Below are 140,893 nucleotides of genomic sequence, written 5' to 3' on the forward strand. Positions count from 1 at the left end.
TTAGGATGAAGTGAAGTTTATTATTAAGTGAAAGGACTTAAAGGAAAATACTAGGATGACAGTAGAGGAGGTAAGTGGAAATGGAAAAAGTCACTCCAGTGGGTAAGAGTGACTGATCTGTCATAAGAAATACTGACCTAGTCCAACCCTCATGTTTCGGATGGGAACCCCAAGGTCAGAGAGGAAAAAAGACCTGCCCAGTGTCCTCCAGCAAGGCAGTGAAGGAAGCAGATGTGACTCTCCTGGGGGTACACAGCCAAGAGGCAAGAAACCAAGGCTGGGTTTGTCTTGCTCTGCTCTGGTCAGTTTTGAAACCCTGAAGTGCTTTTATCCTCTCAATTGCTGGGTGTCTTCCTCTATATGATGAATAGGGTTCTGTGGATAATAGGAATAATGTTTATGGTATTTGTAAATAACCCTTATGGAGTCCTTACTATGTACCAGAAAAAAACAGCAATGATTGCAACAACAAACACACATATAAGATGTACTATATACAGAAAACCCTTCTGAGCACTTAACTTATATTAACATGTTTCATCCTCGCTAATCCTATGAGATATGTGGCAGCTAGTCTCCAAGATGGCCCAGTGATTTTTGCCTCCTGACTGTCATTCTTCTACATAGTCCCTTCCCACAAGGAATAGGGCTGACATGTGAAATCAAAAGGATATTGCCAGAATGATGGAGTGACCTCCCTACTTGGGCCATAAAAGACATTGTGACTTCCTTCTTGTTTTCTCTTTCTCCTTCTTGGATGGGGGGAGCTGGCTGCCATGTTGTAAGGACACTCAAGCAGTCCTATGGAGAAATCTGTCTGGTGAAACGCTGAGTCATCTTGCCAACAGCAAACATGAAATTGCCAGGCACACGAGCAAGTCAACCAAGACCCTCCAGCCCCAGTTAAACCTTCAGAAGACTATAGCCTGGCCAACATCATGACCCAACTAAGTTGTTTCCACATTCCTGACCCATAGACACCATAAGGGATAGTAAATATTTGTTGTTTTGAGTTGCTAAGTTTTAGGTTATTTTGCTATGCAGGTAATTAATACTATTAGGTAACATTGTCATCCTCATGTTATAGATGAAGATGTAGCACAGAGAGTTCAAGTAACTTGTCTCAGGTTACACAGCTAACATATGATTTAAACCATGGCAGTTTGGACCTGTATAAAGTTCATGTAATAAATGAGAATTCTTCTATTATGGGAAATGAAGATATTCTGCTAGAAAAGAGAGAGAGAGAGGAGGAGAGAGAGGTAAATATGTAAGGACATGGCAATTCATTGCTAGTACACATGACAGACCAGGCTAGACTTCTGTAAAGTGAAGGCAGCGGACAGTGGGAGAGTTCTGCTGCCCTTGCAGCTCAGCTGTGATTAGCTCGGGGCCACTAGTCTCTGACCCTGGCTGGATGGGTGATGCAGCCTTGGGTATCTGAGGGTGGGGATGTGATGCCATGGGCACCCCCTCTTGGGCTCTTATCAGCCTGCACTGTCACTGTCTGCCCCTAGACCCGAGATCCTCAAGGGCAGGGACAAAGTCTGGCCCATCTGTGCTCCTTGCCTAGCACAAAGCCAGCTGGAGCAGCTGGGTGAGGTGTATATGCAGAAGGCTCTCTGGCCCTGGCCCTGGAGAGAATTCATATCACACTACCCTTTAACAAATCATCACTGGGGACACAGCAAGGACCACGACGACCCAGTTTCTGACTTGAGCAACTCATTGGATGGGGAATCCAACAATGATATCCCAGTGTGATCAGAGAGACTGGGACACACAGTCTTGTGGGAGTCTAGAGAAGAAGGGGCGGTACCTCTCTAAAGGAGGCTGGAGGGCTTCCCAGGGGAGGAGGATTATGAGCTGAGGCCCAAAGTATGCACAGAAGTGAGCCAGGGCAAGTATTCTCAGCAGAGACTACAGCCTGGCAGAGGACTGAGGCTGTCTTGGGGGACAGAGTGCGGGAGTAGAATGTGCAATGGGTGGGCCATTGGGCCTCTGATAGCTCTGAAGGCAGGACACAGAGACCTGGGAGGGACATGTGGACAGCAGGTGGAATGTCACCTGTTTCTGTTTCACAGAAAACTCACTGTACTTGGGGTTGGGTTTGAGGGTTTTCTTTGGAAACCCAGGACTGGGTGAGGCCAGTATGCATGAGTCAGCCCAGGATGGAGACAGAGGACAGGTAAGGACAAGAAGTCACTTGAGCACAAATTGTACCAGAAGCTCAGCATCCATTTCCTGTCCGGTGTGTGCCAAGGGCTGGCTTTCTCTGTTTGTCCCTCATGAGAATTAACCAACTTAGGTGCCCTGAAAAACTCCCAGATCTGTCCTCTGAGTTCAACTGCTAGCCCTGCCATTTATTATCTGTATGATCTCCCCACCCTTTCTTTACCTTGCTCATCTGTAAAATGGGATCAACATAAAACCTGCTTCATAGAGATGCTGTAAGGATCAAATGAGTTAAAGCATTTAAAACACCCAGACAGTGCCTGACCGCCTCCCTCCCAGCAAATGTACAATAAGCATTAGCTATCATTATTATTTGACATGGTTTTCTTTCTAATCTTTTCAAGGATTTAAACATCATTTATCTAATGCTTGTTATTTACCAAGGCTTGTATTTATCCTCTGAAAATAGGGGTGAATACGACATAGTCCTCCTAAAGATACAGAAATCATAAATAAAGGCAACAACAAACAAACACTGATCAAATGTGCCCTGTGCCAGAAACCCAGACATGCATGAGAGCTAGCTCCTGTCCTTGGGAAGGTCACAGGCTGACTAGGGAGAGAGAGAAGTGGCCCAGATTTGGTGGGAGCTGAAAGGAGCCTGGAGAACCTCTGGTAGGGGCTTTTTCGAGAGATGAGTTGCCCACTTTGGCAGCTGGATGTGCGTCAGACAGTAGGAGTAAAGACCCTCTTGGAAAGGAGGTCAAGGAAGGCTCAGTCTTTATTCTTTGAGTGCTAGGATGTTATCAAAGGTTTTTGACGAGGAATTATGTTTCAATAATCATGTTGGAGACGACTCTTGAGAGTCCCTTGGAGTGCAAAGAGATCAAACAAGTCAATCCTAAAGGAAACCAGTCCTGAATATTCATTGGAAGGACTGATGCTGAAACTGAAACTCCAAAACTTTGGCCACCTGATACGAAGAACTGACTCATTGGAAAAGACCCTGATGCTGGGGAAGATTGAAGGTGGGAGGAGAAGGGGATGACAGAGGATGACATGGTTGGATGGCATCACTGACTCAATGGACATGAGTTTGAGTGGGCTCCAGGAGTTGGTGATGGACAGGGAAGTCTGGTGTGCTGCAGTCCATGGGGTCACAAAGAGTTGGACACAACTCAGTGACTGAACTGATTGACTGAACTAAACTAGTTGGGCTTCCCTGGTGGCTCAACTGGTAAAGAATCCACGTGCAATGCGGAGACCTGGGTTTGATCCCTGGGTTTTGGAAGATCCCCTGGAGAAGGGAATGGCTACCCACTCCAGCATTCTGGCCTGGAGAATTCCATGGACCACAGTCCATGGGGATGCATAGAATCAGACACGACTGAGCAACTTTCACTTCACAACTAAACGAGTAGCTATTATGTGCCTACTGTACACTGCATCGTAGTGATGCTTCCTAAGGCCCACTTGACTCCACATTCCAGGATGTCTGGCTCTAGGTCAGTGACCACACCATCGTGATTATCTGGGTCGTGAAGATCTTTTTTGTACAGTTCTTCTGTGTATTCTTGCCACCTCTTCTTAATATCTTCTGCTTCTGTTAGGTCCATACCATTTCTGTCCTTTATCGAGCCCATCTTTGCATGAAATGTCCCCTTGGTATCTCTAATTTTCTTGAAGAGATCTCTAGTCTTTCCCATTCTGTTGTTTTCCTCTATTTCTTTGCATTGATTGCTGAAGAAGGCTTTCTTATCTCTTCTTGCTATTCTTTGGAACTCTGCATTCAGATGTTTATATCTTTTCCTTTCTCCTTTGCTTTTTGCTTCTCTTCTTTTCACAGCTATTTGTAAGGCCTCCCCAGACAGCCATTTTGCTTTTTGGCATTTCTTTTCCACGGGGATGGTCTTGATCCCTGTCTCCTGTACAATGTCACGAACCTCATTCCATAGTTCATCAGGTACTCTATCTATCAGATCTAGGCCCTTAAATCTATTTCTCACTTCCACTGTATAATCATAAGGGATTTGATTTAGGTCATACCTGAATGGTCTAGTGGTTTTCCCTACTTTCTTCAATTTAAGTCTGAATTTGGCAACAAGGAGTTCATGATCTGAGCCACAGTCAGCTCCTGGTCTTGTTTTTGTTGATGTATAGAGCTTCTCCATCTTTGGCTGCAAAGAATATAATCAATCTGATTTCGGTGTTGACCATCTGGTGATGTCCATGTGTAGAGTCTTCTCTTGTGTTGTTGGAAGAGGGTGTTTGCTATGACCAGTGCATTTTCTTGGCAAAACTCTATTAGCCTTTGCCCTGCTTCATTCTGTATTCCAAGGCCAAATTTGCCTGTTACTCCAGGTGTTTCTTGACTTCCTACTTTTGCATTCCAGTCCCCTATAATGAAAAGGACATCTTTTTTGGGTGTTAGTTCTAAAAGGTCTTCTAGGTCTTCATAGAACCGTTCAACTTCAGCTTCTTCAGCGTAACTGGTTGGGGCATAGACTTGGATTACTGTGATATTGAATGGTTTGCCTTGGAAATGAACAGAGATCATTCTGTTGTTTTTGAGACTGCATCCAAGTACTGCATTTCGGACTCTTTTGTTGACCATGATGGCTACTCCATTTCTTCTGAGGGATTCCTGCCCGCAGTAGTAGATATAATGGTCATCTGAGTTAAATTCACCCATTCCAGTCCATTTTAGTTCGCTGATTCCTAGAATGTCTACATTCACTCTTGCCATCTCTTGTTTGACCACTTCCAATTTGCCTTGATTCATAGACCTGACATTCCAGGTTCCTATGCAATATTGCTCTTTACAGCATCGGACCTTGCTTCTATCACTAGTCACATCCACAGCATAATCACGATGGTGTGATCACTGACCTAGAGCCAGACATCCTGGAATGTGAAGTCAAGAGGGCCTTAGAAAACATCACTACGAACAAAGCTAGTGGAGGTGATAGAATTCCAGTTGAGCTCTTTCAAATCCTGAAAGATGATGCTGTGAAAGTACTGCACTCAAGATATCAGCAAATTTGGAAAACTCAGCAGTGGCCACAGGACTGGAAAAGGTCAGTTTTCATTCCAACCCCAAAGAAAGGCAATGCCAAAGAATGCTCAAACTACCGCACAATTGCACTCATCTCACATGCTAATAAAGTAATGCTCAAAATTCTCCAGCCAGGCTTCAGTAATACGTGAACCGTGAACTTTCTGTTGTTCAAGCTGGTTTTAGGAAAGGCAGAGGAACCAGAGATCAAATTGCCAACATCTGCTGGATCATGGAAAAAGCAAGAGAGTTCCAGAAAAACATCTATTTCTGCTTTATTGACTATGCCAAAGCCTTTGACTGTGTAGATCACAATAAACTGTGGAAAATTCTGAAAGAGATGAGAATACCAGACTATCTGACCTTCCTCTTGAGAAATCTGTATGCAGGTCAGGAAGCAACAGTTAGAACTGGACATGGAACAACAGACTGGTTCCACATAGGAAAAGGAGTAAGTCAAGGCTGTATATTATCACCCTGCTTATTTAACTTATATGCAAAGTACATCATGAGAAACGCTGGGCTGGAAGAAGCACAAGCTGGAATCAAGATTGGTAGGAGAAATATCAATAACCTCAGATATGCAGATGACCCCACCCTTAAGGCAGAAAGTGAAGAGAAACTAAAAAGCCTCTTGATGAAAGTGAAAGTGGAGAGTGAAAAAGTTGGCTTAAAGCTCAACATTCAGAAAACGAAGATCATGGCATCCGGTCCCATCACTTCATGGGAAATAGATGGGGAAACAGTGGAAACAGTGTCAGACTTTATTTTGGGCTCCGAAATCACTGCAGATGGTGACTGCAGCCATGAAATTAAAAGATGCTTACTCCTTGGAAGGAAAGTTATGACCAACCTAGCTAGCATATTCAAAAGCAGAGACATTACTTTGCCAACAAAGGTCCGTCTAGTCAAGGCTGTGTTTTTTCCAGTGGTCATGTATGGATGTGAGAGTTGGACTGTGAAGAATGCTGAGCGCTGAAGGATTGATGCTTTTGAACTGTGGTGTTGGAGAAGACTCTTGAGAGTCCCTTGGACTGCAAGGAGATCCAACCAGTCCATTCTGAAGGAGATCAGCCCTGGGATTTCTTTGGAGGGAATGATGCTGAAACTGAAACTCCAGTACTTTGGCCACCTCATGTGAAGAGTTGACTCATTGGAAAAGACTCTGATGCTGGGAGCGATTAGGGGCAGGAGGAGAAGGGGACGACAGAGGATGAGATGGCTAGATGGCATCACTGACTCGATGGATGTGAGTCTGAGTGAACTCCGGGAGTTGGTGATGGACAGGGAGGCCTGGCGTGCTGCGATTGATGGGGTCGCAAAGAGTCGGACACGACTGAGCGACTGAACTGAACTGAACTGTACACTGCATGCTCTGCATAAATAATCTCCTCTAATGCAATCCTCACAACCCTGTGAGATATTCATCATTCCCATTTTACAGGTAAAGAAACTGTGCCATAGAGGTCAAGTGAGTTGCCCAATATCACGTAGCTAGAAAGAGAAGGAACAGACTTAAACCCAGGCAGTCTAACCCAGAGCCTATGCTCTTAATTTCTTTACCTTGCTGCCTGTGAACTTCAATTCACACAATCTGAAAACTAAAACGAACCTATGAAATTCCCCATTTTTGCTTCACAGATGAGCAGCTGAAGCTCACAGATGGGGAATGACTTTTCTGAGACCACAAAGTGAAGGAGGTGCTAAGCTGAAGTGGTCAGTTTTGGCTATAAGAGGGGCTCCAGTCCTATGCATCCCGCTGTCACATTGGGAATCATTGTGCTTGGAACAAAATCCAGACCTCTTGCTGTGGCCTACAAAGCCCTCATGTGATCAGAACCTTGCTGCTCTCTCTGACATTACTTGCTCACCCAGCTTCTCCTTATTACCAGATTCCAGCCCAATTGGAGGAGTCTGTCTGCTGCTCTCCTGTCCAGGAATGCCTCTGCAGCTGATCTTCCTAGGGTTGGATTTTGTCTCAGTCCACTGGGGATGCCATAACTAAATATCATGGATTGAGTCGCCTGAAAACAACAGAAATTTGTTGGGAGCCTGAGACGTTCAAGGTCAAGGCAATGAAAGGTCAAGATGCCAGCAGATTTGATGTCTGGTGAGAGCCCACTTCCTGTGTCACAGATGACTATCTTCTTGCTATGTCCTCCTATGGTAGAGGGGGCCAGAGATGTCTCTGGAGCCTCTTTCCTAAGGGCACTAATTTCATGTATGTCCTAATTGACTCCCAGAGACACAATTTCAAATACCTTCACAATGAAGATTAGGTTTTAATGTAATTCTGGGAGGATACATTCAATCTATGGTAGTTTCATCCTTGGCCATTCAGTGAAATATCACCTCCTCAGAGAGGCCTTCTCTGATCACCTCTCTAAAGTTACCTCATATTACTCTCACATCATCCTACTTTATTTTTTCTATAGCAGTTATGATGATTGGAAATTATGATCATTTTTTTGTTTCTGTTTTCTTGCTTTTGTGTCTCTCTCTCCCAACTAAGATTTAAGGTGCAGGAGGGCAAGGAGGAACACCATCTATTTCTATACTGTATCCCTGGGCAATGTCAGGCACATAGCAGGTGCTCCATAATTTTGTGCTGAAAGTATGCCTGCATTTCATCGACTGTTGGTTGATGGTCTGTCTCCCCAGCAATGAAGCTGGTAGACTGTCTGATTCACCTTGGCACTCCTAGGCCCAGGGTTGACACAGAGCAGGGCTGGAATGTGTTCGTTGGATGACTGAATGAACAAAAGATAGAAGAGGTGATGGCAGCAGCACCTCCTGGGCTCTCTGGGGTCTGCAACCCTCCTCATGGGGTGGTCACAAACACTGCCAATGGGCTGCCCTTTGTGGGAAGACATACAGCTCAGTAATAGGACTGCTGATGAGACAGTGACTTCTAGGCCTGAGGCTAACAACTCCTGAGGCCCTTTCTTCTATATCCCTGCCATGGAGGTGAGACAGCCAGAAAGGAGGGGAAGGTGAACCCGCACTGGGCCTAACCACCTTCAAGTCTGGCTCTTTTAGTGGCCAGCGCACTCAAAACTCTTTGTCCAAAAAGGCTGTGCTGTTTGGGGCTTGCTTATCAGCAGGTAACTAAAATCTAGTCACCTGCACTCTGGAATGCGTGAAGTGGGGCTTAGACTTTCCAGAGGAGGGGTCTTATTCATGCCAGCAGGGGCGGACAGCAGCCCTGCGTGTGAGTCCTCCATTAGCAGGGATAAGGCATCCCTTCTCGGGGGCCTCCAGTCTCTGCCTTTCACCATCACAGCGAAGACAACCCCGTTGTCCCTGCTGGTCCCCCTGATTGTCTGCCCCTCTGCCTGGCCCAACAGGATGACCCAATGAGAATGAATGAATCAAGTCTGTCCACCAGGCCCAAGCCACCTGCCTCTCATCCTTGGCCTCACAAACTGCATTCATATGAGAATGCAGCATGGGCACGTTAACCAGCTACAAGGATGTGTGATATCTGGGTTGGAGCCTTGGAGGGGTGCAGAGGTCCATTCCTGCTCCCCCAGTTTCTCCCAGATCACATGAATCCTGGTACCCCAACCCCTATCCACTATCATCCCTACTCCATGTGCACATTCACAGGCCTGTGCAACCAGGAACATCGTCTCCATCCCGCCCAGGTTCACTCCTTGGCATTCCTCAGCCTCCTATCAGCCTGTCACCTCTTCCAGGCAGCCTGTGCTGCTTCCCTTAGGCCATCTGCTACCTCTAGGGGTAGAGGTCTTGCCTGGCTCATCCCAGCGTCTGCAACGCCCAGCACGAGGGGGACCCTGAGCAGGGTCACTGAGAACGTACCAACCGAGAAGCGGACCAAGAGCTTGAGGGAGGAGGGAGAGGAGGCGTCAGAGGGAGGAGCGTGGGGCGGAGGCGGCAGCGCGAGGGGGCGCGCGCGCCGGCGGCAGCAGCCCAGGCCCGGGGCCGCGCGCCCAGCCTGAGCCCGCCCCGCCGCCGAGCGTCACGAAACCTGCTTGAAATGCAGCCGAGGAGCCGGGGCGGGCGGCAGCGGCGGCGGCGGCGGCGGGGGCAGCGGCAGCCCCGGCGCCGCGGCAAGGACTCGGTGGGCTGAGGCGAGGCGGCTGCACAGGGTGCGCGGGGCGCGGCGGCCGGAGCCCGGGGCCCGCCATGGGCCGCCCCGAGCGGGGCGCGCTCCGGCCGCTGGCGCTGCTGCTGCTGCTGCTGCAGCTCCAGCATCTCGCGGCGGCGGCAGCGGATCCACTGCACGGCGGCCAAGGTGCGTGCGGCCGATGCCCGGCCCGGCTTTGAGCCGCTGGAGCGGCCAACAAAGCAATGCCCGGCGGCCGACGGGCGGGTTGCGCCGGGGTCCCTGAGCCCGGGCCAGGCAGCGGGGCGCCTGTGCAGGATATACTCCTGGGGACCCAGGTCTCCGTTAATTTGCCCTCGACCCCCACCCTCGCGGCTCTCTTGTGTAGTGGGCTCTGACCCCCGGCACCCGTTCTTGGGGGATGGGCGCCGTGGGGGCCAGGAACTTTGCTGGGTTGGTCACTGATGGTTTCGCGAGGGCTTGTGTGATTCTCGCCGTTGGGGTTAATTTGACACGCGCGCTCCGCGGCGGCGATGAGCAGAGCCAAGAGACTACCCCGGCTGACAATGCGTTTCCGGCGACCCCTGCGTGTTGCAGAGAAAGAGGGGCTGCGTGCGAGGGGGATGTGCCCGCAGCGCCTAGTGCGCGTGTCGCGGCGTGTTCGGGGGGCTCCCTGTGGGCTGTGTCTGTGTGGATCTCTCATTATGGGCCGTGTGGGCGGGTGAGTGTTCTGAATGGGGAGTGTATCAAAATGGTGTGACACCGACTGTGTGTGCCTGGCCTCGTCGTGCCACAGAGCAGCCCGTCATCCCTGGAACCCTTATCATCCTGCCCTCCTTCCTGGTCGAGGGTGCCAGAGGCCTCCAAGTCTTTGGCTTCAGCGTCGCCCCCTTTCCTTCACTCAGTAGACCCCTCCCCGCGGCCGGGACCGCTATGCTCTGGGGATCCGGCTCACGCCTCCTCTCCCCCCGCGCAGGGTCGGTCAAGGAGTGCGACGAGAACCAGTTCCGGTGCCGGAACGAGCGCTGCATCCCCTCCGTGTGGAGGTGCGACGAGGACGACGACTGCTCGGATAACAGTGACGAGGACGACTGCCGTGAGTGGTTGGCCGGGGAAGGAGGGAACGGTGGGGGGACGCTTTGCTTAGCGCCCACGTGGCTGCAGCCTCCGCCGGGCCACCTGTGTGGGCTTTTACTGCCGGAGGCTGCCGCCAGGAATCCGCCCGGGAGCCGCTTCCTTCTGGGCACTTAGGAACCCGGCCGGTTCCCGGCGGCCCGCGGGTCCCGCTGGGGCCGGAGCGGAACCCGGCACTGCGGGGCCGGGGAGGATGGTACGCCACGCCCAGACTGCTGGGAAGGATCTGTAGGCGGCGAAGCGACAGCCCCTACACGCGTCTAGCTTTCTGCGATCGGGCCCTCCGGAACTCCAGCCTCGACACCACAGAACGCGCGCGCGTTTCAAAGTTCCACGCAACTCTGGGCCTAGCCTCGCTTCTTTTCCTGCCGCGTTGTGTGAATGAATGGGCTCTCTGGGGCCCCTGATTGGCTGTGGGAGGACCACCCCATAGGTCTCTGTGGTCTGAGCAGGCCAATCGTGGAGCGGACGGGTGTGCAGTTTTCTGGCGCCCCGGGCGGTGGGGCCCTGCCCTGGCCCCGCCTTGGTCACACCCCCGCTCATCCCCTGGGTAGTAGGTGCAGGCCGGGCGCTGGCGCCCGCTGCTTTTCTGCCTAGTCACGGTGAAAACCTTTCTTGTGCCACCCTGGTTGGCCGACTGCGGTCTCCTGCCAGCCAGGCCCAGGAGTGAGTCATGGCAGAGCAGGAAGGAGGGCCCCAGAAGGAAGAGTTTGTTTCCTGGAAGGGGCGTGAGGATCCCAGGGCCGTGCGTGAACCGCGGGCTACATGAGGTGGCCGACCGCCTTTGCTGAGTGTGGTGTTCGCCGGCACCCGGGTGCAGCAGCTTTGGAAGTTCTTTCTTGAAGTGCACGCGGTTTCTGATGTCTGCGGAACCTGAAGCGAGTTAGCAAGCAGTTGTCACAGTGGAAGGAATGTAGTTCCAGGAACAGAAAAACAAGACTATAAACACTTACACAGGTAGTCATTCATCCATTGTTACTGAGCACCTGCTGTCTGCCAGGCACTGGGGCACTTTGGAGAACAGACCCACCCCACCCCCACCCCCCACCCCCTACAACCCCCCCGCCCCCACCCCGCCCAGGCCAGGGAGCACAGCTTCTGCGGGATGAGGGCAACTGGCCCACAGCTCCACACAGTGGCAAGGAGTAGAGGGACCACCTGGACTGGCATTGTCTGTTGAGTTCTAGTTTTTGTTTTTGTTTTGTTTTTCCTTGGTTTGCCAGCCAGTCAGCCTCCAGGTTCATTCTCAGACCATCACTGACTCAACTCGATGAACATGAGTTTGAGCAAGCTCCTGGAGTTGGTAATGAAGCCTGGCGTGCTGCAGCCCTTGGGATTGCAAAGAGTTGAACACAACTGAGCGACCAAACTGAACTGAACTGATCCCAGATTTGCTTGTGTGACATGGGTACATCTTTCCCTCCTGTCTTTCCTCTCCTGACTACTTGGGCTAATGATTCCTGACCTGTTTTTGAGGACCAGTTCTAGAAATGTCATTTAAAGGGATGTAACTAATATGGGCTGACTGTTAGCTGTGTGTCCACCACTGTGGGAAGTCTACCACTGTGTCAAGTCCACCACTGTGTCTTATATAAATTCCTTTAATCTTCAGAACAGTCCTATTTTACAGACCAAAAAAAAAAAAAAAAAACCCCACAAAAAAAGAGGCACTGGAGACAGAGATTAAGTTACTTACCCCACAGCTATTGAGCTGTTAAGTAGGAGCTTAAATTTAAGCATCTGACTCCAGAGTTCTTAGCCTAATTATGATCCTGACCATTTCCCAATTCTGTTGAAATTCTGCAAATGCCTAGGTCAGGGTAAAATATGACAGTGAGTCTCCTCGCTGGGAGTTGTTCTTCTGTGGTCCCTTTTAGTAGGAGTGCTAAGCATGAGGTAGGGAAATAGGAACTACTTTTCTGGGCTGGTTTTACTTTATCTCCCTGAGTCTGCATAGCAACAGTTTTGTGAGGATGGCTGTGAAGAGCAACAGTGTTTCTTGTCATTCTCATTTGTTGATAAGAATTCTGGCTCTGAGAAGTTGAGTGATTTGCCCAAGGTCATGCAGCTGAGAGTGACGGAACTTGGTCAGGGTGTCCGCCTGCCTCCTAGCTCAGGGGCATTATCTGTGGTGGTGGTGGTGGTGGTGGGAGTGTGGTGAAGAAGGACCCAGGAGGGTGATCCCAGTGCTTCTCATCTCCGTTCAAGGCTCTGGGCAAGAAGAAAGAGTGAAGTAGCTGGTGGCGGGGCGAGGGCCAATCTGATGACCACTTTGGGCTCCTGCTTTCATTCTGAGATGGCTGGGGTGGGGTCAGAGGTTAGTGAACAAAAGGGTCCACTAAGGGTTTTTGTTGTTGTTGTTTTTCACTAAGGGTTAGTGAACAAAAACAACTGACATTGAGGGCTTGGCTGTTAGTATTGAGTATTGATCCTACACACTGGACTTTCCTGGACTTGTTTCATCATCCGCCAAATGAGGGTAGCCATTCCTTTACCACAGATTATACACATAGAAAGTCTTCACATGGGGCTGGTGAAGAGAAGGGAATGGATGTGAGTTCACACCACCAAGGTCTTTAGAAAGGGACTCCTAGGGGTCACAGAGAGAAATGGTGAGGAAAGGGTTGCAAGATCCAGTGGCTGTATGGGGCCAGGTGTTGGAAAATGGTATTCTGTCACCTCTTCCTTCCCCATCTGGGAAGTTCCCTCCATTCTGGGCCACCTGCCCAAACTGCTTTGCTTGGAACTGTCCTCCCTGCCTTATATTTAATCATTCCACCCCTTCCACCCTGTGAGAGGGCCTCAGCCACTCCACCTCTGTACCTCTTAGCTTGTAAACTGGGGATTGCAATTTGTAAGTGAAGTCTGTGTGCCGCAAAATGAGTTCAAGCTCCCAAAGGGGCTAGAATGCCGACCATGAATTCCGTGAGAAGATGGAGGTTGGGGGGAGGGAGCTTGTCTTTGGAGGAAGCCAAGGAAGGCTTTCTGGAGGAAGAGAAGCTGAGCCAGGCCTTGAAAGATAGTAATTAATGCCATTCCCTCAGGACTTGATGCCTTCCTGGTGGCTCAGATGGTAAAGAATCTGCCTGCAATGCAGAAGACCTGGATTCAATCCCTGGGTTGGGAAGATCCCCTGGAAAAGAGAATGCTAACCCACTCCTGTATTCTTGCATGGAGAATCCCATGGACAGAGGAGCCTGGCAGGCTACAGTCCATATCGTTGCAGAGTCAGACACAACTGAGCGACTAACACTTTCACTTTCATTAGGACTTAGCATTTAGAAATAGATGATACAGGCCCCACATTATAGAGGAAGAACTGGAGTTCAGAAAGGTGACCTGATGCCCCCAAAGTCACACAGCTCCTCATGGTTGGAGCTGGAACTTGACCTTCTAAGTGCTGAAACTTAACCCACAACGGATGGGACTTGCCTTTTCGAATAGAGCTGGCAGGATGGGAAAGGGAAAGGCTCATGGGGCGTCAGTTCCCAGCTCAAAGGGCCTTCAAAGTGGAGGAAGGGGCTGGAAGCTCAGGGGCAGCCCAGCCAAGGAAAGGGGTGGGGTTCCTGGCCGCACCTGGGCCACACAGACCAGCCGGCGTCTTGGCCTCAGTTTCCTGTTGCTCCTTAGTGTCTGGGGCAGAGACCGGGGTTCTGGTCTCCAGCCAGCCCTTTGCTCCCAGAGCAGCAACAGCAAGAACAGTGAACATTTACCGAGCTCTTGCTGTGGTGGGATTCTACATGCGTCACCTTGTGCTCCTCGAGTCTACAAAACGGGGTGACTCTATGAAGTCACCTGCGCACATCCTCGTTTTACGAAGGCACAGAGGGGTTAAGGAACAGGCTCAAGGGTGTATGATTTTTCAGTAAACTGAAACTGCTGGGTTTGAATGCAGGCACCCAACTATGGAATGTGTGTCGCATCAAGCACTAGCTGGTAGCCTCAGGTAAGTCCTCCCAGGCCTCTGTTTCCTCATTTTGAGGGGACATCAGCCTCTCCCTCTCATCCCCCTCCAGCTTCTCTGTGTGGGTGTGCTGTGTAGACAGGTGGCCCGGTTGTATGTTCAGTTTTCCCTACCTATTCAGGCTTTTTTAGGCTGCCCTGTTCTCCTAGCTTTCGTCACTCCTCCACTTCAAGTTTAATAAGCAGTGGCTGCAGTGAGGTCTCCCCGGCAGAGAGTTCATTAGCTAGGCGAAGCCTGGCTGCAGGAGTGCTGAGGCCTGCTGGGCAGTGGCCTTGTAAATAATTAAAGCTTGGCCACCACTTCCGGCTGGGGCTGCACATTGCATTTGGTATTCGGCGTGCCACCTGACCTAAGCCATTCTAACACCCCTGACACCAGGCCCAGCTTCGTGTCCTTTTTTGAATGGAGACATCTGACAGACCGTGCTGCTCTCTCTGAACCTCTGTTTCCTCATCTGAACTGCTGGTTCCACCATTCAGAGTCCTCCTGAAGCTCCCATGTCCCCATAGCATAAGGTCAGCTGAGACTCCTCTGCATATGGGCCTCTGTGACCAGCTCCTGATGGCCACTGCCCTCCAACCCCTTCCTGCTCTTCCTGTGAATGAACCTGTGACACCAGACTTCTGTCACGTTCTAGCTTTCCTGCTGCTTCTCACGGCCTTTGCACATGGTATTCCATCTGTGTGGAACACTTTCTGCTCCCTCATCTGGCAGCCTTCTTCTTGTCACCTTCGAATTGTCAGTGCAGGTTTCACCTCCTTCAGAAAGCGTTCTCCAGGGCTGAGACACAGGAGTCAAGAGAGGGGAGTTAGAGACTTGGTGTTGGAATAACTCAATGTGGCCCTCAATTAGACACTCTTGGTTTTCTATCCCAACTGTGACCTCTGGCTGAATGGCCTTGGAGGTGGTATTAGTCTCTCCCTCCCAGAAGTGTTGTGAGGATTAAGTGAGATAATGTGCCTGATAAGCAGTAGGTGTTCAGTGAATGGCAATGGGTCTGTCTGCTCTGGAGGAGTTCACTGAAGACTAGATATCTGTCTGCCAAGATGTCCCTGCTTCTCCTGCTCCTATTTGCTTAGCCAGAGGTCTCAAGGCTCCAATTTCTGAGACTTGCCCCAGCCACAGAGTTGCTGAGCCCTAGTGGAGGTAGCCCCAAGGCCATTCAGCCCTGAGTTGAACCTGGGAATGGAGAAAGTCACCCAGGGAGGGCCTGAGGGAAGAAATGAACCAAACCAGTCTGGTTGGTCTCAATGAACGAGTGTCTGGGGCCCTGGGATGGGCAGAGGAAGCCTTCCCTGAGGCTAAATGATAGTCCCGAGGCGGTTTATGACCTGTCTGTGCCTGGAAAGGGGAGAAAGCCCTGTGGCCCCCAGCAGACCCCAAGCTTCTCCCTTCCCCGGGGCCAGGATGGTGCCTCCATGGCTTGGTCCCAGCAGGCCTTGGGAGTGTTTGCTGAAGACTCTCCCATGGGCCTTCCTGCGGGCTCTCCTGGGACCAAGTTCCCCTCCGGAAACCCCCTGGGCTCACTCAGGCCTGCCGAGGGTTCTGAGTGCAGCGGGCCTCTTAGTCCTCTGAGTTGTCTGCACGAAACTGACTTGACAGTTTTCTCTCCTTGGGGAAATAGCAGCAGCAGGTGAAGCCAGAGAGATGCCCCCAGGGAGAGGGTGAAGAGAGGGAGGAAGCAGAGGGCTGAGGGAGCAGGAGAGTACACATTTGTTTGCGCCCCTTCAGGGCTATAAGCAAATGGAAGTAAGTGTTCTGGTCCAGGTCAGACCCCTAGGCCAGTGCCACCCCCAGGAAGCCAGCCCTGGGCTGAGGGGAGGGTGTGGGGCCCTGCTGTGGGGGCCGTGCAGCCAAGCCTCAGGGCCCTGGATCTAAACAGCACTGATAACACCTGCCCACATGCCCTGTCGCCCAGTCTGAAGTTCTGGTGGAGGTGCCACCTCCCCCGGGTGGCCTTCCCTGACCTCTTGTCCTCTTCCTCCCTGGTCCCTGAGCTCCCGTAGCCTGTCCCTGTTCTTCCTTTGGTCCCAGATCCTTCTTCTCCAAGTTGTCCTGCCAACCTTGTGCTGAGCAAGGAATATGCCGAAATAGCTCCCTCGAGGGAATTACTAACACTCGATACAGGCTATTTACCCCGCACCTAGTATCATGTTGGACAATCTGCATTCAGTGGCTTTGCTACTCACAACCCTTTGAGGGCTGTTTTCTTATTATTTCCATTTTAAAGATGATGAAACCTAGGCTCAAAGAGAAGTCACTTGGCCAGTGTCATGATGTTTGAGTGCTAGAGCTGGGACTTGACCCAGGCCTGTCCACTCTGGAGCCTGGACTTTTCCTCGGGCTCTTCCTTTCCAAGTTCTGATTACCCTGTAGAGGTCAGAGGGCCTGGGGCTCAGAGGGTGTGGAAGAAGTGGTGAGGGATTGCAGTGTCCAGTGATGCCTCCTTGGACTATAGGTTTCTGTCTGGGAGGGACCCTCTTCTCTGGAGACAGCACGGAGCCCCAACATAAGGTCCTCTCCTCACATAGCCCCCCATGAATGTAACCCTCCATAGTTTCCAAGGGTCTTCCTTGGCCATTACCTGGGGATGGTGGTTACTGTTCCCATTATACAGATAGGGAAACTGAGGCCCCAGCGATATGTCACTGATGCAGGTAACCTCAAAGAGTGTCATTTCCTATTCACCATCTTGCCTCCAGAAAAGGCCAAGAACCCAAGTCATCCAAAATGTTGACTTTGGTTCTCTGTGCTGTGCTCTGCTTAGTCGCTCAGTCATGTCTGACTCTGCGACCCCATGGACTGTAGCCCGCCAGGCTCCTCTGTCCATGGGGATTCTCCAGACAAGAATACTAGAGTGGGTGGCCATTCCCTCCTCCAGGGGATCTTCCCAACCCAGGGATTGAACCTAAATCTCCTGCATTGCAGGCAGATTCTTTACCATCTGAGCCACCAGGGAAGCCCAAGAATACTGGGGTGAGTAGCCTATCCCTTCTCCAGGGGATCTTACTGACCCAGGAATTGAACCGGGGTTTCCTGTATTGTAGGCAGATTCTTTATCAGCTGAGCTACCAGGAAAGCTCTTGGTTCTCTGGCTCCCAGGCAATTGGCCGACGGGTCTTCATACATACTTTCCTTCTGCTTGGATTGTCCTACTCTGTTTCCTACTAATCCTTCAAAACCCAGCTCATTACCTCTGCCACGAAGCCTTCCCTGTCTTCCTTGTGTGATCTAACCTCTCCTATGTTTGGATGCCATGGCTTTGTGGACCCTTGTTATAGCCCATTGTAGGAGCTTGTGGTTTCTGGGGAGTATCTGAGGTGGAGGACCACAGGGCCTGGCCCAGAGCCAAGGCATTTGAGTGGTGTGTGAATGAATGAATGGACTGAGGAAATGTCCCCCACTTTTGAGAGTGGGAATCTAGTATTAGTCAGATATGGGGGACCCAGGGGCCTCTGAGAAGCCCCTGAGGGGTCCTTGAGGCTGGAAAAGGGATCTGGGTGTCCTTTAGGGACCATAGTAAGGTCCTCTCTTGTGAGCTGGGTCACCTGAGGCCAAGGCTCTGAGAAGCGAAGTCACTTGCCCTGGATGCGTTGGTCGGTCAGCGACAGGACTGGGCCATGCCTGTCCAGCTACAATGTGACACAGGTAAAGGAGGAGATACATGTTCACACATCCCAGTCACAGCTACAGCGGGAGTGACGTGGGGGTGTGCTGTGGCCCCTCTTCCTTTCTAGGTACCCCAGGCATCTGTCTTTGCCAACCCCTGCCAGTGGGTGTACGGACTCCCTCCTGAGCAGCACTGGCCCCTCGGTGCCCCTGAGCATGAGCTGAGTCTGAAGCAGCAGTTTCCATCACCAGTCGTGTGGCCCTGGCTCCTCTTATAGGCCACGTATGTCATAGGCCCCAGGAATAGCCCCTTGGCTGGAGTGGCTCAGGAGAGGCCCCAACTGTGAGCTCCCCCATCCCCCTGCACCAGGTCTGACCTCTCTGTCCCTGGCAGAGCCCAGGCCAGGTGCCCACAAGCCAAGTGCTTTGCAGGTGCAGAGCCCAGCTTATTATCAAGACCCTCTAGTGACTGGAAGAGTCACCCAGAGAAGCAGGGCCATGGGGCTCCTAGGTCCACACAATTCCCATGATTCCTCTCGGCCTCCACACACCCACCCCTTGGATATGGCAGCCCAAAGCCTCCCTGAGGTCCGCCAGTCTGGGAGTCCACGGGAATGGTCAAGTGGCCACCGCCCTCCTCTGGTCACTGGCTCTGAGTTCCACAAGGGACTTTACACCAGCCACTCTGCAGACTATTCAGTTTCTGGCCCTCTCAGCCTGTTAGAACCACAATATGGCTTTTTCCAGTTTGTGCCTCACAGCTGCTCTGTGGGGAAGGTGGTGCAGAAGTTCATTATCATCCCCATTTTCTTGAGGAAACTGAGGCTCAGGGAGGGTGCGGGACTTACCTGGGGCCACACAGCCTTTCACTGGTGGTGCTCAAGCCAAAACTCACTTCAGTTGATTTCATTTATTTTTCCAATGGAAGAAAGTTTTTCTGATTATATTAAGATAGTATCATACTTGTTTAAAAAAAGTGAAAACACCCAGACAATTCAGAAAAGTGAAAAGAGGAAGGCAGGAGTTTCTCATGTGGTTATACCACTGTGGGAGCTGCCTGTCCTCCCAGAGATGTTCTTGTATTCTCTGCATGCGAGTTCATGTGCTATTTTTTTTTTTTTTTTTTTTACAAAATGAGCATGTGTTATGCCAGTTGTTTTCTCCTTACAACATGTACATCTTTCTGTGTCAGAACAGTAGATGCCGATCATCGTTTTAAAGGGCTAGATAGCATTCCACTGCATGAATCTTCCCTGATTTAATGACATAGTCTCCTATGGATAGACTTGTATTTAGTTGGTTCTATTTTTTTTCCTGTCTACACAGTGCTGGGGTAAATATCAGGATTACACTTTGTGCCTTGTTCTGGTTCTTCTCTTAAGAAGAAGAAAGCCCTGGGAAAGACAGGGTTGAGCATGTGTTTTCCTCCTCACCTTGTCGCTCCCCCTCAAGGAGACGGTTTCCTATCTCATGACACCCCGACTCCCTGCGGCCCCTCCCAGCCAGGTGGGCAGTCCACAGGACCTCCCTTTTCCGTGAGCACAGGGCCACTTCACCCCAGTCCCAGGGGGCAGACAAAGCAGCCAGATCCAGGCCGCACAAAGCAAAGTGAGGAGAAAGGACAACTGTATTCTGGCCCCAAGGAGAACACCCCCACCAGAGAACACAAGAGGGAACACAACCAGTCTTCATTTTTCTCATGATGTTTGTAGAATCTATCTCCTCCACAGCATTATAAAAGTGATTCTGCCCCTGCCCCTAACTTGCTGTGTGACCCTGGGTGAGGGACTCTCCCTCTCTGAACGTCATCTCCCCTTCACCCATTGGTCCATACTCCGCCTGCACTGTAACCAGCACTCTGAGCAGTTTTCTTCTCCCTGGAGCTGGGCTCAGGGTGAGTCCTGGCCTGGGGGAAGGGGTCTTGTGGCCCTCAAGCTCCTTGATGCCTGGTGAAGGTTGGTGTGAGTGTAGCTGGCTTTGTGGGTGGATTCCAGGCAGGCTGATGGAGGGTAGCTGGACTATTTAGGGTCCATTTCCAGAACTTAGCCCTAAGGCTCAGGTTTCTTGGGCTGCTTTCCCTTCTGTCTTCTTCCTGTGCCTGTGATTGGATTGGATGCTGTGGAGTGATGGAGAAAAATGGAGTCAGACCACTAGTTCTGTGACCCACTAGCCAGGGTTCCTGGTATGGGTCTTATGCTCTGAGCTTTAGATCGCTGGTCTCTGAAATGGGGATAATGAGCCTACCTCTCAGAGGTACCCAGGCTGATATAAAGTGTTCTGTCCAGACCTGGCCCTGAAATGAGCACCCCACTTCCCTTCCCAAGCCCATGATCTCCGCACGGGGAACAGCTAAGTAGAAGGGACCATCAGCAGCTTTCCTCCTCCTCCTCCACCAAGGACATGACAAGAGGGCAACTGCTGAAATAGCAGCAGGAGAGATGTAGGTCATCTGGCCAGTTGGGAGGACTCGGCTGCTTTGGAGAACAGCAGCTTCTTGGGCTGGGAGGGACTGTAGGAATCACCTCATCCACCGCCATCTGCACTGGAGGCCTCATAGTGGCTGCCTCCTGGGTGGCCTGGGGGAGTTGGTTAAGCAGAGAGAAACAAGAAGACCTGGTTAACCAGCTGCGCCTGGCATAGTTATCTAGGAGGGGGCCTTGGTTCCCCAGTGGGTCCGTTTAACATCAGAGAGTTGGAAGCTGATGAGAGGCAAGAAGGGCCCATCGGCCCAGGTTAAGCTACAGGACTGAATAGCTGGAGGCCCAGGGTGGGCTTTCCTGGTGGTGCGAATCCAGGGATATTCAGGCCAGTGCTCCTCCCACCCCCCTGCCCTCTCTGCTTCCTAGACTGAGCTGCCATCTGCTGCCCCCGTCACCCTCGGCCGCCTCTCCACCATGTGTCCCGGTACATGTGCGTGTGCACAGGGTGTGCACCTCAGAGAGGGGGTGTGCACCAGGAGGGAGGTGACCGTTCCAGACACACGGAGGCGGCAGGGACACAGTGACGCCCTTCCTCCCATGCCGGCCAAGGCCGCCCAGCCAAGCTGAATCCAAAGCCCCCCACTGGGCTGTTTGTGGCGGGGAATTATTTGTAGCTGGCGAGGTGCCAGCAGTCTCTGTTCCCAGCCTGCCCCCTGCCATGGCAGCTTCTCTCCACCTCCAAGTCTCAGCCTGCAGCCGACTGTCTGCACCCACCCACCCCCCACCCAGAGGGCTGAGCTTGATAGAAACGTCATGGCCCGGAGTCCAGGCCCACCTCAGCTCCACCCCCGCTCCTACCTCACCAACTGGCCGGATGCAGGTTCCTGACCCTCTTGGGTCTCTACTCATTAGGAGTGGGGCATCTCCCAGCCCCTCTCAGCTCTAATTCTCTGGGATTCTCTTTTCCCCCTGAGAACCAGGGAGTTCACTGGAGCTCTGCTATGGCCAGGCCCCAGGTGTGGGGGTCCAAGGAGCTGCCCCTGTTCTCTGTGGCCCAGGAGGCCCAGAGTAAGCGGTGTGAAATCCAACCCTTCACAACCCCAACCCAGGGATGTGGCCTAAACCAAACATGCAAAGCTGGAACCAACAGTTTATTAGTAGAACATGCCTCCACTTGGGAGTTTCTGCCTGTTTATTTTTTTGCTGAGTCTGACCAGGCCGATTCTTTAATACCTGCAGCCCCAGGCTTTATACTGCTGCACACGTGATGCTGTCATGTCTCCGCGCTCTCCTTCCTCTACCTGAACAACTGCCTGCTTCTCAGAGGTGATTGACGGGCTCGTATGGCCTCCCAGTGTCAGCTGGACTTCAGTTTCCACCGCAGTCTTTCACGTCCTAGCTGCAGGTCTGGGACAAGTCCCTCAAACCTGAACCTCAGACTCCTGCACTGTGTGAAAAAGTGCAAGTGTTAGTCGCTCAGTCACGTCTGACTCTTTGCAGGCTCCTCTGTCCATGGAATTCTCCAGGCAAGAATACTGGAGAGGGTGGACATTCCCTTCGCAGGGGATCTTCCCAAGCCAGGGATCGAACCCAGGTCTCTTGCATTGAAGGCAGATTCTTTACCATGTAAGCCACCGGGGAGGCCCATGCGCATGGACAATGAGCAATTCCTGATTTTGGTATAGTAGCTGAAGCCTCACTGGGTCCTGCAGAACCAGTCAATTCTTCCTGCGCTGGGCACAGGTCCACACCAGGGCCCAGAGGTTGATGGCTGTGTGGTTCTGCACTGAGTTCTTCCCCTGGGAGCAGAGGCCCTAGCCCTTGTCACTGTTGTCCTATTGAGAGCCAGTCCCCCTAGGCTCTCAGTGCCACCACATCGGGAGCCAGGGAGCCTCCCCTTGTCACTGACTTACTGAGGGACCTGAGTGAGTCTCTGACCTGTCCTGAGCCTGAGTTTTCCCACCTGTGAGGATTGCATCAGGAGCTTGAGTCACTTTGGGCAGCTTTTGAAATTCGGATTCCCTGACCCTTGTCCAGATCTGACTCCAAAACTTTGCTTGCTCTGTGGCCAGGTGGGAGCCACAGACACAAAGACCCCCCAGGTCCCCTTCCTCCTGACTGCTCCTGCATCACCTCATCCTTAAGTAACCCCACTGTGACACAGAATAGCAGGGCCTCTAACCAGGCTGCCTGGGGACAAGTCCATACTTCCCCACTTCCTAGCGGTGGGGCCCTAGGCAAGTTACTTCACTTGTCTCTAAAATGGAGCCAACACCTAACCCTCTAAGTGGCTGGATGAATATGAGTTTATTTAAGAGAAACCCTGAGAGCAGTGCCTGCACATGATTTGCTCAGCTTCTTTTGACCTCTTCGTCTGAACTTCTGTCTCCCAACTGACCTTTAGGTGTCCCCTCCCATGCAGAGATGCTCACTGCTGGGTGGAATAGGAAGAGCTTCCTTTGTCCCTGCTTCTTCCTGTGGCCCCAGGCCATAACTTACTGTCCTAATTTAATTAGGAAGAGTCCTTCCAGGGACCTCATTAGGAAATGAGCCCAGAGCCTTGGGGACCTCCAGGAGGGGTGGGGTGTAGGAGGAGTTTGTATTGTGTCTGACCCTGTCCAGCCCTTGGCCCTGTGCCCCACATGTGCCCAGTCCCTTAGACCTGTGACATGGAGCCTGGGCAGCCAGGGCCTCCACCCTGTGCCCCCTGCCCAGCTTTGGCCTCATCTCCCTGGATGAGGATGAGGAAGACTGACTGAGAAGGTTTCTCTTGTTCTGTTCCACCTGCCCTGGATGTCCCCAGCCTGGCGCAAGGCAAGCCTTGGTGACTCTGTGTTGAGTGAGCTGTGGCTCTTGGGAGAAGCATCTTTATTTGGCTAAAGCCGGCTTCCATACTCATCCCAATGTGGGAATTCCCTCCAGCAACTCCAGGGGCTGGGTGTGGGCGTGGGGGAGGTATCTGCTTGAATACCTTTAGGGACAGGGAGCTAACTCAGCAACTGAGAGCTTTTTCTGCCCCTAGACAGTCCTTCCTGTTAGAGAATCTGTCTTCCTTTCAACCTCAAATCTGCCTCCTGTGACACTCCTGCCCTGTCCTGGTCCCGCCTCTGTTTTTGGGGCCTCTGCTCACAGACTCTGCCCCCTACCTTCACCTCAAGCCTGCTTAGTATCCCTTCTTGGCCTGTGACAGCTGACATGCTATATAACCTCGAGTAAGGCCTATTCCCTCTCGGGCCACTGTTTCTTGGGGCCTGGTGGGCTGCACACTCTCAGGTTCTATAAATACTGGCTGCCTTCTGTAACTGTGACCTACCTCCCTATGAAGTGGGGGCTGAAGACAGATGTGCTGTGTCCAGAGGTAATGGTGACACCTCTACAGACAGCTTGTCTCCTGGTCAGCAAGGCGACAGATCCTGCAAGAACCTGCTGCTGGGTGCTGGAGGGTGGTGCTTGGACCTCCTCTGCCCCCGAGACCAGTGCACAGCACAGACACCTCCGCCATGTCTTGGTTAGGAATCTGGGAGTCGTTGTAGCCCCTTTCTCCCTTACCACTAATAGCCTCCGTGGCCTGGTCCTTCCCCCGCTCACGGCCCAGGCCCCTACTCCATCCCACTGCGGCCTCCCTGGACCAGGGCAGCAGCCCCAGCCTTGCCTCTGCTCCCTCCCTCCTGTCTGTTCTCTGCTCTGCAGCCAAGAGCGCTCAAACACTCAGAGCACTGTCCTGCCCTTGCTCGGCACCCTGCAGGGAGGTCCACCACTCACAGGACAGTCTGCTGGCTGGCCTTCAGGGTCCTTCAAGACCCAGCACGCACCTGGCATCTCCAGCCCCGGACCTCACCATCTTCTTGCCCCCCAAAACCCTCGGCTCTGTGCTCCAGCCCCCCGCCCCCCCCCCCCCATGTGAGTGATGTCGAAGAGGCATCTTCACACTCTCACGTGCCTGGAAGACCCTTCCTCTGCTTGTTCAGTCCCACTTTGCCTCAGTAGTCACCACTTCCAGGGAGCCTTCCCATCCTGGCTAGGTCAGGGCCTGCTCTGGGCTCCCCTGTCCCTGTGTTTCCCTCCATCCTTGCCGCATACCGAGATGGTCCGATTAAGAGCCTGTGGTTCACAGACTCAGGCTTCAGGAGGATGGGGCAGGGGACCTGGCCAGGGCCTGCCAAGGAGGGGGAGGGGAGGAGAAGGGGTGGGGATCTCTGGCATAGGCCCAGGTCCCCTCCTGCCAGGCCGTGTTTCTGCTCCTTGTGCTGCATGCTCCTGAGCCACGTGTGAGCCCCAGAGAAGCACCTGGCATGGACTGGAGTCTTCAAGTCTGAGCTCCAGCATTCACTGCAGGCCTGCTCTGTGCCAGGACCTAGGAAGGATCTGCAGATGGAAAAGCAGGCCTTGGTCACCTAACTCAGTATGTGACCTTGGGCAGTTGGTTTCTCTGAACCTTGAGCTTCCTTGGAGGTAAAAGGGGTAGAGGACCCAAGTCTCCTTCCCCTGTTCCCCGGGCACATCTGAGCTGCGGTCGGGGTCACACATGGCCCCCCAGGGTCCCAAGATGGCAGCTAGACCAGAACTTCCTTCCCTGCCCCCCATCCTGGGGCCTCTGGGGCCTCGGGCCAAGCTTTGCTGGGATCAAGGGGGACAGGGGTTTTGCTCTCTGTTGGTTGAAAAGGCCCGCCCCCGCATTGGCCAGCGCTTTGGCATTACCAAGAGCCTGCTCCCACGCAGGGTGACCAGCTTGTCCTCATTTGCTTGGAACTGCCCCAGTTTTAAAACAAAAGCTCATGTCCAATGGGACACTTGGCCCGCCAGCCTGCACTCTGTCAACTCCCGCAACCACTCCCCCCGGCTCTGCAACAGGGCTTCCCCGTTACCTGTGGATTCTGCTGCTAGTTGGGCAGGGCTCACTCTAAATAAAGAAAAAAAGCTGATTTCTTCCCCTCCTTTTGGCAGAATTCAAGGAGACATAGAGCTCCTTGGAAGGTCTAAAGGAGCCAGGGCTGAGCATCCTGGTTGGGGTGCTGGTGTGGACACAGCCAGGACGCCTGGCCTTTGATCTGACCCTGCCTCTGACGCAGCTGAGTGACAGCTCTCTCTGAGACTTGGTTTCCCCCAGCCCTGCCCTGCTCACCTCACGTCAATAACATCAATAACATCACATCAGTAAGGTGAGGATTGTTACCTCGACGGCCCTGCCTTTGCGTTCCTGCTGCCCTTTATGTTCTTCACGGCATTTTCCTTCTATCCCTTGAGAGGCGGGCTCAGCAGGATTGCTATACCAGGTGTTCAGATGGGGACACTGAGCCCACAGGCTCACAGGATTTCAACTCCTTAATGACTGAGGAGAAGGTCAAGTGTGGTGGCCGAGGTGTTTGGTGGTTACCAGTAAGTGGGGGTCCCTGGCTGGCTGTTCTTCTCCTCCCCACCCCCACTTTGTCAGTGTCTTCATCAGTCGGAAAAGATGGAGACAGATGCAAGGGAAAGGTAGACACAGGCGTGGGGAGAGAAAGGACCTGGGGTGGGGGGTAGTGCTGGGGCGGCAGGGGTGGGGAGGGCCCAAGCAGTGCTGCTACTTCCTCTGATGGTTCTCACAGTCTGTCTGCACCGACTCCTGACAGATGGAGGGAAGGGGAAAGCTGGTGCCAAGAGGCTGTCACCGCGGGCGGGCAGAGCTGGGGGGAGGTGCTTTGTGGCCAGGGTTTGTATGGGGAGGGGGCAGCAGCTGGTGGTCTGGCTGCTGGGCCTCCTTGGAGCCCGCTCCCCAGGGAACCATGGCTGGGGCGGGAGGGTGGGGGTGTGGGGGAGTCATGGATGCTGTGGGGCGGGAAAGTGGGCAAGGGGTGAGCCCACCCTCTGCCTGGGGCCAGCCATGCCCTTGTCCCTGTGTCAGCAGAGACAGCCACCCCTCTCTCCTCCATTCCCTGTTGCCAGCAGAACCTTCCCTCCAAAGATACTTCCTGTCCACTCCTTACTGGGTATCGGGCTGGGTGGGGCTCTGGGGACCAGCACTGAGCTGTGGTCAAGGTGGACAAGGGCAGGGAGAGAGTGAGCACCAGGAGGCCCTTGTGATGATGGCCTTGAGGGGCTCAGAGCAGGTGGGGCCTGGCCTTACATCTGCAGGGCCAAAGCACGTGCACTGAGCCACCCCAAGTGGTCCCCAAGCCCCCTTCATGCCAAAGGGCCTCTTGCTTTTTCTCTAGCCTCTGACACCTCTACAGGACTGGGCAGACCTGGCCTGGGATCGGTTTGGCACCTTCAGTATCTCTTGTTTTCTTAGATGGTAGATTTCCCTGGTGGCGTTGGGTCTCTGTCTGTCTCTCCCAATTCCCGGTGCCCAACACAGGGCCCAGAACTGAGAAGGAAGGGCCCAGTGAATGCTAGTTGAATAAATGAATGGATCTCTTACTTGCACAAACCTGCTGGGATGGAGGTCTCACTTCCTTATAAGGCAGTTCTTTCTATCTGCAAAAGCAGAGCTTTTTCTGGTTTTGTCCTGAGAGGCACCCTGGGTCCCTGGCCTGTCATGGGGGCTGTACAGAGACCCCTGGAGGCACTCTAGGTCCCTGGCCTGTCACAGGGGCTGTACAGAGCCCCCCAGCTGATCCTGCTGCCTGAGAGTGGCCCTGTGGAGACTGGAAAACCCCTGAACCCACGCCACTGCTTGGTGGTACCTGACTGGGCTGGCATCCACTACCCTCCGAGGGTCAGTAATCATAGCCATTGCTTACTGAGCCGCTGCCACTCGGCCCTCCCATCAGCCCCATAAGGTGGCACTGTTTTTATCCCTCATCATGCAGGGGACAGAGATGAGGCAGAGGTAAGGAGAGGCTTCCCCAAGGTCATGTGGCTAGTGTCTGAGTCAGGAGGTAGGGGGAGGGCTGCGGGGAGGGGAAGGCTTCCTGCGGCAGGACTTGCGGGTGTATGGGGCTTGGCAGGGCTGAGGAGCCGTACTCCCTGGAGGTAGATCTGACCCCGCACCACATGCTGTCCCCTCCCTCCTTCCTACACGGTTCCCAGACACACCCATAGCACTAAGACACCAACTTGGTCGTCTCTCAGGTGAGCCCTAGGGACCTGGGGCCCAGAGTCCCTCCTGTCCCCCTTGAGGAGCCCCAGGCCCTTGACATGGCCTGTCCTGTTCGGTGATCTAAGAAGTGTGCAGGATGATGGCTGAGAGCCCGAGGTGTCGGATGGGTAAGTGGGAGCTGGGCCTCCTTCCTGCTGCTCCTTAGAGTTGGTCCTGGTTGGAGCTGTCCTCCACATTAATATTAATAATGGCAATCATTAATGATAAATGATGGTGTGCCTACCCCCTACCAGAGCTGGTGGGTGCCCTGGGGGAAAGCCGAGAGAAGTAGAAGAGGGGACCAATCCCGAGAGCAGGGTGTGCACCTTCTATTGCATTTGAGTCCTCCCCAAAGCCTGTCATGCCTGGACCCTTGCGGGGGCAGTTTAATGAAGTCCCCACTCCAGTACTCTTGCCTGGAAAATCCCATGGACGGAGGAGCCTGGTAGGTTGCAGTCCATGGGGTCGCTAGGAGTCGGACATGACTGAGTGACTTCACTTTCACGTTTCACTTTCATGCACTGGAGAAGGAAATGGCAACCCACTCCAGTGTTCTTGTCTGGAGAATCCCAGGGATGGGGGAGCCTGGTGGGCTGCCGTCTATGGGGTCGCACAGAGTCGGACACGACTGAAGTGACTTAGCATAGTGGTTGAAAACCAGGTACCTGTGTGGTGGGACACCTGCTGGCACGGGACACACTTCTCCCTTTCTGCCATCCACAGAGTGATTCCACCACTGGCCCAGGCCCTGTGCCCACCCCTCATGGCCCCCACTGCCTGACTTCACCCCTTGCCTTGGCTCTTTAGATCCTTCCAGAGGCGCTCAATGGGCATAGTGAGTGACTGTGGTCCCCTCACTGCCCCCGGCCATGACTATTCATGTGACCTTGGGCAAATCAGCTCCCCTCAGTGCCTTGGTTTCCTCATCCGTACAATGGGACTATAGTAGTTTCTTCCTCAAAGAACTATTAGGAGAATTAAATGAGATGATGCGCCTAGTGCCTGTTAGTCACTCAATCATGTTTCTTCTTCCGCTCATGATGTAGGAGGAGGAGATGCAGATGTCAGAGCCCCTCTGTTCTCCACGCATGACCTCGGGAATCCTCTGACAGCCCTGAGAGCGGGGATTTGTCTTGTTGCTTTGCTGACGGCGATGGTGAGGCACAGAGAGGTGGGGTGACTCACCCAAGGCCCCTCAGCTTGGGAGTGGCAGATCCAAACCCTGGGCTCTCAGGCTTGAAGGCCCATGCAGGTGTCACTGAGCCAGGCAAAGGGGAAGAAGGGCTTAGCCTGAAAGGCTCCTTTGGAACTGGTGATGCAGAGGCTCCTGGCTTCCTGTGCTGATCTGCAAACCTCCAGCCCCCAGATCCCCAATCCCTCTAATCCTGGGAAAGAGGCGGCCCTTGGTCACGTCCATCAGCAGCTCTAAGCACCCTCCCCGGGCCTCTCACCTCCCACACGAGCCCAGAAGCGGCAGGCGAGGGCCTGGGCTGTGAGGATGGGGGATTTCCCCACTTGGTTGAAATCTGTCACAACATTAATGTTAATTAAGCCTCGTTAATTCAGCCCTCTGCTTACGCAGAGCTCCTGACAGCAAATTACTCATAAGTGAGGCGGTAAATTTATTGCTGCGTTTTCCCAAACACTCAGCAGCAAAGAACGTGCCCCGGGAAAGGCGGAGGAAAGGCCTGGAGGGTGAGTGCTGTGTGGTTCCTGCCAGCCTGAACCACCGGGGACCATGGCCCAGAGAACAGCCAGGGTTCACCAGAGAACCTGGTAAGGATATGCTCTGGTCTAGTCAGAGCTGCCTGGAGATGGAGTGAGCTCCCCCTCACTGGAGGCGTGCAAGCGGGAAGGCAGGGAGCATCGCAAGTCCCTCTGGGCTGGCCCATATCTTCCTGCCTCATCCCTCTTGCCCGGCAGACTGCACTGGCTCTGTGCCTTGTTTCCACTGACAGTGCCCCAGAGTCACACAGTAGGGCTTGTAAAGGGCGAGTTTGGATCTAGATGTGAGCCCCAGAGCCCACCCTGTAAACACCTTCCCCTGCAGTGCAGTCTGAACAGGAGCCCAGTGGCCTGTGCAGGGACCAAAGTACAGGTAGGGCCAGACAACCTGCCAGGGATGCTGCGAGGGCTGTCTCCTGGTCCTGGGTTATAGGGTGCTCTTGGAACCAGGGAAGAGGACTTTGAGCCCAGACCCCCTTACTAGGCTAGGTGTCTAGGCTAGGTATCATAGCCTTCCAGTGAGGATGCAGGCTTTCCTGGGGGCAGTGGAAGCCCCATAATCCTTCTCCCTAAGATCTCCTTCCTTGGTTTCAGACTGGGACCATGCCTGAGACATTTGGAACAAACCCAGGCTCTGGGTACACAGAATTTTAAAAAATTAATTAGAGCATTAAATGGTAGCCCTCTGGGAGAATCCCACCATCTGGCTGTCACAGGAGAGGCAGGAAAATCTATGCATATTTGTCTGGAGTGTGTGAGCGTAATATGAAGCCACCTGTGCATGTGTGAGTGTGTGGCCTATGTGCTGCTGTGTGTGCACAGGGAGGCATGTGTGTCTGTGTTCAGTGTGTGGTGCACGTCCGAGTGTGCAAGCAGGCAGTGTGCGTTTGTGTGCATATGTGCCCATCTGCATGTGCGTGTGCTGTGTGCCTGCACCCATGGGTCTGCATGTCTGCCTGAGCACGCGCCTGTGACCAGGCCTGGCTGTGGGGGTGGAGAATCAAGCTGGGCTGTGTGCAGAGACTGCTCAGCCTCCCCACCCCTCTTGACAGAGTGATGTTCACAGAAAGGTGGGGGTGGGGGCGTGCACAGGTGGGACAGTAGTGGGTTTGGCAAGTGTACAGCTGGCCTGCAGGACTCTGGCTCTCTGGGGCTCAGGAGAGACCAGTGTGGGGCCATGGCTGGAGAATGGCAGGGTGTGCTGGTGGCTGGACTGACCCAACCCTTTAACAATTCTAACAAAAACTTCCTGAGGGCCTACTAGGTACAGAGCCAGGGGGTGGGAGTGTGGAAAAAAAAATCGAGAGGACCTTGCCTCACTATGTCAGGCACTGATACATTATCTTACAACCAACCACCCTGCAAGTCAGGATTCAGCCTCATACTTTTAGATGAGGAAAACCGAAGCTCCGAGAGGGCAAGTAACCTGCCTGAGGTCACACGGCCAGTAAGGGCCCCGCCAGGAAGTGAACACTGGTTCCTTAACTTGCTCCTTGTGGGAGGAGGGCCACAGAGGGCTGCAGACTAGCATCTTCCAAATCTCTGTACTGGGAGACAACGTCCACGTGAAGAAAAGGCTGAGGAGGGTGGAATTGTCGTGGGCGGTAGGCGTGCCCACAGAGCAGGCTCTTTAAGAGGCAGCTTCCCTTTTATCCAAGCTGTGGTGGGACCTATCTGGTGGGGGACCATGCTGGCTCAGAACCCCTGAGTGACGGCCCCCTGTCTGAGGGCTCTGTGCAGTGGCAGGGGTCTCAGCCAGGATAGCAGCAGAACTGAGGTTCTGCTGGGCACCTGCCCACCCCCACCCTCAGCTCACCTCCCACAGCCACGACTGTCTCCCTCTGCCCAGGTCTGGTTGAGGGCCATCACAGAAGTTCTCCTGGGCCCCTGGCTGGAGACACTGAGCTGTGGCCTGTGGCTGTTAACTCTGCCCATGCTGTCTGCCCCTTGGCCAGCTGCAGAGAGGTAGCCTTGGCCAGAGCCCAGGGTCCCAGTCCACCAGGACCGGTACCTGAGATGTGGCACCTTTGAAGGTCTGGCCTCACAGCAGGGCTTGCCAGCACCTAGCTAGGTACTCAGCACCCGAGGGCCCCTGCTTGATTCCTTCAGCTTCCCACAGCAGAGACTTGCGATTTTCCAGTTGGAACAAGGGTCATCAGATGCTTGACCCTCCCAGAGTCCCTCCCAGAACACAGGATTAAGGGTGTACGCTGGGGCCTGACTGCACCCAACTCTCCCTCAAGTGGGCCGAGGACCCCCTCTGCCCAGAAAACTTGCCAAGTGGTCCCGTGGCAACACGTGGGCCTGCCTTTTCTCCCTGACTCTGGTGTAGTCATCTCCCAGGAAACGGGGAATTTCCCCTCATTCCCATCATTAGGGTGCCAGGGCAAACAAACAGCCTAATCCAGATGAGCCCTGGGCCACAATCACATTCTCTTTGGGGGTTTTCTTTCTTATTTCCAGCAATTTTGAGGAGACTGAGTAATTGGTATTCCACACAGGTTAATAGAACTGCTGCCTTTCCGTATTATGCCTTAATTTCCTTTATCGCATAGCAAGTTGGAATTAATCGCCCCTCTCCTTCCTTTTTCCCACCGAAACCCATTACCAGCCTGTCTGCTGGTTAAAGTCATTTTGTGGCAGCTCTTGGCTCCTTGCCACTTCCCTGGGAATCTTTCCGACCAGAGCCAAAGAACAAGGAGGGGTGAAAAATCCATTTGTACAAAGTGGAGATCTCCTGTTGAGAACTTATTTCCCTCCCTGTTCAAGAGGAAGGAACGTGTCCAGCCTCCAGCCGGCACAGCTGACTGAGTCCCCTGTCGCCGAGAGCATTCAAGAGGGCGGAATGGCCATATGTCAGTGGTGGGAACAGAGGATTCCTGCACTGCTCAGGGGAGGGGTTGGGGGAAGGGATAGGCCTTTGCCACTCCTGGTGCCTAAATTAGATGCTGTGATTGGAAGCTTCTAGAGTTCTGTTGTTTCTAAGTTTAAGATTTTCTCTGATTTCAAAGTTGGAAAGAATCTGGGAATCCGTGGTCCTGACTGAGCTGCCTGGGCCTAAGTACTTTTAAATTGTGTGTTTTAAGATTCTAATAAGATACTCTCCTGGAACTGGAGATTGTGTTCTGTGATTCTAAGGCTATTTTACGATTCCATGAGCCTCTTAAGCTGCAGTTCTGCTCTGTGACTGGGTCTCAGGAGGGAGTGTAAGCTTTGCTGAGGCTGCTTTGGAAGTGTGAAAGGCCCAGGCCTTCTCTGGGCTGAGTTTCCGCATTTATGAAATATTAGGGTTGGATCAGATGGCTTCCAGGTCCCGCCCTGCAGGTGTGTTCTGCCCCTTGCCCCCTTCCATGCCTTCTCCACATAGGTCATCAGCACTGGCCGCCCCACAGCACCTCGGGGACCCAGGAGCCTTTCCATCTGAGCCGCATCCTTTGTCCACTTGCCTGTAGCCCTCTCCCATTCCAGCAGGAAGGCAACTCAGCTCTCCTCCAAAGTTCCAGCAGGAAAGCCGCTGGGAGTAATAATAAGAAATAAACCATATCGTTGACAAGAGCTCCATCGCCCTTGTGGGCTATTGTTGATATTGCTGTTCAGTCACTAAGCCTTGTCTGACTCCTTGCGACCCCATGGACTGCAGCACGCCAGTCTTCCCTGTCCTTTACCATCTCCTGGAGCTTGCTCAAACTCATGTCCATTGTGTCAGTGATGCCACCCAACCATCTCATCCTCTGTCATCCCCTTCTCCTCTTCCCTTCAGCGTCTTTTCCAGTGAGTTGGCCCTTCACATCAGGTGGCCAAAGTATATACAATTCACTATATAATTTCAACATCTATCATCTCCTGTACATCTTGCCCCAAAGGGTGTGACTATTGATTGATATCCCCATTTTGTAGGTGAGCAAACTGAGGCTCTGAGAAGTTAACTCACCTGTAGTTCCAGGACCCTGAGTTGCTTGCTGCCTGCACAGCTGCCAGCCACATGCAGGCTGGATTGAACAAGTCATGAGCAGCCCCAGGTGATCAGTGTGATGAGGGAGCCCGGGGGCATCTCTCACCGGAATCTGCTGCTGGGTGGGGTTGCCACCCATGCGCTCACACTTCCCCGCTGAGATGTTGAAAGGCTTCAGAGAATGGACCTCGTTTCCTTCCCAATGCACCAAGAAGCCAGAAAAGAAACTGCCTCCTTCATCTGCTTTTAGAATCTACCTTTTCCTTCTGGATCAAATAAGATTTCTCAGGATGGGCTTCCTCAGCCCCTACTGCTTCCCCATTGGTGCAAAATCAGCCCTTCTTTGAGGTCCTACTCAAAAGGCTCCTATCTCATTGCCCTCGCCCCCCAAGCATGTCTCACCTACAGAGAGGAGAGGCGCTGGTGAGAGCTTCCTCAGGGGTGAGTTCAGCATCCTTGTTTTCAGCTGAGGCCCAGAGAGGGAGATGACTGCCTGAGGCCACACAGCATCATTACCACCCTTGATTCTGATCAGGACCGTCTAATCTTGTTCTGGGTCCGAACGGTTACATCTGAATTCTTGTCTCCTCACCCTGGCTGTAATTTCTGTGAGGGAAGGTCCACCTCTCACCTTTTTCTTTCCTGTTGAGCGTTAGGGATAAAAGGACCTGGATTCTGGTCCCGCCTTGAGCTCTGTGACCTTAGGACAGTCCGTTGCCTTTCAAGGGCTTTTGCTTCCTCATCTCTCAAAGGAAGTGATGCCTCCCTCCCCCGCCTCACAAAGCTGCTATGAAGACCCCTGCTGAAGAGTGGGGGGTGGGGGGCTCACCGAATCTATTACTTGGCACCGCATTCATTCAGAATCCCACTTCTGCCAGATTTCCTTCAGCCTTTGCTGAATTTTCAGCCAGAGACTCCTTGTCCTCAGAACAGCCCCATAGTTCCCCACGGCTGAGCTGCTGCTCCTTGGTGGCCCCTGCTGTAGGGCCCTTGCCCTCTCTTCATGGAGCATCCACCCTGAGCAACGGAAGTGCTCTGCCATCCTCACCACCCAGCTGCACACCTGCCTCCCCTCTAGTGGCGGGTGCTGACTGCACAGGCTGGCAGCACGCAGCCCTGCCTGCATGCCTGGCGTGCCCTCCTTCTGTCCCTTCCGCTCTCCACCTGGAGGGTGGAGGTCCGTGAATCGTGCACATGAAAGCCTGACTCTCGTCCCCTCTGATGAGATTGAGGCATGGGGAAGGCAAGGGGCTTGGGGCAACCTGGAGTAGTGCTAAGGCTCTAAGGCTCAGAGTCAGAGGCTCTCCCACCCCCAACCCCCTCCCCCAACCAGGGCCTGGGTTTGCAGAATTCCCTCCCAATAATCCTGTGAAGGGCTTTCCTGCAGCCAAGGGCCCAAGGGCCCAGCTGCAATGGGAGAGGAAGGTTGCCCCTCCCTGAGGCCGGCTCCACAGTCTGGCTGGGCCTTGGGATGACTCACTGAGCCCGCTCTGGTTCGGGTGGAGCCTCCTGGGGCCTCCAGGCTGTCAACAGGATGAGTGCTGTCTGGCCGGGCTGCAGAGCTTCACCTTGGCACTGACGGCCAGGGTGGGCACAGTGTGGAAGGCTGGCTGAGAGCACTGTCCCGGTAGGTCTGGCCTGCCAAAAATATGGCAGCAAAGTAAGCAGCCTGTGGAGACTTGAGCTGGCGAATGTTCTACCCTCGGTGCTCTGGGCCCCGGGCTGGAGTTCCACTCCTTTGGGCCTTGTTGGAGGTAGAGGGTGTCATCAGACACCGTCTAGGACTGATGCTTGAACTGGACTTGAGGAGTGGGGGGTTTTGCCAGGTGGAGATGAGAAGTGTCTCCTGCAGGTGGAGCTACACAAGTACAGACACCAGGTAGGCAAGCCCACGGTTCGTCCGTGACCGTTGGGTGGGTGTGGGGCAGTGGTAGCCAGGGGTGGGCGAGAGCAGTTAGCAGAGCAGCTTGAAGTGTCCCTGAGCACCTGCTAAACCCTTGGTCAGGTTCTAGGGGAGATGGGAACCCAAAAGGACCAGGAAAGGTGGCTTTCTGATGATGGAGGGGCCTGCAACAGGTCAGTGACTACTGGCTGTGGATCTCCAGCCCCCACCTGGAGCCATGGAGGCAGATTGGGAGGGCCTGGGGACCGAGCCACGGATCCCCTCCTTTGCCAGCCTCACTCTGGACCTGGTGATAGTAGTACCATACCTTAAAAAAAAAAAAAAAAAAAAAGGGAAGTTAGAGATCATCTCGTCTAATCCAGTCCTGTCATGGAGGAAAAGAGCCAGGCCCAGAGAAGAGCTTACCAAGGTCACACAGTGGAGCCAGGCCCCCAGGCCAGGGGTTGGAGAGAGCCTACTGCTAACACCAGGCACAGTAAAATGGTCTTAACTTCTTTCTAGATAAAAGCCAGCAGCCATCCAGGCACAGGCCTCAACTACTTCGCAGAGCAGTGTCCTAATCCTCAGGCCTCCTACTGGCACCTCCTAGTGGGCAGAGGCTTCCTGGATTGCCAGCAAGGGGCTGAGGGTGACAGAGAGCTCGTATCAGCCTCCTGGGTGAGAAACTCTGGGCCAACACAGAAGGGACGCCCCCAGAGAGGCTCCAGCCCACCCAATCCCAGGAGATGGATTTCCCAATGACAGGGCGTCCTTGCCCATTTATCACCAGGATAGCCCAGTGGCGCTGTGTGCTCAGTCTTGTCTAACTCTAGGCAATCCTATGGACCACAGGCTGCCAGGCTCCTCTGTCCACGAGATTTTCCAGGCAAGAATACCGGTGTGTGTCGCCGTGTCCTCCTCCAGGGGATCTTCTGGACCCAGGGATTGAACCTGCGTCTCCTGTACTATAGGCAGATTCTTTACCGCTGAGCCATCTGGGAAGCCCATAACCCAGTGAGGCTCCTCTCAAAATGCTTCTCCTACCACCTAATTGGTGAAAGCGGTTCATTTTCCACTCAGGTAGGGCTGTTTCCCAGCCGCTGCCTCGTGGGCAGAGGGTGCCTGAGTGAATGGGGTGGGGCAGCACTGAGGAGACAGGTGGTGGTCATCACTCCATCATTCACGTCCTTGTGCCACCTGGTGGCCTCTGAATAGGAACAGCTGGGCACCTTGTTCCTGCGTGCATGCTAAATAACTTCAGTCATGTCCAACTCTTTGCGACTTTATGGACTAGGGCCCGCCAGGCTCCTCTATCCATAGGATTCTCCTGGTAAGAATACTGGAGTGGATTGCCATGCCCTCCTCCAGGGGATCTTCCTGTCCCATGGATTGAACCCACATTTCTTACATCTCCTGCACTAGCAGGGGTTTCTTTACCACTAATGCCACCTGGGAAGTCTCACCTGATTCCCACTCCCTTAGCAAACCCGACGCAGGCTGCTGACTGAGGTGGCATCTGCCCTTGGGGACTTCTCAGGCCCCTCTGGCCTGGCCTTCTTGCCCTCCGCTGCAGAGCTCTGTCCACGGAGCCCTGGGCTTCCCAGTCCAAGTCAGTGGGGTGGAAGCCACAGAGCCCAGAGAGGTCCTCCGGCATTACCCAGCTTGTTGGTGGCAGAGCCCCCTGCAATGAGACCCGGAGCCTTTCCCTCAGCTGCGGAAGAGGAGGCAGAAGAGCTCCCTCTCCTGTCGGGGCTGGTGATGGAGAGCAGGGCCTGGAAGGTGGGATCCTTGGCAGGCTCTGAGGTCTGCCGGTGGGAGGCAGAGCCGTGACTGATGGGGTTAGACGGGACGGTCCCCAGGTCAGAGGAGGCTGAGTCCCCGCTGGGGCTAGCCACGTGCTCTCACCTGAGTGGAGGGACAGTGTGTGGGTGGAAACCAGGCAGGGCCCTGGCTGGAGGTCATGGAGGGTTTCCTGACCACGCCTCTGCTTTCTGATGGCTTCCACTCTGAGGATAGAGCAAGTTTCCCTCTAGCTGTTTCCTTGGGACCTCAAATCCAAGTGCCAAGGGGGTGTCCCAGACCCAGGGCGGGCAGTCCTGAGCCTGGAAATTGGGCAGGGAGTGGCTGTCCCCTCCATGCTACCAGCTGCTCTGAGCGGCACCCCTTGAGTGGTGCTCGGTCCTGTGCAGACACCTGCCAGGGACCCCTGCTGATCCCATCCACTCTCCCCACACCCACTCCCCCCGCCCCCTCACAGCTGTCACTGGCTCAATACCCTGCGTCCACAAATCACTACGACAGGAAGACCCCTTTGTCGTCTGTCCCTCGGAGACACGCATCTTCCCTGTGGCGACAGGGAGTCCCACATACCCCAGTGATGGCTTGGACCTCCCTTGGTGACAGCAGGGCCGGGGTGGGGCAGCGTCGGAGAGCAGCTGGGATGTGCCAGGGGCCTGGAAGAGGGACTTGGCTGCCGGAAGCCCCAGGGGATCCCCTGGAGCAGCACCGAGGAGCACAGCCCACCTGTGTCAGACCCAGACTGTCAGCGGGAGGGGTCCTCACAGATCTGCTCACCTGAGGAAGCTGAGGCCTAGTGGGAAGGGATCGCACAGTCTGTCAGGGGTGTGGGGCCACGGGTACTCTTTGGGCACCTGCTTGGCGTCAGATCCTGTGTGAAGGGGACACTGAGATGAAGGAAGTGCTGGCAGGTGCTGGCGTGTGGGGCCAGGGGGACACCCCGCTGAGGGACATTGTCCGATTTAAGAACAAAGAGCCCTCCCCAAAGAGTGGTCCTCCCACAGTCTCCGCTTCTTTCTTTCATCTTCTCTCTCAGGCCCTTCACATGCCCACCCCTCCCTGCCCCCCGCCCCCCAGCATCTGCTGCTGCGTTTCCTCTGTCTCCCCAGGTGGGATGAGAGGGTGGACGAGAAAGCGGACTCAGATGTCACCTGCTGATGGATAGTGGTGGCCTGAGCCCCGGAGCCCGCTGGGCAGCACAAAGCCTCGAGCCGAGCCCCTCCCCCTGCGCTCCGTGGGTGTCGGGACACTGTGGGAACGGCCTGCCTCTCTGGCAGCACCGGAGCCTTGGGTCTGACTGTCAGCGCGGACTCAGAGTCAGTCCCTCACAGGACGGGGTCGGGGGCATTCACAGCTTGTCGACATTACGTGATTCGTGCAGGGACCATCTTGGAGTCCCGTCATCCGGCTGAGGTGTGTGGATCAGGGTGGCAGTCTTAGAACCTTGGGTTCTTGGAGAGTGAGCACCTTGAACCCTCAGAAGCTGTTCTAAATGTTATATTAGACTCATGGGATCTCCCCCCAACCCCCAACTCACGGGATCTTTAAACTGAGGGTTCTTAGGAACATCATGTGTCCGGGATGGGATCAGTGTCGGGTTTGAACCCAGTGCTGGGGGGTGCTGTGAGCCCAGGGTGTTATGGCCCCACCAGGGCTGCTGAGGGAGGGATGGGGCAAAGGCTGATGTGGACCCCTCTCACCCTGCTTTCAGTAGCACAGCTCCATTTTACTCTATTTTATACCCTGGGGTTTCACTTAGACAAAGCATTCCTCTGCTTGAAAACAAAGTTTTCCAGGCCTGTGCTGTGTGGCAGCTCTGTGCCACAACCCGCCACAGCCTTAGAGGGTGGCTCTGGCTGGCGGGTGAGCGGGCAGGCAGACTGGGCCTCCAGGGAGGGGGTGCAGGTTGCTCTGGGCCACCGTCTCCTCCCCCTCTCACTCCCGCTGTGTTGTTGCTGCAGCCAGAGAACACTCCGGGTCCGTCGTCCTGTTGACTGGGGTGACAGTTTAATAGTAGCTTCCTGGGCTGTCATTTAAATCTGCCTGCCAGGTTAGTAGGCCAGGGGCGGGCTGGCACGCCCCCTGCCCCCACCCCGGATCTTCCTTCAGCTGGCAGCGGTCGTCTTGGCAACGCCGGGGCCTGGCGAGCTCTGCAGAAGGGTAACCATGGGGGGAGTGGCTCTTTCATCTGCCCGACCTGGGTACCAGTGGCCCAGCTGCCTTCGGGCTGGGCTGCAGGGCCAGAGCCAGGACACTTGGGGCTGGTCCAGGCCTGGGAGAGGAAATGGGAACAGATGAGTCCCCTCTGTGCACAAGTCTCCAAGGTGGGGGTTTACATCTTTGCTCCTCCAGACTCTCAACTGCCCTGGGAGGGAAGGGATCTGCCCCAGGTGGCTCAGAAACAGTGCTCAGTTGGAATCATCTCATTTGTGGGTCTCTGCTCTGCCATCAAAAAATGTTCCCTGAGGCCCGCGACCTGTCTGCAGGAACCTGAGGGCTAACACAGCCCTCATCTCTCTCATCTCCCCGTCCTGTGTGGCCTGGTATCAGTGCCCCCCACCGCCCAGCCATCCTGGGCTCACCTCTAGACATGTCCCTGCTCTTAGGACTGAAACTCTCAGCTTCGCTCAGGGCCAAATGCTCTGGGAACAGTGTTTTGTGTTTTTCATGGCTTGGTGGAGGTGGCCCAGAGACAGAAGATTGGGTACCCGCCTCTGCTGTGTGACGATAGGCCAGTCCTTCCCCTCTCTGGACTTCATCTTCTGATCTGTAGGATGCAGGGCTCGTACTACAGCAGTGTTTCATCAAGTGCAATTCATTGCACTGGTTTTTCTTGGGAAATTAGTAGACATGGCATCCAACAAAGATGGTCTTTGGCTTAACAAATTTGGAAAGTATTGCAGGAAACAAAATCAATCTGATATCTTTCCTGTAGGCCTCTCAGGGTCCTTGGTGAGCCAATGGGCATCAAGAATCTCCCAAAGGGAAAAGAATAAAGCTTATGCCAAACATCTGAATGGATGGTCCCCAGCTGTCTGTTGGGGTCCCTCGTCTCTCCTCCCCTGCTAGGGCCTGGTGGTCCACGTACCCACCCCCACCCCCAAATACTGAAGGAGACCTGGGTAGCTTGGAGCTGTGGGTTTTGTTGGCTGTCCTGTGATTAGCAGGGATAGGGGCTTAGTCCCTGGATATGCTCAGGGAAAGCCAGGCCGCTGCACTGGGCCTCTGAGGGGCAGCCTGGTGCCAGGCAGGGTGAGTTGGCCCATGGCCTAGTAGAGCTGCCAGGCCCCTTGCCACTTAAGTGTCGAATGAGCCCCGAATGGCCACTCCACTGGCTCCTCCACACCCCATGCCGTTATCCCTCTCCTTGAATGCCCTTCTCCGCTCTCCTTACTCCTGCAGCTTGGCTGACCTTTCTTTCTTCCTTGAACACAGTCCCTTCCTCCAGGAAGCCTTCCCTGACCCCTGGGATGGTTGGGTAGCCCTCCCTGGCTTCCTGGCTACACAGTGTTACCAGGAGACAGAATACCTGGGCTCAGGTGCACGTGTGTGCTGTGCCTTTGATCTGCCGCCTCTCCCTGGGCTTGGCTTTTGCTTCTAGAATGGGAGAGCTGCAGAGGGGACTTCAAGGCCCTGGGCTCTGACAGGAGGGAGCACTGTGATTGCCAAGACGAAGCCACACTGAGCAGTTCTGCCCTGCAGCCCTGACTAATCTTTGTTTTGAAGCCCCCTGTCTGCACTGGGGCTGCGGGATGAGTGTGGGTGGGGAATAACAGCATGAAGGATGCACATTGTCTCGGGGAAGGGGCGGAGGAGCTGGGAGGTGCTGAGTGATCATAACAATTTCACAAGATCATAGGCTCTGGGCACAGAGAGGGGCTGAAGATGCAGTCAGCACCACACCTCCATACCAGATGAGGAGGTGGATGAGCCAGTGTCACACACACAGCAGCTGAGGCTGCTGACTTCACACATCGCAAACTCACACCTTTCTGCTTTTCGTGAAGTCCAGACACCATCTAATATAGCCCGACTGCTTCTCACAGCAACCCTGTGTGGTAAAGCAAGGATATGATCCCTGAATGTGGATGAAAAAAGTGAGACTCAGAGAAGTTGTGTAACTTGCAAAAGGGCACACAGCCCACAAGTGGCAGAACAGAGTTCCATCAACCGTGAGCAGCCTGACACTTTCCTTGGTCTGCGTTCTTGTTATGAAGAGCAGCTCTCGCTTCCTTTGTCTTGGATTTCCCATTCTCTCCCACTCGGCCATGGGGTTGGCCCCTCCCCACTGCCCTTTGGAATCCCGAGTCCTTTGTGGCAGCCCATCTGTTGCCATGGCACCAGATTATGATGTCGCAGACCCTGGATGACTGTATACCATTCCTGGGCCGTGGAGGACAGGGATTCACAGAGGTGGGCATTGTCCAAGGGGCGACTGGCACAGAGGGACATAAATCCCTGGAAATAGAGAACCACGGCCCTGAGCCCAGCTTGGGAATCACCCTGGGAGCTGGAGCCAAGGCTGCCAAGGCCAGGAGAGTGGGGGCTGGCCTGGTTTGCTCTGACAGCCTCACAAGACTGCTGATCCCTCATCTCTTGGCAGGGCTGATGTAGCCTCTCTATACCGATCCACCCCTCACTAGGATGCTCGCTCAGATCCCTTTTTGCCTTCTGCCCTTGTGCCAGTGCTTCCTGGGGGAGCCACCCTCGCCACTTGCCCAGAGAGGGAAGGAGCTTGCCCAGCATCACCCAGAGAGGAGGTGGCCATGCCAGGATTTAGACAGCTCTGCTTCCAAATCCTTCCACGTGGTCACACTTCAGACAGGGCCCGCCCAGGTAGTTTAGCCCAGTTCCCAGCATGAAACTGACCATGCTGCCTCAGTTTCCCCAGGGTGGTGCATTAGCCAAGCACAGGTCGTCGAGGCCCAGGTTTACTGCACATTTCTGGGTACATTCCAGGGGAGCACTTCAATGTAGGTGCCTCTGGTCTATGATTGACCTTCCACATTGCCTTGCCCTGCAGCCCCTGGGATCTAGTCCCACTGCATTTGCCTCTCTGCGGTCCTCATTCTTAGCCTGATAATACTGTGGTGGCTAAGGGACTTAGCACAGAGAGCCCAAGCTTTGGCAGCTGCACATGGGATTGAAATCCCACTTCTGCCACCTACCACATCTACCTCTTTGAGCCTCAATTTCCTCTTCTGTAAAATGGAATTAACAACAGCTGTCAGGATAGCTGTAAGTCGTCACTGGGATATTGAATGAAAGGTGCTAGGGTGGAAAATGTTCAAACTGGTCATGACAGTGAATGAATCTGTTCCCTAAAACACTGCCAGAGGACATGCACCCTGAGGCTGCCATTTCCTCCCCTCAGGACTGTGATGGTGCCTGTGGCTGCTCTGGCTTCCTCGCTTGGGGCCCACCAGGACCTGGCACACTGTGGGAGGCCAAGCTCACTCCCAGAATGCCAGGGAGGAGAGGGTGCTTGGTGAGCATCTGGCTGGCCCAGGCCCAGCGATGGAGCCCCTCCATCACCTTCTCGGTCAGCCTGGCCCTTCTCTCCTGGGGTTTGCTGGTTGTGCACTTGCACTAACAGGCCGGGCTGATTCCCAATCCGTGTGCTCAGGGCACAGATACATGCTCACCAAGCACCGAGTTGGAGCTTCCGTGGACTTTCCCATCTACTCCAGGGCTTTTGTTCCATATCTGATGCCACTGGGCATTTTGTTTGGAGAGCCCTGGTGGGGAAGAAGGTTGGCTGACAGTGAGGTCAAATTGTGACCTCTGCTGCCCCTGAGCTGTGACCTTGAGTGTGTAACTTAACACCCTGGGACTGAATTTCCCCACGTAAAGTGAGGGCCACAGCAGGCCTTTCGTCGTGGGGTTTCCTGGTAAAGTGTTAAGCACAGAGCCTGGCTCATGGGATGCACTTGGAGAATGTTAGAACAGGAAAAATAAAGCACAGGAATAGATGTTTCTTTTTCGGATGCAGAGCTTCCTGTGAAGGGAGCACTCTGGAAATGTCCAGGTGCCAGAGCTCATAACTGTACTTACTCTCTGATGTGTCATAGGCTGTGATTTGCCAAAAGGCGGTGACTCAATGGTTATGTCTGAGCAAATTCTGGGAGAAAGGGAAGGACAGGGAAACTCACCATGCTGCAGTTCAGGGGTCACAAAGAGCCAGACACGACTTAGCGACTGAACAACAGCAACATTGGTATCTATTACCCACGTCAACCCCTGAGTGCAGGGCTCAGGGAGGGCTTTCAGGGTCCTGGACTGGGAGGCAATGAGCTGGTTCTGATCACTGTGGTGTTATGTTTCCCTGGGCCAGCCCTTTTCTGTCTCTAGGCCTCAGGCCCCCATCTGTAGGTAGACTCTGATTCCTCTGGTTTCTTCCCACCCTGCAAAGGCAGAGATGTTCTTCTAAGGAAGGTGTGAAAGCTCAGCCTAGAATGCAGATGCACTGCAAAGATTTCATTGAAAAGGAAGGCAGAAATGGAATGGATTCAGGAGCCCTAGTGTCTGTCCTCAAATCCTTGTTGGGCTGCTCAGGGGGAGGGAGCAGTCCTGTGGCTCCAGAGGAGGCCAGAGGGCCTGTGGGAGGATTTACATAACCCAAGGCTGGTCGCTGGGAAGGCGCTTCCTGGAAAGAGCTGGAGCCTGGCCTGCAGGTGTAGGAGCAGCGGCTATGTTTCCCTTGGGTTCAGTGGGCTCCACTGAAATTACCCTGAGTTGGGTCCGGTGTCGAATCTGATGTAATAGCCACACTGGAGGAGCATCGGGCCAGTGGAGGGACAGGGAGAAAAGCAAACCATGTTGGTCCCTGAGTTGGTCCCAGTTCTGCTCCCAGCTGTGAGAGCCCAGCCTGTTACGTATATCCCCCCTGAGGGTGTAGAACACCCCACTTCCTTTGCTTCTAATTCAGACTTGAACCATAAAAACAGCAATAGCTGCTGCTTACTGAGCATCTGCTGTGTACCAGGGTCTCTGTTGCCTGATCTTCATACATTACAACTTCTTGCTACTTCTCCTTAGAGCCCTTTGTTTCTTTCTCCCCATTACATAGATAAGAAAACAGAGGCTCAGAGGTCCAGTAACATCCCCAAGGTCACACAGATAGAAAGAGGCAGAGCTGGGATTCCAGCCTGCAGCGTGGCGGCCTCCCCTCCGGGCTGTAAAGGCCTTCAGGACAGAGACTGATTTGGATGTCTAGAGTCTCTTTCCCTCGCTGTGAACAAAACGTACCTCATTAATCTTGCCACGAGGTGATCACTTACTTTTGTGATTTATTATCATAAATAATAAGCTCCCTGGTGCTTGCAGAAGAGGCCTTGACTTCAGTCTGGCCGGAGGGAGGAGGAAAGGCAGGTAAAGGAACGGAGAACTGGCTGAAGGGGCCAAGGCAACCACTGTATGTGATCTGGGGAGGCTTCCTAGAGGCTGTGACAGTGAGACTGGACATGCGGGGAAGAGAGAGGTGTGATGGGGAGAGGCAGTCCCTTGGTGGTTGGTTGCTGTCACCCTTGTTGAACCTGGAGAACAGGGCCAGGGACTGCCTGTCTCCTCCTGGTGTGGAATGAATAAGTCTTTCTCTCCTGGAGCTGTGGGAGGTCATGTGGTCCAGTTTGCAGACGGAGGACGTTCTGGTCACCCTGTAGCCACCTGACTGTATGTCCTGGAAAAGCCTCCTGTGCCCACCAGGCCCCTCATACTCTTCTCCTTGCCCCACAGCCAAGAAGACCTGTGCAGACAGCGACTTCACCTGTAACAACGGCCACTGCATCCGAGAGCGGTGGAAGTGTGATGGCGAGGAGGACTGTCCAGACGGCTCTGACGAGTCGGAGGCCACGTGCAGTGAGTCCTGCCCCTGGGCTGTGGTGGGGCCTGGCTCTGGGGCTCAGCTTCCTTGCCAGGTCTTCCTGGTGGGGAAGCTGCAGGCTCAGGTGAGGTGATCTGTCTCCTACAGCCCCATAGGCACTTTGTGCTGAGCACTCACGAGCTCCAGTGCTTCTAGTCGCTGGTGTCCGGTGACCTGTGTCTGGGCTTTCTTCCCAGCCCTCTGGCAGCTTGGGCCCTGCTCTTAGAGTTCCAGGAGCTAAAAGCAGCCCCTCTGAACCCTGATGGTGAGAAGCAGCCAGCACACATGCTCCAGGCCTCCCCTCAGTTTCCCCCACTAGTATTTTTTTTGAGGACTCCAATCATAATTCTAATACTACTAATGGCAGTCGGTACTTGTCTAGCATCACTATCTGCAAAGCGCTGTCTGCTTTCATTCATCTTATTCCCAGGGTGGCCTCATGAGACAGGTACTGTCACGTTCCGATTTCTGCAGAGGTGGAAGCTGAGGCTCAGAGAGGTCGAGTGACTTGCCCAAGGCCACCTAGCTGGGGTCTTCAAGGCCCTAACTCTGTCCTCTGCTCTGGGCGGACTGAGCCTAGGAGCTTGGCCCAGATGGCAACAGGCAACAGGGGCAAGATGAAGGCCAAAGCCAAGCCCCAGGCCCGCCTCCTGCACTTAGCCTTTGTCTCTCTGTGATTTCTTTTGCAGGCCCTAATCCTCAAAGCAAACGAACACTGGGCAGGTCATTCCGTGACATTTGTTAAATTAAAAAGGAGATGAGAAGGGGGCGGGGAAGGACCCGGTGGTCCCAGAGGCAGAGCTCCAGCAGAATGAGCCTGAGACAAAAGGCCAGGAGAGGGACAGCACGTGGAGGGCCGTGGGGCTGAGGGGGACCTGCTAGTCGCAGTCCCCGGATCTTCCTTAGGGGTCACAGTCACCCCAGAGGCAGAGGTGGGAACAGCGGAGCCCAGCGTCCTATCTAAGCCTGTGGCTGGTGATAACTGGGTTTCCTTGTCTCCTAGCAACAGAGCTACCAGTCTCCGCATGCGAAACAGGGAACGGGAGAGAAAAAGGGAGAGCAGGAGCCACCCCTGCCCACGACAAGGGACTCCCTCGTTTCCTTGCACAGCTGCCTCGCCTCCCCAGCCACACCGCAGGCCCTACCCTTTGCTCACTCCACCCAGCAGCCCCTGCACCCCGATGCAGTCCTGGAGGTGCTGGACGGTGGGGGAGGGCAGCCCAGTGCTTTGTCCTGCGCTTCCGGAGGAACAAAGCCCAGCCACGCCCACTTGTGGCTCCTCCTCAGGGCCAGCTTGGGCGAGGGGTGGGTCTGTTCAGAGAGAAAGAAACTGAGGCTGGGACAGGTTCGGCTGCTTGCCCAAGGCGGCCCAGCTAACATAGGGCAGAGCCATGTGCAGCCCGGAGTGCATGTTTGGGGAGGGGAGCTGTGACCGCCTTGGCAGTCAGCCAGCTCAGCCATCCAGACCCCGTGCCTGCAGTTACCCTGGACACTGGGGATGGAGGGGAAGGGAGCGTCATCACAGTCATTACTGGGGTCTGTCCTGTTGCCGAAGAACTATGCTCCTGCTCCTCCCCACATCTCTGTCTGTTTGCAGTGGTGCTCCTTTCCATCTCCCTCCTGCCCAGCCCTGCACTTGGGCTGCCTCCCTTCTCTGCGTGCCCCCTCCTCCCCTTCTCCCTTGCCCTCTTTCTTCATCCTGCCTGTGTTTCTCTCTGTCTTCCCTCTTCTTGCCCCTCCCAGCACTTGCTGCCTTCCCATCTTCTGGGCTGTGCTGGGCTAGAGTGGTGGGGGGTGGCGGGTCTCTGGCCTCACACCTCCTGCCTCCCCAGGCCTGTTTCGGGCTCAGCTGTAAAGCAGTTATCAGGTAGTTGAGTAACTAGAAGCCTAGAGATGCTGAGGGCCCTGCTTCTAAGACACACAGGTTGTTCGTGGCTGGTCTGCCTTCCATGACAAAAGGCAGGCTCTCAAGTCTCACTGGGGCTTGACAGAGTACTGTGTGGGAGCTGCCACCAGGGGAGTTGGGACACCCAGCTCTCTTCTCTGCATCCTGGGAGTCAGGGGGCTCTCCCAGTGATGCAGGGTGAGTCCTGCATGCTCTCCTGCCCCATCTGAGCTGTAGTCTCTAACATTCCAGAGTTCCAGAGACCATGATTCTAAGACTCCTGGACTCATAAGAGTCTGAGGTCCTTTTCTCCCTCGCCTGTACCCAGCTGGGCACAAGGCCAGGATCCCACTTTCTGTGCAGTTACACTGGTCACAGGTGGGAAGGCCTGTGTGTGGGGAGGGCTACCTGGAGGAGGTCAGCCAGTGTGGGACCTTGAGGGCCAGGCAGAATTGGGGGCAGCAGGACCTGGTAACAGGCTTGCTCATAGCCTCCTGACCAAGTGAGAACCCAGCAGCCAATTCACTGCCCATTTAGTTGGTGTTGTCATAGCAACCTCCACAGCCTACCAGGTTCCTGGGGACTGTGCCAGCTTTTAGGATAGATCCCCTTCCCCACCTGCAAAGAAAGATTATAGTCAGTAGTCAAATATAGTGGGTTTGATGTCTGATATACTCGGGTTCAGGTCCTTTAACCTGTGCGACCGCAGGCAAGTTGCCCAATCTCCCTGAGCCTTAGTTCATTCATCTGCAAAATGGGGCAATGGTACCTATCTTACATGGGTGGTGAGGACCAAATGAAAAAAAATGCACTCACAGTGTCGATGATGGAGGAAATGGCAGTGTGATTTTTATCATCGAGTTTTGACGTTAGGCCCTCTCCCCGATTTAAAATCTTCGCAGTTTAAGTGAAGATGCTTTGCGTGAAGTAGGGAGGGATTTGGGAGCAGGTTCCCATGCCTGTGTTCCCCTCTATATAATCTACATCTCACTGGCTGGGGTTCCTCCCAGATCTCTTTCCTTCTGGTTCTGGATTCTGTGGCTGTCACATTGAGCCAGGAGTCACAGCAGGAAAGCCCGGACATTTGCCTAATGAAAGTAGCATTTCAGCTCTAATTATAGCTCCCTTGATTGGGGATGTTTGTGACCCACCTTCAGGCATCTGTTGGGAGGTGTGCGGCATGTGGGTAGGGAAGCTGGTTCAAGGTGAATGAGTTACAATTCTGGGTGCTGCTTATTGAAAATGAGGTTTTAATCATGCATGTTAGAGCCTTTCCATCTGGAAGAGGGACCTCACTGATTAACCAAGCACACCTTCCTATCAGAGATTTTCTGAGCTTATCCAGCAAGTCAGGGGCCCACCCAGCTGACCCTGTGAGAAGGAGCTTGGTGTGACTGCCCCCTTCTGCACAGTGGGACGTCCATGCCATGCTTCCTGGGGCAGCAGCTGGACCCCATAGTCACCACTGCCTGAGCCCCTGGCCTCTGGGAGCTAGCAGTCCCTAAGTGGAGGCTGTTGGCCCTGCGTGTCCTGTGACCTGCACTGCTGATGTGCTTGCTCAATAAGAAGCCGTCAGGCACTTTCCTTCCTTCAGTCAACAGACATTTCCCTCTTTATTAATTTGTGAGCTTCTGAATTAGATAAAGGATGGTTGGATTTGGATTTCTAAGACAAGATTCTCTGGGAATTTTTAAATGCCTGCGATCACTCTGGAGTACAGTGGCAGGCCCTTGGTGACTTGGAGGATTCCTGATGTCTGAGGAAGTGGGGCTCCTCATTCCTGCCCCTGAGAACCTGGAGATACTTGGACAGCAAGCCAGAGGCATTCCCTGGGGCATTTGTTTCTGAGAGAGAGAGAGCGAGAGAGGGAAAGAGATGGAGAGAGAAGGAGAAGTGTTCAGGTCAATGGTGGGGGCTGCATCATGGAGGGCCTCTGGACTCTAATAAGCTGTGATGTCTATCCCCAGGGGTGACACCTGGGCCCTCCCAGCCCTTTGCATTTCATGAAATAAAACAAGGGCAACTGTTTGCTTAGTTCCAAGTTTGCTCCGGGTTCTGTATAGGGATTTCCATGTTTCTTCATATAAACACCCACCAGCTCTGGGAGATGATGTAACCCCATGTGCCGGTGAGGGGAGCCAGGGTGCAGAGAGGTTAAGTGACTTGTTGAAGGACCTTCATATTAGTAAATTTGATGTGGAGTCCAAACCCATACTCTGTCTGATGCCAAACCCACGCTCTATCTCCCGCGCTACGCTGCCTGGGGCCTCTAGCTTCAGTTATCCTGAAAGTGGGCATTAGACAGCCACCTCCCATCTTGCAGACTTGCCTAAGCCAAGGCCCAGTGAGCCTCCTCCCTGCAGTGACCCTCTCCAGGGTAACCAGGAGACCATCGGGGCCTACTTCCCCCCGTGCAGTGTGAAGTGCCATAAGTTAACAGTGTTTGGGGGTTGAGGGACCTGGGGAAGATGTGCAGCTCTGCTCTTCACAAGACTTTGAGCAAACGACTTATGCTCTCTGGGCTTCACTCTCCCCATCTGTAAAATGAAGGTGATAATAGCCTTCACTTCATGAAGAGATCATGCAGCGGTAATTAACCTCCCTGGCAATTCAGGAGACACAAGTGACCCAGATCCCTGGGTCAGGAAGATTCCCCTGGAGAGGGAAATGGCTATCCAGTCTGGTATTCTTGCCTGGAGAATCCCATGGACAGAGGAGCCTGGTGGGTTACAGTCCATGGGGTCTCAAAGAGTTAGACACGACTGAGCACACACACTTGAGGAGATGCTTCGCGTCAACACTCCCCAGAGCAGCTTCCGGGGCTGAGTAGTGAGCGGTCTGACCCAGGAGCTCAGAGGGCGAGGTCCGTGTCCTGCTTTGGGAAATAGCTGCATCACAACAGAGACAGCGAGGTTCCGGGAGAGACAGCGGTTGTCATGCCCAGCGTCCAGTACCCCGGGCAGGTCGCTTCCCCTCTCTGAACCTCTGTCTCCTGTCACTCCAGCCAGTGCTCCTCAGTGTGACCTCCAAGGCCTCTTGTGTCCCCCACATTCCAAGAAGGTGCCTCGGCTCTTTGAGGGTAGGAGGGCTGGTGTCAGGCACTACTGAATCCTCAAGAGCCTGTAATTAGAGCTGTCTATTTAGGGACACAGCAAATGTCTTATTAATTATAAAGAAAGGAAGCAGACGGATTGTTTAATCATTGTCCTTGCTGAAAGGTTATGCAATTAACTGTATAAATATTCATTCAAAGTTCAAGCAGCTGCCTGCTGCACTGGGGTATGCAGAACCAGGCCCCCGGAGATGGTACAGATGGGTCAAGGGCCGTTTCAATCACCTGGACTTTTGAGCAGAGAGTTTGGGGTTGGTTCTGGGCCATGATGTATGGATGTCATACATGTCATGTATGGATGTGAGAGTTGAATCATAAAAAAGGCTGAATGCTGAAGAATTGATGCTTTGACCTGTGGTGCTGGAGAAGACTCTTGAGAATCCCCTGGATTGCGATGAGATCAAACCGGTCAATCCTAAGGGAAATCAACCGTGAATATTCATTGGAAGGACTGATGCTGAAGCTGAAGCTTCAATATTTTGGCCACCTGATGTGAAGAGCTGACTCATTGGAAAAGACCCTAATGCTGGGAAAGATTGAAGGCAGGAGGAGAAGGGGATGACAGAGGATGAGATGGTTGGATGGCATCATTGACTTAATGGACGTAAGTTTGAACAAACTCCAGGAGATGGTGAAGGACAGGGAAGTCTGGCATGCTGCAGTCCATGGTGTCATAAAGAGTTGGACACGACTGAGCAACTGAACAACGATGATTGGGCCACTACCCTACCCATAGGAGAGTGAGGGGTTTGATGGAAAGGGCAGGGTTTAGTCAAAGGACTATAGACTCTGACTCTCACTGCTGTGCATTTGGGGCCAGTTACTCTGAGCTTTGGTCTGGGTCTCTCTGAGCTTTGGTTTCCTCATCTGTAAAATGGAGTGCTTACCTGCAGGACCAGTGTCCTGCTCTGTTCTAGGGGTGCCCCTAACTCCATCTTTGGTGCCCCTGGAGTTTCCACTCACAGCCTGCAGGGCCTGCTTATGTAGCAGGGAGAGGGTCAGGATGACATGGGAAAATATCAACTCAGCATAAAGTAGCCTGCCCCACAGTAGGTACTCAGTAACCACGGCTCCCTAACAACTCCCCATGAGCATCTGTTTCCTGAGGCCTGGCGCACAGGTGCTGCCTCATCCCTCTGTCCCCTCTGTGTCAGGGGCTTGCAGACACACAGCACCTCCTCTAACACTTTTCTGGAAGCGGGTTTAAAAGACATGAAATCTCCTGTATCTTTTGGATTTGCAGAATGGTAACCCAGGGGTTCTCAAATGGGGTGCCTGAGAATCACCAGGGCAAGCAGGGGTGGGTGGAGTTGCTAAGATGCCTGGGCTCTGCCCTGGAAGGCTGGATTCAGTCTAGTGTGAGCTAGGATCCAAGAACCTGCACCCACCACCCACCAGCCCACCCCTTATCTGGGACATGCTGGTCGCTGCAGCCCCCTCGTGTTCTGCTGGGCCCAGAGCAGGAAGTACTTTCTCAGTTCCTGCAGTGTGTGGGTGATGGAGGTGCTCTGGGCCCCTCCCCTGACTCCCAGGCCCCTCACCACCTGTACCACCTCCCCAAGGAAGCCTGTGTAAAGGGTCTTTGAGTATCAGTGCTTCCAGGGCTCTGCCCGACAGTATTTGTAAAGGGAAATTTCTGTAAAATGAATCCCATGAATCCTGTATTCCCAACAGGTTGCCTTATATTTATGAAATATATTCCTAGGGATAACTTTGGGGTCCACAGTTGAGAGGTCCAAGGTACTCTTTTCCCATGGTATAGTAGCATCTTGGGGTCTTGACTCAGACACCTGCCCCCAACTCATCTTGCCTGTGTCCTTCTCTCCATCTCTTGTGGGCTTTCATCCCAGCTATGGAACTAAGAGGTTGGGGAAACTGGTCTGAGATTAGAGAGAAGAACTGAGGGTAAGGTACCAGGAACCCACTGCCTCCAGGGTGCCACAGACTGTTCTCAGCCTCTGGCATGAGACACAGCTGACTGCACCCTCCCCTAGATCTTCACGACTTTGTGAGTAGGACCCGGCGCTGGGTGCTATGTCTGGTACACAGCAGGATACTCACTGAGGGAATAGATAAGCTGCTACGAGCGGCAAATGATAGTAGGTATCATGAGTGAGCACTGGCTGGGCATTCTAATTGCTTTACAGACTTTAATGTAGTTGTTGTAACAGTCCAGTGGGACTGGGAATAGTATTATGCCCACTTTATGGGCACAGAGATAAGGATTGATGGCCAAGATAGACGGCCAACAAGTGACTGAGCTGAACCCAGGCTGCCAAGCTCCAGAGCCCATGCCCTTGACCTTCATGCTAGAGGCCCCAGTGTAACCTATGCCTTGCTGGAGTACTATGGAAGCGTCTAGCACTGCGCCTGGCACATCCTAGAGACCACTGGGTTCGGTCCGTGTACACCCTGGAAGGCAAGGTGAGGAAGCCAGCACGGAGGTCTGAGATGTCTCTGCCTTGGCTGGGTCTGTCACGTGGGTCGTCCTGGGATGCTCAGGATGGGAGCCATCCCCAGGCTGGATCAGGGTTCTCATTCTTTCTTCCAAATTGAGAATCAGCCCTGGAGCTTTGGGCCCCTGATTGAGTCAGTCTCTGATTGCGGCTGCAGTAATTATAGCTGTGTGGTCCCGCTGGGCCCTGGCACACAGCGACTGCTCTCAGCAGCGTGCTCGGCACATTAACAGGGGGAGGCAGGCTTGGAGGGAGCTCTTGGGGCCGTGGCGAGCCCTTCCCATCTGCAGGTTCGGATCACAGAGTCACTGATCTGGAAGGCAAACTGAGACCCAAACAGGGTGTATCTTGCCCAAGGGCACACAGCTGGAAATGGCAGAGGAGCATGCAGGGCATGGTGGCTCCATATTGCTGGAGCCTAAAGGAAAGGCTTGGAAGGGTGGGAGGTTAGGCCGGTGAGGCAGATGGAGGGGTTGGCTCAACTGAAGAGGGTCTTGAGGGCCAGGGACCAGGGGGCCATGAGAGGGTGTTAAGCAGGGCAGTGACAGGGTCAACTGTAGGATTCAGAAAGTCTTAGGGGTAGGACTTTCCTGGTGGTTCAGTGGTTAAGAATCCACCTTGCCATGCAGGGGGCGGACACAGGCTCAAGTCCTGGTCCAGAAAGATTCTACCTGCTGCAGAGCAACTAAACCCATGTGCTGCAACTATGGAGCCCACGCTCCAGAGCCTGAGAACCACAACTACTGAGCCCTCATGCCACAAATACTGAAGCCCACGCACCCCTAGAGCCCATGCTCCACAGCAAAAAAGCCACTGCCATGAGAAACTCGCACACCACAACTAGAGAGGAGCTCCTGCTCACCACAACTAGAGAAAGCCCGCACACAGCAACAAAGACCCAGCCCACCCAAAAATAAATACATGAATAGAAAAGTCTTAGGGGCAGAGGAACTTCTCAGATGAAGAAACTGAGACAGGAAGGCCCTGCTGGATTCCCAGGGCTTCAGGCCATGTGGCTGGAGTCGGGCAGTAGGGCTCACTGGCACCGTGCCCTATGTCCCCCTTGGCTAAGCTATGCTCTTGTGTCTCTCTCCACAGCCAAGCAGGTGTGTCCTGCAGAGAAGCTGAGCTGCGGACCCACCAGCCACAAGTGTGTGCCGGCCTCGTGGCGCTGTGATGGGGAGAAGGACTGCGAGAGCGGAGCGGACGAGGCTGGATGTGCCACGTGTGAGTCCAGGGTCTGGTCCCCAGGGTCACGGTCAGGCAGCCTTGGGCAGCAGTGGCCACTTGTGGGGAAGGAGGGCCAGATTCTGCAAGGGGCTTGGGAGGTGGAGAGGGAAGGGGAACGGTCAGGACACTAGTAACGGCCGGGCACTTTGAAGAGACATTCTTTTTCATCCTCACAACCACCTCACGAGCAGCCATTATCATCCCCATTTGTGGGTGAGGAAACTGAGGCTCAGACAAGCGAGGAAAAATGCCCACGGCTAAGTGATGGGACTGAGTGGGATTCGACTTCAGGTCCGGACAGCAAAGTCCATGCGTGTTTTAACCATGCCTGACATCTGCTCATCCATTCCATAAGTCTACACTGATCTCTGAGCAGGGGCAGGAGACCAGAGTGGGGGCCATAGTGAGAGATGGTGGTGGCCTGGGTGAGGACACAGCAGTGTTGGGGGGAAGGGAACAGATTCCTGAGGACTGTTGCTGAAATCTCAGATCTGAGCACCAATGTCACAGGGCAGGAAGACATTCTCAACAGGCTTCTATAGGGACAGATGGAAGTGGTCACTGGGGCAGTTCCACATCAGTGGGCTTCAAACACAGGATTATCTCCTTCCCAGGGGGCAGGCCAGCAGGGCCTGGACCAGTGGGGAAGGCGGCCTGGCCGGGCATGTCTCATATGCAACGGGCACCTACTGTGTGCCAGGCTCTGGAAGGGACAAGAAGGTGAATCCTATAGGCCTCTCTCTGGGAGCTCATGATGAATGGGGGAGACAGACTGGCTGTTGGAACTGGGCTGTGAGGCTGGGCAGAGATCCGGGCGATCGCTCGGGGGCTTTTGCCAAGGACTTGTCCACCACTGTCTCCCACCCTGCTCACTCTGCCAGCTTCTGTCTTTGTATCTTACCCATCCTTCCTGGCCCTGGGGAAGTGCTGCCTCCTCTGAGGGCTTCTAGGTCACAGCACTCTAAGAATGTAAGTCTCTGGAATTTGGATATCTCTGAAGCTGGAAGTGTCTGGGTATGGGGCAGATCCTGGCTGGAACCAGCAGTTGCAAAGCCCCAGTGGTACACTGCCTCATTTCTGCAGTTGTGATAATTCTGTGGGGCCTCACTGGCCAGTGAGAATCCTCTCCCCTCCATACCTCCTGAAAATCAGATGTTTCTGCAGTCATCAAGGCTATCAGCCACTATTTCCAGGTGTGGGAATAGCTCTAACTATGGCATGTTGTGGCAGAAGGCAATGGCACCCCACTCCAGTACTGTTGCCCGGAAAATCCCATGTATGGAGGAGCCTGGTAGGCTGCAGTCCATGGGGTCGCTAAGAGTCAGACACGACTGAGCGACTTCACTTTCACTTTCCACTTTCATGCATTGGAGAAGGAAATGGCAACCCAATCCAGTGTTCTTGCCTGGAGAATCCCATGGACGGAGAAGCCTGGTGGGCTGCAGTCCATGGGGTCGCACAGAGTCAGACACGACTGAAGCGACTTAGCAGCAGCAGCATGGCATGTTGTGGCAGGGCTGTTCCCTGTTAATTATAGAAAATAGTCATGTTCAAAGGTCCTATTGGGCTTCTCTGCTTCAGCTCCCAATTACCAAGGCAAAGGAAAAAGAATTCTCCCTTCTCTCATTCCTCAAAGCTTCTTTCATTCATGAATGCTGGGAGGGGTCCCTGAACACAGGCCTGATGATGTAGATCTTAAAGGTGCTGTCAGCTTCGAAACCTTGGAGCAAGCTCACGATGAAGCAGCTCTTCCTCCTAGAACTCTGATCGTAGTGAGTCCTCTTCCCTGTCCAGACAGGGAGGAGGAGGGCTAATCTAGGCATCAGCTTAATCTTGAGGGGCAGACATCACAGAGTAGGGTGTGCATTTCCTACCAAGGCCCCAACATCCCAAAAGCCCAGAAGGGGAAAAAATTCATCTGTCAGAAACTTGATAGAGCCATCAGCAACACATGACATGAGCTGCCTACATTGTGAAACTGAAGGCATCCTTCTATTTTATGTTCACTAACAATGAAAAAGGACAGTTTTCCAACAGAAAGTAAAAACAGACTCTTGGCGCCCCCACGTGGAAAGATGGGGTGCTGCCACCACCAAGTTACCGGGCTTCCCAGGTGGCGCTAGTCATGTTGCTTCTGCCAATGCAGAAGACATAAAAGACGAGAGTTTGATCCCTGAATGGGGAAGATCCCCAGAAGGAGGGCATGGCAACCCACTCCAGGATTCTTGCCTGGAGAATCCCATGGACACAGGAGCCTGGGGGGCTACAGTCTATTGGGTCACAAAGAGTCGAACACGACTGAAGTGACTTAGCATGCATACATATGCAGCCTCTGTATCCATGCCTGGCCTGGGGCTCCAGCCTCTTCTTGGCCTCTGTATAAGGAATGAAGGAGGGAGGAAGCCAGGTCGCTACTCTAGAAACAGCCTGAACTCCAGGGTGGGAAGAAAACCGGAAAGCCCAGAGGAGTCAGAGTAGGAAGTAAGAGCCCCAAACTTGAGTTCTGGACCCCTCGTCACCGCGGACTGACTGTGCGACCCTGGGCATGTTGCTCCTCTCCCTGGGCCTCAGTTTCCCCATCTGTAAACTGGTAGAGGGGCTACTGGTCTCTAAGGCTCTCCCAGCCTCTGAGCTCAGAGCAGCCCACCAGGGAGGGGAAGCCCAGGGCCCTAGGCAGGGCCAGTGACCTGTGCCCATAATGATTGTGAATCCGTAAATTATTCCTCACACCTAGGCTGGTCCAGCCTCCATCTACACCACACGCACTCACTGCAGGGAGCTCTGTGCTGGACCTTCAGGAAAAAGTGGGTCGATCTCAGAGCCCACCCCTTTGCAGTTTGTGGTCATGGGGCAGACAGAGAAGGACACGAGACCCGGACACCTGAGCAGGCTGTGCAGGGCACCTGGAAGAAGAGTGGAGGTGTGTGGAGACTTCCCGAGCAGGGGAACACGAGTGTGTTATGAAAGAGGTAGAATTTGGACCCTTGAAGGATTTGAACTCATCACTGTGATAAAGAGAGACAGTGGTAGGCAAGAGATGGGCGCCCAGCAGATGAAACAGCCTGGGCAAAGGCTGGGGAAGTGGGAAAGTGTACAAATGGTCTAGTGTGTGATGTGAAGCAGGGTGTGAGTGGAGTGAGGTGATGGGGTACAGCAGTAGCTCCATGCCAGTGGCCTTGGATGCCAGGCCAAGGGACTTAGAGGGGATAGTGCAAGCAAACCAGGGAGCGGGGAGGGCCCTGAGCTGTGTTGTAAGGAAGTAGGTCGAGGCCTTGTTCCTGGAAGGGTCGGTGTCATGCTACATATCATTTCCTGGGAACATCGGGAGAGGCCTTCAAGCCAGGTTACACTCTGCAGCTTTAGAGACTCAGTCCCACCATCCTGCAGGCAGCAGGACAGGAATTCCCGCTCCCAGTGAGGCTAGGCAGGACAGCCTGCTGCACCGGGTCGTTCAGCATGACCCTAGTTGGACCCCGACTGGAGGCCCCCTTTGCCGTCCACATTTGGGGCCCCCAGCAGGGCTCATTCAGGCCGGTGGGTGAGGATCAGGGCCCCCGGAGCGGGACCGGCGGGCCCGGGGCGCCGGGGATAGGGTCCGGCGGGCCGACCGGCTCTCTGTCCCGCGCAGTGTGCGCCCCGCACGAGTTCCAGTGCAGCAACCGCTCGTGCCTGGCCGCCGTGTTCGTGTGCGACGGCGACGACGACTGCGGCGACGGCAGCGACGAGCGCGGCTGCGCCGACCCGGCCTGCGGGCCCCGCGAGTTCCGCTGCAGCGGCGACAGCGGCGCCTGCATCCCAGAGCGCTGGGTCTGCGACCGCCAGTTCGACTGCGAGGACCGCTCGGACGAGGCGGCCGAGCTGTGCGGCCGCGCGGGCCCCCGGGCCACGCCCGCGCCCGCCGCCTGCGCCGCCGCCGCCCAGTTCGCCTGCCGCAGCGGCGAGTGCGTGCACCTGGGCTGGCGCTGCGACGGTGACCGCGACTGCAAGGACAAGTCGGACGAGGCCGACTGCCGTAAGCCCCCGCCCACCCCCATATCGCCCAGGGCCGCGGGTGCGCCGCCGTCCGCGGAGGGGGCCGCCTCTTCTCGCCCTACCCCGACCCTAGTCTTGGTTTAACGGGCGCGACAGAACTGGGGAAACGTGAAGTGTGTGTGGTCACATGGCTGCTAAGCTGTGGAGCTCAGGGTCTTCACAGGCACCTGTGACCCTCCAGGATGCACCCCTGCCCCTGTCATACCTCCCACCCCTGCCTTCCCTGGCCCAAGCAGTCACCCACCGGTTCCAATGCCAGAGACCTTGGTACACTAAAGAAGAGCCCCAACCCGACCCTTCCCTACCTCCTGGGCCTGCTCATCCTTCAAGGCTTCTCCCAGATTCCTCTGATGGGCCCTGCTGGGCTGGGTTCCCCTGAGCTCCTGCAGGTTCCTGGCCACCTTGTCTTACAACACATCCACACAATGATCTCCTTTGCCCTTCAGCCCTGCTCTGCACCCTTGAGCTCTTAGAGGAAGGGGAGGCTCTTAGTAATCTGTGCCCCCCCCCCCCACCCCTACATCCTGCGCACTGAGGAAGGGTTGGCTGAAAGGGTGGGGTCATTAAGTAACGAGCACTGAGATTCCAAAGACGTTTAGGTGCCTGTTCCAGAGGGGTGGCCCTGGGGAGAGACGGTAGAGAGGGAAACAGGAGACCTGAGTTTTAGTCCTGGCTTTGCGTGCCAGAGTGCTGTGTGACCCTGGGTGAGGCCTTCCCCCTCTCTGAGCTTCAGTCTCCCCATCTTGTGCCTTGGCCAGGTGTCCTCCGAAGACTCCCAAGCTCAGCCACTGGTTCTCTTCTTGCTGGGGGTGGACGTGGAGTGGAGGTGGGGCTGGAGGTGGGGGAGGAGAGCTGTCCCAGCACCTGAGGGCACTGACCCTCTCCGCTTACCCTCCCCTGGCAGCGCTGGGCACCTGCCGTGGAGACGAGTTCCAATGTGGGGATGGGACTTGTGTGCCTGCCATCAAGCGCTGTAACCAGGAGCAGGACTGTCCAGATGGGAGTGACGAAACTGGCTGCCTGCAGGGTGAGTGTGGTCAGTGGCAAAGGGACAGCACCCCCTGAGCTTTCCCCTGGCTCCCTGGAGAGAGTGGAGTTAGGAGACACCACCCCTTGGTCCTTATGATGCCTCTTCCCCCAGAGTATTACTTGCCCCTAAACCACCCAGACCCCCTCTGTGCGGGTCCGCATGGCACTAGACGTGGAGCCTTAAGGACTTTGCAAAAGCTGAAAGAGGCCTGGGGGAAGGGATGTGAAGGCACTGCAGGAGATCCAGCCCCCACCCTTTGTCTACATCTGCACCCACAAGCAGGGTCACTAACTGGTTCCCGGACCGGGCAGAGGCAGAGTCCTGCTCCCCAGGGAGCCCCCTTAATTCTCAGGTGGCTCTCTGTCATCACCCTGCAGGAGTAGGGACCCTGAACCCCTGGTCATCTGGAGAAATGGATCAAGGATTGGGCGGTGAGGTCGCCTCCCCAGTTTAGGACCCCTGGAGCACAGGCCCCCTCAGGAGATGGTCCCTGCAGCCCCCAGGGTGTCTGTAGAGGGGCTGCATTTCCCTCCAAGGTCCCTAATGCTGGTAGTTCAGATGTAGACCCCCACACCCTGCCCACCTCCATGATCCTGGTTATCCCTGAGGTCCTGTCCTTCTATGAACAGAGCTCCCACCAACCCTGTATTCAGCTGTCAATCCTGGGCCACCATCTGGAGGCTGGTGGGGGCTGAGTCTGGAGCTCTCCTCAACTCCCATGGGCCCAGCCCACCCCAATCCTCCCTACCTAAGGTCTCACAGGTGCTGTCCACTCTCTTGTCCGGCCCGACAGAGTCAACATGTGAGGGTCCCCGCAGATTTCAGTGTAAGAGTGGCGAGTGCGTGGACGGCAGGAAAGTGTGTGATGCTCAGAGGGACTGCCGGGACTGGTCGGATGAGCCTCTGAAAGAGTGTGGTACAGTACCTGTCTCTGTCCGGCTGCTGGACTAACCCCCGCCCCGTCACACCCCCTCCCGGCCCTCAGGCCACAGCCCTCACCCACCCCTCTGCACATGTGCTGTTCTGACCCTCTCTCTGGACCTGTGTGCTGTCCCGTGGTCTCAGAAGGGGCTCTTTGCCTTTGGGGCCTCTTGTTCTGTGTTTCTGCTAATCTAAGGGCCTTTCCTTTCCGAATGCTCAGAAATTGTGCTTCCTCTCGTAAACACAGCCTCTCTTCAGTTGTTTCAGATTCAGACCTCTGAGTGTGTGCTCACTCGGGAACTTTCTGTCTTTCTCATTGTTTCTGCCCTGCTGTCCTAGCCAGGGCCCTGGCCTCTGAGGCCTTCCAGCCCCCCAGCAGGGGACCCTGCCTTGTAAGAGGCGGGGAACAGCCAGCGGGTGGCCAGACGAGGTCCAGATGAAGGTCACTGGGCTCAGGCCAGGCCTGGGTAAGGATAGGGCAGACCCAGCAGCAGAGGGTGGCACCGTCCTGTGCCCTGAGGAACTTTCTGGGAGACCAGACTCACAGGCTGGACACAAGCAACGAATGCAAGGAGGCAGTTGCCCTGACGGCCAGAGCTGTCAGGCCGGGTTCCAAGCTAAAAGGAGTGGGAGAGTCTGGACTGCAGGTGGGCGGACATCACCAAGAGCTTGTGGGAAACCCAGGGCGGGCTCTAGGAAGGTTCATTTCTGAGGTCAGTGGCTTGGACAGAGAACCCCTGAGCGGACAGAGCCTAGGCCAGACCCTCCCTCCCCTACCTTCCTGGCAGGCCTGTTTCCACCCAGCACCTCCTGGGCCTTCAGAGCAGATCATTCCCTTGAGCTTCCTGAAACAAAACACTTTTTCCCCTTTTGAAGATTAAGAAATTGATTTCAGGAAGGAAGAGAAGCTGGGAGAAGGTCACTCGGCCTTCGTCTGAGCTTGCAGGTGACAGACTCCCCCCAGGCTCTGCCCTGAAAAGTCCCAGAAGAAGGAAGTTATGGAAAAGAGGATAGGGCGGCAGGAACATCTGAGCCTAGGCGCCCTACCGGAGACTACTAACCTGCTGAACTCTCTTCTCTCTTGTCTTTTGCATGACACTCCAAAGAGACGTATGTACGCATGTGTTTGTGTCTCTGTGCTGGTGAGAGACCAGTGTCTGTATCCATGACTCCTTCTCGGAGGAAGGCAAGGGAGTTGCATCGTGTGTCTCTGTGTGGCTGCCATGTCTGTGTGAATGTGCCTGTGCATGTGAGCTGGTGTGTGAGCATGTAGATGTGTGCATGCAGGTGGGCACTAGTGCTGGGGGCACTGCCCCTTCCTTCCGTGGGGACCCCAAATGCTCCTCAGGCCTCTCTGGACCACTTTCCCTCCCTCCCTCTGCTACAGGCCCCAGCAGACTCACCTCCAGGGTAGATCAAACTGGGAAGGCCCAGACTCCCCTCTTCTGCCTCCATGCTGACTCTCCAGGGCTGAGGGACCCTCTACCTGTTCTCTGACCCTGACTCACCTCAACCCTGGAGGACTCTGCGCCTTCGTCTTTCATGGAAGCCTAAGTCACGTGGCACTCTCCCCTTCCCCATCAGAGCCATCTGGCACCTCCTGCTCCACCCAGTGCTCAGTAAATACGGTGGTTGAACTGCCACTCCTGCAGAAGGAGGGGGAGGAAGTGAGTGATGGTGACTGAGGCCATGAGTGAGCAGGTGAACAAGTGAACGGATGGTGCTGAGGGAGCAGTATGCAGTGTGCTGTGGGAGAGGTCAGGGAGGGCTGGGAGTGATGGGAAGACCCGAAGGTGATGCCCTCCAGAGACCACCCCAGAGCTACTGTGGCTCAGCCCACCCCGAGGTGCTGGGGCTTCCCAGTGTTGGGCCTGGCCGAGTCATCCCCAGCCCGCCAGTCATGGGGTTGCCATGGTCTTGTTCTTTCAGTTCTGCCAACGTCCCAGAGAAACAGGAGGCGGCCCAGGGGTAAAGGGGAATATTCCCCCAGCATGGCTCAGGCTTGGCGGGGGGGCACCCACAGCTATGCATGGCCTGGGGTGGGAAGCTCAGACCGGCTGTGTGCATGGCCCTGGCTGGCTCGGCACAGCTCTGCTTGGCTTGGCTGGAGTGGCGGGGCAGGGGTCTAATGGGCAGAGGGTGGCACGGCACCTTCCCCTGGCTTGAAGAGTTAACCTTCTGTGATTCTAAAGCCCAGAAGATGCTGTGAGAACTTGGTGAGCCTTGGTCCTGGCCTCTCTGACCTCCACTAGGACCCTGCCAGACGTGGTGAGGGAGTGGAGGATGGGGGAACCAGATCCCTTCATCCCTTGCAGCAGTCGGTAATCTTGGGACCAGACTTGTGACCAAGTGTAGGAATAGGGACAGGGGCTGAGAGGAGAGGAGTGGGGAAAAAGTCCACCATAGTTCACAGTGGGAGAGAACTGACTTAGCAACAGTGCCATGGAGATAGAGGCCTGGCAGTCTTAAATAACCACAGGCTCAGTAGAGGGCAGCCCTTGTAGTAGTTCAGACCCCTCTGGGTGGTAGACTAGCTCTGGGCCCCGTCCAGAGAGGGACATGGACAGAAAGAGTGCATCCAGAGAAAGACACCTGAAAGCCAGGGGACCAGGAATCAGTGCTTTAAGGAAATTCTGAGGGAGCCATTGGACTCTGGCCAACCCTGCATGGCACCAGCTGTCTCAGGGGGAAGTGGGCTTCCCGAGACTGGAGGTGGTTAAGCAAGGGCATTTCACAGGGGATTCTTAAGGTACTTGATGGTTGGACATGGCACATGCTTACTGAGGTCATGAGGAAGGAGATGTAAGAAACGTGTTTGTGAAAGGAAAGACCTTAGGCAGCCTGGCTGCCTCCAGGCTGGTGATGGACAGAGTCCTGGCCTGGGAGGCAAAGGACCCGAGTTCTGGTTCCACCCTGTCCTGTCTGTGTGTCTGGCCTTAAGCAAGGACCCTCTCTGAGCCTCCTCTTGCCCAGTCACCTGGCTGACGAGGCTGTGGCTCGATGAGGCTCTGAGGGAGGCTGAGGCTGCCCTGAATCTCTGCTTCAACTCCAGGCCCATCCATGTCCCGCCCCCACCCCAGTCTCAATTCCTGGACCCTCAGGAGCCCATGTCCCTCTCTAGGCCTGAACGAGTGTCTGCACAACAATGGCGGCTGTTCCCACATCTGCACTGACCTTAAGATTGGCTTTGAGTGCACGTGCCCTGCGGGCTACCAGCTCCTGGACCAGAAGACCTGTGGTGGTGAGCACCCCCACCCCAGCCCCTCAAGCAGAGGCAGTTCCTCCTGCTGGTTCTGACCTCTGCTCCTCCCCACAGACATCGATGAGTGCGAGGACCCAGATGCCTGCAGCCAGATCTGTGTCAATTACAAGGGCTACTTTAAATGCGAGTGCCACCCTGGCTACGAGATGGACACACTGACCAAGAACTGCAAGGCCGTTGGTCAGTATGGACACTACAAGGTGGGGGCAGGGGAGCAGCTCTGAGCAAGTCCAGGAAGCAGCGTGCTTAATGCGAGGAGTAGGTGTGCACACATACCCCCTCACACACTCAGATAGGAAGTTGCAATATATAGCACACACACAGTGCAACCGTGCACACAACACTGACCATGCATAGAGCCACCCAGAGACTGCACTCACATGGCAGATATAAGCTGGACCATGCTGGCCACAAGTGGCATAGGCAGCCCACACAAAGAGCTGCGTGCAGACCTGACGGTGATCATCAGGTCAGCCGATGGAATTCGCTTTATTCATTTGTTTACACTGAACACCTAACATTGTGGTAGGCACTAGAGACTCAACAGTAAGCAAAACAGATTCAAATCTCTGTCCTTATAGGATTTACACTCTAGTAGGTGAAACAGGAAATCAAAAAACTAAGATTCAGTGCATGGCAGACAGTAATTAGGGTTCAGGAGAAATATAAAGTAGAGAAGTCCAAGGGGGCAATGGCTTACGATTTTAAATGAGAGCGGTCAGCCCTCACTGAGAAGATGACATTTGCATAAAGACCTGAAGGAGGAGGAGTGAGCCATGCATGACCTGCAGGAACCAAAAATAGCAGCATGCCTGCTGTGTTGAGATAACAAAGAGGAAGCCGGTGCAGCTGGAGCAAAGAGAATAGGAGGAGATGAAGCCCACAAGGTGACTTGGGGCAGATCATAAAGGCCATCTTGACTATTATAAGGGCTGACTCTCACCATCAGTCCGGGGGAAAGAAGCTTTGGTGGGTTCAGAGTAAAGAGACAGGGTGCCTTCCATTTTAACCAGCTCCCTCTAGCCGCTGTGTTGAGAATAGACCGTCAGGGACAGGGGAGGAAGCTGGGTAACTGCTGCAGAGGTCATTGCAGTCAGCCCGGAGAGAGGTGATGGTGGATTAAACCAGGGTGTTGCATGGAGAAAATGAAAAGTAGACAATGTGAATATATTTTCAAGGTCAGGATTTATTTTGAAGCAACAGGATTTTCTTATGAATTGAATGTAGGATGTGAAACTGAAAAAAGGAGTCAAAGATGACCATGAGGTTTTTAACCAAACGAAAAAATGGGATTGCTATTTAAGGCATTGGGAAAAATGGTAAAAGAAGGTTTGGGAGAATATTGGATTAATTTGGACATGTTAAATTTAACAAAACTGTTTAGACATCTCAGTGGAAGTATTGTGTAGGCTGTTGGATATATGAACCTGGAATTCAGATGCACAAATACCCACTCTGTAGGCTATAACAATACAGCAGCTACAATAATTGACATAGAGCCGGTAAACCCGAAACACTTAGCACCCAAACTGTCCAATGTACAGAATATACATTAGCACATCACATGTAGCTTGCTACCAGTTCCTTCCCCCACCTAGGACAGGTGTGACGTGTAACATAGACTGTATACTTGCAGTGGAGACAACACACAATGGCCCATATATATACAACCCCCACATATCAATATCTAGAGTGCAGTTCCACCAAAACTCCAGTCGTAAACAAACAGGGCACCTGTCACAGTCACAACTCTCAGTAAAAATCAGTTCAAGATACCCTTTAACCCAGCTCCTGCCCTCAGGAAGATAAGGTGTCTTTGCTCTCATTTCCAGGCGAGGAAATCCCTTGTGGCTCAGCTGGTAAAGAATCCTCCCGCAATGCGGGAGACCTGGGTTCGATCCCTGGGTTGGGAAGATCCCCTGGAGAAGGGAAAGGCTACCCACTCCAGTATTCTGGCCTGGAGAATTCCATAGGTTGTATAGTCCATGGGGTCGCAAAGAGTCAGACACGACTGAGCGACTTTCACTTTCCAGGCAAGGAGATCACAGATTGTCAGTGGGAGAGTTGGCCTTGAACCCAGCTTTTCTCCTTTCTCCTTGCACATGGAGCTGTATTTTTCCATGCTCTGTGTCCCATACCCTCCCTGCCACCCCCACCCTGCTTTGAAATGATCTCTATCACTACACACAGGTCACACCCTCAGCCCCAGGCCCCACATGGCTCTGTGCTGGTCCCTCCCAACCCCCAAGGAGCACATTACCCTGGCAGAGATGTGCAGTGACAGGGACCAGGGGCCCTGCAGAAGTGTCAGCTGGAAAACAAGACTGGGAGAAGGCCCAGGCAGCTCCAGAGATAGGTGTTTCTGCTCAGAGACTGCAGATACCTGAGAGTGGCCCGTTATATCTGAAAACAGGCTGGAGGAGCGGCGGCCTGTGCCAAGTTCTAGACCCTCCTAGGCCTGGGGGACAGTGATCTTCCCCATGGAGTTGCCAGGAGTGTTAAACCTTTGATGTTCTTCCTGAAATCTAATCCTAAGTCTGAAAATGAGTTTATATATACACCAGTTGTGTGTTGTCCCTTTGCATGTGAATGATCTGTATCATATTATACACATCCTGCCCCAGCTACTGGCTCAGAATAAAGTGCATATCCAGATCACAGGATCCTTTGTGATTGGGTCCCTGCTGGCATCTGCAGATTCATCTCTTGCTGTGTCCCCAAACACACTCTGTGTAAATTGAAGACTCACAATGACCTCCTTGAATCTCCTCCCTTGAGCCTCACCACCAGCCCTGAGGTCTGTGCTCCATCCTGCAGCCTCAGTCATCTTTGTAACTCATTTGTAACATTCATGTTGCCCCTTCTTGAATGTTGCAGTGGGGCCCAAGCAGAAGAGGAGGCAGCTGTTGGGGAAAAATGCACTGTAGGTAGAAGGACAGCTTGAGCAAAGGCCCTGAGGCAGCAAAGCTCTGCCGTGGGGAGATGATGACAGATAGCCTGGTGGCTGGGACCAAGGTGTTAGGGGGGTGAGTGATGAGGCTGGACAGGGAGCTGGAGTTACTGCAGAAAACCTCCCATACAGGCCAGAGGAAATGGAGTCATCTCAGATTTGGGGGAGTTTATGTCTAATAAAAAAAAAATCCCTCTTGTTATGTGTGGTGCTTTGCATCTTATGGCTTTTGTACCCGTTATCTCACTTATTTCTCTAACTTGTGAGGTAGGAGTTGCCACCACTTTTTACAGGAGATGAGGTGTCCCCCAGCAAACCAGTGGCAGAGCCTTGGTCTCTAGACGCCCCCCACCTGTTGCGCTGACTCTTTCCCTCTCAACCCCCCTGCATGGCAGCTGGCAGAAGCCCATCCCTGATCTTCACCAACCGGCACGAAGTGCGGAGGATAGACCTGGTAAAGCGGGACTACTCACGGCTCATCCCCATGCTCAAGAACGTCGTGGCGCTGGATGTTGAAGTTGCCACCAATCGCATCTACTGGTGTGACCTCTCCTACCGCAAGATCTACAGGTGAGCAGAGGCCTGGCTCCTGCAGCCAAGGCGTGGAGAGGGCCTGACAGAGGAGGAGAGGACCGGTGGCCTCTGCACCCGCTCTGCCCCTAGGTTCCCCCAGGACAGAGTTGGGGCTTAGGAGGGGATGCAGGAGCACAGGGCACGTGGAACTGCCGGGACTTCCCCACCTGCTGGGCCAACGGAGTCTGAGGGCTTTGTTGGGAGAGCAGCTTTGGGCCCACACATGGGGGCTTTGACTGACCTCTGGCGGCCTGGTCGGGCAGTGCAAGGCACAGGACGGTGCCTCTGGCTTTGGCGGGGATTTTCAGAGCCGCTCACATACATGTGTGTTGGATGCTCAGGACTCAAAGATGACTCAGACCTGGGCCTGCCTGGAGGATCCCACTCAGAACACAGTAATATCTCTTGTGATGATCATGAAGGAAAAGTATACAGGACACCTCCGACCCGGTCTGGGGGCTGCACTACACCCAGACCAGCCCTTCACATCACAGTCTGTTCCCAGGAAGGCTCCTCACACACACAAGAAAGTTCTCTCCTGGGAGCTTCTGCGTGCCCAAGTCCCCTTTGGTAGTCATGTCCTTTCTTTGTCCTGAGATCCACTTGGACTCAGGACTGCCGATGACCAGGCCCTGGGTGGACTGTTGAACAGGTGGTGGGATGGATGGATGGAAGCAATGCCAGTGGCTTCTCAATGACAACCCAGTGCCTATCACACCCCAGCGCACATAGACACACTCACACTCGCACACCCAGAACCAGCTCGAGCAGTGTGTGTCCAACAGTTGTGACTGAAAGAGGCAGGATTTGATGACAGACTGTGTGTGGGGCTGTAGCAGGAAGAGTTGAAATGAATTCCCACTTTCGTTTTGAGAGTTTCGGTTTCTTGCTTGGCACTTGGGTACCGTTCTCTGAGATGGGACCAGGAGGGGAGAGATGGTGGTGGGGTAGGCAGGCTGAGTGTGGCTGAGAAGAAGGGAATGGGGTGAATAGTTTGGGATGTGTTGCGTTCAAGGCGTCCATGAGACATTCAAAGGGGGCCAGTTGGCTTTATAGTCTGAAACTTAGACACTTGTCAAGATCAGAGAATTTGAGTCATGGATGGCCATGGGCACTGTGGAACTAATAGAGCAAAGAGAGGGTCTGGGGAGAAGAAAGCCTTGGGGAAAACAGCGTTTGGGAGACATAAAGCCCTGCTAGTGTTGCCCCCTGAGTGTCTGCTGTATTTTGGCCCCTTCTCTCTATTCTCACTGCCTCAGCCCTTCTGCAGACCCTCTTCGTCTCTCACTTGGACGTGCTCACAGCCTCCTAACTGGTCTCCCTGCCTTTATCCCCTCCCGCTCCAAACCCTTTCGTACTCTGCACGTGCCACAGTGATCTAACTCCCCTGTCTGGCCATGTCCTCTGACCTGTTCAGTTTTACCCTTAGCGCATATGCGAGGGCCATCAGGAGGTGGCCCCTTCTACCTACTCCCCGTCTCACACCCTCACTTACCCCCTCCACCCCGCCCGCTGGCTCTCTCAGTGTTTCAGAACACGTGCTTTGGCATCTGCACATGCTGACTCTAACCCGACCTGTCTGTTCCTTGTGTTCCTGGTGAATTGGTCCTTCAGGGCTCAACCACAAGGCCTCCTCCAGCCCCCCAGGATGATGTGGTTTCCATTTTTCTGCTGGTACAGCCTCTGATACTTTCCGTAATCACAGAGTATTGGTGTAATTATCGGGCTATAAATTTCTGTCCCTTCTAAACTGAGCTCCTTCAGGCCAGAGACTGTGGCTGACTCGAGCTTGTGTCCTTACCCTGGTGGCCCAGAGAGCCCATTGAATGGAACTGAGCCAAGCTCCTCTCTGGTGCACTGCCATGGCCCAGAGGGAAGAGAGGGGAAGGGCAGCTGCAGACGGGCCCCAGCAGTGGCACGCCTGCCCACGCCAGCCCTGGTTGCTCCTAGCGCCTACATGGACAAAGCCAGCAACCCCGTGGAGCAGGATGTCCTCATTGACGAGCAGCTGCACTCTCCCGAGGGCCTGGCGGTGGACTGGGTCCACAAGCACATCTACTGGACCGACTCTGGCAACAAGACCATCTCCGTGGCCACAGTTGACGGCAAACGCCGATGTACTCTCTTCAGCCGTAACCTCAGCGAACCCCGGGCCATTGCCGTCGACCCCCTGCAAGGGTGAGTGTTCCCACCCCCAGACTGTGCTGGGCGCTCAGTCTGCACACGTCTGTCACCAGAGCTATCTCGAGGGCTTCGGAAGGCCCTGGGCCACCCAGACACAGGCAATGGGGGAGAGAGTCCCTGCGGGCCCCTCAGCCTATGAGCGCCTGACCAGGGGTCCTTGTGCACTGGCTGTCAGGGCACTCCCAGGACTGGGATACTCATCATATCACAGAACTGAGCATCTCAGGGCGCTGGAGACTGTAGATATTCCTGGGGCGGGACGTCTTCCCTCAGGTTGCCATGCGCTGCAGGTGGGCATCTGGTAGGTGCTCATACTCCCAGAGACAGGAGCCCATTACATCCCACACGGCCTGTTTGAGTGGGGGGCAGCTCTGCCCATTGGAAAGTGATCTTTGTTTGTTTCTCACATTCCCAAATCTCTCTGATTGGCCTCTGGGGTTACCTCTGGCTGTCTCCCCCCTGCCCTTCCAGACAGCCAGAGAGATTTGAGGAACAAAATTACAGGGTCTACTCTGCTCCAGGCTGCCCACCTCCATCCCCACCCATGTTGCCCACAGTCTCCGGGCCCCTCATTACCCAGGCTGACCTGCTCTGGCCATGCCTCTGTACTGGGAGTAGGGATTCTGAACAGAGCAGGACTCCCTCCCTTCCTCAGTAGTGATGTCCTGAGATGGCATGGTTTTTAAGCAGCTGCATCCTATTGCTTGCCAGAATCACCAGCTTCCTCCTTCTGCTGTTTCCTTAATTGTTAAGCAGCGATAAGAGAACCCTCTTCTTCCAGTCGGGCAGCTGGGGTTGGGGCTGGCCACCCGAGAGGGTGTGTGTGGCCTTGGGAAGTGACTGACAGCTGCCATTTACTCGGCACACACAGGTGCACCCAGCACAGTCCCAGGCATTCTGCAGACACTGAGTCATCTCATTTAATCCCACCTCAACCCTGTTCCCTGTCTGCTGTCATACAGACCTGGGGCTGTACCTGCCATGTCCCCCAGACCATGTGGTTACACCCAGCCCATCCCTAGTCCGTTGTGGATCTGCCAGGGTCCCAGCAGGAAACCCACTGCACACTCAGATGAAGATAATTTGAGGCCGGTTAAACCTTTAGAGCATGAGCCAGTTGGAGTCAGCTTTGTGTGGGAGAGTCAGGGGAATAGACATCCTGACCTCAGTCTGTCCTCTTCCCCCTCCAATATTTTGCTGAATCCAACTGGAAGCCAGAGAGCTAGGGAGTCAAGCCCATTGATGTGGTTTCCACGTGCACCAGCCTTTTGCTGTACAGAGCAGAATGGCGATGGGATTCAGAGCAGCAAATGGAAGGGATCCAGAACAATCACTCGGCCCTTTAGCCTGGAGCCAGCTTGGCTGGACACCAGGCTTCAGCAGAGGCATTATGGGGAGGGTTAAGCATGCAGGCTTGAATTTCAACTTAAATTTGAAGCCTGGTTTCTCTGCTTGTTCACATCGTGATCTTAGGAAAGTCAGCCCCTCTGAGCCACAATTTATTCATCTGTAAATGGGACTAGTAATGATACCCTTCTGGGGTAATTGTGAGGCTAGAATGAAAACACTAGTTTGTTCAACAAATGGTAAATGAAGACCTATATCACACACCAGCCACCTGCCAGGCATAAAGTGAGGACTAACGCAGATGAGGGACCCTCCCTTAGTGGAGCTTGTAGACTAGTGGGGAAACAGACAGCAAACAAACACACCACACGCCAGAAAGCCTACAAAAATCAACAATGGTGTGAGCGCTGCAGAAGGGAAGAACGGGGTGCTTTAAGAGAAGATAGCAGGGAGAACCTACTTACTTGGAGGGGAAGGAAGAACCTACTTCCTAACAGAGGAAGATTCTCTACTGAAAAGACATTGTAAATGGGAAAAGAGTGGGCGCGAAGGCTCCGTGAAGGCCTTGGTGCCCTGAAGGACCTAAGAGAAGCCCTGTGGGGCAGCTGTGAGGTTTGTAAGGAAGGTGGGCGATGGTGCTAGGAGAAATAGCCAGAGAGGTAGGCAGGGCCCTGGTCGTGCAGAGCCTTGTCAGCTGTGGTAAGGATTTGGGATCTGATTTTAAGGTCAATAGGAGAAGCCATCATGAAGTTTAAAAACTGGAGAGTGGTAGATCTTAAAAGTCCTCATCACAAGAAAAACCACTGTAGCTATGTGTGGTGCTGGATGTGAACTGGCTTATTACAGCAGTCGTTTTGCAATATATACAAATACTGAATCATTGTGTAATGCACCTGAAACCAGCTCACCTGTCAGTTCTAAGACTGGATGTTCCCATGAACTCTAGAGGTCTGCTTCCAGTCCCCACTAAGCATGATCCAGCGGGCCGTTGAGTCCTTGTGAGCCAGACCACCCCAGTCACGTTCCCTGTCAAGAAGCTCAGCTGGGTTTTCTCTCCTCTAGGTTCATGTATTGGTCTGACTGGGGGTTCCAGGCCAAGATTGAGAAGTCCGGGCTCAACGGCGTGGGCCGGCAGACACTGGTATCGGATGGTATTGAGTGGCCCAACGGAATCACCCTGGGTGAGCCCTGCCTTCTGTTGTAGTGCCTGACACTGACCACTGCCTGGAGCTCCGTGGGTCTCATCTCCACATCCCCTCTTAGAGCCAGTGCCTGTGTTTCCTGATGGTTTCCCTGGGCTGGCCTCCTCCTGAGGCCTGGCCTGGAGATGTGGGCAGGGAAGGGGCACAAAGGAGCCAAGGTCCAGGCTGCAGTCGCAGGCTCAGCAACTGATCCCCTCGTCCTTTTCCTCCCCAAGATTTGCTGAACCAGCGCTTGTACTGGGTGGACTCCAAGCTGCACCAGCTGTCCAGCATTGACTTCAGTGGAGGCAACAGGAAGATGCTGATTTCCTCCCCTGACTTCTTGAGCCACCCTTTTGGGATAGCTGTGTTTGAGGTGAGCCCCGAGAGGGGAGGCAAGGCTCCTTCAGGAAGCTGGAGCCTAGGAAAGGCTGTTCACACAGGACGACTCCCTGAGACTCGTCCAGGTGGAAACAAAGGGACAGGGAAGCCAATTGGCTCGTTTGTATGCAATATGTGAGCTGCCTGCAAACAGAGGCTTTGCAGTCCCTTGTCCACCTGGCAGCCTCTCCTGTGCTTCCTCCCCAAGGCCCTTCCCCGAGAGCACTTCTCATAGGTAAGTTGCTAGACCTTGTGCCCTCAGCACCCAGCACTGTACCCACATATACAGAAGGTGCCCAATAAAGGGAGGAGGAGGAATGTACATTTCCTTAGTATCGTTTACTATTGGAAATGGCCTGATAGATGCTATTCAATTCAACCACTCGCACTCACTTTTGCTGGATCCTGGGGTCATAGGGGTGAACCAGGCATCATCCTAACCCTCAAGAAAAAAAGACCCCTCCCGCTCCACCCCCCACCAAAAAAAAAAAAAAAACACCCCACAGCAACAAAAAAGAAGCTCATGGAAGAGTGAAGAGGCAAGACCTTCCTGTGTTCTGACCCTGACAACCTTTCTCCTTGGGGAATAAGGAAGCCAGAACCAATCAAGTTCTTGTACACACATACCTCTTCCCCATAACTTGCTCTGCCATCAAGGGGAGGGGAAGCAAGGGGACATTGGCCCATGGTGGGTGTGGGTAATGTTTGCTTGGAGCAACATCACCCAGCACAGCTCTGAAACTGTGGGCAAAGCTCCACCTCCCACGTCCAGCCTCTGCTTCAAAAGACAGGTGTGTTCAGACACATGTGTTTGTACTTGTGCATATATGTGGCATGTATGTGGATGTGCATGTGTATACATAAATGCATCTGTTAAAACATGTGCATTCCTGTATGTGCTAGTGCTTGTGAATGTAAACGTGTATACCAATATTTAGACAAGTGCTCATTTAGGTACAAGTGTGCCTTTGGGTATGTAGATGAGCATGTGGGCTTGTGTCTAGGTCTGCACAGAGTGCATGGTTGTACCTGTAAATGTGAATTTGTCTACATATGCACATCTAGGCTTGTGTGGACTAACCATTGAATGCACACGCGTGTACACCCAGAGGCTGCAGGAGGAGGCCCTGTAGGGATAATACTCACTAAACCACACATCCTCTGTGATCTTGGTCCCGGGCCCTAGCGATGGTAATAGCTAAAGAGACCCAACCCAACCCTGGTTCTGCTGAACTCCAAGAAGCAGGACTAGCTCAGCGTTAATGAGCAGCCTTTAGGCCAAAGCACAGAATCACTGAGTAACCCTCTGAGACAGAAGTAAACCACAGCGTATGCCACAGGTTAGAGCTGAGAGTCCCACCGTGAATCCATGGACAGGAGACCTCAGGGGAAATGCCGGAGCAGTTCTGGTGACTGTGGTTTGGGCCTGAGCCCTCAGACAGAGGTCATGGGTTTAGGCTCTAGGCCATTCTCTGTATCTGTACCCCACAGGACAAGGTGTTCTGGACGGACCTGGAGAATGAGGCCATTTTCAGTGCAAATCGGCTCAATGGCCTGGAAATCTCCGTCCTAGCTGAGAACCTCAACAACCCGCATGATATAGTCATCTTCCATGAGCTGAAGCAGCCAAGAGGTGAGCCTTCCCCAGTCCTAGGTCCCCTGCCTACATCCTCTCCATCCAATAGGCAGGCTGCGTTCACATTCGTGTCACATCCCAGCACCCCCTGAGGCAGTGCTGACAGTCCCTCTCATTGGTGAACTGCTTAGCTGTCACATATTTTATTTCATTTGCCTCACACTCTTGGTGAACTAAGGCTGGGTATAAATAAGTGAACATACAAATGTCCCATTTTTGTCAGTCTTACAAAGTATGGCAATTACTGTTCTCATTTAACCGCTGAAGAAACTGTAGTGGAGAGGTAAAATAACGTCGGCAGATCGTAGAGCTAACCCTAAACCTAGATCTGTCTGATTCCAGAGCAACTTTGGCCGTGAAGAAGCCCATTGCTTCTCATCTGTCATTTGTTCATACTTGGCAGTGGTATAAAGTAATGTATCCTAGGGCCGTCATTAAGTCAGCTGGCTGGTTGGGAACAAAAGCCAAGAATCCTACCATTAGGTTGTTCCCGCCTCTGTCACTAGGGTATCCTCAGTCTAACTGTAACAGAGAGGGTGAAGGTGGGGGAAAGCGGGTAAGGAAATCAGGTTGGTGCCTGATTCTAGATCTAGAAATCTAAAGAAGAAAGAGATGTGGCATAGGGAGGAAAAAAACATGGTCTCTGGAGTCCAACAGACCTGAGTTTAAATTGCCTCCAAAATTACAAGAGGTACAGCGTTGACAAGTTTGTTCTTTTTAAGCAGTCTTTTTTTTTTTTTCGGTCAGTCTGGGCATAACACCCAGCCCTCAGAGTTGTCGTCAGCATTAAACGAACGTGGGGATAAAACAGCAAGTCCAGTGGTGGAAGGTGCTCGACAGAAGTAGCAGAAAAAGTGTTTCGATTGAGCTGAGTGGGTAGGGCCTCATCCCTGGGAGGACGGGGAACCTGGCATTTCCCATCTGTGCCCTGACACTCTCTCTCGCCATCTCTCTCTGTGCCCATAGCTGCAGATGCCTGTGAGCTGAGTGCCCAGCCCAATGGAGGCTGTGAGTACCTGTGCCTTCCTGCTCCTCAGATCTCCAGCCACTCCCCCAAGTACACGTGTGCCTGTCCTGACACAATGTGGCTGGGCCCTGACATGAAGAGGTGCTACCGAGGTGAGCAGAGCTACCGGGAGGGCTGGTCCCTGGGAATGGCAGACCCATCTGCTGAAGTCTTCCTTGATTTCTGGGAAACTGTGCGTCCCTGGATTCCTCCATGTTCTCTGGCTGCTTTTTGCCTTTGTAGCCTCTTCATTACCTACCCTGAGTTCCGGTGTCCTGTAGGGTCCCTCCAAGGCTGACTCTTCTTGCTTCCAGGAAAGATGCACATATACACACAGCATTTTAAATTCAGCTTCAGGGGGATCCAGAACCCCTTGAAGACCTCAAATTAAGAACCCTTTATCCCCATGGCTTCAGTTACTATTTGTATGCAAGTGACTATAATCTTGCCTGTTTCTCACCCAGAACTTCACACACTACCAAAAGTCCTTTTGTGATATGATTGGGACTAACAGTGAATACTTCAATCATATAAATCCTATTCATTCCCCAGTCTCAATGAAGATACACGGCCTTTTGTTTGAGCATAGGTCTGCTGCATCATTTATGATTTCCAGGTTCAATTGTTTATAGTTGAGTGAGAATTTGAACCTAGTAATATAACAGTATACATGTATCAAAAAAAAAAAATCCTTCTTGATTTCCACTCCTCCCATTCTTTTATAGTGACCTTTCCCACACCTAATCTGACAGCACTGTTTTAATAACTCATCTTTATCAAATCAAGGTGCAGTATAAACAGATAAGGTGCTTGTCATTCAGCTAAAGAAAAGATCGTAGCCCATTTAGGAGGACTAGAGAGGGCATTTGAGTTGAGCCATGAGGATGAGTTTATACTTCATCGAGTATATTTATAGAGCAATAATTTAGGCACTAAAACAGCAAAGTTCTCTGTCCAAGTGATCTTCATGGTATTTCCCCTTCAGCACCTCAGTCTACCTCAACTACGACGTTAGCCTCTACCACAGCGAGGACACTAGCCGACACCACCAGAGCCCCTGGGACCACCAACCACAGCCCCACCTACCAGAACCACAGCACAGAGACACCGAGCCTGGCCACCGAGGTCCCAAGCTCAGTTAGTGTCCCCAGGGCTCCCAGCATCAGCCCGTCTACCCCAAGCCCTGCAACCAGCAACCACTCCCAACACTGTAAGGAAATGAGTTCTGCCTTCTTGCATGACATGGGGAGGGCGGGGTCCTAGGGAAGCCAGGGTGGGAGGATCTGTGGGAAGAAGAGATCATACCAGACTTTAGTGTTGGCTTATCAGCAGGGAGGAAGCAGGGGGATGTAGCGCACCAGCCTGCAATTTGGAGTCACAGGTGCTCCTGCCTCATAGAGGGTCTTGAGGGAAGCTACTTCTTGTCTCTGAGCCTGTTTTCTCACCTACCAAGTGGGATAATAATAACCCTTCCCTACCTGCTTTGCAAGTTACGATGAGAGACAGAGGAGGCCATGTGAACAGAAGAGCTTGTGCACACAGCCTCTGCTGACTCAGGTGGTGTGTCTATGTCACACGCTACTGACGAGTATGAGGGTATGACCCTCAGATTCAGAAACTTAAACTTCAAAAGCCCTGGTCTCAGTTCTTTGAGAACCGAGGTTCTGAAAGGTTTCCCAGGTAGGTAGGTTCCCCAGGTAGTCATATCCATAACTATGGTTTGCTCATGCCTCTCTGCAAACCCTGGGATAAGTTCACCACTTATTAAATCATTAGGAGCCGTAATTGTCACTGCTAGAAATGTTCTGTCTCATTAACCAGTGAATACCTTTTAAATTGAGTTACCTGCTGGGGGGAGTTCATTTAAGAGGATAAACTATCTTTTAAATTTTTTCCCACATGTGCATGGCCCAGAAACTACGCAGCTTGGCAGCATCTTTCTAATCGGGCCCATCATGGTCCAGAGTGGGATTTTCAGAGTTGAGCGCTTACCCTGGAGTTCAGAGAGGCAGATGGAAGCTGTGTAAAGTCCAGTTCCTCTTATCTGGGCAGAGCTCTGACCAAGGGGTCTCCCCACTGGCTTCATCACACTCTAGGCTTTAATATCACTGTCCTGTGTTTTCTCAGGACCCAGGTGGAGAAGAGAGCGGCATTTCCTCAGAAAACTTTGTAAACAGTGCACTCTTTCTCCCCTTAATAGTTAGGTTCCCTTAGAGTAACTTGGAGAAGTAGACCTGCTGAGAGGATGGCATCTGGCCGTTGCCAGGGGACAGTCATCTCCGGTCTAGGAGTAAATGTGGGTGATGGTTCGTCTCACACCTCAGAGGGCTATCATGAGTATACAAGGGAAAACTGCTTTTTAAGCTAAAAAATTCTATACAGATATTATAATGAAGATGAGTGTAAGAGTGGAAAAGATGGCACAACTTACTTTTAAAACTACATAGTACCATTTCCAAGCACTTTTCAGTTTAGAATCTGCTTTTATCTGCCCTATTTAGGCCTCACAAGAACTCCTACCCCGCTCTCTGACCTCTTTGAACTTGGTAAGGCTGTGTCAGGCACTGTGCTAAGTAAGCACTTTACATGAATTGTCTCATTTAATCTTCACAATATCCCTAGGAAGTAGGTATATAATTATCCTCCTTTTAAAGGTAAAGAAATATGATATTTATGACATACAACAACTTGCCCAAGGTCACAGAAGGAGTGAATAGAGCCAGGATTTGAACCCTAGAAGTCTGACCAAGAAGCCTGTATTCTGGATTCTACTAAGCTATATTGTGTCTCATTTTGATAATGCAGACAGTACTGCAGACAGGATTTCTATTTCAGGTGGAAATAGGGAGAGATAAGGCAACAGATATTGGCTGAAAGAGGCAGTTGCCCCAAGCATCAACAACATAAAGACCTAAGGGTTCAGCCCCGAGCTTCCTGCCACCCAAACACTATGGAAAGGGGTAAGGGATTTAGGTCACAAGTCCTGGCTTTGAGCCCCAGCTTTGCCACGTTGAGACTCCCCCAAACTCCAATAAGACTCAGTTTCCTCATCTGTGAAATGGAGATGACCTGTGTCCTGATGAGATCTGGAAAGACTAAATTATTAAGCATTGAGTAGGACCATCATTTTGGAACGGGGACAAGAAGCAGTTGGGTAGTTTTTACTGCATGAGGCCAGCGAGGAAAGACTTGGGCTCACAGTGATAGAGCCTCATCCTGCAAATGTCTGTGTTTTGCAGATGGGAATGAAGATGGAAAGATGGGCTCCACAGTCACAGCTGCTGTCATTGGGATCATCGTGCCCATGGGTGAGTGTGGCCCCAAATCCCTGGGGAGAAAAGAGAAACCCTGCCCAGGGTTTGGGAAAAGTCGTTAGAAGGACAGAGCACTCAGCACACTGACCTCTCGTTGACTTTTCTGCCCTGGAAGCCTTTCTGCTCACCTCCTAGTCCTGGTGTAGTCTGGTTTCTTAGCTTGGCACCCACGGCCCTTTAGGACCTAGCCCCAAACAACTATCCAAATATTTCCCCCATTATCCCTCACTGACACTCTACATGCCAGCCATGTAAGCCAGCCAGACGGTAAGCTCCATGAGGACAGGCCTGGTGTCTCTCTTGCTCCCACTCTCCCCAGCTCCTAGCAGTATCTGGCATATGGGAGGAAATAACAAACTCGTTGAATTAATGAGTAGGACAAAAGTAATACACTGAAAAATATTAGTAGAGCTACTTGCCATTCCTTTGGTAGATCATGCTATCTTGCATTCTTTCTGTTTGGCTTTCAACAAACATTATCAAACAACTGTGTTCATGGGATTTTCCAGGCATGAATACTGGTGTAGTTTGCCATCTTCTCAACCCAGCGATTGAACCCGTGTCTCCTGCATTGGCAGGTGGATTCTTTACCACTGAGCCACATGGAAAGGCCTATCAAGCAGCTAGGGCTTCCCTGGTAGCTCAGCTGGTAAAGAATCCGCCTGCAGTGCAGAAGACCCCAGTTTGATTCCTGGGTTGGGTAGATCCCCTGGAGAAGGAAATGGCTGTCTACTCCAGTGTTCTGGCCTGGAGAATTCCAAGGACTGTATAGTCCATGGGGTCACAAAGAGTTGACCATGACTGAGTGACTTTCCCTTTCACATCAAGCAGCTGTGATGTACCAGATTCTGTGATAAGGGGAGGGAAGGTGGTTAAAAATAAGTATGACATGGTTCTTGAGCATAATCAAAGCCATGGGACATGGCATGGGAGGGCGGGAGTGGGGTGGATGTGGAACATGGCCAGGATGAACATTTGTTTAAACCTCACAGAGAGCCCTGTGGGATGATTCATTCTTACCCGGATGTTCACTTGGTATGCTGCACATCCTGTCTCTCATGCCAGTCTTTTCTCTTGGTCGGATCTTTGCATTGTGATTGTCCATTTGTAGGTTTATCTCCCTTACTTGCCTATGAGTATCTCAAGGATAAGGACTTTGCCCTTTAATCTGGGAATCCCCAGTATTGTGGCGAGTTAGTGAGTGAATGTTTTAAAAACTTCAACACCACGCAAGGGACTGTGCGAGGTACCAAGGATTCAAGGAAGGAAAAGATTAACGACTTTTAAGAGCCTTTAGTCTTTAATCAGACTTAATCATTAAAAAGGTAATACAGGAGAGGAGTTACTGCATATTATAAGTGCCATGATAGAGGCATGACCCTCTGTGGAGGAAAGGGGGAGTAGGCACTTCTGGAGAAGGTGGCATGTGAATTGGTCTTGAAAGGTTCATCAGTAAAGGTGATGGTGAGAGCCAGGCTCATTTTGAGTGCAGTGAGTGGAAAATACTCAGCATTATGTAGTGAAAAAGAAATCAACCCCTTTCCTGCCATCCTCCGGTCTATAGAAGAACATGCATGTGCTGTTTCCCAGAGGTAACCTTCCCTAATATAACCATTATTTTCAATTTCTGCTAATCTGAGGGGTGAAAGACGAATATTCTTTCCCTGATACTTCCCTGTGAGGTAGAACATATTTTCATAAATGTATTGGCCATTTACATTTCATCCTTTATGAATTGGCTATTCATGGTCTTTTCTTATGTTTCTATTGATTCTGTCTTGTTCTTACTTATGTATAGAAATTTTGATACATAATAAATGTTAAACCTTTGTAATATATGTTATAAATCATTTCTCCCATACATGATTTTTAAAATTTGTTGATGGTCTCTTTTGCCATGCATAAATTAAAAATTTGAAGTATCATATCATATCACAAGTCTCATGGGTTTTGTGTCCTGCTTAGGAAGGTCTTCCTCATTCTAAATTATTAAAATATCCCCTATATATTTTTCTACTATCAATATTTTAAGGATTTTTAGTGTTTGATTATTAATTTGTTCAGAATTTACAGTGCAGCATGAGGTACAGATTTAGCTATTTTTCTCTCATGCCTGTCTGGTTTTCACAAGACCATTATTGAATAGTTCATCCTTCCCTTGTGACTTGAATTGTCATCTTTATTATAACTGTATGCGTGTACATACCTTGATCTGCTTCTAGGCTATTTATTCTCCTCCACCAATTTCTATATACCATTCCTAGTTACTAGAAGCACATTTGTGATATGTTTTAATATCTAATAGGGCATCATTATTCTCACAACATTTTCTTAGCTGTTTTTATTCAATTTCTCTTCTAGGTAAACTTTAGAATCATCTTGTTAATTCTATAAAAAATATGATGAAATCTTACACTTTGGGTGTATAAATTGACATGGGGAGAATTTACATTTTTGTAGCATTGAACCTTCCCATTGAGGAACATGACACATCTCCCTATTTATTTGAACCTTCTTTTATGGGCTTCAGTAGAATTGTATAAATCACATAGGGCTTACACATTCCTACTGGGTTATCCCAAGTATTTTATAGTTTTTTGTTGGGTTGTTATGAATGTGTTCTTATTATATCCATTTTCTAATTGATTATTGCTGATTAATAAGAAAGCTATTGATTTGTTTGGGGTTTTTTTTTTGGCCACAGTGTATGGCATGGTAGAACTTCCCCAACCTGGGATTGAACCCATGGCCCCTGCAGTGGAAGCGCAGAATCTTAACCACTGAACCACCAGGGAAGCCCCAATTTTTTATGTTGATTCTTGAGGAACTAAAATTATTTCCAATAGTTTTTCATCTGCTTTTCTAAGATTTTCCAAACTTACAATATCTGTTTATGATAGTTTGGTTTCTCTCTTTCCCATGCATGCTTTTCAATTCTTTGTCTGGTCTTACTGGGATAACAAATACTAGCAGCGATAGCAGGCATCCTTGCCCTGTTCCTGTCTTTATGGGTATCATTATTATTGATTATAATAATCTTACCAAAGTGGAAATCCCTCTATAGCACCCTGGATGGCTGTCATCCAGCCTCACTTGAGTACTCATTCAGGGTGACCGCTTACTATCTTATGAATCTGCTTGCCTCATTTTTGCCCAGCTCTATTTGAGAATTTCCTCCTTCACTCATTAGTATACCATTTGTTTTAACTCAGAGCCTGTGTTTCCCTGCTGTGCCCCCTTCTAGAGATGCTCCCCTTCTTGCAGAGACCCAGCTTTGGGAAGAAGCACCCCACCCCACCCTAGCCTCCCCTCTCCAATTTTGGGAGAGAATGGTTTCCTTAGAGAAATCTAGGGAAGCAGCAAGAATGTGGTGAAGAAATTCACTCAGTTACTCAGCATGTGACTGAGCACCTACTCAGTGCTGGGCACTGGGCATAGAGAGAGAAAGAAGACACAGCTGCTGCCCTCAAAGAGCTCAGTCTAGCTGAGGATGCACAGAAAGTACAACATTGTGGTCTAGAAACACACGTGAGGGAAAACCTGACTGCACCATGGGATGTTGAGAGCATTTGAGCTGGGTCTTGAAGGGTGAGCAGTTAATGAAGGAAGAGCTAAGAGAAGGGCCTCCCAACAGCAGAAAAAGAATATGCAGAAACAGAGCCTGAGGAACAAGGGGCAGTCAAGTAGGAGTGGTGACAAGAAACGCACTGACGTCTGGGCAGCGGGCTGGAGCCTGCTGGATATACCCAGTGTGATGTGTCTCCTCCTCCAGTGGTCATAGCCCTGCTGTGCATGAGTGGCTACCTGATCTGGAGAAACTGGAAGCGGAAGAATACCAAAAGCATGAATTTCGACAATCCAGTGTACAGGAAAACAACCGAAGAGGAGGAGGAGGATGAGCTGCACATAGGGAGGACTGCTCAGATTGGCCATGTCTACCCAGCAGTAAGTATTCCTTGCAGGAAGGATTCCTTCCTTCCTTCCTTTCCTTCCTTCCCCTCTCCCTCCCTCCCTCCCCCCTTTAGACATTTATCAAGAACGAACCATGTGCCAGGCATTGTTCTAGGCCCTGGGGACACAGAAATGCTGGGGCAGGTGGTTGGGGTAGAAGGGTATCAGAACCACCTTGTACCTAGAAGCTCTTCCTGGAGTAAAGAGGCCTGTCTTTGTGCTGAGCAAGTTTTCAGAACCTGTGGCCTAGAAGGGTAACTGTGGTCGTTCAGTTCAAACACATTCATTTCAGTAAGCACTGTACACCAGTTATGTGCCAAGTGCCACATTAGATACCAAGTGTCCAAAAGTTAAGAAGGGATGTACTTGCTTCCGGGGAGCTGGTGGGGGAGTTAAGAGTCACTTGCTATTGAACAGCTGTGTGCTAAGTGCCATGGTGGAAGCCCAGGGGCTTCCTCTTCTAAGAAGCCTTCCCTGGTTTCTTTTTCTCCCACTGCCTCTCTCCATCACAACACATGTCACACTGCAGTCTGCTTGCCTTTATACTCATTGGTCTCCCCACTAGACTGTGAGCTCCTTGAGGGCAGGATTGTCTGATTCATGTTTCCCTGGTACCTAGCACAGCATAGCTGGCTCCCAGTAAATATTTGTTGAACCAATGCTATGGAAATATCCAAAAAGGAGCTGTTAATGCTGTTTGAGAAATCAGGCAGGAATGCCTCACAGAGGAGGTGGTGGATGAACTGTGTCCTTGAAAGATTAATAGTAGTTTTCCATGTAGAGAAGGGGGAAAATGACATTTCAGAAAGAAGCACATGCAGAGGCCGAGAGGCACAGCAGGGCGTGGCTTGTTGGGGGAGCGAGGACCACACAGTGGCTGAAGCAGATGTCATGGTTGTATAGCCGAGTCGGGGCTGAGTGTGACCTCATAGGTCATCCAGTCCATCCCCCTGTCAGGCAATCAGCAGCTTTGATCACCCACTGTGGGCAGAGCCCTGTCTTGGGGAGACCAGAGAACTGGAAGACCCAGCCCCTGCCCTCAAGGAGCTTTTTGTCTTGCCGGGGGAACCAAGGTCACAGCCGCACCAACTCCCGAAGAACCCTCTTTCCGAGCTGCCTGTCGTCAAGTGCAAGGTAGGGCAGTGCCACTCTGAGTCTGAGGGGCTGATGAGTGAGGGCATGAACCAGACAGGTGCAGCCAATCCTCGAAGGCGTTCTGGTTCTGGAAGGCTGCAAATTGTGAGCTGGGTGTTGGGGCAAACAGGAAAGATGGGCAAGTTGCAGACTAAGGAAATGGCATGTGGAAGAAATGACTGAGTATGGGGCAGGACAGACAGAATGGCTGCTAAAGCTATGAAGGGGAGACATGGGAGATAAGTTTGACAAGTGAGGGTTAGCAGATGGCCTTGAGGGTCCTTAACCTCGGCCAGTCCAAGCCAACAGTTGCTTAACAAGTTTTTAAAGATCAGAGAGGGCACAGTGGAAGGAATGTTGAGCTTGGAGTAAGGAGATGACTCCCGGTTTCACTGTTCCACAGCCCTGTGATCTCTGTCCTTTCTGTGTGCTCACTTTTATTTGTAAAATGGGAATGATAACCCCCATTCCCTTTACGACCTAAGTGCAAGTGAGATAGCACATGTGAGAATGCTTTGTGAGTTACAAAGCTCCTTGTACGTGTGACGTGTCACTGTTTCCAGAGAAGGAAACAGTCACTCAGGAGGAGCTATTCCTGATGAAACTAAGGTCTGAGAAATAAGCTCCTGCCAGCTGCAGAGAAATAGAGTAGGAGAGCGAGGAAATTGACATTTAGTAAGAATCTACTGTTTCAGACACTACTCAGTATTTTACATAAATTTTCTTGTTTAGTCTTTACAGTAACTTATATACTTGACATTATTAGCCCCATTTTGCAGATGAGGAAACTGAGACTCAGAGAAATTGAATAACTTACCTAGGATCACAACTAGGAAGTGGCAGAACCAGGATTCACACTCTTGTCTGTATGTACACGAAAGTCTATGCTCTTTCCGCTATATCTCAGAGTATCTAGCCTTGAAGCTGTGGAAATCAGTGTTCTCAACAACCTTTTCTCTCCCCTGGCCCCTTCTTGGGTAGCTCCACTATCACTGCGGGGACCTGCCTTTGGCCTGGAGATCTGTCTTGAGGAGGAGGGTAACACAGTAGAAGAAGTTTAGTGGAGCAAGGCCATGACATTCATGCAAAATCACAAACAGGCCAAAAATGATTTGAAAGGCAGTGGATTTGTATAATGTCCAGAAATGGAAAATGCTAGTCTGGTTCTATCTTATGCTGGTTAGGTTGATGTAGAATGCTCTGGATCCCATATGTGTTAGATACTATATTAAACACTCTACATACCTGATCTCATTTGATAGGTCCTATTACTATTCCCATTTAAAAGGTGATGAAACCGAAACTCAGAGAGATAAAGTGGCTAGCCCAAATTCATAAAGCTATGAGAAAGATCTTAAAACAATGGGGTCTATCCAAAGGAGGGTATTGAGGAAATGGAAGAGTGGGGCATAGGATAACATCAGGACCACGTTGGGGGAGCTAGATGTGCCTGGAGAAGAAGACGCTCAGAAGAAAGGGAAGGGAATTCAAACTGAAAATTTCAAGGGTTGTCTGTGTAGAACTCTCTGAGTCTAAGAGAGAGAATCAGGGAACATCAGAAGAAATAAAGAAACAGATCTCATGTCAATATATGAAAGAATGTAAATCTACTGTCTACAGTGGAATAGACTGGCTCAGGGGTTAGTGGTCTCACCATCTAGGGTCACCCATTTGTGGCAGAGGGAAGTCGAGTATCTAGTGACTAGAAGGTAGGGGTGAGGGAAAGAGGGGTTAACATAATTGACCTCCATTGCCTTCCAATTCTACACAATTAGTTGGATGGGTGCAGCTGATTACCTTCCTGATTATGATCAGTATGATAGAAAAAGGTAACTAAAGAGGCCTGGGATTAAACATTTGCAAAGCTAACCCACTGAAATTCAGCAAAATCCTGAAAGGGAGGATGGAGAGAGTTTAGATCTCTGTAGCCCCCTTCTTTACAGAGACAGCACAGAATGATGAAAAAAACTACAGCTCTGGAGTCATACAGATCTGGGTTCAAACTGAGTTCACCCACTTGCTGTGTGACCCAGGACAAATGCTGTTTAGGCTCATTGCATCTCAGTTTTCTCATCTGTAAAATAAATATGACAGACCTGTCTTCTGAGGTAGTTTGAAGAGTATGTGAGCTACTGCCTGTAAAGTAATAGAATTTCTGGTACGTTGTGATCCAATAGCTAGCTCCAGTGGATCTAATGATGACTTCTTTGCTCTGTCTCCCCCAGCGAGTGGCATTAAGCCTTGAAGATGATGGACTGCCCTGAGGATGGGACCACTCCCTTCGTGCCTCATGGAATTCAGTCCCATGCACTACCCTCTGGATGGTGTATGCCTGGATGGAAGGGTTTCTGTCCTTGAGTCTGTGTGTATGTATGTGTGTGTGAGTGTGTGTGTAATTTTTAAAATTTATGTTGCAGAAAGGTAACCACAAAGTTATGATGAACTGCAGACATCCAAAGGATGTGAGAGTTTTTATATGTATAATGTTTTATACACTTTTTAACTGGTTGCACTACCCATGAAGAATTCATGGAATAGCTACTGCTGAGTGACTAACATGATGTACATAACCAAATGGGGCCGATGGTACAGTAGCTTACTCATCATTTAAAAATTATATTTACAGAGGGCTTTTGGTTTGGAGGGTCTTTTTTAGGTTTCAGAGTTATGTTTTGTTTTTTGTTTTTTTGTAAATAGAATGATAATGCTTTGTGGCTATCCATCAACATAAGTAAAAAGAAAAAAACAGAAGACACGTCAACTCCCTCTCCCACTTAGGTTATTTATTAACATATTTCAAAACCAAGATTAGTTCTGTAAGTAATTTAGAGACGCGAGAGTATTTATTTTTGGTATGATTGGCCCATGATGTGGTCTCTGTGTGCATTTATGTTTCTGTGTGTACGCGAGTGAGAGGAAAGTCTGTAGAGAAGAGGCGCGCCTATGGCTGTTGTTCAGTTACATAAAGATAAGTATATTTTAAAACAACCCACAAGAGAGGGGTATCTGTAGTTTTCAGAGAAGCCTTTGTAAATTTGGCTCAGAAAAGAGTTATCGTGATTTGTGCAAACATGCAGTGGAAGAGGTAGATCTTTCCTGCCTCTGTCTATTTCTGGGACTCCAGTCAGTCAGAAAAGAGCCCCTCCGCTCATGAGGGGCTGCCGTAGCTCTCACCTGGGCTTTCTCTTCTGTGGCTAAAGCCAGTGCACAGACTTCTTACAGTACGCAAAGTTCTCGCAAGCTCAGGTGAGAACATTCCTGAACCTCGGCTACTCCTTGTTTTAAAGTTCAGCATTTCAAGTAACTTCATTTTCCTTCAGGACATTTGGATTGAATTCATTGTTTTCTCTGAAGCATACTGAGGGTGCCATCCTTACTTAGAAAGAGCTAAGTGGAGATGTTTTTAGAACCGCCCAAGTTTACTTTAGGGACTGGCTCAGGCACTTACCTCTGAGTATCCTATGGGTGAGGATAAGGACGGAGGAATAGGTTTTGTTAATCTCTATTTCGCCCTTCCCCTTACTCTCTGCCACATCCTTAAGGTGGGGAAAACAGTTTAAGGTGATACATAGGTTTGTTACCATCATGTGTCTACATAGATGAACTGCTATTTGGCTTAAATCAGAAAAAGTGGCCAAATCTAAAGTCCTGTTTGAGGAGGAAATGGCATACACAATATTACAGTACACTGGATATATATGTTCACACAGGAATTTGGTTTACTGCTTTGTAAATAAAAGGAAAACTCTGGGTATATGTATAGATTTTTTTTTTTTTTCATTGTGGACACTTACTTTGCTTCTCCTGGGTCTTGGGGGATGCGGGGAGAAGTGCACTTTTCTTTTTGTGGGTCTACCATTGAAAAGATAATCTTACAGTCCCAGAAGGAATTCGGTCCCAGTTGACTCTTATCCAAGGTGTGGTCTTCTATTAACTCAGATGTTCTGCCAGTTCACACCCACTGGACAACCAGGGACAAGATGTGACATGGAAATGTGTGCTGTAAGTAGGAGCAGAGGACGTGTATCTAACCTGAACATACCTGGAACTTGACACTTTTAAGCAAATTCCTCCCCTCCACTCTCGAGCTGCCTCCAACTCAATGAAGCTTGGATGTCTCACCAGCTTGATACCCTCTGAATTTGCAGGCAGTGATTCTGGAGTTCTGTCACCCTCTTCCTAGGACCTTTCTCCACATCAGTCATGGTCTTGGCCTCCTAACTGTGTCCTGGAACCTGGGCACTAAGCTTTGCATAAACAAGCAGTTTCTTCATGATATACACGTGTGGATAGTCCTGAAACACTCATCAAGAGGGTATATGCAATTGACATAGAATGACCAACACCAAACAGAATTTTAAGAACAGAGGGACAACTCCTGTGGAGCTCAGTGACTTACTACTATTCTTTCAGAAATGAAAAGTAAAATTATTTTTGACTGAAGAAAAATGACGCAAGTGAAAACACAGAAATTTACACAAAACAAGCAACTTTCCCTGTAACCTGCCTCCAAAGAAACAGAATTTCTGGGGAAATGATAACAGTGACTAGTGCATAGTTTCTAAACGTTCAGTCAGATCCTGGCCTTTGAAGACAGAATAATGAGTGGGGTCAGGATGGTTCAGCCTGAAATCTCAAAATGGTGATGAAACACAACTCTCTAGGAGACATCCATGTTTCCTGTGACATAAGAACCTATGTGCTCAATCACTCAGTCATGTCTGACTCTTTGCAGCCCCATGGACTATAGCCCGCCAGGCTCCTCTGCCCATGTTTCCTGACTATGCTACAACTGTGGTTTGGAAGACGCTGTTATGGGAGCAACCTACAGAAAAAAGAAAAAAAACTGTGAAATACTCATGTGTTGGGTGGCAGTAAATAAGATGAAGTCTGAGGAGTCAGGTCCATCGTTCCCTATTCTTGGAGGCATTTTGAGGTGTAGTTCCACTTCTGTTGCCTTTTGCCCCTGTGCCATCATATATCTACAGCCAATAATGGATCACAGAGTCATTGGACTAGAGAGCTGGAAGGGCGTTTAGAGATAAGGCCCAAAGATTAGACAATTTATCTGACATTTATATATATATATATATATAAAAGAAACTAGTCCAAGTCCTTTTCCTCCCTTTCCTTTTCCAGGAGACTACTTTGGGCTGCCAGAACACTGTATCAAACCTGCTACCTATCTTAGGGCCTATCTTTCTGATGGGATTTTGAAGGCCCTGGCAGAAATGGTCTTCCAGAAACAGAGGATACTAAAATTGTATTTCTTCTTGAGAGCATGATTATAAAACAGGTTGAGGTAAACTGTAACCTCAGAATGAGGTTGGATTTAAATTTATAGCAATAAATATGATCCATCCCTCCAGCTGTCTATGTGATTGCAATATGTATATTCATCCACTGAAACTATTTGCTAGGTACCAACTAAGTGCCAGGTACTGCAGATGTACAAGTCAATCAAATGCTTTCTGTCCTGATGGAACTCACAGTAGCAATTAGAGGAAGACATATGTGGGAACAAACAAAAAAAGTAGTTTTTGTGTTTTTTTTTTTAGTACTATCAGGTTACAAAGGAGAGAGAGGTCATTTCTACCTGAAGAGATAAAGAATGGGGTCAAGAAAGGCATTGTAGGAAAAGTAGACTGAAGCTAAGGCTCAGAAATGAAGTAGGGGTGTCCAGGCTGCTTCAGGCAGAGGACACACTGAGCTGGGACACAAGCATGAAACAGCATGAGGATTTTAAGGAACTGAATGTAATTTGTAATGAGCAAAAGGCTCAAAGGAGACTTGGCAAGAAATGAGGCTGGATGGAAAGATAGGTTCAATGTAAGCACTTTATAGGATACTTCTGTTTAATTTCTGATTCAATTAATCAAATTTTCTTGGTCATTTATTGTGTGTAAGGCACCAAGTACATCACGGAAAATTGATCAGGATGTGTTGCAAGCACTTTGCAGACATGACAGTCTTTACCCTCAAGCTACCCTGTGGCCAAAGGAAAATAGTGACTGCTTTTCATATATTTGTGTCAGAGTGTTTTGACGTGGTCATTGAAGACTGATGTGAGGGCAGTGGGATTTTCACAGAAGCATTCCATGTTGTCAAGCGCCTCTGGGACTTTCTCAACTGTGAAAAAGAAAACTGGAAATTTTGAAAGATGCAGTGTCCACAGAGGGGACCCCCAGCACTATCCAGTCAGGTACTGGAAGGGATGGGGAAAGGGCACAGGAATGAGAGCCTCTCTGCTCTCCCTCAATCCTGCTACACACTCATCATTTCACAAAACAGAAACGAGTTATCGGTTCAGTGCTTCAGAGTAAATCATTTCTTTTCCTGGCAATGCACAAAGAGTATTGGAGTTTTCCCACTATTTTTAGGGTATTGAGGATTTTCAGGATGTGGACAACTTTGAGGTGGAGGAATTAACAGCTTCACAGTTTCAGTTAACATAAGAAATCAGGAAGCTTTGTTCATTCAGGCTATGCACCATGTGCATAGTTGAGAATCAGCAGAAATCCTCACATTTGCAAATACTTTGTGCTATGAAAAGTAATTTTAAAAAAGCCACCTGTATATGTGTGTGTATATATATATATTTAAAGACATGAAGGTTTTGATACTTTTTTACAAAAATTACAAGAGAAAATATCTGTACAAACCATGTGTTTTAAATAGCATTTTGTTCTATACAAGCTGTTGTTGATGTGAGGTGAAGTACTGGTTTGCAGACTCCATCCCATTGTACCCAAATGAATTTTCCTTGTTTGTCTTCCCCGAACACCCCTAAATGATCATATTTGATGTAACAGGCATGTTAGAATGTTGGGTCACACTAACCATTTCTGCTTTTTATTTTGTCCTTCTGAGTTCCCTTAGCTTCTGTACTCAGTCCCCTTTGCAACCTGGTTTCTCTTCCAGAGGCAAGGGGTGATGTGCTGCATCTCACTAGTTGTACTGACATCATCTTGGTGAACTAAAAACCAAATGTGGACATTTGTAAACTCGGTGCACTGTTTCTAGAGAGAGATTAAATTCCTTTTATTAAATCTGAAAGTACTGTGATGCTTTACTGAGTGGGGAGTGAGCCATCTTGTGAGATAAAGACTCTCAATATTATCATTCCCATTTTAGAGATGAGAAAAAGAATGAAGACACTGCCCAAAGTCAACAGTTATGTTTCAGTTCAGTTCAGTTCAGTTGCTCAGTCGTGTCTGACTCTTTGCGATCCCATGAATCGCAGCACGCCAGGCCTCCCTGTCTATCACCAACTCCCGGAGTTCACTCAAACTCATGTCCATTGAGTCGGTGATGCCATCCAGCCATCTCATCCTCTGTCGTCCCCTTCTCCTCCTGCCCCCAATCCCTCCCAGCATCAGAGTCTTTTGCAATGAGTCCACTCTTCGCATGAGGTGGCCAAAGTATTGGAGTTTCAGCTTTAGCGTCAGTCCTTCTAATGAACACCCAGGACTGATATCCTTAAGGAAGGACTGATTGGATCTCCTTGCAGTCCAAGGGACTCTCGAGTCTTCAACACCACAGTTCAAAAGCATCAATTCTCCGGTGCTCAGCTTTCTTTATAGTCCAAGTCTCACATCCATACATGACCCCTGGAAAAACCATAGCCTTGACTAGACGGACCTTTGTTGGCTAAGTTATGTTTAGTGCCCCCAAAATACATGTAGCACATGTGGTGTTCTCTGCCTCAATTTTCCTTCTCTCTCTCTCTTCATCTGGCTTAACTCCTATTTGTCCTGAGTACTATGCTTAGGGAGCCTTCTCTGTTCTCTCAGACTCAGACCTAACTCGTAAGGTTAGATAACTCTGTGCTTCTACAACAAATTTTGCCTACTTGTATTCCAATGCTCTGCCTCCCACTCCCATGCCAATGAGGTTGTTTTTACCAAGGTGACCCAGGATCTCCTTAATTATAAACCTTGGAAATACTTTCAATCCTTTTCTTTCTTGACCTAGAAGCAGCATATAACACTGTTGGCCCTCCTGTCTTAAAGTACTCTTATTTTGGTTTCCATGATACCATACTCCTGATTTTTCCCCTACCTTTCTGGCTTCATCCTAATCTCCATTGTCTGTGAGTTTCATTCTTCTAATCTTTCCATTTTACAGTCCAGTCTACAACATTGCAGACAGAGTGATCTTTCTAGAATGCAATAGGTCTTGTCACCAACACCCCTTTCCACTTTCCTGCTTAAAGCCCTTCATCTGTTTTCCTTGCATTTAAATCCAAAAGCCTTGGGTTTTAACCCAAACTCCTTAACATGGGTTAGAATGTCCTTCGTGATTAGTCTTGTACCTCTTCTCCAACCTCATTATTATATTTTCAACTTTTTTTTCTGTATTATAACCAAAAAGCTCTGGGCCCTCTGTCTGAAACATTTTCTTCAGGAAGACTTAACTTAGTCCCTTAGACTGGACTAGGAGCCACTGCATGAGCTTCCATAGTTTTCTGTGCTTCCCCTACTTATAAATTTGATGCCTACATTATAATTGCTTGTATGCTCCTTGACTGCCATCACTGTATTCCCAGCATGACACACAGTAAATGCTCAGTAAATTATGCTAACCTCAGACACATTAGATACATAGATCATGCTCCTTCAGCTATACTTTACTATGTGGTTTCATACCCCCAAGCCTCAAATTACCTTACAGCTTGATTGGCGTTGGGTGTCCTTTAAATTTTCTCATCCCTTTTTGATATTTGCCATGTCTCCAGATGCCCAGATTCATCAATTACATTATAACTTTTATAATTTCACTTTTGGAAAATAACCCTGTGGTAATTACCCAATGTCTCTAAATACTTAACTCATTATTACCACCTCAAGACTGTTGTGAAAATTCAAAGAAAGGGCACTCGTAAACACACTCAGCCTAGGGGCTGACATTTATTAAGTGATCCCCCTTATCTTTTTTATACAAGTCCCTTGTTACCACCCACATCCAGTGTTTTTTTTAAGAAGATGCCTTATAGCAATTTGGAGTTTGAAAAGTATTTTTCAATTTCCAAGACATTGTTTTTTATCCTTGCAATAGTTCTGCCAGATGTGTAACATTATTATGCTCATTTTAAAGATAAGAAACCTGAGGTCCAAAAAGTTTAATCAGTTTACCTTTGGTCACAGTGAATCACTGTCACACGAGGGATTATTTTAACACAGATCTTCAGTGACATTCCCCTCACCCACACCCCCGCCCCAGCACCCACTCTTCATTCTGTTATCAATACTTTTTCAGAGAGAAAAGCAGTAACGGCAAGATTGGGAATGATATTCAGGGACCACTAGCCTGAAGACAGAACAGTGTTATAGTCGCGCGTGCTCAGTCGCGTCTGACTCTTTCGCAGACCCTCAAAATGATGCCATTTCAGCACTGTCTCTAGAAACAATTCCGTTTTCCATCTGGCTGGAACTTAGATGAGTTAAAGCAGGCTTCTAATAATTAAGTTTGGTTGCCCTTGGCCTAATCAAGGAGGAAAAAATTTTCCACAGCCGAGAAAACATTCGCAGTCAACCACTTAGGCCTGAAAACACAAGAGCTTCCTGGACAGCAGTTCACAGTCCTGATTCAAACTGTGGAGAAAAAATAAACACACAACAGGTCCACTGTGGAAGATTTTGGCTGAATTGGTTTGGAACTACTATTTTTTAGGCGCTCCGTCCGAGGCGATTCAATTGCGCGGGCAGAGTGGGAGATCAAACATTCAAAGCTTAACTCCTACTGACAACACCTCATCTAGAGACCAGTGAGGCAGAAAGGGGAAAAAGTGAAGTAGAAAGAGATAAAATGGAGAATAAGTGCGGGAGAGTTTGTAGCCAAAAAAAAAAAAAAAAAGGCAAGCTCCACTGCGGATTTAGGGAACGCGTCGCTGAGAAGTTTCTTGAACTGATTTTTAAACAGCAGAGTTCAGTCGGAGCCAACGTTAGAGACGCGCCGAGGCGCGCTGCGTTCTCCCGAGAGGTCGGATCCTTTAACCCTGTTTTACTGATGGGACGACCTAGGTTCAGAGACGGTGAAGGACCTATTCCAACTCACACTGTTGGGTATCCTAAATGAAACTGGAGCCTGGGCCTCAAGCCCCAAAGAGACACTGATCAACAGCCCTCAGCCTCTTCCGGTCGCAGGCCGAGGGGGCGGGGCTGAACCGACTCCGCCTCCGGGGGAAAGGGGCTTTCGTTCGCCGGGAGGGGAGAAGTCGCCTGGTCCCATCTCCGGAAGTGGGAGGAGAGAGGGAGGGGTCGCTCCGTGACGCGCGATGACGTTTCCTAACGTCACTTCCTCGCGCCGCTATAAACGTCAATGTCGGGCGCCTTTAATGGTGGTGCGGTTTGCCCTTAAAAGTTCGGTCTTGGATCTGCTTTGCGAGCCATGGAGAGTGACTTTTACCTGCGTTACTACGTGGGGCACAAAGGCAAATTCGGCCACGAATTCCTGGAATTTGAGTTCCGGCCCGACGGTGAGAGAAGCGTCCCGGCTTCCCGGGAGCGAGGTCTAGGCCTGGGGGTGGGCGAGTGGGGAGGCCGGAGATCCGGAATGTACGAAGAACTAAAGGAAGGGACCGATGGCTGTGAGGCGCCGATTTGGAAGGAACGATCCTTGTCCGCCCCACTGATTCTTTCAGTCCGTGTGCTAGGGCTTCTGTTTAGTGACGATTTTGACCATATTGCTTTATTCAACAAACCTTTCTTGAGCGCCTATCTGTGCCAGTCTCACTTCCACAATCTGGGGTGTAGGAGTGAATGATAAACAGACTTCCTCCCTCGTGGAACTTGTATTCTTTTGCTGGGAGATCGTAAACAAAAAAATATCCCAAATAGTGTTGAGTGTTCAGAAAATAAAATGATGGAACAATTGCTGATGGGACGCTTTTAAGAAGGATAGCTATTGGAGAACTCGCTGAAGAGCCGATGTTTGAGCTGAGCTCTGGTTGACAAAGAAGGCGCCATCTCGGGAAAAGGACGTTCTAGGCAGAGATGAGCTAGGCATGTTTCAAGTGGCCATTGTGGCTGAAGAGTAGTGAACTCTGGGGAGAATAGTAGGAGATGATGTCAGTTAGGTAGGCAGGGGCCACACCATATAGTCTTGGTGAGTTTGGATTTTTTTTTCTAAGTGCAGCAGGAAGCAATTGGAAAGTTTTAAGCAGAGGTGTAATCTATTCTTGAGAAAGTATTGTAATTATTAGGTGCAGAATGGGCAAGAATGAAAACTACTTAACAGGAGATGGTTACAATTGTTAGAAAAAGGATGTTGGTTAGAACTAGAGTGATAGTAAAAGTACAGAAGGATTTAGGATACAGTTGGAGGCAGAACCAATAGGACTTTGCCAATTGATAGGATTTGGTGAGGGATCAATATGGTGAAGGAAAGGAAGTGAAAGATGACAGAAAGCCTCCACTAAATGGAGGCACAAAGATGAACTCCTTGTAGTTAAGTTGCTAAGTCGTGTCCGACTCTTTGGGACCCCGTGAATGAACTGACAATTTGAGAAAGTTTTGTTAACAATGATAAGACAGTGTATAAGGTGTTATAGAAAGAAACAGAAAAGACTCTGGGAGCGGAAAGAGGGCACCTAACCTAGCCTTCGAGTCAAAGAAGGCTTCCTGCATAAGATGACCTGGGTGGAGAGTATGAGTCTTTAGTAATGTGTAGGAGTTAGTTAGACAGATGGGTCAAGAACGCATTTTGGACAGCATTAACAGCAAAGAGGCTGAAAACCCAAAAGGTGCATGGGATGTTTCAGGCAGAAACCAAAACAGTTGACCCTGGAACAAGTTTCAAATAGCATGCGTCCATTTATACACAGATTTTTTTAGTAATCCTAATAAATACTGTGGTACTACCTGATCCACAGTTGGTTGAATTGAGGATGAGGAACTGTAGATACTGAGAAACCACAGATGCAGAAGGCTGGCAGACTATTAAGTTATACTCAGATTTTTGACTGTGTAGAGGATGGATGCCCTTAACCCCTACGTCGTTTAAGGGTGAACTGTATTTTGATTAACCCCAGCTCTATGTGAGAGTCCTGTTGTAGGAATGAGGCTGGAAATGAGCTCAGCTTAGCAGGAAGCCACATTGAGGATTTTGGACTTTATCAAGAAGGTAGTGAGGAGTCGTTGTCAGTATTAAAATGTCAATATTAGAGTGACCTAATTGGATCCATCTGTTAACTGTTTCACTCTGTCCACTCTATGGAGAATGAACTGAATGGAGAGAGACTTGAGGCAGAGACACAGTGCAGTAAGGCATCAGTTATTTTGACTCTTTTTAGTGTGCCTTCTATACGGAAAAAATTATCTCCTCTATTTCCTTTTATCTTCTTCATATCCACCATATATACCCAAATCAGCCTGTTTGATGAACAATGTCACAGAGGGCCTTGTATACCAAAAATGCTCAATAATAAAACCACAGCTTTTCTATCATGTTTAGAAAAGGAGTAGATCATTGTTTCACAGTCACATGTTAATATATGTAAAAACCATTTTATAGTTTTCAGAAACTTTCACGATTCTTTTAAGCCTCTGAAGGCCCTGTGTGCAGGTAGGTTATCAGTCACTCCTATTTTCAGCTGAGGACATTAACCTGCTGAGATATGATTTGCCAGTCACAAGAGAGTCTGTTCTTTTATCACACCTGAGCTGCCTTTTGCAAGAATTGTAAATCATTGTCAGCTGTATTTTTGGCTAGAAGGTTATTTAATAGTGTTCACTGGGGGAAAAAATCCATAACTTAAAGTTTGAGAATTGTTTTATTCAGTTGAAACACTGGGGACTTAAGCCTGGGAGATAGGCTGTCAGGGATAGCTTTGAGGGACTATTTGAGGGACTATTCTGAAGAGGTGAGGGATGAGCCAGGATATATAGGAGGTTTTAGAGGGAAAAAAAAAAAACCCCAAAAACAGGTAGAACATCTAAAGGTTACTGTTAATCAAATACCAGACATCTAAAGTTAATGAAGTTCGCATTTTTCTTTGTATGGGAGGATGCGAGGCTCATTGAAATCATTCCTTTGATATACACCTTAACTGTCCAGGGCCAGTATCCTATTTTCAACATCCTGAATCCCCTCAGGGTGCACCCATAGGGAGGGGGCTGGGGGTGGTGTGGCTGCAGTGGCTGATGGCTTAATGGCTGCAACATCCTTTGTTTACTGATAAGGCAGGTGACATTTTTTTGTTCACCAAAGCCTAAAGTGAAAAGACTAGTATTGTTGAAACACCAGAGATGTAAATACTAAAACTATTAGACACTTTGAAGGGAAAGTTAGGATACATTTTAAGCAATAGCTGATAGTCTTGGTAGGCTAATGACGCTTTCTTTATGTTTTTATTATATATTGAATTTGTTTTTTGTCCTTCACAGGGAAATTGAGATATGCCAACAACAGCAATTACAAAAATGATGTCATGATCAGAAAAGAGGTAATGAATTGTCTGAAGGCCTTTCATTCACTACCATTTAGCCTTGTGTCCTGTTTTTATTCTTTCTGGGAGTAATGAAAGTGAAGTCGCTCGGTCGTGTCCGACTCTTTGCGACCCCATGGACTGTAGCCTACCAGCCTCCTCCATCCATGGGATTTTCCAGGCAAAAGTACTGGAATGGCATGCCATTTCCTTCTCCAAGGGATCTTCCTGACCTGGGATTGAACCCAGGCCTCCTGCATTGCGATTGCAGGCAGATGCTTTACCGTCTGAGCCACCAGAGAAGTCCAATCTGGGAGTAATATTGAAAGATAAAGAATAGGAAAGTATAAATGTGTCTGTAGATGGCTTCTAAAGTTTTTCTCAAATCTTCTTTTAGTTTATTTTTTCTTTAATAGTGATGAGTCAATAACTGGTAATCATTTGAAGTCTTGCAGATCTTGGTTTTGAACCTTGAATCTTTTACTAACATGTGACCTTGGGAAAATTTCCAGGTTGAGGTTGATAAGTCTCAGTTGCTTCATCTGAAAAAACAGAAAACATACCCGCCACTAACTTAGTGTTTGATCTATTCCTTGGTGGTGGTTGTTCAGCTGCTAAATTATATCTGACTGTGCAACCCCATGGACTGCAGTACACCAGGCTTCCCTGTCCCAGAGTTTCTCAACTCCCAGAGTATCTCCCAGCGTTTGCTCAAAGTCATGTGCATTTAGTTGGTGATGCCCTCTGACTATCTCATCCTCTGTTGCCCACTTCTACTGCCCTCAATCTTTCCCAGCATCAGAATCTTTACCAGTGAGTTGGCTCTTTGCATCAGGTGGCCAAAGTATTGGAACTTCAGCTTCAGGATCAGTCCTGCCAATGAATATTCAGGACTGATTTCCTTTATGATTGACTGGTTTGATCTTCTTGCTATCCAAGGGACTCAAGTCTCCAGCACCCAGTTCAAAAGCATCAATTCTTTGGCGCTCAGCCTTCATTATAGTTCAGCTCTCTCATCCGTATATAACTACTGAAAAAAAAAAAAAGCTTTGTTTATATAGACCTTTGTCAGCAAAGTGATGTCTCTGCTTTTTAATATGCTGTCTAGGCGGGAGGAGAAGGGGACGACAGATGGCATCACCGACTCAATGGACATGAGTTTGGGTAGACTCCGGGAGTTGGTGATGGACAGGGAGGCCTGGCATGCTGCAGTCCATGGGGTCGCAAAAAGTCAGACACGACTGAGCAACTGAACTGAACTAGATTTGTCATAGCTTTTCTTCCAGGGAGCAAGTGTCTTTTAACTTAATGGCTGCAGTCACTGTCTGTAGTGATTTTGGAGTCCAAAAAAATAAAGTCTGTCACTGTTTCCATTTTATCCCGATCTGTTTGCCATGAAGTGAGGGGACCAGATGCCATGATCTTAGTTTTTTGAATGTTGAGTTTTAAACCAGCTTTTTCACCTCTTTCACCTTCATCAAGAGGCTCTTTAGTTCCTCTTCACTTTCTGCCATTAGGGTGGTATCATCTGCATTCCCTGGTACCTAGCACTCAAGAGAGCTCTTTTAATTTGCATTTGAGTAGGCAAAAAGGAGTGTGGGAAAGCACTTAACATCATTGAATGCATGTTAGATTCTAGTCAGGACACTAGGTACTACATCTGTAGTCCTATTTTAACCCCTATTGTAAGCCTCTATGATGGGTGTGTTATATATCCTTTACAGATAAGACATTGAAGACCTATATATTAATTATGGGGCTTGTTCAAAGTTACCCTTTGAGTTAAGAAACTGAGCAGGAATTTAGACCTCTGCCTGCCTTTGTGAAGTCCGTGTTTGGTGTGATTTCTACCACACCATTGAACTTCATTAAAGCCATTCTTTCCTTTTAAGTGCTTTGTCACATTTGGAAATGTCTTAATAGTATATTTTCATACTGTAATATTAGCAATCAGTATTATGCTTAGCCATGCATGTCAGCATCCTCACTTTTTTTTTAATGTGTAGTAATATGTAAAATGTAAAAGACATGTGTCTGCTCTTCAGAAGCATGTCATTTAGTTTAAAATAGCCCGAGTTACTCACAGATCTTTCTTTGGGGCTCAGGTGTGCAGGTAGGCAAGGAATAGGTCCAGATGAACAGGATGTACCAAGAAACAGAAACAACTAGATGTGGGATTGAGGTGTAGTCACTGGACACTTCTGACCCTGCCATCCTCTTACATGCCGAAGTCAAGCTGGAATGGCTTCACATTTACAGAGGTGCCAGAAATAAATCTTCATTAGTTTTTTTTTTTTAATCTTTCATCACTATCTGAGTCAGAATGCTGCTTAGAGATACAATTTGAATTCTGTTTTTTAACTTGCTTTCAGGCTTATGTACATAAAAGTGTGATGGAGGAACTGAAGAGAATAATTGATGACAGTGAAATTACCAAAGAGGATGATGCCTTGTGGCCTCCTCCTGACCGAGTGGGCCGGCAGGTGAGTGTTTTAGCAACTAGCCACAGTGCAGAAATCTTACAAATAAGATAAAGCTTCCTGCTCTGCATATGACACTGAATGTACTCAGTGTGTATGTGTGTTCTGGGCCCTACACCGAGCAGGTCACCAGCACCTTGGTCTAAGGCAGCACGAAGCCCACACGGAGGACAGGGACAGCAGGTGGAGCTGCTGACCACCTGGAGCCCAGCCCTGGATTTCTTCTTCTGGTCCACCTCCCGCTTCTTGAGAGTATTTGCTACCCACATTTCTTACTGAGTAACCACTATGGACAAAATGTTGCAAAGATGGCAAGATAAATAAAATATAGTCATGTCAGCAATGTAATGGAAAGTCATGCCAGCAACTAAGTCTATCTTCTTGCTTGGATATTTATTCTGAAAACATTGTGATAATTAAAAAATAAAAGCCACTGTTGTATTTGACCAAATTAATAGGAAAGATTCTTCTTTCTACTTTAATGCTGCCTTCCAACTTCTAATTGATTTCATTGTCCCTTCTTTTGTCCTGTAGAGCCCATTTTTTCTTTCCTGGAGTGACAGTAATCTTTTAAAATGTAAATTTGTTTATGTATTCCACTGATTTTAAACTCTGGCTTCCCACCACATTTAAAATAAAATCTGAACTCCCAGCTTACCTTCTACCATTTTCACCATCTCTCACTGGGTTTAAATCTCATTGGTCTTATTTCTGTTACTCAGATTCACCTAGGTACTTCTTAGTTTAGAACCTTTACATCTGCTACATATTGCCTGGAACATTCTATCTGAGACTGTCTTTATTATTGAGGTCTTCAAATGTCACTTCTTCAGTGATGTCTTAAGAGCCTATCTAATCTAAAATGCCTTTTCTTATCACTTAAATAAGATCTGGTTTTTGTCTTCATAGCATTTATCATTGTCTGAAATTGTCTTGTTTGGTTTTCCTTATGCATGATGATGAAATATTCTAAAGCATCTAAAAATAATGAACTTGATCTACATATAAAAACTTTGTTGAAAACAAACAAAAACCAAAATAAATTAACAAACCAACTGGAACCACATAGATACAAAAAACAGAGTAGTGGTTATTAGAGGGAAGGGGCTGGGTGTGCAAAATTTGTAAAGGGAATCAACTATATAGTGACAGAAACTTAAATTTTTGGTGGTTAGCACAGTATAATACAGAAGTAGAAACAGAATATTGTACTTATGTAACAAACCAATTTTAACTCAATACGGAGATTCCCTGGTGATCAGTGGTTAGGACTTGGCGTTTTCACTACCAAGATCCCACAAGCCATGCCCTGTGGCCAAAAACAAAAAACTGAATGTAATCTAAAACCATGAGTGGAAAGAATACATTCCAACTTCTGGGCATGCAGGAAGAATACAGTGGGAGGTGGGTCTAAACTGCAATATTTCTTGAAAAAGAAATCTGACACAAGTACAACAAAATATTAACTTTCAAGTCTGAATGTTAAGAAGTAGAACTCAGGGGACTTCCCCTGTGGTCCCGTGGCTAACACTCCATGCTCCCAATTCAGGGGCCCCGGGTTCGGTCTCTGCTCAGGGACCTAGATCCCACATGGCTCAATTAAAGATCCTGCATGAAGACCAGCATAGCCAAATAAATTAATTAAATATTTTTTAAAAACAAAAGAAGTAGAACTCAATCGGTTATAAGTTCCACAAGGGCAGAAATCTTTGTTTGGTTTTGCTGATCTGTCCCACAGACCTCCCCCTCCTATTCCCCACCCAATAGATTTTTTTTTTCTTTTAAGATTGTGGTACTTGTTCCATTCTTGAGAAATTCAGGCCCAAGGGCATACAACTAGTAAGTGAGAAAGCTGGGATTAACTCAAGGTCTGGAATTCCTTTCCTTGTCCCATTGTTGCCCTTAAAAGTGAAGATGCTTGGTATTTGTAAAACAGGTTTATACATGTTATTCCACATTGTTAACAATGAAAACTCCTATATGGAACACAATGTAAATTCTTCCAAATGTGGAGCCTCACAGACACAACTAAGAGTAAAAGCTACTTAAGCACTAAACCAGTATTTTTGTCGTACCATTTATCTCTTTGTTTCTAGTACCCAGTACAGTCTAGGGCTCAGGCTGGTCTTGGTAATGTGGCCATCTGTATTAGAGTTCATGTGATTTGGAAGATGATGAACCCTTCTCCTGTGTGATGAAAAACCAATTCAGATTGAAACTTATTTCAATGTTTCTAGGAGCTTGAAATTGTCATTGGTGACGAACACATTTCTTTCACAACATCAAAAATTGGTTCCCTTATTGATGTCAATCAATCCAAGTAAGTACACATGATCCTTATATACAGATATGTCTGTTTTTGAGCATGCTGATATGAAACCCATAATCAAATTGAGACTGTTATGGTACAAATCTAAGAATTGGCCAGCTTTGCCCCCCTCAACAGAGAGACTCCCAAATTATCTTCAAGGGCTTGCTCCTTTTGCTTTTGGAGTTTTAGTCAGCTGTCGTCAGTAGCACTTGTCAGTGATACACCCAGAGAGTAATGCTGTAGGAGCAGCCAAAGTGGGTAAGAATCTGGCCAAAACACAAAAAACAACTGCTGGAAATAACCTATGAAATCAGTGAGTCTGGGTACCTTCCTCAGTGTTGGTTATTCAGATTGCACATCTTAAAGCCTGACTGTAGTAAAACTTGAAATCATTTAGAATACAAATTAAAAAATTTGTTTTTGTCACGGTAAATTATTGAGACATGAATCTCTATGCCACACAGAATCATTAGAATTTGGCAGCCTCTTTGGCTCTTGTGCTTTGAGGATTTGGGATTAGATACAGTTCACTTTTAGTACATGTTGGACATATTTGTCTTCCTATGAACAATCTCCTTGTTCTTACCCAGTTATGCTGTAGTAAGGTTGAGTGAGTCTCTTGGTCCTGATTAGCACTACCTCTTAAAAAGGAAGTTTTCCTAATTCTGAAAGTAATACATGCTTACTGTAGAAAATATAGGAAATACAGAAATGTAGAAAGGTGAAAATCACCCATAAAATTATCAGATAACCATTAATCTTAAAGTATTTCTGTCTTTTTCCTGTGCTTTAAAAAATAGTCTTTTAAAGCACAAAAAATGAATTGAGATCAACAGTCTGTTTAATCATGACTTTTTTCTACTTAATATAAGCATTTCCTTCTTAAAAAACCTTAACATTTTAAATTACTTCTTAATATTCCATTTTAATGTATACAGACTTTTTCTTATTTTTGGACATTTGGTTGTTTTCAAAGTTTTAATTCTGTAAATACCTCTTATGAGGAATACCCTGGTACATAAATAATCTGGGTTATTAAATGGTATTTTTTGCTGAGTTTTTTCAGCTTTTTAAACATTTTTTTCCTCTTGCATTACAGGGATCCAGAAGGCTTACGAGTATTTTATTATCTTGTCCAGGACCTGAAGTGTTTGGTCTTCAGTCTTATTGGATTACACTTCAAGATTAAGCCAATCTAGATGGAACATTGGTGTGGACACAAGGGGGGTGGGAGTGCTGCTTTTAATTACCATTATCTAGACATTTTTGTGTATATCAGGGCAATATTTTTTTTATAAACTATAAATGATTGTCTTTAATAAATACATAACAAAATGCATTTTTTTTTATTTTATAAAGACCTGAACATGTGAACTTGTCTCGAATTACTTTTTAACACTAGCTTCTTATGTGAAGTATTGCCAAAAATCTAATCAACTCTGTACATAAAACTACGAGTTTATAGGAAGTAAAAGATTAGAGAAACATGCTAAAAAATAACAGTGGAAATCCAATCAATACGGAGATTCCAGGGTAAGTGATCTGATTTCTTTAAAAAAAATAAGCTGTAAACAAATGGAGATGGAGTGGGAATGTTAATGGAGATTTGAGAGACATGTAATCACATAATACAATGTTCAAACCCTGTTTGGATCATGATTCAGGAAATGTAAAATTGCCATCAGTAGGAAAATTTAAACACTAGATATTTGGTATTAATGAAGTATTAATTTTTTAGGGAGTAAAATGGTATGGTTGATGTTTTTTTTTTCATCGAGCTTTACTGAGGTATAATTGAGGTTGGAGGGTTTTTTTGTGTTTTTTTTTACTTATTTTTATTTTTGGCTGTGGTAGTCTTTGTTGCTTGGGCTTTTCTCTAGTTGTGGAGAGCAGGGGCTACTCTTGTATTGCTGGGGCTTTTCATTGTGGTGGTTTTTCTTGTTGTGGAGAACGAACTCTAGGGCACAGGTTTAGTAGTTGTGGCACATGGGCTCAGTAGTTGTGATTTCTGGGCTGTAGAGCACAGGCTCAATAGTTGTGGTGCGTGGGCTTAGTTGCTCTGCAGCATGTTGGATCCCCAGACCAGGGTTCAAACCCATGTCTCCTGCATTGGCAGGTGGATTCTTTACCACTGAGCCACCAGGGAAGCCGGAGGTTGGAGTTTTTAAAATCACCTTTATAGATACATCTGAAACTATTTCACTATGGGGAAGTATACTTGGTTTAATACATTATGAGGGATAAAGTGGCTAGTTTCAGAAAAACTTTCCAATAATTCATTTAAAGTCAGAATTCTAGCAGCCATTTAAGAAGCAACCTAGTTGGTATAGATAGTGTGGGGATTTGTTCAGCAGGTAGATCTGCAGGAAATTTTTCTTGCTGCTAGGTTGCATGGCTTCCTTAGGCAAACTGCTGCCTGAACGGATAATGGGCATGATCTTGCTAAATTTCATTTGACTGAGGGGAGGTGATAAAGCGAAGCTCAACATCGCTGAAGATTGGCCAACTTGGGACGGGTCCCAAATACTCCTGGGCAAGTGTTTCCCCAACACACACCCACACGCCCTACTTTGACTCCTTCAAAGATCAGAGAGACACGCACCCTACTCTGCCTCCTTCACACACACACACACACACACACACACACACACACACACACACACCCTACTCAGAGAGACACACGCACCCTACTCTGCCTCCACACACCACACACACACACACACACACACACACACACACACACACACACACACACACACACACACACACACACACACACACACACACACACCCTACTCAGAGAGACACACGCACCCTACTCTGCCTCCACACACCACACACACACCCTACTCTGCCTCCTTCACACACACACACCCACCCACCCTACTCTGCCTCCTTCACACACACACACACACACATGCTCCTACTTCACCTCCTTCAAAGATCACAGGGTCCCAGGACTTCCCTGGTGGTCCAGCACCTGGCACCGCAGGGGGCATGAGTTAAATCTCTGGTCTGGGAAGATTTCCACATGTTTCGGAGCAACTAAGCGCATGTGCCAACAACTAATGAGTCATAGAGACTAGCCCGTTTGCTGCAACTAGAAAAAGCCCATCTGCAGCAATGAAGACCCAGCACAGCCAAAAATAAATGAGAGGAAAAAAAAAAAAAAAAATCACAGGGTCCCAAACACACACACACACAAACACACACACACACACACACACACACACACACACACACACACATCCTACTTTGCTTCCTCCAAAGATCACAGGGCAAAAAAAAAAAAAGGAAAAAGGGCAGCAAATTAGCTGCCGATCTGGGACCTGAGACGTCGGGGTTCTGTCTGCAGTGCACCCTCTGCTATTGAAGGGTACCTGGCGGCAATCAGGTAAGTTTGTGGCAAAGTAGACATCATAAAGAGTCGCTCCAAATGTTAAACAATCTAGACCTCAGGACGGAGAAGGCAATGGCAACCGATTCCAGTACTCGCCTGGAAAAGCCCATGGACGGAGGAGTCTGGTGGGCTGCAGTCCATGGGGTCGCTAAGAGTCGGACACGACTGAGCGACTTCACTTTCACCGTCTCCCAAATCTGCGAAGCCGGCCCTGGGCAGCGTGAGCTGACGTGATCTAAGATGCCTCGGCGGGCAGGCAGAGAGCCAGGGCGAGGTTGGGTGAAGGCAGGCAGAAAAGAGAGGACCCGGCAGAGGTGTCGGGCAGAACTGTCTTGTTTGGTGCGATGTCCCTCAAACTAACTTGCCGTTCAGTAAATATCTAATTACCGATTGCTGGAGGAAGCCTTCCGCGGGTCTAAACACCGGCTAATTGCGTCTCAGACTACTTCAAGATAGCTTTGCCTAAAAGACCCGGTGCACTGGGAAAGCAGCGGCCCGCGTACACCCGCCTCCAGGCCCCGCCCAGAGCCGCACCGAGGATGCGCAGGCAGCGCCCGCCGTTTACGACGAGCCGCAAAGTAGTGACCGCAGCAAGCGCTGGGTGGGCTGGGCTGCTATGGGGGTAAGTGGAAGCGAGCCGCCAACAGGGCAGGAGCGGGGAGGTGGCGAGAACCTAGGAGGCAGGAGATCGCGCCACGAGGGATTGAGAGTGGGCTTGTGCTGAGAAGGGGCCGGGAGGCAAAGCTCGTGCTGGGAAGGGAGGAGAGGGGCGGGGCAGGGGCTGCGCAGGCGCTGTTGACGCAGTCGCCATGGCGCCCCTTCTCTCAGAAAATTGCGCTGCAGCTCAAAGCCACGCTGGAGAATGTCACCAACCTCCGGCCAGTGGGCGAAGACTTCCGGTGGTACTTGAAGGTAAGACTGGAGGGGCGGGGCTCTAGACGTCTAGGCTGCGGGCATTTCTGGGCTCTGGTTGGGGGTGCCAAGGCCCGGCTCGCGTAAAACTTTCCCATCCTGAGGTCAGTACTGAACAGGAGCTTTCTCTGGGGCAAGATGAAAAATGCTTATTAAATGTTCACTTTTCTTCTGGATAGAATTTTACGTTTTCTTTTTAAAAGTTTATTGATTAATTCTTAATTAGCAGTGTCTTGAAGTTCCTTTTGTAATTTTTCCCTCCGTTAAATGTTTCATGCTATGTGCTAAGTCACTTCAGTCGTGTCCGACTCTGTGCGACCCCATAGACGGCAGCCCACCAGGCTCCCCCGTCCCTGGGATTCTCCAGGCAAGAACACTGGAGTGGGTTGCCATTTCCTTCTCCAGTGCATGGAAGTGAAAAGGGAAAGTGAAGTTGCTCAGTCGTGTCCGGCTCCCAGCGACCCCATGGACTGGCAGCCTACCAGGCTCCTCCATCCATGGGATTCTCCAGGCAAGAGTGCTGGAGTCGGGTGCCATTGAACAGACACTAAATGAAAGACTACTTGCAGGGATCTCGTGATTATTTAGTAAGAATAATTTCACCTCTTTTCTTGATTAGGTTTTATTTTTGTGCGGGGCTCCACCCTTACTTCCCCAACCCATATTTGTAAATCTGGTACCCTAGTGGCATGGTCTACAGAGGTCCTCGCTTTATTTGAGCAGTTGAGGCCCTTTACGTTCCCACATTCAGGAGCTTCTCATTTGTTTTCCTTCTTGTCTAAATCCCAGTATCCTTCAGTACCTGGAAAAATCCCCTTTTCAGGAAGCCTTCTGACCACCTTTATTTTCAAATTTTTTGAAGCCCGAGTGCCACGTCTTACTGGAGAAATTGATGGTCTCTAGCTTCAAAAAGCTTCCCTGGTGGCTCAGACAGTAGAGCGTCTGCTTGCAATTCGGGAGACCCAGGTTCGATTCCTGGGTCGGGAAGATTCCCTGGAGAAGGAAATGGCAATCCACTCCAGCACTCTTGCCTGGAAAATCCCATGGATGGAGGAGCCTGATAGGCTACAGTCCATGGGGTCGCAAAGAGTCAGACACGACTGACCAACAGGACTGAGCAACTGAGCATCAAAAAGCAGAATTTAGAGGAGACAAAGAAATAGAGTAGCAACAGAGTGATAAGTATTTCTACCAGGAACCTCCAGGGCCTGTGAGAACACAGAGGAAGCTCCTAACTCAATGGGTGTTGCGGGGACTTTGAAGCCATTTCTGTACCACATGAGCCTTGAATCCATAGCCAGACTGAGCACTTCTTAGAGGAGGATGGGCCAGTCAACATGAGAAACACTTTGCCCAGAGATTAGTCTGGTTGTGTCCTTAGATGGCTGATAAGATTATGAGCCTGCCCACCTCACCCCGTTCTTGCCCTTCCCTCAGCATCTGCCCAGCTGAGCTAACTACTTTACTAATACTCTTTTTCCCTCCCCTCAAGATGAAATGTGGCAACTGTGGTGAGATTTCAGAGAAGTGGCAGTACATTCGGCTGATGGTAACTGCTCCCCCCACCACTGTATCCACACACAAAAACACACAGGTCTCTGGGCAGGGATCTGTGGCCCTAAGCTCTCTGGCCTTTGGACCCCACTTTCTGTTGTTTGGGAGGGCAGGCATTGGTGTGATCAACACTGGAAACAATAGGCTCTCGGATGTGAGGCAAGAGTTCAAAATCAAGGGGTAGTCCTTTTCTCAGTCTCAAGAAGCCTCCCCAGGATTCTTGTCCTGGCAAGTTCCTCACCCTGTCTGGGTATTCATCTCTTTAACTGGATAATAAGTGGTAGGACTGGGTTCCTGAGGACCCTTACACCTGACTGATACGTGACTAGAGGTTCTGTTTCCTGCTTGCCAGGACAGTGTGGCACTGAAGGGAGGCCGTGGCAGTGCCTCCATGGTCCAGAAGTGCAAGCTGTGTTCGAGGGAAAACTCCATTGGTAGGTAGGCCATGGATACTGCCTCTGCCAGGCTGGCCCACAGCTTTCTGGTACCAGCCTGAGAGCATGCTCATGTTACCTGTGGGTGGACCCAGGCCTGAGGTACCCAAGCCTCTACAGTAGCCTCTTGCACAGAGCACCATCTGGGTACCTGGTAGGGCCAGGATGTGGACTCAAATCAACTTTGTCTTCTCTTTTACATTTCAGAGATTTTGAGCAGCACCATCAAATCTTACAACGTAAGTTCCCGCTGCAGTGGCAGGCATGGTGGGATTAGGTCGAAGCTTGGAACTAGGAGGCCTGTGTTCTAGAGTTATATCTGCACCAGAGTGATGAGCTATGGGAGTGAATGCACGTGCTGACTTGTTCGTTCGTTCATTGTGTCAATCATTTATTCACCTTACACTGCCTGAATGCTTGGTAGGAAAAAGACTCATAACCAGACTATTGTAGAGCTTTCTTAAAAGTGCTGGGCTGTGGGAGCTTACACGACCTCTGACCCAACCTGGCCACTCAGTTTCCAACACTGGGAACACTTACCTTGTCTATATCTTAGAGGACTACTGAGCCTTCTCTGCATCCATGGGTGGGATAGTCCTTTGAATGGTGCATCCATCCTTGCTATCTGATTTTATTAGACATTTATTTATGTTACTGCGTAGTGTATTAGTCCAAGTGAGGGAGGGAATGTATGCTTTGGGTCTGTGTATTTAAAGAAGGGCAATTACTTGTCTTCATCCATTCCTTATTTGGCGTTTTTGAAAAATGCCTGCCTTATGCCAAACTCTCAGCTTTGTCCTGAAGTTAAAAAAATCACATAAGGACTTGCCCTCAAGTAAATCATAATCTAGTGAAAGAGACAGATCAGGAAACAAAACTACACCAAGGACAGGCACTTGGTGGGCATGCAGGAAGTGTTTCTACAGTGAATGAATGAGAATGAACGTGTAGGTGTAGTCCCTGGGACATATGGACCCAAGGGTCGGGTAGGCACAAATTTTGGTTATACCACTCCACTCCGTGAGTATCCTCCACATGCATATCCCACTTCAAAGGTCTTAAGTCAGCCCCCACCTTGACAGCACGGCAGATGGTTACCAAAAGGCCATAGCTAAGTGAACCAAGGCCTTCTGGATGATCTGGAAACCTTATACCTCAATATTCTTCTCATAGTTTTTACTTTGATAATTTTATCTACTATTTATTGACCATAGTGTCAGGTCCTATGCTGGGCACTTTACACCTAGTTCAGAGTCTCACGATAAAGCTGTAGTGGGTTCCTCAGCTCCATCTGACAATCTTAGGCCCAGAAAGGAAGAGAAGCAGAACTGTGTGTGAGCTCACATCCAGGCGCCCCAACCCGAGAGTCCACATTCAGAAAGATCTCACGGTGAGCCAGTGCCAAGGTGGCCTTCTTCCAGAGAGAGAGGAGTAGTTCCTGAGGCCCATTCTGGGCTCACAGGGGCTGTGGGATCATCCTGGGCCCCGCTGGGCCTGACTCCTCATACTTCCTTTATAGGCTGAAGACAACGAGAAGTTCAAGACGATAGTAGAGTTTGAGTGTCGAGGACTTGAACCAGTGGATTTCCAGCCCCAGGTACCTGTCTTCCCAGGGAACCTGTGTATTTGGGGAAGGTGGATACTGCAGGAAGTGACAGCAGAACTGTGCTTCCTGCAGAGACCATGGAGTAGGAATTCTCCTTCCTTAGGGTAATCATTGTTATCTCCTAAACAGCTAATATATGTCAGACACCAAACTTCTTACTTTTAATGTTACCTCACTTAATCCTCACAGTAACCTTGTGAGGTTTATTCATCCAGTTTTTCAGATGAGGAAAGAACTTCAGAGATTTTGTGACTTGCTCAGGGAAAGCAGTTAGTAAACACTGGAGCAGTAATTTGAACCCACATCTATCCAACTCCAGAGCCAGTGCTCATGACACTAGATTTTTGTAGCATTTTCACCTCACAACCCTTTGAGGTAGGCAAAAGAGATTATATTGTTATCCCCATTTCATAAGTAAGAAAACTGAGGTCCAGAGAGGGAAGTGACATGCTTGGGGTCTTTCAGAAAACCAGGTGAAGGATTTACCATACACCTCCTGCCTTCTAGGCCAGGGCTCTAATTTGGAGAAACCACTCTTAGTCCCAGGGCAGCTGCCAGGCCCTGGGATCTCAGTAGTTATTCCAAAACAGTATCCCACACTGTGTGTCCTGTGCCAGAGGGTTGTGAGATGGGCGAGTTCCCCAGCCAGGCCCACCTGCCACACTGCTGCCTTCCTGTCACCTGCAGGCTGGGTTTGCTGCTGAGGGTGTGGAATCGGGGACAGTCTTCAGTGACATTAATCTACAGGAGAAGGTACGGGACTTGGCGGCCTTGTGGGGAGCTATACGGCACCTGGTGGGAATTATCCTTTTGGTGAACAAGGCTCTTCAGCGAGATGCTGGCTGCATACTTCTGTGCTTTTTGTTGGTGATTCTGGTTTTTACAATAACCCAACGTGTGGTGTTAAAGCGCTACCTAGTGATCACATGCAGGAAGGCTGGGATGTGCCTTTCGGAGAAAATACATCTTGGATAAGCTTTGTTTAGGCGTGAGATACAGTGCTGTTGGCCATGAGTCCAGTCTTAATGAATCAACTGTATACATACCTGTACACAGACACATATATATTATTTAGATAAGGTGTTTTTAAACATAAACATACACGAAACAAGGTTATGTATTGATTGGTTGAAGAAAATATTGTGATCAGATGCTCCCAGGAACCTAACCTGTATTTCCCCTGGGAGCAGTGGTTCACTATTCACTAATTCAGTGCTTGTGGGGACTTTATAGAACATTAACCACTGTGAATACCAAGAGTCAGCTGGACCACTGGACAGGTTACTGCCTTGCAGATGAGGAAGGCTTGTGGTCAGGCCTCAGAAGAAGGAAGGACAAAAAATTCAATCTGCATAGCACCAAATAACAGTAACTGGATTTAGTGAGCTCTCATATGTGCCTGTCACTGCCGAGGTCCAGCCCCGGTGGATCCAGGGAATTCGAAGCGGGGACGGCGTCGGCGAGGATCAGGAAACAATTGCTTAATTAAACGTTAATTAAGGATATAAAGAGTAATAGAATGAGGATAGCTCAGTGAGGAAATTCAGTGGAGAAAAGAGGCTGAATAATTCAGCCAGAAGGTAAGAGAAAGAACGACATGGTGAGACCAAGTTTCGGTGAACAAGGCCCGCACTTTATTTTCCAAAGTAGTTTTTATACCTTAAGTTAGCATAGAGGATAATGGGGGAAGGGGTAGAGTGATGCAGTAAGCCAGGCTTTCTTCCTGCAAACTTATCATATGCAAAAGTTTAGGTGATTTGCATCATCTTCTGGCCCGGAGGCCTTTTTCTCTAAAGGTGATTATTCTAAAGTCAGGCGCCAGCCTCCAAAAAGCATTAGATGAAGTTGCATTCCTACAGAGCAAAGGTGTGGTGGGCTATAACAAGAAAAAGAATTAACTCAAGGGTCCCAGGTTACAAACTTTAAAGCTACTACTTAAACCAATTATATTAATCAATACACTGCCAGGGACACAGCAGATAAGGGATATGGAAACTTAGCAGCAAACATTGGCCCAACAAGTGAAAATCCCTTCACCAATACAATTTCTAATCAATGTTTTAACTGCTCAAAGGAATCTGTATTTAGACAGTTTAGAACATCTCCTGCCTCTCACAGTTGGGAGGCTCTGGACAGTCACACGTGGCCGGAAAAACCTATTCAGGCAGGCTAGAGGATTTCCAAAGGAGTTTGTAGGTTGAAACACTGTCACACCCAAGAATTATTAACTGGAGCTGTAAGCTAACTCTTTTTTCAGAGGTAGTGGGGGACAGCCCCCCATAAAGTCAGAGGTGTAGGTGAAAGCACAAAGCAGAAAGTAGGCAGACTCTGGTTTTTGGGGTAGATTGCTCGAGAATTTCCAGGGAGACTCCTGAGGCTTGATCCCGCCTTTGCGTATGCCAAGCCTCCTTCCTCATGACCTTTGCCAGGGGCGGAGCTCGCTCCCCACATGTCACCATGCCAAGTACTTTTACATGTGTTCACTCATTTCTTTCAACATTCAACATAAAATCTATTGTTCCCTTTTTTAAAACAGGACAGAACCGAGACTCAGAAAAGCTAGGGACTTGAAAAAAAAATCACAAAGCTAGAGGAGCAGTAATTCAGACCTGAGCAGTCTTTCTGTGTCCTGGGTCAGACATGTTCCTGAAGTCTGAGTCAGAGCCCAAGCTGTGCCTTTAAGTCCCAGTTCTCTTCTCCCCACGCTGTCCCAGGCTGCCTCTTGAGGCTAACACTGCCCTTTTCCCCCACAGGACTGGACTGACTATGACGAAAAGGCTCAGGAGTCTGTGGGAATCTACGAGGTCACCCACCAGTTTGTGAAGTGCTGAACCCTCTTCCTGTACACTTGCCTCTAAGAACTGAAAAGGGACAACGTGCCCCAAGCAGAGGCTGGTCCCCTTGTCCCTCGTCTCCTGGCAGTTGTCCAGGCCCTCACAGCCCGCATGCTCGGTTCTGCCGCAGCTTCCCGAACCCCGCCAATAAAGTCCCATTTGTACTACACTGCTGGGTGAATGGCTACTCCACTCCTTCCACCCCTCTCCATGTTGGAGGGCTCTGATGGCCTCTTGGCACCTTCCCGCAGTACAGAATCATAGCTTGATCCAGCTAGAAAAACAGGAGCATAGACTTCCCAAGGGCTCTCAACCGCTTGGGGAGTGCACAGGCCGAGCCAGGGGACCAAAGGTGTGAAGTCATTGGTACAGAGGGCAGCTGAGCCTATGGAATGATGCCGAACCCAGCAATCCTGACCCAAAGCATCACATTGACCAGCCTGACCCTCAGGTAAACCCAGGCATTTTTCTTAGCTGGTGTCGCTGCATGTTCCAGGGTTCAGAGGGACTTTGGAGGTCAGTACTGTTCCAGCATGAATCGTCTCTGTCCCTGCCAGCTGGCCATTGGGTCTTTGCCCACTTGCTGTAATGGGGCAGTCCCCTCCCACCAGGGGAATCCGTGTGTAAGTTCTTCCCTGTACTGAGTCAGCCTCTTTGCTTCCTGCAGCTCCTCTTCTGTGTTCTTCTACCCCTGAACAGCCATGTGGAGGTGTGAAGACAACAGTCATGGCCTCTTGTCTCATGGGCCTGCTTCCCTGGGCCTGAAGATCCTCTACATGGTGGATAGAGTGGTTCAGTGCATGGTTAGGTCATTAGGGCAAGCTCATATCTTCATACCGGAGACTGCCGTTTGGCAGACCTGTTATGAGAGGACTTATTCTTCGTCAGTGTTCCGCTGGAGCCTAGAATTTGGAAGTAAAAAATTACTATCTTCATTTTTCTAAACGGCTCTCTAGGAGAGGGTCTGCCCACTCAAGGCTAGTTGTGGGGCTCTAGGAAGGGGATCCCCACACGGCAGGGAAACCTGGCCATGTCTAAAGGTGGAGAAGAGATGCCTACCTGTCCCAATCTGGCAACTGTGTCACATGTCCTCTAGACCCCTCATGTTCTCAGTTCCTGGGCCTGTGCTTTCTGCCCCAATAGGGCAGGGCTCCTTTGGCCTCCCTCAGCCAGCATTTCTGCCAGCCCCCACCCACTGGGAACAGTCTACTGCCTGGCCTGAAAGCAAGTGAGGAGCATCAGGCTGGGTAAATAATAGCCTTTCAGGGTTATTCCCTGTACCAGCCAGTACATGTTACAAAGGCAAGCACTAAAAGGATCTCAAGGGTCTCTTTATATTGTACATTATTTTCTCATCTGTTAGGAGGTAGAGAAACACAAATAATCAGTAACAGATGGAAAGCTGAAGTAGCTTATGTCAATAGATGCAAAAAAGTATTTGGTAAAATTCAACAACAAACCATAGACACCCTTAGCAAACTAGGAACAGAAAGAAACTACCCTCACCTCACAAATGATATCTATAGGAAACTCAGAGTAAATGAAATGTTTGAAGTATTCCATTCAAGATCGGGGTGAGATGAGGATATCCTGGATCACTCTTCATCACTGTCCCCACCCCCCAGCACAGTAAGACTGAAAAGAAAGTACGGTGAAAAGACCAAAAAGGATGAAACAACTCACTTTTCACAGACTGTGATTTTCCACTTAGCAAATCCAAAAACATAAACAGGCACTGGATGTAGGATCAGTATACAGAAATCAAATGCGTTTCAGTACACGGGCAACACGCAGAACACGATTCAATACAAAAACACACCCATCCACAGCAACCCAAGTATATCCCACCCCTAAAAGTAACTGGGAACTGAATCTCAAAATGCTCAAGACTGACAGATTGGCCAAGATAGAGTAGAAAGAACTGAGCTGACCTCTTGAAAACACACCAAAATCACAACTATCGGTAGAACAACCATCACTGAAAAAGATGGGAAACTCCTGGGAAACATCTGCAACTAAAGATACAAAGAAGGAACCATAACAAGATAGGTAGGAGGGGCAGGCTCCCACAGGCTAGAGAATTACACTGCAGAAGTTCTTCTCACAGGAGTTCCTGCACTGGGGAGATGTGTCTGCAGAGCATTTGACTTTGAAGGCCAGAGGGGCTTGGTTTCAGGAGTCCCACAAGATTGGGGGAAAGAGAGACAACCCTTAAAAGTGAAGTGACAGTTGCTCAGTCATGTCTGACTCTTTGTAACCCCCATGGACTGTAGCCCACCGGGCTTCTCTGTCCATGGGATTCTCCAGGCAGGAATACTGGAGTGGGTTGCCAGTTCCTTCTCCGTATCTCTTAAAGGGCACACAGTTTCACACTGTCTGGGACCCAGGGCAAAAGCACTAACTTGAAAGGAGACTGGGCAAACCTACCAGCTAGTCTTGGAGTCTCCTGGGGACGGGAGTGGGGGCAACTGTAGCATCCCTGGAAACATAGAGATTAGTGGCAGCTATTCTTGGGAGCTGCTTCTACCATGTGGATGCTGGTGTTGCTGGGCACCCAAATTGTGAATTCCTTCCTCTAGCTCATTATCACCAAGATCTGGCCCCATACAACAGCCTCTAGGCACTACTACTGGGACACAGGCCAAGGAACTAACTAGGAGGGGATGCAGCCCCGGCAGTCAGCACACAGCTGTCTAAAGACCTCATGAGCCCACAGCTGCCTCTGGACACTACCCTACCCACTAGAGGGCCCAGCGCCCAGTTCCACCCACCAGTGGGAGGCACCAGTCCCAGAATCCCCTGGAACCCAGCCCTGCCCACCATGAAGCCTGCTCTAACCTTTAGGCCAGCCTCACCCACAAGAAGGCAGACACCAGAGGCAAGACAATCATAATCCCACAGCCTCCTGACCCAGCTGGACCACAGGAGATCACCCTGGGACCAGCTTGGCCCTGCCCACTAGCAGGTCAGCAAAACTTTGGGACATCTCAGACTCCATCCAACTGTGTCAAGAATCCACCCGCCCCCAACCGCCCCCCCCCCCCCCCCCCCCACAAACCAGTGATCTGACATCAGCTCTGGGATCCTGGTGCCCTGCAACCAGACTCCAAGACCCAGCTCTGCCTGCCAGTAGTCTGACACTAACCTCAGGACCTGGCTTCACCCATCAGTGGGCAGGCTACAGTCGTGCAGTTTTCTGGCCCATGGCTCCACCAGTGAGCCAGCACTAGCCCCAGGGCCACCTGGGGTTCTGTAATCAGCTGCCTTGTGACATGGCCCTGCCAACAAAGAGCCTGCAGCCTCCACATAAGGCAGGGCCTGGCAACATACTGGACTGGGGGCTGCCCAAGCCTGCTAGACTGTCCTCATAGCCTGCCAAATGGAAGGACCCACACAGCCCTCATGGGGGAAACCCTAGAGCGTATAGCTTGAGTGACAAGAGGGGAGTGGGCTGCTGGGACACAGGACATTTCCTATAGAACGCCACTTCTCCAAGGTGTGGAAACAACTAACCTACCAGATACATGAACATACAAATTTCAACAGCAATTTAAGCAAAGTGAGGTGACAGAGGAATAAGTTCAAGAGGAAGGATCAAGATAAAAGCTAAGGAGACACAACTAAGTGAAGTGGATGGAGATAGGCAATCTACCCAAGAAGGAGTTCAGGATAGTGATCATAAATATGATCAAAGAACTAGGGAGAAGAATGGACATATGGAGTGAAAGTTAGAAGTTTTTAACAGAGTTAGATATAAAGAACAAGCAGAGCTGAAAGATACAATAACTGAGATGAAACACACACTGCTGCTGCTGCTGCTAGGTCGCTTCAGTCGTGTCTGACTCTGCGACCCCCATAGACGGCAGCCCACTAGGCTCCCCCGTCCCTGGGATTCTCCAGACGAGAACACTGGAGTGGGTTGTCATTTCTTCTCCAATGCATAAAAGTGAAAAGTGACAGTGAAGTTACTCAGTCGTGTTTGACTCTAGCGACCCCATGGACTGCAGCCTACCAGGCTCCTCCGCCCATGGGATTTTCCAGGCTGGAGTGGGGTGCCATTGCCTTCTCCGGAAACATACACTAGGGGAAATCAAAAGCAGACTAAACGATACAGAGGAACAGAGCAGTGAGCTGGAAGACAGGGTAGTAGAGATCACTGATGCTGAACAGAAAAAGAAAACAGAACGAAAAGAAGTAAGGATGCTTTAAGAAACCTTTAGGACAACATCAAGCATACTAACACTGATACTATAGTTGTCCCAGAAGGAGAAGACAGAAAGGGGCAGAGAACACATTTGAAGAGACAGTAGCTCAAAACTTCTCTAATCTGGGAGAGGAAACAGTCACTCGAGTCCAGGAAGCACAGAGTCCCATACAGGATTAAACCAAACAGGAACATACCAAGACACACTGTAATTAAAACAGCAAAAATTAAAGATAAAGAGAGACTATTAAAAGCAGAAAGGGGGCAGGGGGAACACTTCCCTGGTGGTCCAGTGGTTAAGAATCTGCCTTCCAATGCAAGGAACATGGGTTCAATCCCTGGTCGGGGAACTAAGGTCCCACATGCCACAGGGCAACTAGGCCTGCATGCCACAACCAGACAGCCCACGCACTGCAATGAGAGGAGAGCCTGCATGCCACAACAAAGACCCAGCACAGCCCCAAAGAAACAAACCAGAAAGCGGAAAGGAAAAAGAAACAAACAGCACATGCAGGAACTCCCAAAAGTCTTTCAGCTGACTTTTCAACAGAAACTCTGCAGACCAGAAGGGAGTGATAATAATACATGAAAACTAATGAAAGGGGAAATCCTGCAACCAAGAATACGGTTCCCAGTAAGGCTCTCATTCAGATTTTATGCAGAGATCAAAAGCAAGAGTTCAGCACCAGCAAACCAGCTTTACAAGACATGTTAAAGGAACTCTAAGTGAAAAAGAAAAGGCCACAAATGGAAACATGAAAATAACAGAACGAAAAAGCTCACCAGTAAAGGCAGATATACAATAAAAATCCACACATAAAGCTGGTAGGAAAGCTAAAAGAAAGAAGTGATAGAATCATCTTTATCCACAATAAAAAGAGTTACACAAAACATTTAGATATAAAATATGATGTCAAAAACAGTCATTGTGATAGGATAAGAGTACAAAAGCAGGGTTGTTAAAATGTATTTGAAATTAAGCGATCAGCAACTTAATCACATATATAGAGAGGTTACTATATACAAACCTCCCAGTATCTATAAACCAAAAATCTGTAACAGATATGCACAAAAAAAGAAAAAAAAAGATGAAATTTTGCCATTTGCAGCAACATGGATATACTTCGGTATTATGCTGAGTGAAATAAGTCAGAGAAAGACAAGTACTTTGTAACATTACTTACTTGTGGAATTTAGAAAATAAACTAGTGAATATAACAAAAAACCAGATTTACAGATATGAAAAACTAAGTGGTTACCAGTGGGGGGAGGAAAGGGGGAGTGGCAAAATAGGGGTAAGGGATTAAGATGTACAACTAAAAATAAGCTACAAGGGCTTACTGTACAACACTGGGAATATAGCCACAACCTAGTAATGGGGACAGCTGTGACCGAGGTTAGATTGTCAGGATGCTCTGGGCACACACAGGAAGGGCACACACTGACTCGGTCTCAGGGGGGTGGGGTGAGATGGATGCAGTCTGTCTGAAATCTGAGAGTTAGGCAGAAAATAACTGGAAGGATGGAGAGGAGGTTATGTTCCAGCAGAGGCAACTTCCTCAGGGTGACCTGTTAGGAGAGGTGGGGCTGAGAACACAAGCAGGGCCAGCTCCATCAGGGCCACAACTGTGACATCAAGACATACGGACTGCTTTCCAAAGCAGTGGGAAACTACTGAGGAATTTTAAGCAGGGATATAATCAGACTTGTACATGAAAAGAATCACTGGGAAGGGAATGACTTGAGTCTTGAGGCAGGGGTGGGCCAGTTAGGAGGGGAGAAATAGACTCCACTTCTTGACAGAAGGTGCTACCTCCTTGCAAAGCCATAGTCACCAGAAGGGAACAATGTGGTCTCCAGCAATAACTCATTATGTGTCAGGCCCCTTGCTGGCTAAAACAGAAGTCAAAGCTGGGAGTAGTGGAGGATGGAGGAAGGGATGACCCATTCTTCCAGGGAGACTCCATGAGCATGGCTTCATGGAAGGGGACATTAGAGCTGGACTAAAAAGAACAATGTTGGCTTAAAACACTAAGATCATCGCATCTGGCCCCATCACTTTATGCCAAATAGAAGGGGGAAAAGTGGAAGCAGTGACAGATTTTATTTTCTTGGGCTCCAAAATCACTACTGACAGTGACTGCAGCCATGAAATTAAAAGATGCTTGCTCCTTGGAAGGAAAGCTATGAAAAACCTAGACAATATATTAAAAGCAGAGACATCACTTTGCCAACAAAGATCCATATAGTCAAAGTTATGGTTTTTCCAGTAGTCATGTACAGATATGAGAGCTGGACCATAAAGAAGGCTGAGTGCTGAAGAATTGATGCTTTCAAATTGTGATGCTGGAGAAGACTCTTGAGTCCTTTAGACTGCAAGGAGATCAAACCTAAAGTCAATCCTAAAGGAAATCAACCCTGAATATTCACTGGAAGGACTGAAGTGAAATTAAAGCTCTGATACTTTTGCCACCTGATGCGAAAAGCCGACTCACTAGAAAAGACCCTGATGCTGGGAAAGATTGAAGGCAAAAGGAGAAGGGGGTGGCAGAGGATGAGATAATCAAATAGCATCACCAACTCAATGGACATGAATTTGAACAAACTCCAGGAAATAGTGGAAGACAGGGTACCCTGGCATGTTGCAGTCCATGGGGTCACAACTTAGTGACTGAACAGAAACAATAACAAAAAGAACAAGGAAGAATTTGGCAGAGAATGTGTTGGAGCCAAGGGCATTTCAATGATGGAGCACAGCATATACAAAGGACAGAGCCACAGTAAAGATCAGACATGTCCGAGACGAATGGGAGGCTTAGTGTGGCTGAAGCATGAGGAGTGAGGTAAGGAAGTGAGGGGCTGCGAGTGTGAATTCTTTTTTTTTTTCCCGCCTAACAACTTGGTATTGCACAAACAGTATGATATCAATAAAGGAAAAAAAGAAAAAGAAGTAAACATTTTCTTAAATCCCACCCTCCTGGCTCCCTAATACAAATGTGTTTATTTTCTCCTGTTCCCTTTCAGGGCCTATCTACACAAAGACATGTTTTTATATGGCTATAATCCTAGCACACAGTTAACCTAATATTTAACTGTTTTTCACTTAATATCATAGAGGAATAGCAAATAGCAAACGTAGAGGGTGTTTGGTCATAGCAAACACCCTCTTCCAACAACACAAGACTCTACACATGGACATCACAGATGGTCAACACTGAAATCAGATTGATTATGTTCTTTGCAGCCAAAGATGGAGAAGCTCTATACAGTCAGCAAAAACAAGACTGGGAGCTGACTGTGGCTCAGATCATGAACTCCTTATTGTCAAATTCAGACTTATATTGAAGAAGGTAGGGAAAACCACCAGATCATTCAGGTATGACTTAAATCAAATCCCTTATGATTATACAGTGCAAGTGAGAAATAGATTAAAGGGACTAGATCTGACAGAGTGCCTGATGAACTATGGACGGAGGTTCATGACATTGACCAGGAAGACAGGGATCAAGACCATCCCCAAGAAAAAGAAATGCAAAAAAGCAAAATGGCTGTCTGAGGAGGCCTTACAAATAGCTGTAAAAAGAAGAGAAGTGAAAAGCAAAGGAGAAAAGGAAAGATATACCCATTTGAATGCAGAGTTTCAAAGAATAGCAAGGAGAGATAAGAAAGCCTTCCTCAGCAATCAGTGCAAAGAAATAGAGGAAAACAATAGAATGGGAAAGAGTAGAAATCTCTTCAAGAAAATTAGAGATACCAAGGGAACATTTCATGCAAAGATGGGATCAATAAAGGACAGAAATGATATGGACCTAACAGAAGCAGAAGATATTAAGAAGAGGTGGTAAGAATACACAGAACTGTACAAAAAAGATCTTCACGATAATCACGATGGTGTGATCACTCAACCACAGCCAGACATCCTGGAATGTGAGGTCAAGTGAGCCTTGGGAAGCATCACTATGAACAAAGCTAGTGGAGGTGATGGAATTCCAGTTGAGCTATTTCAAATCCTACAAGATGATGCTGTGAAAGTCCTGCACTCAATATGCCAGCAAATTTGGAAAACTCACCAAGTGGCCACAGGACTGAAAAAGGTCAGTTTTCATTCCAATCCCATAGAAAGGCAATGCCAAAGAGTGCTCAAACTACTGCACAATTGCACTCATCTCACACACTAGTAAAGTAATGCTCAAAAGTCTCCAAGCCAGGCTTCAGCAATATGTGAACCGTGAACTTCCAGATGTTCAAGCTGGTTTTAGAAAAGGCAGAGGAATCAGAGATCAAATTGCCAACATCCACTAGATTATCAAAAAAGCAAGAGAGTTCCAGAAAAATATCTATTTCTGCTTTATTGACTATGTCAAAGCCTTTGACTGTGTGGATCACAATAAACTGTGGAAAATTCTGAAAGAGATGGAAATACCAGACCACCTGACCTGCCTCCTGAGAAACCTGTATACAGGTCAGGAAGCAACAGTTAGAACTGGACATGGAACAACAGACTGGTTCCAAATAGGAAAAGGAGTATGTTAAGGCTGTATATTGTCACCCTGCTTATTTAACTTATATGCAGAGTACATCATGAGAAACGCTGGGCTGAAAGAAGCAAAAGCTGGAATCAAGATTGCCGGGAGAAATATCAATAACCTCACATATACAGATGACACCACCCTTCTGGCAGAAAGTGAAGAGGAACTAAAAAACCTCTTGATGAAAGTGAAAGAGGAGAGTGAAAAAGTTGGCCTAAAGCTCAAGAAAACTAAGATCATGGCATCTGGTTCCATCACTTCATGGCAAATAGATGGGGAAACAGTGGAAACAGTGGCTGACTTTATTTTGGGGGGGCTCCAAAATCATTGCACATGGCGATTGCAGCCATGAAATTAAAAGACGCTTACTCCTTGGAAGGAAAGTTATGACCAACCTACACAGCATATTAAAAAGCAGAGACATTACTTTGTCAACAAAGGTCCATCTAATCAAGGCTATGGTTTTTCCAGTAGTCATGTATAGATATGAGAGTCGGACTCTAAAGAAAGCTGAGTGCAGAAGAATTGATGCTTTTGAACTGCGGTATTGGAGAAGACTCTTGACAGTCCTTTGGACAGCAAGGAGATCCAACCAGTCCATCCTAAAGGAGATCAGTCCTGGGTGTTTATTGGAAGGACTGATGTTGAAGCTGAAACTCCAACACTTTGGCCACCTGATGTGAAGAGGTGACTCATTTGAAAAGACCCTGATGCTCAGAAAGACTGAGGGCAGGAGGAGAAGGGGATGACAGAGGACAAGATGGTTGGATGGCATCACCGACTCAATGGACATAAGTTTGGGTAAACTCTGCGAGTTGGTGATGACAGGGAGGCCTGGCGTGCTGCAGTTCATGCGGTTGCAAAGAGTCGGACACGACTGAGCAACTGAACTGAACCGAACCTATCCATCTTCTGTGTGGAAGATGAGGATAACTTCTATTTCAAAGTTAAGGGGATCCAATCAGCTGATGCTTTACCAGTAGTTGAGTTCTGTACAAATGTGCCAGATGTGTGTGTGAGCCCCAACTGGACTGAGACTTAATACTTGTTTTTGCCATTCTACTCACCCCATAGACTCCTTCACAGCATGAACCCAAGACCAGAAGGAGGGGCGGGGAAAGTTGTAAATAGGAATGCTGAACACTGAGACAGGCCGGCAGGCGTAGCCCCGTTAAGGAACTGCCTGCACCCAAGGTGTACTGCCCAAGGGTACATTCACCTGATGTAAGCATGAAATATATACTTTTTAATCAAGTTTGAACAGAGGCTTTGGTCTTAAGAGCTCCTGCTATGGCGAACTTGCTATTCAACAGAGGTGAGTATTTCACTAAGGAATATAACAGTGGCAGCAGACATCACAGAGCAAGAGAGCAGAAACTGAGCTCCAACTGTGCGCTGGGTACTTTATCTATATTGTTACAGCTAATTCTTATAACATCCCCATGCTACAGAAATTATCCCCATTTTACAAAGGAACTCACAGACCAGAAAGACAATAGAACTTGCCTATAGTCATAAAGTAAGGACATGGTGGAACCCAGATACCGAGTTCAGACACTCCTGATCATGTTTGCTGAATGAAAGCAGCGTATGTTTATGTGCGCTGCTGCTGCTGCTAAGTCGCGTCAGTTGCTGGCAGCCCCCAAATGCCTCTGTCCGATCAAATCACGGAATAGAGGACCTGGGATCTGTTGGGTATTTACCAAATGGTTACTGAGCAAAGGATGGACGGTGTTGGCTAAGAAAACAGGCAGGTGTGTTGACATGAAGTGTGAGGAGGATTAAATGAGATAATGCATTGGAAGAACTTTGTGACTGGCTCATTATCAGAGTTCAAATTCCAGCTGTCCAATAACTCACTGGGCAAGCCACTGGAAACACAGGTAAAGTTAAACACAAACAAAAAACTCTTCCTTTTCAAAAACAACAGAATACGCTTCCTTTTCACATTATGGCAGTATTTTAAACAATACATTGCCAGAGCAGGGATGTTCTGACGATAAATTCTGTGTTCATTTCACTCAATGGAGAGGTTTCTATGCTCTGCACAATGTACAGAGCATCATCAGCACACAAGAGTCAACTGGTCAAAATAAATGCACACACATTCTTAACCTTCATTTGGCTCAAAGAATGGTGAAATAGAACTCCTTAAATCCAAGGGTATTATAACCCCTTTGTTGCACCAGGACTGTCAGAATCAGGCGGTAGCAGTTTACTCCTTGGAAAAATGAAGAGGATTTTTAAAGAAAGGATATCCCAGGAGAGAGAAGCATGTTTACAGCAAAGACGCGTGTTTCCCACCATTACCTGAAGAACCTGGAGCCAACAGGAACTGCCACCCGAACTTACTGCTGGAAAACTCTTTGTGGGGATTTGGCAATTCGGTTAAACAATTAAAACAAACAAAACCCAACACAAAAAAGCCTAAGAGGAACCACCTCTAAGAAAGAATTAAATTTTATTTCTGCTTCAACAATAAGTACATCTGAGTTATTTTCCAAGTCTTACCTCCTGATAATGTCCTTAAAACCGGAATCTTACAGCATCTTTAGTTATGGTCTTGGAAATCATATGTTTAGCTTTAAAACCATGGTTTTAAGGCTCAAATCTTATAGCAATGGTGCTCAGGCACCTCATAATTAGTTTCATTAGTCACAGAATAGTGCCTACTGGCTACAGAGGCCCCAGTTTTTATGCTCGTGAAACAGAGGCTTTTCACTCACCTAGAAGCTAGGTTTTGATCATTTTGCCTTCCAAGGCATCAAACATGTCTTCTAAGGCCTTCTCCACACACTGGAGAAACTCACGGGCATTGCGGCTTTGGTAGGCAGAGACGTTGCAGCCTATCCAGTTGTCCTGAACGGCGTACCCAATGCCAAAACCATCAGGGACCACGGGGGCAAAGCAGCCGATGTTCACTGCTGGGCTGCTCAGTGTGCTGGTGGACAGGATGTTGTGGTTTATCTGCCTATATGCAGGGTCCAGGAACAGCTCGGGCATGCTGATCCCTCTGGCTGCTGCCAGGTACCGCAGAGCAAACAAGTGTCGATCAAAGCCCTGGCCTGTCAGAGACAAAATGGAAAATCAGACTCAGAACTGAAAGGGACCTCACTTAGTAACACCTCCCACCCAAGGTAGGAATATTCTTCACAGCATCCTCGAGAGGGGAAGAAGGGTTTGTTGACCTCTGCATTCACACCTCCACCTTGCTAAATTCTGGAGCAGTGCATTCTAGAATATTCCTTTTAAAAAAGCAGTGAACAGCTGAGCTAAAAATCAGCCTAAGATACACCTAATTTTTAAAATTCTGAGATTGAATCAGTTTAAACAGTCACGAAAAGTATGTGGAGAGCACACCATGGATTCAAAAACTAAGGGAAAACCAAAAGCCCAAATCAAGTACAAAGGACAAGATGGAGTCAGTGGAACAAAATGGAAAGGGTATTTGACCAGGTTCTAATCTCAGCTTTCCTGCTAATTTGCTGTGTGATCCTGGGCCAGTGGTCTCAGCTTCCGACCTATAAAATAGAGAAGGCTGAGACCAGAATGATCTTGGAGGTCCCTTTTAGTTCCAGGACTTTGCCATATGAAAGGACTGGACTATGTGATCCCTCAGGTCCTTCCTAGGTCTTGAATTTCATCAGAAAGGAGCAAAATGATGCCACTTAGGTAGGGAAGAGCTTCTGAGATGGCCTATTTACACGCAGCCATCACACTACAACTGGGCTGAAGTAAGAGGGGCTGTGGGCTTAGAAATCCTGCATTGTCAAAAATGAGGCTGAAGACCAATAAATAATAGGAAGAGAGTATGTGACACAGCTGAAAATGACCTTAAATGAGGATGATGCATTTAAGTCAGATGCATCGCCCCATTCCTGCTCAGAGGGAGAGAATGGTCTGTCCCTAGTGGCTAGTCTGGCTGTTCAGACTGCTAAGGAAAAAATAATAATCAGTTGGCAGATGGATTAAGCCTAGAGAAGGGTGGAAATCAGAATAGTACTGAGGCATACCCCAGAGCGGAGGGCAACAAGACCAAACGGCATGCTCCCCAACCCCGTCTCACCCATTGCTGCTTCTCTGGTCAGCTGGTTGTGGTATGTGGAGCACTTGGCCATCATCTGCTGAAGCTCTCCAGCGCTATACTTGGAAGGCTCCCTGACAAAGGCCTCGGAGCACGTCTTTGTGAAGAGGGAGGCCGGGCGGATGGTCTCGGTGCGGCCGTGCTTGAATGCTGCAGTGCTACAGGACTCATAGGTGGCCACCGTCTGCCCGTACTGCCGCAGGAAGGCCATCTGGAAGGCCAGCTGAGCCATCGAGTCAGGGCTCAGCTTCTGCTTCTTCAGGAATTCTCTGCCTCCTCTCTGAAACCGGATGTAGTCGATGGTGAGGCTTTTCACGGTGGCATCAAATTTTTCCTTAGCAGCGCTAATGCCAGTCTTTAAAGCATCGCTCAGCTTGAAGTTGAGTTTTTGTACGGCCACAGAAGAGTCAGTGCTGGCCGGCTGGCTCTGGGGAGTGATGGCAGGGGCCTGAGTGCTATCTTTAAACACTTCATTAAAAAACCTGAGCACTGCAACACCATCGCCCCAGGCATGCTCAAAGTGGATGGCAGCAGTGCCATCCTTGGCTATAATGAGGTTAAAGGATTTGTCAAACCAGCGGTTTGTGCCGTCACCATGCAGCATGCTGTGGGACAGGTGGACAAAGTCCCTAATGGGGAAGTCATCTAGGCAGAGACAGAACACAGCCGAGTCCACTTTCCCCAGGGTCGCCTCGTTGCCACCACTCACCAGCTTCTGTCTGAGCTCTGCCCAGATGTCCCGGTTCTCACTAGTCAGATACGAAAGCGGAAACTCGGGGGCCGGGCTATTGTCTGACAGAATGTACTTCAGATGAGCCTGGATTTCAGAGGCACTCACAATGTTCCCATCTTGATCCAGGACATCAAAGATGTAGAAGTGTCCTTTTCTTAGGACCAGGAGGTGTCTGGCCTTGTCATCGGTGAAGAGTTCATCTCGATGGGGTCTGGGTAAACGAGTTGAATTGAAAAGCCGATAATACTGGGACATGTCCAGGGGATATGCATTGACCAAGTAGGCGCCATACCAAGACAGGAAGGAAGGCACAAAGCGTATGAATCTCTTGAAGGTATCGGTATCACTTTTGGCAGGGTTCAAATGGAACACTTCTGGCTCCAGAAGGTCAGCCCGAAGTGTCTTCAGAAACCGGATGGCAGAGACAGTCATGTTGGTGGCCCGGGTGAGCTGGTCATTATACTCGGACTTTGGATCAGGGTTGAATGAGATAAACGGATTAAAGTTCAGGACAACAGGATCTCGAGCAGTTAAATACATATCAAACCAGGGGCCTAAAAAATAAAAGTGAACAATAAAGAGTTCCTAAAGACAGAATGTGAGAAAGAAAAAAAAAAAAAAATCAAGCATATTCAGAAGAAATGACGATCACTTTCAGAGGGTGGAATTTTCTGATTTTTTTTTTTTTTTGCTTTGTAATAATTCAAAAACATTAAATGGGAACATATAATATGTCGTCTTTTGCATCTGACTTCTATCACTTATGGGCTTCCCAGTGGCTCTAGTGGTAAAGAACCCACCTGCCAATGTAGGAGACACAAGAGATGCAGGTTCGATCCCTGGGTCAGGAAGATCCACTGCAGTACAAAAAAAACAACCCACTCTAGTATTCTTGCCTGGAAAATTTCTTGAACAGAGGAGCCTGGCGGGCTACAGTCCATGTGGCTGCAAAGAGTCAGCACGACTAAGCAATTGAACACACACTCTATCACTTATAATAATGTATTGGAAATTCATCCACACTGTGGCATGTATCAGTTCTTCATTTCTTTTTATTGGTAAGTAATGTTCCAGTAATATACTGTATCTTGTTTATCCATTCACCTGTACATGGACATTTGTTTCCACTTGTTGCTTATTATAATGCTAGTGCTTTCTTTGTGTGAGGACATTATGTTCTCAGTTTTCTTGGAAGATATAGCTAGGATAGGGATTGCTGGGTCATATGGGAAGTCTACTCTAACCCTTTGCTTTTTGACTGAGAATGAAGTATCGTTGATTTACAGTGCTGTGTCAGTTCAGGTGTAGAGCAAAGTGATTCAGTTACACATATACCTAGTCTTTTTCAGACACTTACCCATTTTAGATTATTACAAGATACTGAATATAGTTCCTTGTGCTATACAGTAGGTCCTTGCTGTTTGTCTATCTTAGATATATTGGTATCTGCTAATCCCAAACTCCTAATTTATCCCTCCCCCACCACCTTTCCCCTTTTGGCAATCTTAAGTTTATTTTCATGTCTGTGAGTCTGTCTCAAACACGTTTTAGAAATAAGCTCATCGGTATATTTTAGATTCCACATGTGGTACCATATGATGGTTATCTTTCTCTGACTTACTTCAGTATATGTGCTAATCTCTACGTCCATCCATGTTGCTGCAAATGGCATTATTTCATTTTTTGATAGCTGAGGAATATTCCATTGTGTGTCTGTGTGTGTGTATATATATACACCCCCCACATCTTCTTTACCCATTCACCTATGATGGACATTTATGCCGCTTTCGTGTCTTGGCTACTGTAAATAGTGCAGTTATGAACACTGGGGAGCATGTACCTTTATGAAGTAGAGTTTTTCTCCGGATATATGCCCATATATATGCATATATGCTGGATCATATACCGTTCCCCATAGTGGCTGCACCAATTTACATTCCTACCAATAGTGTAGGAGGGCTCCCTTTTCTCCACACCCTCTTTGGCATTTATTATTTGTAGATCTTTCTAATGATAACTATTTTGATTGGCGTGAGGCAATACCCCATATTTTTTTTCTCAAATAATTAGCGATATTGAGCATCTCTTCATGTGCGCATTGGCTATCTCTATATGTCTTCTTTGGTGAGATGTTTATTTAGGTCTTCTTCCCATTTTTTTGATTGGGCTGTTTGTTTTTTTATATTGAACTGTAGGAGCTGTTTGTACATTTTGGAGACTAATCTCTGTTGGTTACATCATTTGCAAATATTTTCTCTCATTTCACAGGTTGTCTTTTTGTTTTGTTTATGGTTTCCTTTGCTTTGCTTCTAAAGCTTTTTAAGTTTAATTAGGTCCCATTCACTTATTTTTGCCTTTATTTCCATTACTCTAGGAGACAGACCTAAAAAAAAACTTTGCTATGGTTCATGTCAAAGAGTATTCTCCTTATGTTTTTCTCTAGTAGCTTTATTGTAACTGATCTTATACTTAGGTCTTTAATCATTTTGAGTTATTTTTGTATATGGTATTAGAGAATGTTCTAACTTCGTTGTTTTACATGTAGTTGTCCCGTTTTCCCAGCACTACTTATTAAAGAGACTGTCTTGTCTCCACTGTATATTCTTGCCTATTTTGTGATAGATTAATTGACCATAGGTGGTGGATTTATTTCTGGGCTCTCTATTCTGTTCCACTGATACATATGTCTGTTTTTGTGCCAATACCATCAATCATGTGCACACCCTTTGTTCAGCCTGGCCATACTCCAAGCCCTTTGGGCTGTCTCCCCACAGCCAAACCACGTCCTACCCCCGTGTCTGCCCTCTGAAACCTAAGTTTCAGCACTCAGTTGCTGCACACACCAGCAGGCAGGTGTCTTGGGCTCAGAAGTGAGACAATATGGCCTGGACCATCTGTGGGTCTCTCTCCTCTGCAGGGTGGCAAACCAGCTCCTACACTCTCCTCTCCAGCCTCTGAAGCTCCCTATCTGTCCTGGTGGATCTCATACTCAGTGAAGGAGGTTGACAGGTGAGGGAAGAGGTCATCTTTCACAGCTCCCTCCCAGGAGCGCAGGTCCTGTCCCACTTACTCCTCTCCCTTTTCCCTTCATCCTACCCAGTTAAGTGGGGACCTTCCTTGCAGCTTTGGTTGTATGGGATCTTCTGCAAGCTTTCAGTCCACATGTAGAAATATTTCTGACATATCAGTGGGAGGAGGTGAATTCCATGCCCTTCTACTCCACCATCTTGAACCAGAACTCTATGTTTAATCTTTTGAGGAATTGCCCAGGTGTCTTCCAAAGTGGCTGCACCATTACCACCAGCAGTGTACAAGGGTTTCAATTTCTCCACATCCTCAGCAACATTTGTTACCACTCAGTTCAGTTCAGTTGCACAATTATTTCTGACTCTTCCCGACCCACTGGACTGCAGCATGCCAGGTTTCCCTGTCCATCACCAACTTCTGGAGCTTTCTCAACTCATGTCCATTGAGTCAGTGATGCCATCCAACCATCTTGTGCTCTGTCCTCCCCTTCTCCTCCTGCTTTCAATCTTTCCCAACATCAGGGTCTTTTCCAATGAGTCAGCTCTTCACATCAGATAGCCAAAGTATTGGAGTTTCAGCTTCACCATCAGTCTTTCTAATGAATATTCAGGACTGATTTCCTTTAGGATGGACTGGTTGGATCTTCTTGCAGTGCAGGGGCCTCTCAAGAGTCTTCTCCAGCACCACAGTTGAAAAGCATCAATTCTTCAGTGCTCAGCCTTCTTTATGGTCCAACTCTCACATCCATACATGACTACTTGGAAAACCATAGCTTTGAGACAAACTTTTGTTGGTAAAGTAATGTCTCTGCTTTTTAATATGCTGTCAAGCTTTTCCTCCAAGGAGTAAGCATATTTTAACTTCATGGCTGCAGTCACCATCTGCAGTAATTTTGGAGCCCAAGAAAATAAAGTCTTTCACTGTTTCCACTGTTTTTCCATCTATGTGCCATGAAGGGATGGGACCAGATGCCATGATCTTCATTTTTTGAATATTGAGTTTTAAGCCAGCTTTTTCACTCTCCTCTTTCACTTTCATCAAGAGGCTCTTTAGTTCTTCTTCACTTTCTGCCATAAGGGTAGTGCCATCTGCATATCTCAGGTTATTGATATTTCTCCTGGCAATCTTGATTCCAGCTTGTGTTTCTTCCAGCCCAGCATTTCTCATGATGTACTCTGCATATAAGTTAAATAAGCAGGGTGACAATATACCACCTTGACGTACTCCTTTTCCTATTTGGAACCAGTCTGTTGTTCCATGTCCAGTTCTAACTGTTGCTTCTTGACCTGCATACAGATTTCTCAGGAGGCACGTCAGGTGGTCTGGTATTCCAATCTCTTTCAGAACTCTCCACAGTTTGTTGTGATCCACACAACAATTTATTCAGTGTAGTCAATAAAACAGAAGTAGATGTTTTTCTGAAACTCTCTTGCTTTTTTGATGATCCAATGGATAATGGCAATTTGATCTCTGGTTCCTCTGCCTTTTCTAAATCCAGCTTGGACATCTGGAAGTTCTTGGTTCACGTACTGTTGAAGCCTGGCTTGGAGAATCTTGAGCATTACTTTGCTAGCGTGTGAGATGAATGCAATTGTGCAGTAATTTGCATGTTCTTTGGCATTGACCTTCTTTAGGATTGGAATGAAAACTGACCTTTTCCAGTCCTGTGGCCACTGATAAGTTTTCCAAATTTGCTGCCATTCTGAGTGCAGCACTTTTGCAGCATTATCTTTTAGGATTTGAAACAGCTCAACTGGAATTCCATCACCTCCACTAGCTATGTTCGTAGTGATGTTTCCTCAGTCCCATTTGATTTCATATTCCAGGATGTCTGGCTCTAGGTGAGTGACCACACCACCGTGGTTATCTGGGTCATGAAGATCTTTTTTGTACACTTCTTCTGTGTATTCTTGCCACCTCTTCTTAATATCTTCTGCTTCTGTTATGTCCATACTGTTTCTGTCCTTTTTTGTGCCCATCTTTGCATGAGGTATCCCCTTGGTATTTCTAATTTTTTTGAAGAGATCTCCAGGCTTTCCCATTCTATTGTTTTCCTCTATTTCTTTGCATTGATTGCTGAGGAAGGCTTTCTTATCTCTCCTTGCTATTCTTTGGAACTCTCCATTCAGATAATATATCTTTCCCTTTTTTCCTCTGCCTTTCACTTCTCTTCTTTTCTCAGCTATTTGTAAGGCCTCCTCAGACAACCATTTTGCCTTTTTGCATTTCTTTTTCTTGGGGATGGTCTTGATCACTGCCTCCCGTACAATGTCACAAACCTCCATCCATAGTTCTTCTGGCACTCTGTGTATCAGATCTAATACCTTAAACCTATTTGTCACTTCCACTGTATAATCATAAGGGATTTGATTTAGGTCATATCTGAATGGTCTAGTGGTTTTCCCTACTTTCTTCAATTCAAGTCCAAATTTGGCAATAAGGAGTTCATGATCTGAGCCATAGGCAGCTTTTGACCTTGTTTTTGCTGACTGTATAGAGCTTCTCCATCTTTGGCTGCAAAGAATATAATTAGTCTGATTTCAGTATTGACCATGTGGTGATGTCCATGTGTAGAGTCATCTCTAGTGTTGTTGTTAACATGACTATCAGTCTTATTTGATTGGAGCCATTCTAGTGGATAACCATCACTGTGGTTTTGACTTACATTTCTCTAATATTTATTAATTGCTTTTTCCTCTTCATTCTGTTTTCCTCCTTAACACTTACAGAAATAAAAAACAGTAATTCCTCACTTGCATTCAGACTAAAACAGAACAGTTTTTAATCCCCACCCCTCCTGTGCTTCACCTCCTTTCAGGGACAATATCCATACTTGACTGTCTCCCTAAAATGACAGAAAAGTTTTCACCATCATTCTGTGTACTATGTACACTACTCCCTCTTTTAGGAAATACTTGAAAGGCAATTAGAAATAACTCAGTGCATATGAGCCACTCAAACTAGCCCTCTGTATTCCTGTGGATGCTTGTAAAAATTCCAGAAACAGTATCTTATTAGAAAACATGTTTTCAAGGGAAGTTCCTGGTTGGATTAGCAAGCATGGGTGAACTCTACAAATATGGGGTATCTTCAATGGGAAGAAGTAGTTTTTATACATAAAGCATTGGGGAAGGATTAATAGGCAAAAATTTATCTATTATTCATTTGTTGATCCATTAATTCCATTTCATTCCTTGAGAATCAGTGCCATGCCAGGCCCTCGGCCTGGGGATAGAGCATGGATTTCAATTCAGAAGAACTCTGGCGAAGGAGATAAACAGAATTAAAATAGAATGCAATTCATTAAAATGGGGGTAAGATACATTTGATGAAAGAAGACATGAATTTATGTTTCTGATCCCCTGAGTAAAAGAATTTTAAAAAGACATAAGCCAATAAGGCAAAGAGAATGAGAGAGAAGAAAAGAACAAATATTGGAAAGTATAAAATTATCTAGCAGAGTCAGAGAAAGCCAACCCTAAGCTGGCAGCAAAGAAAGCCAGGAAACAATATGACTTAAACAGCAGAACCCCCAGATGGCTCAGGATGTAGTAGCCTAGGTACACTGGTTGAAGGGCTGTTTAATTAGAACCCCACCCCCTAGATTCCCTCCCTATTCCAGTAGAAGATTTAAGTTTTATTCACTGGAGAAAGTAAAATTGGGAGATGTAAGTCATAGATGAGAACTCAAGTCTTCTTTCCTTAATCTCACTCCTGCAACAGCAGCAACCAGGAATATACCTTTTGGCAGTTAACTGGAAAAGCCTTCCCTAAGAAGTCTAAATAACCCAAAGACACCAACATTAGGGGCGCCCCAAGGAAGTGGTTTAGCCGATGACATTACAGTGAAGCTGTGACTGACAAGCCCACTCTCATTTATAGAAATTCCCATAACTTTTAATATCTCATTCAGGTTTAAGACAACAGAGAAGGATTACGAAAGATCTGAAGAAAGAAAAGAGGGTAAAACAAACAGGAAAAAAAGCAAAAAGACCATTAAAGATGAGAAATTAAAAAAAAATTCCCAGATAAATTATTAGGCACATAGAAAGCAAAACAGAAGAAGGTATAATTATTAATTATAGAGAAAACAAAGTTAGTATGGAAAAGGCAAAACAATTCCAGTGTGCTACACAACTCAGCTGACAAACAGCGTTTGCATGATTATAACAGTATAAACGCCAGGTAGCTTCCCTAGTGGCACAGTCGGTAAAGAAGCTGCCTGCATTGCAGGAGACCTGCATTCGATCCCTGGGTTGGGAAGATCCCCTGAAGAAGGGGATAGCCACTCCAGTATCCTTGTCTGAAGAATCCCACGATAGAGGAGCCTGGTGGGCTACAGTCCATGGGATCACAAAGAGTTGGACACGACTGAGCGACTAAGCACAGCATAGCATACTGTGACAATAAGGGGATGGAAATGTGGTGAGGATACAAGAGACCGACAAATCCTACTCTTTTATAGTGAGACATCTATAGATAATGCCTAAAACTAAAAAAGATGCACTGATATGAGTAAGTAATTTAGAGAATGGGGCAAAATGAGAAGTGAGAAATTAAGTCAAGGTCAGGAAACTGTGGCTTCTCATAACAAGCATGAGAAAACTATTTGATTCTTTAAATGATATGCATGTATAACCTTACTACAAACATAAACTGAGTTAAAAGAAGTGCAGTGGGAACAGAAGTGGAAGCAACCAACTCTGAAAGGGAAGGGCTGAAAGGTTTTATAGAAAAATCATCCTACCCAGATCTGGTCTTTTCTGCTTTTTTCAAATTGAGATGTAACTGACATATAACATTATATTAGCTTCAAGTGTACAACATAATGATTCGATATTTGTATATATGTAAAATGCTCAGCACATCCATCACCATACACACTTATAAAAATTTTTTCCTTATTAGAAGTTTTAATATCCATACTCACAGCAACTTTCAAATACATAATACAGTACCAACTACAGTCACCCAGGTGTATATTGCATCCCCAGGACTTACTTATGTTATAACTGAAAGTCTGTACCTTTTGATCCTCTTCTCCATTTTGCAGCCCCTACTCGCAGCCTCTGACAACCATCTTAACGGGGTCCAAAGGAAGAATTTGCCAGGCAAAAAAAGGTGGTGGGAACAACATGGATTAAGGCCCAGAAGAATGAAAAGACTAAGGGGTCGAGGGAAGAAGCTACTCAGTTTTGCTGAAGCATGGGTGTGTCAGGGAGGATGGTGAAATGAGGCTGGAGCGGGCAGCTGGGCCAGACAACGAAGGACCTAGAATGATACATACAGGACACAGGACTAAATCCTGCATCCTTTTCAGACAGAACCAATGATGAGGTTCTGTCCTGATCCTATCTACAGAGCAGGTAAGCCACTGCTCTTGACGACAGACTCCAGACAACACCTCAGTGGAGGAAGAACTCACTCAGCCTTAATGTTCACCTCAGGAAGACAGGATGAGACAACACTTCACAAACGTTTTTGGTCTCACCAAAAATACCTGTGAGACCAAAACAGGAGAGAAGATGACCTGCTTTCCATCATGGAAGGCTCTGGAAATACCACATTCACAGCCCTGCCTACCCACCTGAAATGTAGCTTGTATGTTTATTCTGCTTGTCCTGAGTGACCAGCTGCTCATGCAGTTCTTTTCCAATTCCAGTTTCAAAACTCTTACACAACTGTTCTGTTTTCCTGAAATGTTCAAGAAAAGACATAATCAAACCATGACAGGGAATAGGTGGTTTTTAGATTCATGGCCACAAATGCATCGGAGAACTTTGGGTTCCCTAGCATATCCCTAGAATCTGGGACTGACACCAGAAAGTATCTCTGGTCAGAAGAGGAGAATCAATCTAAGCAGATAAATCTAAGATATTTTCTTAAAATGACAGATCAGGAAGGTGAATTCACATCTCATAAAACAATGTGTAATCTAGGAGGCAGCTTGACATGGAGAAAATGACTCCAAAAGCTTTGGAGTCAAGAAGAGTTAAGTTTGAATTCTAGCTCTGTAACTTTCAAATTGTATGACCTTGGACAAGTTATTCCATCTTTCTCAGTCTCAGTTTCTTTATATGTTAACCCAGAAATACACCACTTTACATGATTTTTAAAATATTTATAAAGCTAAGGATTTACGATAGTTTGAAAAAGAATACTTAATAATGGGTAGCTATTAAATCATTACTATGTCAAGAGAAGCTTCAAGTGACTAATATGGAATATTTAAAAGCAGTGGATTAGCTTCCCTGGTGGCTCAGTGATAAAAGAATCTGCCTGCCAATGCAGAAGATGTGGGTTCAATTCCTGGGTAGGGAAGATCCCCTGGAGAAGGAAATGGCAACCCACTTCAGTATTCCTGCCTGGAAAATCCCATGGACAGAGGATCCTGGCAGGCTACAGTCCATGGGGTCACAAAAGTGACGGACATGACAATGACTGCTGCTGCTGCTGCTAAGTTGCTTCAGTTGTGTCCGACTCTGTGGGACCCCATAGACGGCAGCCCACCAGGCTCCCCTGTCCCTGGGATTCTCCAGGTAAGAACACTGGAGTGGGTTGCCATTTCTTTCTCCAATGCACGAAAGTGAAAAGTGAAAGTGAAGTCGCTCAGTCAAGCCGGACTCTTAGTGACCCCATGGACTGCAGCCCACCAGGCTCCTCCATCCACGGGATTTTCCAGGCAAGAGTACTGGAGTGGGGTGCCATGACTAAACAACAACAAAAAGACAGTGGACAGTTCATCTGTTTTTTGCCATCACTGGCCAGTGAAGGACTCTATGTGATTCTAATGACAAGGCCAGTGTTCTGCACAACAAATTCCCATTGTGGAAAAAGAGTACTACACCAGGATACAATAGCCTGATGGAATCCATTTTTTTTACAATATCCAATATTATTTTCCACTTCCAGGCTGAATTAGTTTCCCACGACTGCCAAGACGAAGTGCCACAGAGCAGCTGGCTTAAGACAACAGAAATGTATTCTCTCATAGTTTTGGGGGCTACAAGTACACAATCAAGGTGCTGACAAGACCATACTCTCTCTGAAGACTCTCGGGGAGAATCCGTCCCAGGCCTTTCTCTTCGCTTGTGGTGTATCAGGTATCCTTGGCATTCCTCAGCCTGTTACTACACTCCAACCTCCTCTGTCTTTACATGGCTGTCTCTTTATCCCTTCTAAGGACTGGAATAAGGACTAAACCTTCTCTATTAATAGTATGACCTCATCACAATGGACATGAGTTTGAGCAAGCTCTGGGAATTGGTGATGGACAGGGAAGCCTGGCATGCTGCAGTCCACGGGGTCACAAAGAATCAGACACGACTGAGTGACTGAACTGAACTGCTTTTAACTAATTACACATACAACTACCCTCTTTCCGATAAGGTTGCATACTGAGGTTTTTGAGAAGGGAGTGGATTTAGGGGACATACTATCTAACCCAGTACATAAGCTCACCAAGCAAACTTCTGGTCTGCCACATGCTCTCCTCAATGAAGCTCCCTGCCAAGAGCACATGCCCTCTGCAAATGACCAGTGTCAGCTAGCTGACGAGGTAAAATCTGCCAGGGCAGTCAAATTTGGCATTCTAGTGTCTAAACCATTGTTTATTCAGTCAAGTTAAAGAGTCTCACCTTAGGGCTTGGTCACCCCTTCATGAGTGAAAATCTATTTCCTGAACTTGCAAATGTAAAGACTGGGTCTCAGGTGCCTGAGGACCCAGTCAAATCATAGACACTCCCCGAAGATTGGTCCACCACCACTTGTCAGCTTCTCCTGAACCACCCCACCATGGTCATTTGGGTTTCTCAGCATTTACCTGAACTGGCTGTCATCCAACAGAGGCTTCTGTGCACTGAGGTATCTTCTAATGGTGTCTTCAAGTTTGGGAATAGGCAGCCTGGGGAGAAAACAAGGTCAGTGTAATGGTGACAAGATGTGGAAGAGGTTAGTTAGCTTGCCAATCCAAACTCATAAATAATTACTGGATAATTAAATTCTTTCCAAAAAAAAAAAAAACACACACACAAAAAACAACACAAGAGGAAGCCTAAGCCACTGACAAATGAGAATAGATGAATTTAAGTATCAACAGTACTCCTTTTATTTTCTAGGTAGAAGAATAACCTTTTAATGTATTTTCATGAGCTAAATTAGTAAATATACTAACAAATTAAAAATGGGGAAGCAGAAGCAGCCAAAATATTCCTGATTCCTGTCACAATTATAATACTTGTGTTAACCCTGCACTGGCATGGATTTTAATTCTACTTAATTTGAACAACAGTCTTTTTCTTTCTTAAGATGAAAAAAAGTTCTATTTTTAAATTTATTGGTGTATTTTTGACAGAGAATCATACAAAAGAGAAACACAGGTCTATCCATCGCCAGCCAACCAAGGGATGGACTCTCAAGTCACGCCCAGCTCACCAGGAGTCCTGTGAGGAATGCATATTCTTGGGTATTATGCTTAGTGAAATATGTCAGAAAGAGAAAGACAGATACTGTATGGTATCATTTATATGTGAAATTTAAAAATAAAGCTGGTGAATATAACAAGAAACACAGATACAGAAAACAAACTAAGTGGTGACTAGTGGGGAGAAGGAAGCAGTGAAGGGCAAAACAGGGGTAGGGGGTTAAGAGGTACAAACCACTCGGTACAAAATAAGCCACAGGGATGTATCTGTAGCACATCGAGGATAGCCACCATTTTATATTAACTGTAAATGGAGTACAATCTTTAAAAATTATCAGTCACTATGTTGTACACCTGAAACTTACATAATACTGTAAATCTACTATATCTCAATTTTTAAAGTGTCAATTTTATGGCATGTGAATTATATCTCAATAAACTGAAGTGAAGTTGCTCAGTCGTGTCTAACTCTTTGCAACCCCAGGGACTGTATGTAGCCTACCAGGTCCCACCATCCATGGGATTTTCCAGGCAAAAATACTGGAGTGGGTTGCCATTTCCCTCTCCAATATCTCAATAAAGCTGTTAGAAATGTTTCTAAACAAGTTATGTTCGTCTCTGGTCATCAATTTTTTCCTCAGTAAGATGAAGGAACTGAAAGAGACTGTTTCTAAAGCTCCTTTACAATTCTGTGACCACAACCACAGGAATCCGGTTGATTCCTCCTGCGGCAAGGCAGCAGAACTGCACGATGGTGAAAGGGCAGACTCTGGCATCACCATTTACAGCTGTGTGACTCTGGGCATACTGCTGCTCTGCACATAACTTTCCCCGTACATAAAGTGGAGATGATACTAATACGTACTTTTCAGTGTTGTGTGCAAATTCAATGAGGCGACACATGTCACAGACTCAGAACAGTGCCTGGTACACAGTAAGCACTCGATTGTTGTTGTTCAGTCGCTCAGTTGTGTCCCACTCTTTGCGACCCCATGGACCACAGCACGCCAGGCTTCCCTGTCCTTCACCATCTCCCGCAGCTTGCTCAAACTCATGTCCATTGAGTCAGTGATGCCATCAACCATCTTGTCCTCTGTCATCCCCTTCTCCTCCTGCCTTCAATCTTTCCCAGCATCGGGGTCTTTTCTAATGAGTCGGCTCTTCCCATCAGGTGGCCAAAGTATTGGAACTTCAGCCTCAGCATCTGTCCCTCCAATGAATATTCAAGATTGATTCCCTTTAGGATTGACTGGTTTGATCTCCTTGCTGTGGAAGGGACTCTCAAGAGTCTTCTCCAGCACCACAGTTCAAAGTCATCAATTCTCTGGCGCTCAGCCTTTATGGTCCAACTCTCACATCCGTACATGACTACTAGAAAAACCACAGCTTTGACAATACAGACCTTTGTCGGCAAAGTAATGTCTCTGCTTTTTAATACACCGTCTAGGTTTGTCACTGCTTTTCTTCTGATAAATACGTTTTTTGTTTTTTTTTTTTACTTACTTGGTCGTCAAGTCCTATAGATTCCAACTCTGCTCATGTTCCTAGGGAACTAGCTCATCATCTCTGCCTCAGTGCCTGGAATGGGGTTTCACCATATTGGTGTTTTGCCTACCCCAAACTGTCACTTCTTTTAGTAAGAGCACCCTTTCTATTTAAGTCCCTGCAGTTCAGATAGAGCTGACTCCATGCCCAGCTCCCAGGGGTGGGCTTAAAGCTTACTGGTTCAGACTCAGTGAGACCTAGCAAGAATCTAAAGACTTAACTATAGGAGTTTGGGGTTTTTTTTTTTTAACTGTTAGGATGAGGAAGGGAATCTCTAACATCTGAGTTACTAAGAAATGAGTGCGAAAGCTATGCCTTAGGTGATGGCTGCCACTATGGCACCATGAGGAGAGAGCCTACTTGAGAATGGAGTCACACAAATGAAGAGTGGAATGGGAAGGCAAATCAGGTCTTGATGACATCATTTGGACCTCTTAACCCAACCTGGATTTTTCGGGTCTGTGGGTGCACACATTCCTTTTGGCTAAAACCAGTTTAATCGGGCTTCCTATAACTTGCTACCACACTGCCCTTACTGTGGCCTTTTCAGTATGTTCCTCAAGGAACACCAAAAGTGGTTTCAAAGGCACAGCTGAAGTTCCTTGAGCTCCTTGAGGGGTTGTTCACCAGGTGCCTTGAAAAGAGCTATAGAGCTACAGCCTTGAGAGAGGCCTGGCAGGTTCATTTTAACCATGTGGGTTCTCTTTCCCCACCCTCTATCAAAGAACCCCATCCCCATCTAAACACCATTTGCTATAATAAGGATGGAAGAAAAGTTAGCACCAACCTGATTTATCTCCTGTCTAAGTGACTGATATCAATATCTAAGAAGCCTCCAAGCAGTAGGCATTTTATTATTCTCCCTGCAAGAACACAGGTATAAAGCCTTTTGTATTTTTACACAATCTATATTATTTACAGAATCTATATTATTTATATTATATATATAATATAAATAAGTATATTATATACATTTATTTATAGAATCTATATTATTTACAGAATCTATATTATTCTGGTAAATTCATTCTGGTTGTCAAGACAATTTGCGGAACATGCCTTCGGGGCTCAGAACATTACTGTTTCTATCTGTCATCCTCCATACCTTGGAAACTTGGGCCTCGCCTGCCTCCCATGTGAATTCTAGAGAACATGCCCATTTTGTCTTGAACATCAGCTATCATCTAAAGTGATTAGGGGTAAAAGAAATCACAAGATAATTGACAATGACTGTGGGTCAACTATAGGCCTAAAATAGTGGCCCATTACTATTTTTTTTAAGACACAGTGCCACTCCCCCAACCCAGCCAACACACAGACACACACACACACCAGCCCAACTCTAGTAACTCAGGACCCAAGTGATGAGTCTTTACTTTGAGCTGGGCCCCCCAACAGCTTCTCAAAATTTTTGAACACGTCATGCATTTTCAGACTTCTGTTTCTTAGCACATGCTATTCTATCCTTGCATCACTCCTCTCATGTGGTAATCTTCAAATTCCAACTCAAATAGCACCTCCTCTATGAAGCTTCCTTTCTCTGCCAGGCACTAAGTCACTCCCACCACCACACTCATACAATGCAATATGCAACAAATATTTAAGGTAGTTATAGCACTTGAGAATATCTACTGAGTACTTGCTATATGCCTGGCTTTGTGCTAAGTGTTTTATATCAGGGTATTTAACTTTAACAAACCTGAGAGGAAGGTAATATTAACACTCCATTTTTAGATTACATGATTTCCTCACAGCCATGAAGCTAGTAAGTAGAGCTGGATTAAAAATCAAATCTGACTCCTATCTCATGACCGTAACCACCATGAGATGCTGCTTCCCACTGATCCATTATTCTATAACTGTATCTGCTTACCTGTCGAATCTCCCCCACTATACAGTAACTCCTCACCATGACTGACTGGTCTCCAAATTCATGTCAATCAATGTTTATCAAGTTAATAATGTAAATGTGTAGATCAGGCTGATCCACCCTTTGTCTTCTCCAGACTTGCGGTTTTATGTTCTGAGATTAATTGTTCAGTGCATAAAACATAACCCTGAAAAAAAAAACACTTAACTGAATTGCACACCTAAAAATAGTTAAAAGGGTAAATTTTATGTTTTGTATATTTGACCACAAAAAAAAAGAACAAAGGAAAAAAACATAATAGCTGGAAACCAAGCAAATGATACTGCAAGGCTTCCTAGAAGAAAGCAAGTCCAAAGTCACTTGATTAAAAGGCAGGGATATGACAGAAAAAGGATGAGGGAAGAAGGGAGGCCCAGTTGGACCACCTAATACTAATATTAAGAGGCTAGTCCTTCTCTTGCCAACTAACAAGAGAAGATGCCAACTATTTTGGCATTTTACCTCACTCTACCCTCACAACAGCCCTATGAACTGTGCATTCTGATACTACTTTGCAGGTAAGAACTGGGCTCAAAAGAAGTGGACAGAACTGCCTGAAGTTATAGAGTGTCAGATCTGGAATCTAAATCTAAGTTCTACAGGACTTCAAGCCTGGGCTTTTCATTAAGTGTGACATCTAAATGAGTGTAAAGATACTACAATTTACCTTTCCAGAATCTCAGAGATAAGGAATCTCATCTAACTCTCAACATACAGGTGACGAAGTGGAGGCCTGAGGGAGTCATTGTTTACAGAATTATACAACAGGTGATGGGTGCTATTTGTAGCTCCAGGATATTTGTTCTGCAGAGTGAAAGAAATGATCTTCATATTCCTTGACTTTAATATTCTTCTCAGCTTTCCAATTCTACAGTGGAGAAAATCCCTCTGATCCTAAACCTGGGTGGGGCCCAGTTCAATTCAGTTCAGTCGCTCAGTCATGTCCGACTCTTTGCGACCCCATGAATCGCAGCACGCCAGGCCTCCCTGTCCATCACCAACTCCCGGAGTTCACTCAGACTCACGTCCATCGAGTCAGAGATGCCATCCAGCCATCTCATCCTCTGTCATCCCCTTCTCCTCCTGCCCTCAATCCCTCCCAGCATCAGAGTCTTTTCCAATGAGTCAACTCTTCACATGAGGTGGCCAAAGTACTGGAGTTTCAGCTTTAGCATCATTCCTTCCAAAGAAATCCCAG

The 140,893-nt window shown here is 49.0% G+C and overlaps 4 protein-coding genes and 3 long non-coding RNA genes across 21 annotated transcripts in view; 4 read left to right on the plus strand and 3 right to left on the minus strand.

Moving 5' to 3' along the window:
• Nucleotides 1-9,240: 9,240 nt before the first annotated feature.
• LRP8 (LDL receptor related protein 8) lies at nucleotides 9,241-89,341 on the plus strand. Of its 12 annotated transcripts, none has more exons than XM_070786516.1 (21): nucleotides 9,248-9,488; nucleotides 10,276-10,395; nucleotides 44,574-44,696; nucleotides 53,252-53,380; nucleotides 56,118-56,303; nucleotides 57,012-57,395; nucleotides 58,320-58,442; nucleotides 59,239-59,361; nucleotides 62,488-62,607; nucleotides 62,683-62,808; nucleotides 65,974-66,148; nucleotides 68,102-68,329; nucleotides 70,745-70,863; nucleotides 71,100-71,239; nucleotides 72,736-72,877; nucleotides 73,847-73,999; nucleotides 74,872-75,096; nucleotides 77,126-77,194; nucleotides 80,973-81,145; nucleotides 82,109-82,285; nucleotides 84,511-89,341. In XM_070786516.1, the coding sequence occupies exons 1-21, from the start codon at nucleotides 9,380-9,382 to the stop codon at nucleotides 84,547-84,549; spliced, it is 3,183 nt and encodes a 1,060-aa protein (XP_070642617.1). In that variant the 5' UTR covers nucleotides 9,248-9,379; the 3' UTR covers nucleotides 84,550-89,341. The 12 variants fall into 12 exon arrangements, with proteins under 12 accessions (XP_070642621.1, XP_070642617.1, XP_070642618.1 ...); XM_070786517.1 differs by lacking the exon at nucleotides 59,239-59,361 and adding an exon at nucleotides 61,296-61,334 and having other exon boundaries at nucleotides 9,250-9,488; XM_070786520.1 differs by lacking the exon at nucleotides 74,872-75,096 and having other exon boundaries at nucleotides 9,241-9,488.
• On the plus strand, nucleotides 10,402-11,948 carry LOC139182237 (uncharacterized). The gene is made up of 2 exons (XR_011565881.1): nucleotides 10,402-11,390; nucleotides 11,657-11,948. It is a non-coding gene; the product is annotated as an uncharacterized lncRNA (long non-coding RNA).
• Nucleotides 58,298-60,900, minus strand: LOC139182236 (uncharacterized). Its single transcript, XR_011565880.1, has 3 exons — nucleotides 60,770-60,900; nucleotides 59,194-59,348; nucleotides 58,298-58,435 (listed from the first exon to the last, which is right to left on the minus strand). It is a non-coding gene; the product is annotated as an uncharacterized lncRNA (long non-coding RNA).
• A 3,238-nt stretch (nucleotides 89,342-92,579) lies between the features above and the next one.
• MAGOH (mago homolog, exon junction complex subunit) lies at nucleotides 92,580-101,876 on the plus strand. Its single transcript, XM_019957446.2, has 5 exons — nucleotides 92,580-92,762; nucleotides 95,671-95,729; nucleotides 98,084-98,194; nucleotides 100,429-100,511; nucleotides 101,602-101,876. The coding sequence occupies exons 1-5, from the start codon at nucleotides 92,675-92,677 to the stop codon at nucleotides 101,699-101,701; spliced, it is 441 nt and encodes a 146-aa protein (XP_019813005.1). The 5' UTR covers nucleotides 92,580-92,674; the 3' UTR covers nucleotides 101,702-101,876.
• Nucleotides 95,616-104,400, minus strand: LOC139182235 (uncharacterized). The gene is made up of 3 exons (XR_011565879.1): nucleotides 104,290-104,400; nucleotides 96,523-96,741; nucleotides 95,616-96,253 (listed from the first exon to the last, which is right to left on the minus strand). It is a non-coding gene; the product is annotated as an uncharacterized lncRNA (long non-coding RNA).
• A 7-nt stretch (nucleotides 104,401-104,407) lies between these two features.
• Nucleotides 104,408-111,411, plus strand: CZIB (CXXC motif containing zinc binding protein). Of its 2 annotated transcripts, XM_019957443.2 has the most exons (8): nucleotides 104,408-104,524; nucleotides 104,731-104,814; nucleotides 106,307-106,363; nucleotides 106,721-106,802; nucleotides 107,010-107,041; nucleotides 108,322-108,399; nucleotides 109,096-109,161; nucleotides 111,162-111,411. In XM_019957443.2, the coding sequence occupies exons 1-8, from the start codon at nucleotides 104,519-104,521 to the stop codon at nucleotides 111,237-111,239; spliced, it is 483 nt and encodes a 160-aa protein (XP_019813002.1). In that variant the 5' UTR covers nucleotides 104,408-104,518; the 3' UTR covers nucleotides 111,240-111,411. The 2 variants fall into 2 exon arrangements, with proteins under 2 accessions (XP_019813002.1, XP_019813004.1); XM_019957445.2 differs by lacking the exon at nucleotides 106,307-106,363.
• Nucleotides 111,412-122,419: 11,008 nt separating this feature from the next.
• Nucleotides 122,420-140,893, minus strand: part of CPT2 (carnitine palmitoyltransferase 2) — a 24,049-nt gene continuing 5,575 nt past the window's right edge. The window contains exons 2-6 of one of the 3 annotated variants that reach the window (XM_070786523.1): nucleotides 139,660-139,843; nucleotides 135,642-135,722; nucleotides 133,407-133,513; nucleotides 124,042-125,346; nucleotides 122,420-123,040 (exon numbers count right to left, since the gene is read on the minus strand). In XM_070786523.1, the coding sequence (XP_070642624.1) occupies nucleotides 122,709-123,040; nucleotides 124,042-125,332 (1,623 nt within the window). In that variant the 5' untranslated portion in view covers nucleotides 125,333-125,346; nucleotides 133,407-133,513; nucleotides 135,642-135,722; nucleotides 139,660-139,843 and the 3' untranslated portion in view covers nucleotides 122,420-122,708. Of the gene's footprint in view, nucleotides 123,041-124,041; nucleotides 125,347-133,406; nucleotides 133,514-135,641; nucleotides 135,723-137,106; nucleotides 138,499-139,659; nucleotides 139,844-140,893 lie in introns of those variants that run through there. The other 2 variants (XM_070786522.1, XM_019957447.2) reach the window with 2 other exon arrangements.

This window comes from Bos indicus, chromosome 3 (assembly GCF_029378745.1).
Source record: "Bos indicus isolate NIAB-ARS_2022 breed Sahiwal x Tharparkar chromosome 3, NIAB-ARS_B.indTharparkar_mat_pri_1.0, whole genome shotgun sequence".
Lineage (NCBI taxonomy): Eukaryota > Metazoa > Chordata > Mammalia > Artiodactyla > Bovidae > Bos > Bos indicus.

What these genes read in the sequence shown, in the direction of transcription:
- MAGOH (XM_019957446.2), top strand. Translation starts at nt 92,675, where the DNA reads ATGGAGAGTGACTTTTACCTGCGTTACTACGTGGGGCACAAAGGCAAA. An exon ending in ATTTGAGTTCCGGCCCGACG is followed by an intron (nt 92,763 to 95,670) that starts GTGAGAGAAGCG and finishes TGTCCTTCACAG; the next exon opens with GGAAATTGAGATATGCCAAC. An exon ending in ATTGATGTCAATCAATCCAA is followed by an intron (nt 100,512 to 101,601) that starts GTAAGTACACAT and finishes CTTGCATTACAG; the next exon opens with GGATCCAGAAGGCTTACGAG.
- LRP8 (XM_070786516.1), top strand. Translation starts at nt 9,380, where the DNA reads ATGGGCCGCCCCGAGCGGGGCGCGCTCCGGCCGCTGGCGCTGCTGCTG. An exon ending in CGAGTCGGAGGCCACGTGCA is followed by an intron (nt 44,697 to 53,251) that starts GTGAGTCCTGCC and finishes CTCTCTCCACAG; the next exon opens with CCAAGCAGGTGTGTCCTGCA. An exon ending in CAAGAACTGCAAGGCCGTTG is followed by an intron (nt 62,809 to 65,973) that starts GTCAGTATGGAC and finishes CCTGCATGGCAG; the next exon opens with CTGGCAGAAGCCCATCCCTG.
- CZIB (XM_019957443.2), top strand. An exon ending in ACTTCCGGTGGTACTTGAAG is followed by an intron (nt 104,815 to 106,306) that starts GTAAGACTGGAG and finishes CCTCCCCTCAAG; the next exon opens with ATGAAATGTGGCAACTGTGG. An exon ending in GGCAGTACATTCGGCTGATG is followed by an intron (nt 106,364 to 106,720) that starts GTAACTGCTCCC and finishes CCTGCTTGCCAG; the next exon opens with GACAGTGTGGCACTGAAGGG.